This window comes from Pristiophorus japonicus, chromosome 23, assembly GCF_044704955.1.
Source record: "Pristiophorus japonicus isolate sPriJap1 chromosome 23, sPriJap1.hap1, whole genome shotgun sequence".
Taxonomy (NCBI): Eukaryota; Metazoa; Chordata; class Chondrichthyes; family Pristiophoridae; genus Pristiophorus; species Pristiophorus japonicus.
The window spans coordinates 47,898,550-48,012,205 of NC_091999.1; the positions used below are offsets into that span (position 1 = coordinate 47,898,550).

Below are 113,656 nucleotides of genomic sequence, written 5' to 3' on the forward strand. Positions count from 1 at the left end.
CCGTGTTTCTTGGCTATAAGTCTGAATGGTGGCAGGGCAGCAGGAGGCACAGGAGGTGCCGTGGAAGCGGTTGCCACCTGCGCATATGTCCTCGCTGGCCCTGCCACCGGCGTGGATGGGGTCGCCATCACAGGGTCCCTTTAAGGCCTACACCCACCCCAAAGTCACAGGCCTTAATGGTCTTAAATGGCCTCGTTTAAGTATTTGAACAGAGGGAGCTCTGAAAGAGGCACACCTCTGCCCTAGTTGGCAATTGGGGAGGGGCCTTGCTCCCTCTGCTCAGTTGTCTTAATTGTTCTTGTCTTTTTTTCCCAATTGGGAGGAAAGGCTCTCAGAGAGAGAGGGGAGAGACAGAGAAAGAGTGAAAGAGCCAGGCGACGTGGAAAAGAGGGAAGCTGCGAGGGCTGGTCTCCCCTCACAGCGATGGGTGGGTGCACTCCCCAGATGTCAAACAAAACAGTCTTTGGGGTGGTCTTCGGGTGGGTGGAGAAGATGTCTTCACCTGGGACAGCTGGAGCCACACAGGTACACACTCCCAACGATGTTATTCAGGGTGATTGAGTTTCTTCAGCCAGGTAGCTCCAGCTATCCCAGGCTAGGCAATGGTGGAGGGGTGCTTCAGTGGTGTGTGGGCCTAGCTGTAGGCAAGACCCCCACACACACTTCAACACACACACACACACACACACACACACCCCGCGATGTTCCGGCCCTCAATTGGTCTTCTTTCCTCCCCCCAACCGATAAAACAAAGTCTTTTTGGGGAATGCACCAAAACACACCCACCTCTGGTTGAAGAAGTCTTTCCCTCCTTCCACACTGGTAAGTTGTTGTTCTTTTTTTTTCCCCTCTCTCGAACTCTTCGTAGGAATAATAATGGTGTTGCAGTCTTCTGCTCTCCTCCTCTCACTCTGGATAAATGGTAATGAAGCTCCTTCCTTCCTCCTCCTATTCCTGGTCTGTTCTCAGGGCTCAGTCAAGGCATCCCAGACAGGAGCAAAGCAGGGAGTTCCTTCTCTCTCAGCAGCACAGCTCCAAGTGAAGAGGCCACGCCTCCAAAGCTCCACCATTGGTCTTTGTGCATCAAACTCTTTTAGGAGTAAACAAAATAATTAAACCGTGCCCCCCGATCTGTGGGAAACACCAACATTTACAAGTCCCTTTTTTAAATTTTTTTTTTTTTTGGGGCACAGAATCAAATTTTTTTTCCAAGTGCCCCCTATAAAAGGGAAGGGGGACACTAAAAGCACCGGCAATTAAAACAAATTAACTTAAAAATATAAAATCAAGTTAAAATTTGGTTGCCGGGCGTGACGATGCACTCCAGTCCCTCTGGTGCCCACCTCTCGCGGAAGACCGCAAGCGTACCGGTGGACACCGCGTGCTCCATCTCCAAGGACACCCTGGACCGGATGTATGCGCAGAAGAGAGGCAGGAAGTATGGCTGAACGAACCCCTCGACCGCCTGCTGCCTGGACCGGCTGATGGCCCCCTTGGCCGTGCCCAGGAGCAGTCCTACGAGAAGGCCCTCGGACCTACCCGCTCCCCTCCGCACAGGGTGCCAGAAGATCAGGCGTGTGGGACTAAAGTGCAGCCAGAATTTCAGGAGCAGCCCCTTTAAATTACAGAACAGGGGCTGCAACCACGTGCACTCAATAAAAACATGGAACACGGACTCTTCCAGACCGCAGAAATTACAGGCGGCCTGGGAGCGCGTGAACCGGCTTAAAAATTTATTGCACGGCACTGCTCCGTGCACCACCCTCCAGGCCAAGTCCCCGACAAATAGTGGGAGGACCCCTGCGTAGAGTGCCCTCCATCGAGGACCCCCGCCTCCTCCGCACGGCAAGATGGTACGCCATGGCGTGTAAGGACAGCAGGCGAGGATGACAAAGTTGAGAGTGTGCAGGAGCAGCCCGTACAGGAAACCCCTCTGCGTGGAACTGAAAGGCATGGAGGGGATTTCCCCGAGGCGGCTCAAGTTGTGAGGCGCCGGCCCCCGAGGGAGGTTCCGGGGTTTGGCGCCGATGAGGAATTCCGTCTGGACGGGGGTCAGTTCGGACGGGATCTCCCCACGTGCTTGAGCCTCCTCGATGCACCTAAAGGAGTCGGGGCCCAGAGCTGTTTTTAGCGACTCGATGGCATCGGCCGCGTGGCGGACATTGGCAGAATTTAGGCGCCGCGCCAGCGTGTCTGGCGCCATCCAGCCCGCTCCTCCGCCATCGAGCAGGTCACTGACCCTGGTCACCTCACCAGCCACAGCCCTCTCGTCCGACCGCCACCTAAAACCTCGGCCGTGGAGGTACGGATTCCCGAGCAGCGGCTCCTGCAGGACGGCCGCCACTCCAGCCGGCGGAGAGCTGCGCTTGGTGGAGACTTTGTTCCAGACCCTGATGAGTTCCTTGTAAAAGACAGGCAGCTCCCGGCGGGCTGTCCTGACGCCCCCCACACTCACAAACAGGAGCTGCGTGTCGTAGTTGAGGCTGTGCTACTCGCGGAAGAAATACCTCGCCAGAGCACACCACCTAGGAGGGGGCTCGACGTAAAGGTATCTCTTCAGGGTCTGAAGATGGAAATTCGCAAGCTGGGCGCTGACGCACACCAACGACTGACCGCCCTCCTCAAGCGGGAGACTCAAGACCGCGGCAGAGACCCAGTGCTTCCTGTTGTTCCAGAAGAAGTCCACCAGCTTCTTCTGTATCTTGGTGGCAAACGCAGGGGAAGGGGTCAAAGTGACCAGCAGGTACCACAGCATTGCGGCCACCAGCTGGTTTATGACTAGCGCTCGACCCCTGTAGGGCAGCACTCGGAGCAGTCCTGTCCAGCGCCCTAGGCGAGCGGCGACCTTGGCCTCCAGCTCCTGCCAGTTCGCCGGCCAGGCTCCCTCGTCGGGGCGAAGGTAGTCTCCCCGGTAGAGGAGATGGGTCGTGCTCCAGGCAAAAGGCCTGAGCTCCTCCGGCAGGGAGTCCACCCGCCACTGACCCACCAGGAACCAGGAATATTTCTCCCAGTTGATTCTGGCGGAGGATGCAGCCGAGTAAATCTCTTGGCACTCACGCATCCTCCGCAGGTCAGCGGGATCCTCTACCGCGAGGAGCACGTCATCGGCGTAAGCCGAGAGGACGACTTCCACGCCCGGCCCTTGCAGAGCCAGTCCCGTCAACCTCGTCCGCAAGAGGCGCAGGAAAGGCTCCACGCAGACGGCGTATAAATGGCCAGACATGGGGCATCCCTGGATCACCCCTCTCCTAAAGCGAAGGGGCGCCGTCAAGGACCCGTTAACCTTAATCACACACTCCACGGCGGCGTACAAAAGTCGGATCCGGGCGACGAAATGCGTCCCGAAGCCGAAAGCGCGCAGAGTTCCGAGCAGATAGTCGTGATCCACCCTGTCGAACGCCTTCTCTTGGTCGAGGGATAGGAAGGCGACCGTCAGACCAGCCTCCTGGAAATGATGGATGAGGTCCCGGACCAGATGGATGTTAGCGTGGATTGTCCGGCCCGGGACCGTGCAGGACTGGTCGGGGTGGATCATGTGGTCCAGCACGGCACCAAGGCGAGCAGACATCGCCCTGGCAAAGATTTTGTAGTCCGTGCTGAGGAGGGAGACCGGGCGCCAGTTTTTAAGGAGGCGGAGATCGCCCTTCTTAGGCAGCAGGACGATGACTGCCCTGCGCCAAGAGAGGGGCATCTCCCCGGTCGCCAGACTTTCCCCCAGGACCCGCGCGTAGTCGCTCCCCAGGACGTCCCAGAACGCCCTGTGGAACTCCACGGTCTGCCCGTCCAGCCCCGGGGATATTCCCCTCGAGAGCCGGTCGAGGGCACCGGTCAGCTCCGCCAGGCTTAGCGGAGCTTCCAGATTTTCGGCGCCCTCCGGGCTGACCTTCGGCAGGTCCTCCCACAAAACTCTATGCACTTCCTCGCTGGACGGATCCGGAGAGAACAGAGCCCCGTAATATTCACGGGCCATGTTGTTGACGCCCTCCGGATCCGAGATAGAGAGCCGTCGTCGGCCAGCAGCGTCAAGCGCTGCTTACCGACACCCTCTCTTTTTTCCAGCGAGTAGAAGAAAGGCGGAGTCACGGTCCAGATCCCGCAGGAACCGGATCCGCGACCTCACGAACGCGCCTCGGGACCCGACGAGCTGCAGATCCTTCAGCGCGGCCGTCTTCGCTTCGTACACCATCCGCAGGGCCGGGTCCTGGAAGACTTGACCGAGACGGGCTCCAGTTCGAGCACCTCTTTTTCCAGGCGCCCGACCCTGGCCGCCCGCCTCTTGGTCGAGCCGCTCGCGTATTCTTGACAGAAGACGCGGACGTGAGCCTTGCCCACGTCCCACCATAGCCTCAAGGAGGGGAAGCCACCCTGCTTCCTTCTCCTGTCGGCCCAGAAACGTCCTCCAGCAGCTGGTTGATAAAATACCACTATGCGGACCCCGTTCTCGTGCGGAGCGAAGCGAGCTCCGCCCAGACCAGGTGGTGGTCCGAACATGGCACCGGCCGCATGGAGGCCGCCAGGACGCAGGAAACGTCTGCCCGAGACACGTAAACGCGGTCGACTGTGGACCATCCTACTCCAGGCCTCACCCAAGTAAAGGCGCTGGAGTCGGGATGGAGATTTCGCCAGACGTCCACCAAGTCGAAGGACCCGACCAGGTCCCTCAACTTCTCCATCACCGTCATGCTCTGCGGGGCACTGGAGCGGTCCATCGCCTCGAGGGTGCAGTTAAAATCCCCCCCCCCCGAGGATAATGCAGTCGCCGACGTCGACGGAGCCAAGAAGAGCGAACACTTCTTCGAAGAAGCGCACTTGCTGCGGGCCGGGCTGACGGGCGTACACGTTCACGAGATGGAGTGGCACGTCCCCCAGGCGAACCTTTACGTGCAGCAAGCGGCCTGGAACGAGATCCTCGACCCCCAAGATCTCCGGCTGAAAATGCGGGGCCAACAAGATGGCCACCCCACTAGAAGTGGTAGTGATGTGCCTCATGCGGACCTCTCCTTGCCATTCCAGGAGCCACGTGGCTTCATCTCCCGGAACGGTGTAGGTTTCTTGCAGGAAGCACACCGCATATTTCCCCTCCCGCATGAGCGAAAAATTGTCAAATCTACGGCGTGCCTCTCTGCCGCCGTTGATGTTGAGGCTGGCTATGGTTATCTTCATGACTAGAGCATAGTGCAACCTCTACCTAACCTATTGTGGGAGGGGGAGTGGAGTCGTTTGTTGACCTCCACTCCTTCAGCAGCCCAGCGAGGAACTTTTGGAGCCGGCTCATCTCAAAGCCTTGAGCCTTTGATAAGGGCCCACCCGCGGCCATGGTTTTAGTGGCGGCGTGGACGGAAGCGATGAGCAACACCGGCTCAGACCATCTTTCCAGGGCCAGTCAGGTTTGGTCGCGGCGACCCCGGCACTGGACCAAAAAGTCCCAGAGTTCTTTTGCAGGAATGAGGAGGGTCTCAGCGGCGGCCGCGAGCAGAACCACCTCCTCACAGGCGATGCACTCGAGATCTTCACCCGCGGCCCCCACCGAGTCCCCGTCCCCCTCCGGGAGGTTGCCAATAGCAGCCGGCCCGTCGACCGCACTAGATACGGCAAACGGCCCGGCCGCTCCATCTGGCCCTGGCTCTGTTCCGATCCCACCCCCAGAATCGTCAGCAGAGGTGTCCCCACTGGGCTCTTCTAAAATTGGTGCTGGGTCGGGAAGCTTCAGCGGAAGGGGTTCCTCCTCCGCCCCAGGATCCGGGGAACATGGAGAGACCTGGTTTAGGAAATTCTCCAGGTCCATCAAGTCCCTCAGCTCCAAAGTAGGGGGCGAGCTTTGTTGTTCTTCCCCCTCCCCACCGCCAACCCCGGCCCAGCGTGTGGATGTATATTACAGTTGTCTGCAGTGTCAGTTTCTGCCGAGTCGAGCAAATCCCGGGGGAAGTTGGGTATTGGCTGAGCGGGCTCTGGTTTGGCCTTTTCGGCCCCGCCCGCCTCAGTCCCCGAGACGCTCGATCCAGCGGCTACACATTCTTCCGCTGGCCCCACGCCCCCCACGACAGGCAGATCTTTCACGCCATCCCCGGGAGGCAGCGGCTGGGCAGCCTCGAATGTCTCACCCTCCCCGGGGACAGACTCCTCTCGCCTACAGCGCAGCTTGGGGGCGCTGGTGGGGGACGCGGGACACGCGGCGGGCACCGACTTCTCCACGGAGGGATGTTGTTCCCCCTCCGCCTCATTGGAGCGGCGCCTCCTTTTGTTCCTGGGAGTGAGCGGAGGCAAGGAGACCCCCATGTCTGCCGAGGCCTCCTGCTCCACTCCCCCCTTTTCCTTATCATGCCCGCGCCCGAACACCTCTGCGGTATTGATCGAGGGCTCGGGCACGGGCTCAGGGCACCCCGCGCTCGCCGGTGACGGGGTTGGGCTGAGCGTGATAAACAGATTGTCTGGCGCACCGAAGGGACCCGCCTCGAGATGTTTCGTCTTCTTCCGCGCCTTCCTTCCGGCCGGACGCTCTCCCTCCCCCCCGCCGGAGGCCCTGAAAACAAAGGCCCCCGACGATGCCCGCGCACCGACGGCTTCCGGCACGCGAATGCAACTAGGGGGAGGGGTGGTGGCGGCGCCAGCCTTGGCCGCCTTCGGTGGTTTGGCGGCTTTGGAGGCGGGGCAGTTCTTGCGAACGTGTCCCACCTCCCTACAGGCATGGCAACGCACGCCGTCCGACGTCCAGAAGACGCGGTAGGCAGTCCCCTCATGCCCCACATTAAAATTGCCCTCTGTTGTCTCCTCCCGCGGCAGCCGGACAAAGAGCTGGCGGCGGAAGGAGATCACATGGCGCAGGCTGTTCTCCCTGAGGCCGAGCGGTATGGGGTTGATCCCCGACCTTACCTCCCCCAGTTGGTGTAGGTGAGGGAGGAGTAGCTCAGCGGGAACAAAGGGCGGGACGTTCGATAGAATGACCCTCTGCGCGGTGGCCTCGAGAGGGTCTACCGGCAGAAACGTCCTGCCCACCGTGAGCCCCTTTTCGACGGCCAGGGACACCGCCCGCTCCGACCCCAGGAAGAACACGGCCTTCCCAGACATCTTGGAGGCTGCGACAATGGTCGAGGTGCCGACTACCCCAGCCATCGCACGCACGCACTGCTCGATGCTCATTGTGGGGTGAGTGTAGCTCTTGACCCCGTGTTTTTTAGTTATCAGTCTGAATGGTGGCAGGCAGCAGGAGACGCAGGAGGTGCCGTGGAAGCGCTTGCCACCTGCGCATATGGCCTAGCTGGCCCTGCCACCGGCGTGGATGCGGTCGCCTTCACGGGGTCCCTTTAACGGCTACACCCACCCCAAAGTCACAGGCCTTAATGGTCTTAAATGGCCTCGTTTAAATATTTGAAGAGAGGGAGCTCTGAAAGAGGCACACCTCTCCCCTAGTTGGCAATTGGGGAGTGGCCTTGCTCCCTCTGCTCAGTTGTCTTAATTGTTTGTTTTTTTTTAATTAGGAGGAAAGGGCTCTCAGAGAGAGAGGGGAGAGACAGAGCGAGATAGATAGAGGAAGAGGGGGGATGGGAAAGAGGGAAGCTGCGAGCGCAGGTCTCCCCTCACAGCAGTGGGTGGGTGCACTCCCAGATGTCAAACAAAAGAGTCTTTGGGGTGGTCTTCGGGTGGGTGGAGAAGATGTCTTCACCTGGGGCAGCTGGAGCCACACAGTTACACACTCCCAACCATGTTAATTAGGGTGATTGACTTTCTTCAGCCTGGTAGCTCCAGCTATCCCAGGCTAGGAAATGGGGGAGGGGTGCTTCAGTGGAGTGTGGGCCTAGCTGTAGGCAAGACCCCCACACACACTTCCACACACACACACACACCCTCCGCGATGTTCCGGCCCTCGATAGGTCTTCTTTCCTCCCCCCACCGATACAACAAAGTCTATTGGGGAATGCACCAAAACACACCCACATCTGGTTGAAGAAGTCTTTCCCTCCTTCCACACAGTTGTTTTTTCCCCCTTTCTCCAAATCTTTGTAGAATTAATCAAGTTGTTGCAGTCTTCTGCTCTCCTCCTATCCCTCTGGAAGAATGGTAATATAGCCCCTTCCTTCCTCCTCCTATTCCTGGGCTGGTCTCAGGGCTCACTCAAGGCCTCCCAGACAGGAGCAAAGCAGGGAGTTCCTTCTCTCTCAGCAGCACAGCTCCAAGTGAATAGGCCACGCCTCCAAAGCGCCACCATTGTTCCTTGTGCATAAACTCCTTTAGGAGTAAACAAAAAACATTAAACCGTGCCCCCGATCTGGGGGAAACGCCAACATTTACAATGTCCTTTTTTTTTTGGGCACAGAATTGAATTTTTATCCAAGTGCCCCCTACAAAAGGGGAGGGGGACACGAAAAGCACCGGCAATTAAACACCTAAAGTCAAATTAAAACTTGGTTGCCGGGCGTGATGATGCACTCCAGTCCCTCCGGTGCCCACCTCTCGTGGAAGGCCGCGAGCGTACCGGTGGACACCGCGTGCTCCATCTCCAAGGACAGCTTGGACTGGATGTAAGAGCGGAAGAGAGGCAGGCAGTCTGGCTGAACGACCCCCACGACCGCCCGCTGCCTGGACCGGCTGATGGCTCCCTTGGCCGTGCCCAGGAGCCGTCCAACGAGGAGGCCCTCGGACCAACCCGCTCCCCTCCGCACAGGGTGCCCGAAGATCAGGAGTGTGGGACTGAAGTGCAGCCAGAATTTCAGGAGCAGCCCCTTTAAATAACAAAACAGGGACTGCAAACTCGTGCACTCAATAAAAACATGGAACACGGACTCTTTTAGACCGCAGAAATTGAAGGCGGCCTGGGAGTCCGTGAACCGGCTTAATAATTTATTGCACGGGACTGCTCCGTGCACCACCCTCCAGGCCAAGTCCCCGATAAATACTGGGAGGACGCCTGCGTAGAGTGCCCTCCATCGGTGACCCGCGCCTCTTCCGGACGGCAAGATGGTACGCCATGGCGTGTCCGGACGGCAGGCGAGGTTGGCAAAGTTGAGAGTGTGCAGGAGCAGCCCGTACAGGAAACCCCTCCGCGCGGAACTGAAAGGCACGGAGGGGATTTCCCCGAGGCGGCTCCAGTTGTGAGGCGCCGGCCCCCGAGGGAGGTTCCGGGGTTTGGCGCCAATGAGGAATTCTGTCCGGACGGGGGTCAGTTCGGACGGGATCTCCCCACGTGCTTGAGCCTCCTCGATGCACCAAACGGAGTCGGGGACCAGAGCTCTTTTTAGCGACTCGATGGCATCGGCCGCATTGCGGACGTTGGCAGAATTTAGGCGCCGTGCCAGCGTGTCTGGCGCCATCCAGCCCGCTCCTCCGCCATCGAGCAGGTCCCTGACTCTGGTCACCTCACCAGCCACAGCCCTCTCATCCGACCGCCACAAAAAACCTCGGCCGTGGAGTTACGGATTCCCGAGCAGCGGCTCCTGCAGGACGGCCGCCACTCCAGCCGGTGCAGAGCTGGGATTGCTGGAGACTTTGTTCCAGACCCTGATGAGTTCCTTGTAAAAGACAGGCAGCTCCCGGAGGGCGGTCCTGACGCCCCCACACTCACAAACAGGAGCTGCGTGTTGTTGTTGAGGCCGTGCTGCTGGCGAAATAAATACATTGCCAGAGCAGGCCACCTAGGAGGAGGCTCGACGTAAAGATATCTCTGCAGGGTCTGAAGATGGAAAGTCGCGAGCTGGGCGCTGACGCACAACAACGACTGACCACCCTACCCAAGCGGGAGACTCAAGACCGCGGCAGAGACCCAGTGCTTCCTGTTGTTCCAGAAGAAGTCCACCAGCTTCTTCTGTATCTTGGCGACAAACGCAGGGGGAGGGCTCAAAGTGACCAGCCGGTACCACAACATGGCTGCCACCAGCTGGTTTATGACTAGCGCTCGACCCCTGTAGGACAGCACTCGGAGCAGTCCTGTCCAGCGGCCTAGGCGAGCGGCGACCTTGGCCTCCAGCTCCTGCCAGTTCGCCACCCACACTTCCTCGTCGGGGCTAAGGTAGACTTCCAGATAGAGGAGATGGGTCGTGCTCCAGGCAAAAAGCCTGAGCTCCTCCGGCAGGGAGTCCACCCGCCACTGACCCACCAGGAGTCCGGAACATTTCTCCCAATTGATTCTGGCGGAGGACGCGGTCGAATAAATCTCCTGGCACTCACACATCCTCCGCAGGTCAGCGGGATCCTCTACCGCGAGGAGCACGTCATCGGCGTAAGCCGAGAGGACGACTTCCACGCCCGGCCCTTGCAGAGCCAGTCCCGTCAACCTCGTCCGCAAGAGGCGCAGGAAAGGCTCCACCGCATATTTCCCCTCCCGCAGGAGCGAAAAATTGTCAAATCTACGGCGTGCCCCTCTGCCGCCGTTGATGTTGAGGCTGGCTATGGTTATCTTCATGACTAGAGCATAGTGCAACCTCTACCTAACCTATTGTGGGGGGGGAGTGGAGTCGTTTGTTGACCTCCACTCCTTCAGCAGCCCAGCGAGGAACTTTTTGTAGCCGGCGCAGCTCAAGGCATTGCGCCTTTGATAAGGGCCCGCCCGCGGCCATGCTTTTAGCTGCGGTGCGGACGGAAGCGACGAGCAACACTGGCTCAGACCATCTTTCCCGGGCCAGACGTGCTTGGTCGCGGCGACCCCGGCACTGGACCAAAAAGTCCCGGAGTTCCTTTACAGGAATGAGGAGGGTCTCAGCGGCGGCCGCGAGCAGATCCACCGCCTCACTGGCGATGGTCTCTAGATCTTCTCCTGCGTCCCCCACCGAGTCTCCGTCCCCCTCCGGGAGGTCGCCGCCAGCAGCCGGCCCATCGACCGCACGAGATACGGCAAACGGCCCGGCCGCTCCATCTGGCCCTGGCTCTGCCCAGATCCCACCCCCACGATCGTCGGCAGAGGAGTCCCCACTGAGCATTTTTAAAAGTGGTGCTGGGTCGGGAAGCGACAGCGGAAGGGGTTCCTCCTCCGCCCCAGGAGCCGGGGAACACGGAGAGACCTGGTTGAGGAAATTCTCCAGGTCCACCAAGTATCCCAGCTCCAAAGTAGGGGGTGAGGGTTGTTGTTCTTCCCCCTCCCCGCCGCCTCCCACCGGCCCAGCGTGTGGATGTATATTACAGTTGTCTGCAGTGTCAGCTTCTGCCGAGTCGAGCAAATCCCGGGGGAAGTTGGGTATTGGCTGGGCGGCCTCAGGTTCGGCCTTTTCGGCCTCGCCCGCCTCAGTCCCCGGGACGCTCGACCCGGCGGCTACCGATTCTTCCGCTGGCCCCACGCCCCCCACGACAGGCAGATCTTCCACATCATCCCCGGGAGGCAGCGGCTGGGCAGCCTCGACTGCCTCACCCTCCCCGGGGACAGATTCCTCACGCCTACAGCGCAGTTCGGGGGCGATGGTGGGGGACGCGGGACACGCGACGGGCACCGACTCCTCCGCGGAGGGATGTTGTTCTCCCTCCACCTCATTGGAGCGGCGCCTCCTTTTTTTCCTGGGGGTGCGCGGAGGCAGGGAGACCCCCATGTCTGCCGAGGCCTCCCGCTCCACTCCCCCCTTTTTCTTGTCTTGCCCACGCCCGAACCCCTCGGTGATACTAGTCAAGGGCTCGGGCACGGGCTCAGGGCACCCCGCGCTCGCCGGTGACGGGGTTTGGCCGAGCGCGGTAAACAAGTTGTTTGGCGCACCGAGGGGATGTTTCGCCTTCTTCCGCGCCTTCTTTCCGGCCGTGAAAACAAAGGCCCCCGATGATGCCCGCGCACCTATGGCTCCCGGCAAGTGGACGCTACTAGGGGGAGGGGTGGCGGCGGCGCCAGCCTTGGACGCCCTCGGTGGTTTGGCAGCCTTGTTGGCGGGGCAGTTCTTGCGAACATGCCCCACCTCCCTACAGGCATGGCACCGCACGCCGTTCGACGTCCAGAAGACGCGGTAGGCAGTCCCCTCGTGCACCACATTAAAATAGCCCTCCGTCTTCTCCTCCCGCGCCAGCCGGACAAAGAGCTGGCGGCGGAAGGAGAACACATGGCAGAGGCTGGTCTCCCTGAGGCCGAGCGGTATGAGGTTGATCCCCGACCTTACCTCCCCCAGTTGGTGTAGGTGAGGGAGGAGGAGCTCAGCGGGAACAAAGGGCGGGACGTTTGAAATGATGACCCTCTGCGTGGTGACCTCGAGAGGGTCCACTGGCAGGAAAGTCCCGCCCACCGTGAGCCCCTTTTCAAGGGCCAGGGACACCGGTCGCTCCGACCCCAGGAAGAACACGGCCTTCCCAGACATCTTGGAGGCTGCGACAATGGCCCAGGGGCCGACTACCCCAGCCATCGCCCGCGCGCACTCCTCAATGCTCATTGTGGGGTGAGTGTAGCCCTTGACCCCGTGTTTTTTAGTTATCAGTCTTAATGGTGGCAGGGCAACAGGAGGCGCAGGAGGCGCCGTGGATGTGGACGCCGCCTGCGCATAATTCCTAGCTGGCCCTGCCACCAGCGTGGATGGGGTCGCCATCACGGGGTCCCTTTAAGGGCGACATCCACCCCAAAGTCACAGGCCTTAATGGTCTTAACTGGCCTCGTTTAAGTTTTTAACAGCGGGAGCTCTGAAAGAGGCACTCCTCTCCCCTAGTTTGCAATTGGGGAGGGGCCTTGCTCCCTCTGCTCAGTTGTCTTAATTGTTCTTGTCTTTTTTTCCCAATTGGGAGGAAAGGCTCTCAGAGAGAGAGGGGGGAGACAGAGAGAGAGACAGAGTGATGGGGTGTGGGAAAGAGGGAGGCTGCAAGGGCAGGTCTCCCTTCACAGTAATGGGTGGGTGCACTCCACAGATGGCAAACAAAACAGTCTTTGGGGTGATCTTCGGCTGGGGGGAGAAGATGTCTTCACCTGGGGCAGCTGGAGCCACACAGGTATACACTCCCAACGATGTTAATTAGGGTGATTCAGTTTCTTCAGCCTGGTAGCTCCAGCTATCCCAGGCTAGGCAATTGGGTGAGGGGTGTTCAGTGGTGTGTGGGCCTAGCTGTAGGCAAGACCCCCACACACACTTCCACACACACACCCCCCCCCCCCCCCGCGGTGTTCTGGCCCTCGATTGGTCTTCTTTCCTCCCCCCACCGATACAACAAAGTATTTTTGGTGAATGCACCAAAACACACCCACCTTTGGCTGAAGAAGTCTTTCCCTCCTTCCACACTGGTAAGTTGTTGTTCTTTTTTCCACCTCTTTCCAACTCTTTGTTGAAATAATGAAGGTGTTGCAGTCTTCTGCTCTCCTCCTCTCCCTCGAGATGAATGGTAATGAAGCCCCTTCCTACCTCCTGTTCCTGGGCTGGTCTCAGGGCTCACTCCAGGCCTTCCAGACAGAAGCTAAAGCAGGGAGTTCCTTCTCTCACAGCAGCCAGGCTCCAAGTGCATAGGCCACGCCTCCAAAGCTCCATCATTGGTCCTTGTGCATGAAACTCTTTTTGGGAGTAAACAAAAAACATTAAACCGTACCCCCCCCCCCCCGGGTCTGGGGGAAATACCAAACATTTACAGGCCCTTTTATTTTTGGTGGTATTTTTTGGGGGTTTTTTTTGGGCACAAAAACATATTTTTTCTCCAAGTGCCCCCTATAAAAGGGGAGGGGGACACTAAAAGCACCGGCAATTAATGTTAGTTTGCAGGTGCAGCAGGTAATCAGGAAGGCGAATGGAATGTTGACATTCATTGCCAGAGAGATGGAGTACAAAAGCAGGGAGGTCCTTCTGCAACTGTATAGGGTATTGGTGAGGCCGCACCTGGAGTACTGTGTGCTGTTTTGGTCACCTTACTTAAGGAAGGATATACTAGCTTTGGAGGGGGTACAGAGACGATTCACGAGGCTGATTCAGGAGATGATAGGGTTACCTTATGATGATAGATTGAGTAGACTGGGTCTTTACTCGTTGGAGTTCAGAAGGATGAGGGTTGATCGATAGAAACATTTAAAACAATGAAAGGCATAGACAAGATAGAGCAGAGAGGTTGTTTCCACTGCTCGGGGAGACTATAACTAGAGGGCACAGCCTCAAAATACAGGGGAGCCAATTTAAAACTCAGTTGAGAAGGAATTTCTTCTCCCACAGAGTTGTGAATCGGTGGAATTATCTGCAAAGGGGAGGAATTGAGGATAGCTCATTGAATGTATTCAATTCACAGAAAGATAGATTTTTAACCAATAAGGGAATTAAGAGTTATGGGGAGCGGGCGGGTAAGTGGAGCTGAATCCACGGCCAGATCAGCCATGATCTTGTTGAATGGCGGAGCAGGCTCCAGATGCAAGATGGCCTACTCCTGTTCCTAATTCTTATGTTCTTATGTTCTTATGAAGGTGTCCATCAGAACAAGGAAAATGCTTTACCACTGGATTTATTGACGGTTCTGTTGGTGATTATCAAGGAGATCGCTTCATGTCCCACCACACAGGTGTGAGAGGCGTCGCTGGCCCATACCTCGGCTGCAATGGATAGCAGGCTGTACATGAAGAAGGAGCTGCTACCGTTCTCCGCCATCACCTCGGTGTTCTTGCAGTTGCGGGAATCCACCGGCTTGTCATTGACGGTCCATTTGACGAAGATCTCTCGGGGGGAGAACCTCTCACTAAGCAGGTGAGGCTGACCAACCTCTGAGCAGAGACTTCTGCTGAGGGCAGGAGGACAGACACGGCTGGTTCCCGCGGATCTTTCGCTGTAGAACAGTAACAACAAAGGCCAATGAACTGGATAGTTCCAGAGACAATGGGGGAATTTCAACCCAATACAGCGGGCGGGTTTTGGGCGTGGAGGTTGTTAAATTGGTAAAAATTAGAATCCCTACCTCAACTCGCCTACTTCCAGTTGTAATATTATATTTGAGTAATATATTTAAATGAGACTTGAATCCTCTATTTTAACCACCATTTGGTGTTTAACAGTCGTTGGTCCGGTTTGAAACACTGTGTAAATCTCAGCAGTTACAGCAAGGTGGGGATTGCTGCTCCCAGGTGGTAATTGCCCTTACACCTACCTCCTGGATCCAGGATCCGCGACCTCCTCACTCGGCTTCCAATCCTCCCGTTTTCACTGGTGGCCTGTGAGACCAACGCCCACAACTCGCCTTCCTCATTTAAATTCAGCCAATTTCCGGTGGTTAGATGTGAGAGAAATGGACACCGCGTTGAATTTTGACGCTTTTCCTTTTCCCCTCTGTTGCCTCTCTGGTTTTCCATCCCTTATCCGAGGGAACGTAATCTTTCTCTCTGAAATATTGAAGCATTGGACTGGAAAATGACAAAGAATTTAATGCACAGAACGAGGAGATTTGGCCAACTGGTCGATGCCGGTGTTTATGATCCAAACAAGCCTCCTCCGAGACCACTTCATCTAAACCTAATAATATACCGTTCTATTTCTTTCTCGCTCATGGACTTATCCAGTTTCCCCTAAAATACATAATGTCATGTCCCAGAGTGCTGAGTTGGTGGAATTACCAACCTGAATTATCAGAGTAGCCATTAAACACTTTATATAATCAATTGGCCCTTGCACACGCATCGAAATTGTCGCAGTGTCGTACTTATTGCAACAATCTCCCCGCTCACCCTTTCCCTTGTGGATGGAATCTCTGAGAGCAGTCGGCATATCCTGATGGCTCACCACGCAGTAGAACTTATTCCCACTCAGCCAGTCTTGTGTCGAGATGTTTTAGTTGCTGATCACACTGTTGGGATCCTCTCCGGGTTGGACGGCAATCTCTGATTTCAAAGACTCGTTTTTTCGTGTCCAGGTCACGGTGAGCCCATAAGGAGCGTTAGACACGACGCACGTTAAGGTCACCGTCGCCTCCAGTAAAACCTGTTCCAGTGACGGTGGGCGAAGAGTGATTTTTAATCGCTGCATGGGACATCCACTGCGAAACAGGAATGAAAGTCAGGAAAAGCCGCATCTTCAGAATCAGGACACCAATAATTAGCCTTAACTCTTTCAAGGAGAATAACTCACTTTTGAGATATCAACCTCTCGCTATTGCTTGAACACCGTCGTTATGGAAGGACAATGAATTGGCAACGATTCCGGGGAATCTGTAATATTTCCTGTGTATTTGAGCCAGAGCTACCTGTAATGGCCTGTGAAGCAAATACCTGGCGTAAAATGGGAATACATTGGGACGCAGTTGTTAAAGGCACTGAATAGCGCTCTTCCTGAAATCCCTTGCTCCTTTACGCCCGTCTATAGATTCTTGCACCCAAGTGCATCTCCACTGGTTATAATAGCTGAAGCCCGAATATCCCCAAGTTCAAGAGGTCTACACCAGCATTACACTGGTTCAAAACCAGTGTCAAATTAATTTCAGGATTTATGGGACAACAGGAAACAAAGTTAAGTTTCTAGTCTTTTGCTGCTATTTTTGTTGCGATGAAAATGTGCAGGAACCAGTCACATCCGCCGTCAGAGGAGAAGTGCAAGGTCCGGAGAATGGAGTTGCAAGGAATCTTTTGTGGTGGGGCATCATTTGTAATGATGTGAGGTAGTTTGTTAATATCTGTAATTACTGAACATTTATCATGTCTGGTGAGAGAGATTCAGAAAGCACTATGACCTCAGGGCATTAATAGCAACATAGGAATAGGAGAAGGCCATTCAGCCCATCCATCCTGTCCCGCCATCCAGTTAGATCATGGCTGATCAACACTCAACACCATCTTCACGCCTTGGTTATGTAACCCATGATAAACTTGCCGAACAAAAATCTATCAATTTCAGTTTTCAACTTTTCAATTGAAAGCAAGTGTCAGCAGCTTTTGGGGAGGGAAATCCCGAATTGCAATATTCTTCCTGTTAGAAAATCCTTTCTGACATCACCTCTGCACGGCCTAACTCTAATGTTAAGGTTCTGCTACTTGTTCTGGACTCTCCCATCAAACTAAATACATGTTTCTATATCTACTCGATACAATTCCATTTATCAACTTAAACACGTCAATTGGACCATCTCTTAACGTTCTATTCTCACCACCTGATCATTTTACATTATTAGCCCCGGTATAATTCGGGTAAACCTGCAGTTCAACACCTCCACGTATATCCTTCCTCAGGTGCGGAGCCCAGAATTGGGCTCAGTACTCTGAATATGGTAGATGCCCATTCTTGCAGTGGGTTCCTGGACAGTCAGCAGTGAAGGATTCCAGACTCCTATTGCCATTCCGTATATGATCAGCTAACTCAGGATATACCTGAGACGAAGGACACTTCACTCACTGCCTGGCACCAGAGCAAGGGGAAAGCTTCTTTGGCGAGGTTAATAAATCCTGAGCAATGAGGAATCCTGAACCAAAAGATCGTGGGTTGAAGTCCCACTCCAGATATTTGATCACAATATGTAAGCTGAGTCTCTCAGTGCAGTACTGGGGGCGTGGTGCTTTGTCGGAGGTGCCGTATTTCGGATCATGTGTTAAACCAAGAATCCGTCTAGCCTCTCAGGTGGAGGTAAAAGTTCCCCTGGAATTATTTCAATGAAAAGCAGAGGAGTTCTCCCTGGTGGCCTGGGAATATTAATCCCTCAAGAAATAACACTAAACAAAAAAAATGGTCGTTATCACACTGCTGTTTGTGGGAGCTTGTTGAGCACTAAATGACTACAGCACTTAGTACATTACAACTGTGACCACATTTCACAACTTAATTCATTGCCTGGCAAGCGCTTTGGTTCAATCTGTGGTCGCTGAAGGCGCTGTTTCAAGGCAAGATTTTATCACAAGAATACACAAACTGCATGATTGGGAATTAGGAATATTCCTCTGCTTTCTACTAATTTCAATCAAAGTTCTGACTGAGATCAGCGCTCAGAATGGTCTGGAACCTCGCCGGATTGTGCCTCTTACCCTAAGATCTGCTGAAGTTACGGCTTTGTGTGCCCCCTTCATGAGTGACCTGGCAGGTGCAGACCGAGCCGGTGAACCATTCCCTGTCGGGGAGTGTCAGACGACTGGCCGTCAAAACGTTTCCGTTCATCTCAAAGGCGGGAGAGGTGATGAAGCCCGAATCCAGGAGTTGTCCACTCTTCAGCCAATTCACGGTCAGTGACTTTGGCCTTAATTCGATGATTGAACACATGGCGCTTACATATCTGCTGCAGATGATTTGTTCAGTGGAACTTAGCAAGAGGAGAACAATTGGAGGAACGATGATCCGTTCAGGACGTTCACGAGAAGGCATTTTATTGACATTGCTTGCAAAATAAATGATTAAGAAAGGCAAAGTCTCCTTATATTTTAACAAGTTCTTTGCTGTCAGATCCACACTAACCTGGCATTTGCAGAGAGCAAAATTGTGCGCAGTATACTCAGTGTAATATGCAGACCAGAACTGTGCATATTATTGTAAGTGCGATATGGGGACCAGAACCATGCACAGTATTCTAAGTGTGATATGGAGAGCAGAGCTGTGCATACTATTCTAAGTATGATATGGAGAACAGAACTTTACACAGTATTCTAAGTATGAGATGGAAACCAGAATTGTAAACTAAAACCTAAATGTGATAAGGAAACTAGAACTGTGCACAGTATTCTAAGTATTATATGGAGACCAGAACTATGCACAGTACTCTAAGTGTTGTCTAAACAAGTTTCTATACAAGTTGAACATAACTTCTCACCTTATCACAGTTTGCCCTGTATCCCACATCATTAACCTGATATTGTGATGTTCCACAGCGACCCACCACGTCGAACTTCGCAGCAGATTGTGCTGCTCCCCACCTCGGACTCGGTGATGGTTAATTGGCTGCTCAGGGTGTTGGTTCAATTCTTTTTGAGCAATGACGGGTAGGTCTTCAATCCAGTCGTGGTCGGCTCTTTATCTTCCTTCCAGAAAAGGCTGATGATGTCAGGGGAGTCGTCCATCACCAAACAGCCCTACGTGATGGAGCCATCGGTGCTGGGCTGTTCACAGGAGGAGAGCAGGGCGCAGACGATGGGGGAGACGGTGTTACTGGGAAGGATTGGCCCATTGAACAAGTTAGACTCTGTAATCCGTGCTTATAAAAGAAATAAACAAATCGAAATTTGACTGCAGAATAAACTAATTCCACCATTTCTCCATCAAAGGCTACACGGGCATTTGAGCTTCTGTCAGTTCTATCGTAAGCACCTGTCAATGCGCTGGTCAGGAACGCACCACTCTATCACAGAGCTCTGTCACATTACACAAGAAGAACCTTTACACAACTCGTCAATAAAGAAGCCTTCATTGGATCGTGCAATAGCAGAACAGAGACGTGTTCCTGTTATTTCGGCCTGCATTTATTTCTCAATGAGCACCATTTCTTGTCCTTTATTTAATTGCAGTTTGGGGAAATTTGCTCTGTGCACATTGCCTGTGGTGTATCCCTACAAAACAACAGTGACTGCACTTCAAAGGAGCAGCGGAATTCCTGCTTAGGACGTTAGCAAAATACCCTCCAAACTTGCCTACCACATAATTCAACAGGTAGCATTTCCATAGTCTAGTTTCTAAGATGCATGTTGTAAATGAACCGCGATTGAGACGAATGTCTTCCTTATTTTCTCAGCATTTGAGTGAGAGCGATGTCCTTCAGCGCACTGTGATCTGAGCACTATTCCATTCAATTATATGCATGTCTCTTGAGTAGCCTGCTTCCTGCCACTCCATTAATAATCCGAATAAAATACCATTCCAAAATCCGGTTAATTTGAAGTTTACTTCTTAAATGGCCCGTTTCAATTCCCATTGTTGTTCTTGTTATATAACAATAACATGGACTTGGTTACAGGGAATACAATTTCGAAGTTCGAAAATGATGCAAAACCTTGCAACGTAGCCAATAGTGAGCATGATAGCAGCAGACTCCATGAGAAGACAGATGGACCAGTGAAATAGGCTGGGACATGGCAATTGCAATTAAATGCGAATCATTGAGAAGCGATGCACATTGGGTGGAAGTTGGAGAGGCAGTATAATCTAAATAGTATTGTTTTGAGGGGATGCACGAATAGAGAGATCTGGATGTACATATTCACAAATCTTTGAAGAGGGCAGGGCAAACTGGTAAGGCTGTTAGGAAAGCGTATGGGATACTTGACTTTGTAAATGGGGCATTGACTACAAAAACAAGGCGGTTATGCTAAGCTTACAGATCACGTGTTAGGCCTCAGCTGGACTATTGCGTACAATTTTGTCACCACAATGTAGGAAGGATGTCAAGCCCTTGGGGAGCGTAGAGGGGAGACTTTTACCTGGATGATGCCAGGGATGGGGTCATCAGTTGTGTGGCGAGATTGGAGAAGCTAGAATATTCTCCTTAGAGCAGAGGTTAAGAGGAGACCTAAGAGAGATATTCAACATTATGTAAGGTTTTGATATACTAAGTCGGGAGAAATTATTCCGCTGGAAAGTAGGTGGGTAACCAAATGTCGCCGTTTTAAAATAATTGTGAAAAGATCAGAAGGTGAAATTAAGGTGATTTTTTTCACACAGAGGGTTGGTAATTTCAGGAATGCACAAGGCAGTATCTCCAGTACGTCAGGAGGATTCATTTGCACGTTAAATTCTGGGGAGTTGGACTAAATTGGACAGCTCTTTCAGAGCCGGCACAGGCACGATGCCTGAATGGCCTCTTCCAATGCTGTGAGATGCTATCAGTCTACACGAGTCAGTGGGAATAGTTCTTCTAGATTTCATGGAAGGAAACACTTCATATTTTGGACACCTATACCAGATCTATTTTTATTGTTCGTTATAATAAAAGAGGATATTTAAAATAAAGGGATCTTATAAATCTGACGCAAATTAGTCAATCACATGCTGTTAGAAAGGCTTAAATTCATTGCGAATGATGACTTATTGCAGGTTGACTCTCTCTCTTTAAATGTTTCACAGTATTGCAGCTCAGTGACTGTGTGCCTTGTGCTGTGACCCAGGCCAATAGCTGCATCTCGTCACAGTTTGTCCCTGCCTTTAACCTTCTCAGGAAGACTTGGACAACATAATTTTTCTAAACATGAGGTCCCCATGATGGTTATTTGAAGTGGGAGTCTCGATATTCTCTATTTTAATTGTGGAAATAACTTGTAACCTCCCATCAGATCAGAACAGGCGCTGCTTTCTGAAGCGTTATTCACTTCCTGAAACTGTTTGTTCTGAAAGTGAGCTGAGGATCAGGCCAATCATGTTCATTAGTAATCTGATGCTCAAAATGTTCAAACATTAATAACTCATTAAAAATTGAGCAGTTTATCTGCTATCTGTTAGACGCTGATAACGGTGCCGAGAACACTGCCTGACCAAGCACTCTCAGGTCAGATACAGCACGGATAAGAGAGCAAAGCTCCCGCTATGCTGCCGTGTGGGTCAGGACAGGTATAGCAAGTGTTGCACACAGAGTAATATATTATCTATACTATCCCGTCAAACATTCCCAGCTCAAGTACTGCAGAGATGTGCTACGAAATGTCTCCCCATAAAATGCGTTATCAAATTGACCGATTAATTAAGCACAATTATGACGAGTACAATGAAAAGCTTCCAAAACACTGTCCCATTAAAGCGCACCACCCCTCCAAAGCTCTGATTAAATAGAAGATCATTCTATATTGAAGGACCCAATTAAATTCCACGTCCTTTTAAAGAAAAGGTTAAAGACTGATTAAAGCTATCTCTGCAATTTCCCATCAAGCATTGGCAGATAAGATAACGCACGGGTTAGTTGCAGAGTAAAGCTGTCATATCAAACACTGTCAGGGCAGGTACAACCGGGTTAGAAACTGATTAAAACTCCTTCGACTGTCTCCCCGTGGTGTTTCGGAACTGCTCCTTCTGACTGTCACAATCTGGATTACTGATCTCATCTCTACAGCGACTCCTCAACCTTAAAGTCAATCTTTCCCGTTTCTCACATATACCAGTTTCTTAAATAACTGAATTAAGTGACACTGCCCGCAATACAGGATCACAATCCAGAAGGTTTACAACCCGTCAGGAGGACTCCTGATTCTCACCCAGTGAGCAGGCGCACAGAAACAGAACAGACACAAACGGTGCAACAAGGGTGCTCCAGGCAGAGAGAGACCAGTTCAATCTGTTAATTTCAATGAAGCTGTTTGATTTCTAGTTTATTTCTTTTCAATTTCCAACCACCTCAACGCTGCAGATTCTTTGAAATTAATCTGATATTAATTTGAGAGACTCTTCAACATCCAGCCATTTCCCCATTTCTGTCAACTATCTGGTAAACCGTGTAAAAATTAACTTCCCTGAAAGCAAGTATCTGGAAATAATTCACATTCCACGGGAATTTGCTGCCTGTCACACGGGACTCGGTGACAGAGTAAGAATGTCACAATCCAGGAGACATATCCAGTGATACCTAATCACCCACTGATTTTATATATTTTCATCAGTAAATATAACCTGTAAAATCATCGCGGAAAAACAGGAAATTAATTCACTAAAATCTGCAGCGACACCTTGTCGAACTCAGCACAGCCGAGTTATAAATGTATTGTTTTCTAAATTAATTTATGAATGAATTAAACATTATCTCCAACCCTTGAAATTTTGCAATAATTGTAATACTGACCAGTATGCAACACAATTGTAAGGGCTCGCTTATGTTTTAATGAATTAGCACTGATGTTACATTCTAATTTAATGTTCATGTTAGCTGAATATTGAAAATAATCTGAGTGCCAGTCTGGCCCTTCCTCCTCAGAAGCATACCTACCTGGAACTTTTGAAATTAAATTAACGTGCTTGAATTTCAGCCATACAAATACAAGTAATTATTAATAATTCTAAAACCTTTTCTGCCTGATAACTTGTGATATATTATGGTTTACTTAACTTACCATAACAATTAATCAATATTAAAATATTAAGCAGCATATTAATACATAACTACTCAGAAATATACCTTATTTTTACTTAAATGGAATCAAATTTGAATAATTGACAATAATCAGGCAGTTCTACTAATGTCCCGCTCTCGACCGACACCTTTTTAAACTCTGCATGTTTCTAATGTAGCATAAACTGCGTCTATTCGCAGAGAACATTTCACATGATGGATTTGGGGGTGGTCTAATTTAAATAGTTCTCTGTCCAGCCGGGGTCACAACTCCGATGGGCTGTAAACCGCTTGTTTACTAATGCTGGAATCTCGAGCTGAAATATTCTCCTCAATCTTAAACCCCAAAAATGGTTTTATTAATTAAAATCCATCCTTGCAGTTTGCAGTCAGTAGCAGAGCCTCCGCTACTGAATAACACAGACAATCTTTTAAAGTTCATAGAGACATAGAAAATAGCTGCAGGAGTAGGCCATTCGGCCCTTCGCGCCTGCACCGCCATTCAATGAGTTCATGGCTGAATACTCCAGTTAGTCACAAAATGCCCGTAAGTTAATGATTAAATATATTCTGCTACTTCTTGAAAATAGTTTCCAGAATGGTCAGTGTAAAACTAGAGGATAACAATTCATTCAGACCATCTGGGGCACTGAAACTGAATGAGCAAATGGAGGAGAGACATTGTTCATCAATTTAATATTAATAAGAATTAAACATAGCTCTCAGATATGATTTGTGCTTTGTCTACCGTTCTATTCCGCATACAGCAGCGTTTTGGGAGTTGAATTTTGTTTTAAATTCAAAATAAGATGAACCTTTTGTAAGTAAATTAATCTGCTTGAATTTCAATGGATTATTTGCTGTCTCCAGCCATACGCAGTCGGAACCTGCCTTGAATTTCAATATAATTACATGAACAATTCTTTGACTGCCAGCGACGCCTGTCTTTCAGCTTTGGTTCTTGCAAAGTGTTCAAGATTAACTTAGTGATAATTCTATCAAACAACACACAATATTGATTCAATAACAAATTTCTGCTACACAGTGAGAATGTCATACCCCGGCAGATATATTAAATTGATAAAATGGAATTTGCAACACGGCTTTAAGTTATAATTAATTGCACTCAGTCATTCATCTGTGTAAACAGGAGGTAGCAAGTAATTGAACTCCCGACTCAAACTGAACACAGCGGTGGAATCAGTATGTTGTTAATGAAATAATTGCAGGCATAATTAATAACTGTATCCAGCCTCTAAAAGTTTCTGCTTGCCTTAATGGTGCCCAGTGTCGAGCAGGATTTTTGAAGGCGAATAATATTAAGTAAATGAACATTGGACTTATAGCATATTTGAATAACATTCAGAGATATTATTGCATTATAATCGGTTGGTTAATAGTAATTTAATCCAACTACAACCTGAATAAGTTAATTATGTAGATGGCAACTAGTTACATTTCACATATTAATATACCAGCATCGTCAACATTGATTAATAGTTGAATATATAATTATCACTTCAATAATTGTGATGTTAAAATACCTTTCAATAATTTCTGATGTCTAAACCCGTCCTGTTCTTTGCCTACCGACTGTTTTCAAACAGTTTCAAAATACATATCGTGTTTGGATTCGATCAGAAACCTGCTGCTGTCACCGATATTAAACATTGTAGAAACGCCAAACAGTTTCACAAATTCTAGGTATTCTGAGTAACACAGGCACAAACTCTCCTCAGCAGATCAACACTAAATCACATCGCTGAGGGGCGGAATCCCTCGACAGAACCTTTCATGGAGCAGATCCGTAATTCTATAAACCCTTTCAGCAGAATCAAATGTATCATTGCAAAAAATCTCATTACACAATCATCAAACCCGCCTAACACTGAAATAACGAAAGATTGAATTCAACAGAAATATAAAATACTGACAGAGAATTGTGATTGGACGGATCATGTTAAATACATTAATTTTGATATTATAGCGTATTTCAATAATAATCGGTGATATTACTACGTTATAATAATGTTAATTTAAATGTGTTCCAGCTGGAAATATGTTAATTTGTCAGTTCTTAATTACAACTCACGTATTGAATCTGATCATTCGGGAACATTCGGTCAGTAGATGACAATGTAATTTTCATGAAAAAACTTAAATGACCTTAAGGTTATTTACTGACCTCTAAGCTTTCTGTTTTGTGCCTACAATGTTCTTTTAAACACATTCAAACACAATGTTTGCATTCGATCAGAAAAACTCCAGCAATCAGAGGTCACCAAGATTAAACATTGCAGAAACGTCAAACAGTGTAATGATCATAAGGTATTTAAAGTAACCTCGACACACAGTCTCGTCAGCAAATAAATACCAAATCACATCAGCAACATTTTCTGTGGAGAAACAGTTGAATTTTATAATCACTTTGCAGCAGAATCACATTGATAATTGCAAAAAAATCTCAAAACAAAATCCACCGGACCCAAGTTTCAGTGAACGAAATAATTATTAAAATAAACAGAAATATAAAATAAAGACACAAATACAAGTGTTACTGAATCAGTGAATGCTCCTTACCTGCAGTCACCGTCACCATGGTCCCTTGTCCCCAGTAGCCAATTGCGTAACAGAGTGAGACACGTTGTGTCAAATACTCCGGCGGACTGTTAACTGTAAAATACAGAGATTAAATTCCACCCAGCTCTAAAAACCCGATTCCGACTATCGTAAGAGTGAATCAGCGAGATATTTCATTTTGTACCGTTCATTATATTTACAAAAATGATTGGAATACTTCTGAAGCATCTGTGCATGTTCAACATGGCAATCAATAGTAATAAAGAAGAAAACTGTTATACATTTAAATATATATATATATATATATATATATATAACTTATTTCTAATTATTTTTATTTAAGCCTCAGTTCCTTCGACGCTCCTGGCGTGGTAATGGTCGCAGGTTTGAGCAAACTCCCTGTCTGGGGTTTTTGTATGGAGAGCTCGCTCTGTATTGCACCGTGACCCACTCCCATAGTCCTTCCTTGCACAGTAATAGATGGCGGTGTCTTCGCTCCTCATGTTCTTCATGTCCAACGTGAAGATGTTGTTTGAAGTGTCTTTGGATGCAGTAAATCGGCTCTCAATCCCTGGGACGTTATTGTTGCTCGCTGGAGTGTAGTAGCAAACCAGCCAATCCAGCCCCTGTCCGGGAACCTGGCGGACCCAGTTCATACCATAGCCGCTAAGATCGAACCCGCTGGTTTACAGGTCAGTCTCAGGGAGCCTCAGGAAATCCTGGTCTTTGCCTCGGGCTGAGTCAACACCACATCCGACTGGACACCTGTAAAAATAATCAAAATACCCCGAGGATCAATCCTCGAGAAATGATTCCTGACTCTGTAAAATTCCATAGAGAGACTATCACTGAGACAGTAACAATGAGAGAATTGGACAATAAAAACGACTCACGGGAAAGTAAAGCCAGCAACAAAACGAAAGCAATCGCCGACCTCATCCTCCTGGCAATGTGTGGTGACTGGTTCTGGCAAGAACTCACTGAGCAAACCCACTCCCAGACTGTTGTATTGCGCTCCCAGTGGCCGGCAGCTAAATACCCGGGAGATGGGGGCGAGGTTAAAGGCGCCACCCATTGATTCCCTGATAGAAGCGGTTTCTGTATCCACGTCACTCTTTCCACATCACCAACAGAATGGACTCACATCTGGACTGTAAATTAAATCCCTTTATTCCTCACTCTTTCACAGGGGATGTAAATCTTTGAGATTGAATTACATTATCAGGATCTAAACACACGGCCAGTTTGTGCTTTTACATCTCCCGCTATCTATCCATGCAACTGTACCAGTAAAGTATCCCCTATAATCTGAATTGATATCACTCTATGTACCCGAGTGCGGTAGATGGGTAATGTGATTCTATTTACAGTGTACTTGGCTGAAGCTACACTTTTGTTCTGGAGATGATATCATACTCCTCACATTATACAATTGTCTCTCACTGCATTTCACTAATGCCCCTGAGTCTGTGACTCTAAGACAGCCGTTTAGCTGTAAAATTTAGCTGTAAAATAAGTCCACTTGTCTGATGATTAAGGAGTGAGTTGACGAAGACACATAAGAAAGTGGGGCCCGCCCGCTTCAGACCAGCGTTTTATGAGAGAAGCTGGTGAATCAGAATCGATAATGTGATCAGCAAACCTCGACATCCAAATCCTTGCAGCTAACTTTAATAGCGACCGAATGTGTAACAGACACGGGTAACAGGAACACGGTCTATCAGGACATAGTGATATGTTACAGAATATCACAGGAATAAATGCTTCATCTCCAGCAGAAACAGATCACAATCTGGGCCTTTCACCACCCACTGGTAGCCGGGCTGTGAGAGGGCTTGTTCAGCGATCCAAATCAGTTCAAATTACACTGCACACTGCGCGGCTACTGATCACGAATAATGGAGACATTAGTTTAGACCAGGCGCAAAATTCTGTGAGAATATTAAAGAAGTGCAGCTGGCACTTCTCTGTGAGAATATTCAAGGCACTTCAACCTGTTTTAGTTGCTTTGCGAATCCCACTCATCTCATTACAGTGTGGGGTGAGGACATTAAACCTCTCTCCAGCACTTCATGCTGTACTGAATAAATCGACTGAAAGATTTAGAATGGTCTTTATTTGGAAATAGTTTTCATTAGGTACTGTGTGTATCAATTCATTATTTTCCGATCCTGTTTTGTAATATTGTGAGCATGCAATTTACGTAAAATCATTCTTGAGATGTTATACGATGTAAAATGTTTCTTATTTTAAAAGTTCGACTGAATAATGTAATATTTAAATAGTTAAATACCATCTTTCTCTCATTCTTGTTCACGCTAATCTGACCCGCACAATATTTGGCAGTAACCCAACCGACTGCCGTCAGCGAGCCTCGAACACCAGTGTCATTTTCAGGAAGCATCTGGGGTTCTGTGCACTCCATCAAAGGTCAGTTTTCTCTCTACTGACCGCATGCCTGGAAGCCAACTTCAAAACATTTACGTTGTGAAAAGACCTATTTATATACACATCTACCCAATAACAGAACTGGTGTTAAGTAAAATGTTTTCGTTGTGTAAATGTGTGTAACTATTCACATATTGCAGGAAAGGAAATATATCCAAAGTCTCAGACATCATGTCATTAGCAGCAGTCAGCTGGTGTATCAGTACTGCACATAACCCTGTAATTGATAGATAGATAGATAGATAAATAGATAGATAGATGGATAGATAGATAGATAGATAGATAGATAGATAGATAGATAGATAGATAGATAGATAGATAGATAGAAAGATAGATAGATAGAAAGATAGATAGATAGATAGATAGATAGATAGATAGATAGATAGATAGATAGATAGATAGATAGATAGATAGATAGATAGATAGATAGATAGATAGATAGATAGATAGATAGATAGATAGATAGATAGATAGATAGATAGATAGATAGATAGATAGATAGATAGATAGATAGATAGATAAACAGATAGATAGAAAGAGGGATCCCACAAAGGTCAGTGCTGGGTCCACTATTGTTCACAACTTATATTAACAATTTAGATTTTGGAGTCAAACACACAATATCTAAATTTTACCAATGCACTTGGGGCGGGCGGGTTGGCGTTTAAATACTGTGGAACACTGCAACTAATTAAAAGAATACACGGACTGACTAATTAATTTCAACACAGACAAGTATGAGTTATTACAGTTTGGTGAGAAAAATAAGGAGGTCACTTATCACGTTTAAAATAAGAATCTATGTGGGATGGAGGAACACAGGTCTCTGAGAATGCAAATACACACATCACTAAAGGTAGCGACGCAGGTTAATAATGCTATAAAAAGAAGAACACCTACACTCGGGTTTATTTCTAGAGGGATCGAATTGAAACGTGAAATAGTTATGCTAAACATGGTTAGACCACACTTGACGTACTTTGTATAATTGACCAATCCCCCGCCATTTCCCTGAAGCCCTGCATATGTTTCCATTAAGATATGTGGATAGTGCAGGGAAGGGGAGTTGAGGTAGAAGAGCAGCCATGATCCCGTTGAATGACGGAACAGGCTCGCTGAATCATATGGCCTACTCCTGCTCCCAATTCTTATGTTCTTATGTTGTGATTTCCGAGGAAATATGGACATTAGATACTCAATCTCTCCTGATAGAACAGCCTCACGCCCCCGCCGCCGTCCCAGGAATCAGATCAGTCTGATGAACCTGAGATGCACTCCCTCCAAGGCAAGTGCATCCTTCCTTAGATAAGGAGAACAAAACTGTACACGATACATCAGGTGTAGTCTCAGCAGAGCCCTATATAAGTGCATGAAGGCTTCTTTTTTCTAATATTCCAATCCCTTTGCAATAAAATGTTGCTTACCATTTGCTTTCCTAATTGCTCACTTTGGCTCCATGTTAGCTTTCTGTGATTCGTGTACAAGGCCATCCAGGTGTTTCTGAATAACAATATTACCCAGTTTCTCAGCATTTAAAAAATTTTCTGCGTCTCTATTTGTCCTACCAAAGTGCGTAACTTCACACTTCTCCACATTATACTCAATCTGCCATGTTCATGCCCACTCACTTAACCTGTCAATATCCCTTTGCAGCCTCCTTACTTCTTCCTCACTGTTTACTGTCCTATCTACCTTTGTATTGTAAAGTACGCTAATTTAAGTCATCTTTCTATACACGTGTAGAAGCTCTAACCATCTGTTTGTAGATTTTGATAGCTTATTTAATTTTATATTTTCTCCCATATTATCAGTTGCATGTGCATCTTTTGCAGAATTCCAAAATCTTCCTAATTTTCGGGCTTACTACTCTTTTTGTCAACATTCCATGGCTGTTAATTTAATCTAATACTATCATTAACTTCCCTTGTTAGCCACGGTTGCACCATTTTTCCTGTGAGGTTTTTATTCATTATGGAAGTTTATCTAATCTGACCGCTCTGTATGATGAGCTGAAGGTGAATTTGCAATAATAATTTTGCTAATTCCGCCCTTGATACTTCCTGATCATCTGCACCTCTTGTGGTTTGTTCTAAAAAAAATCCTCTGGGTAAACGTTCAAGCAAGTTATTGTTGTGGGTGTTATGAATCATGTTTGAAGTAAGCTCTGGAGCTTGCAGTAGATGTCGTTTATCAGCAGGTGGCGACAATGATCATATTGATACATGAGTCATGTGGAGACGGATGTTGCTGAGCATTTCAGTCACCGTCCATTTTGTCAAAACAAGTAAAACAATATAATTAATGCTTCTCAGTCAGTCAAATTTGAAGGGAGCATGTATCCTTAGAAATAATCTGAAGGGCAAATAAAGATTGAATTTTTTTCAATCCAAATTTTAAGAAGATTGTCGGGCTCTTGTCGAGGATGCAGAGGAGATTGGTGCAAGGCATGAGGGAGTTCAGTTTTCTGGAGACGAGAGAGGATGGGTTTATTCTTATTATAGCAGGGAATGCTTAGGGGAGATTAACAGATGTTTTCAAAATTGTGAAGGGGTTTCATTGAGTTGATAGTAAGGTGGGGATTCTATCGGCAGGTCTATCGGTAACCAGAACACAAAGATTAAGATGAATGAAAAAATAAATCCAGACGGGAGATAAGGAGATTTTTTATGCAGCGAGTTGTAATAACCTGGAATGTAGTGTCTGGAAGGGTGATGGTAGCAAATTTAATTATAACTTTCAAATAGGGAAATCAATATATATTTGAAAAGGAAAGATGATCTGGTGTAATAAAAAGAGAGACAGTGTCGAAGATAATATAAACAGTGACAATGCCTGGCGTATTATAAGAAGAGACAGGGTCTCGTGTGATATAAACTGAGACAGTGTCTATTGGAATATAAACAGAGACAGAGTCTAGTGTAATACAAACAAAGATAGGGTCTAGTGAAATATAAACAAGGATAGTGTCAGAAAGATTATAAACAAAGATAGTGTCTGGTGTAATATAAACAGAGACATGGTCTAGTGTAATATAAACAGAGAGAGGGTCTAGTGTAATATAAACAGAGACAGATTCTAATGTAGTATAAACAGAGACAGTGTCTAGTATATTATAAACAGAGACAGGGTCTAGTGTAATATAAACAGGGATAGTGTCTGGAAGAATATAAACAGAGACAGGGTCTTGTGTGATATTAACAGAGACAGGGTCCAGTGTAATATAAATAGAGACAGGGTCTAGAGTAAAATAAACAGAGACCGGGTCTAGTGTAGTATAAACAGAGACAGGGTCTAGTGTATTATAAACAGAGACAGGGTCGAGTGTAATATAAACAGGGATAGTGTCAGAAAGAATATAAACAGAGGCAGTGTCTGGTGTAATATAAACAGAGACAGGGTCTAATGTAGTATAAACAGAGACAGTGTCTAGTATATTATAAACAGAGACAGGGTCTAGTGTATTATAAACAGAGACAGCGTCTAGTGTAATATAAACAGGGATAGTGTCTGGAAGAATATAAACAGAGACAGGGTCTTGTGTGATATGAACAGAGACCGGGTCCAGTGTAATATAAATAGATACAGGGTCTGGAGTAAAATAAACAGAGACAGGGTCTAGTGTAGTATAAACAGAGACAGGGTCGAGTGTATTATAAACAGAGACAAGGTCAAGTGTAATATAAACAGGGATAGTGCCTGGAAGAATAAAAACAGAGACAGGGTCTAGTGTAATATAAACAGAGACAGGGTCTAGTGTAATACAAACAGAGACAGGGTCTAGTGTAATATAAACAGGGATAGTGTCAGAAAGAATATAACAGAGGCAGTGTCTGGTGCAATATAAACAGAGACATGGTCTAGTGTAATATAACAGAGACAGGGTCTAGTGTAATACAAACAGAGACAGGGTCTAGTATAACATAAACAGGGATAGTGTCAGAAAGAATATAAACAGAGGCAGTGTCTGGTGTAATATAAACAGAGACATGGTCTAGTGTAATATAAACAGAGACAGGGTCTAGTTTAATATAAACAGAGACAGGGTTGAGTCCAATATAAACAGGGATAGTGTTAAGAAGAATATAGACAGAGACAGTGTCCAGTGTAATATAAACAGAGGCAGGGTCTAGTGTATTATAAACAGAGACAGGGTCTAGTGTAATATAAACAGGGATAGTGTCTGGAAGAATATAAACAAAGACAGGGTCTAGTGTAATATAAACAGAGACAGAGTCTAGTGTAATACAAACAGAGACAGGGTCTAGTGTAATATAAACAGGGATAGTGTCAGAAAGAATATAAACAGTGGCAGTGTCTGGTGTAATATAAACAGAGACATGGTCTAGTGTAACAAAAACAGAGGCAGCGTCTAGTTTAATATAAACAGAGACAGGGTCGAGTCCAATATAAACAGGGATAGTGTTAAGAAGAATATAGACACAGACAGTGTCTAGTGTAATATAAACAGAGACAGGGTCTAGTTTAATATAAACGGAGACAGGGTCTAGTGTAATATGAAGAGAGATAGGGTCTAGTGTAAAATAAACAGAGACAGGAGCTAGTTTAATATAAACAGAGACAGGGTCCAGTATAATATGAACTGGAAGAGGGTCTAGTGTAATGTAAACAGAGGCAGGGTCTAGTGTAATATAAACAGAGACAGTGTCTAGTACAATATAAACAGAGACAGGGTCTAGTGTAATATAAACAGAGACAGAGTCTAGTGTAATATAAACAGGGATAGTGTCTGGAACAATATAAACAGAGACAGGGTCTAGTGTAATATAAGCAGAGACAGGGTCTAGTTTAATATAAACAGAAACATGGTCCAGTGTAATATAAACAGAGACAGGGTCTAGTCGAATATAAACAGAGACAGGGTCTAGACTAATATAAATAGAGACAGTCTCTAGTGTAATATGAATTGGGAGTGGGTCTAATGTAATGTAAACAGAGGCAGGGTCTAGTGTAATATAAACAGAGACAGGGTCTAGTACAATATAAACAGAGACAGTGTCTAGTGTAATATAAACTGGGACAGGGTCTAGTGTAATATAAACAGAGACAGGGTCTAGTGTAATAAAAACAGAGACAGAGTCTACTGTAATATAAACAGAGGCAGGGTCTAGTGCAATATAAACTGGGACAGGGTCCAGAATAATATAAACACCGACAGGGTCCATTATAATATAAACAGAGACAGGGTCGAGACTAATATAAACAGAGACAGTGTCTAGTGTAATATAAACTGGGACAGAGTCTAGTGCAATATAAACAGAGACAGGGTCTGGTACAATATAAACAGAGACAGGGACACGGGTAATATAAACAGAGACAGGGTCCCGTGTAATATTAACAGGGACAGGGTCTTAAGAGAGCCAGGTTCTAGTGTAATATTAGATAGAAGTACAGATAGATGGATAGAAGTACGAATCGACGGATGGACGGACAGACGAATGGACCGACCGACCGAACGACAGACAGATAGACAGTCAGACAGACATGAAGATTCGCATGGCTGGAATGTTACCATCAAATTATTCCAGGCATTCTATATGTTTAAATTACTCTGGACCCTGTTTAATTATAACTACACTCGATCATCTCTCTTTTCGGATTGCACAAGGCCCTGTCTCAGTTATTACTGCACAAGTCTCGGGATCAATTTTATTACTGTGGATACTGTCTCAGTTACACTGCACTAGACCGTGTCTCTGCTTATATTATGCTCGGCTCTGTATCAGTTATCACAGTACTGGACCCTCCGTTATAATACATTAGACCCATTCTCAGTTACTACTGAACTAGACGCTGTCTCTGTTTATATGACCGTACACCATGTTTCTGTCAATATTTCACTAGTTCATGTCTCTCTTTATATTGCACTCGATATGTCTCAGTTTATATTGCACTCGAAAATGTCAATGTTTCTACTACAATATCTCATGTATTAGTTAGTATTAGAGCACGTTATCCTTTGTTATATTATGTTGGACCCTGTCACTATTTATATTATACTATCCCCTGTCTCTTTATAATAGATTGGTCCTGTCTCTGGTTATATTACACTAGACGCTGTCTCTATTTATATTACACTCGACCCTGTCTCTATTTATATTACACTAGGCCCTGTCTCTGTTTATATTATACTAGACTCTGTATTTTTTACATTACACTAGACACTGTCTCTGTTTATATTACACTAGACCCTGCACTTTTTATATTACACTAGATATCGTCTCTGTTTATATTACACTAGCCCCTTTATTTTCTATATTACACTAGACACTGTCTCTCTTTATATTACACTAGGCCCTGTCTCTGTTTATATTACACTAGACGCTGTGTGTTTATATTTTACACTGGTCCCTGTCATTGTAGATATTACACTATATCCTCTCTCTGTCTATGTTATACTTGGACATGTCTCGGTTATTACTGCACTAGACCCTGGGGTATAGATGTGTCTATATAGGTCAAATCGAGCAATCCATTTGGCTGAGGGTCAGACGTCGCACCGATGAAGCTATGGCGACCAAATCACGTTCATGACGCTGCTTTGTTGTAAACAATGAGGTCACCCATTGTTTACGTGTTGCTGACGTGATGATGTCAAAGAGGTAAACACGAAATGCAATATACAGGAAGTTGCACTGACAAAAACAATTTTCTGCGATAGTGATGTCACACTGTGCCATCAAACATTCCCAGGGCAGGGACAGCGCGGGTCTATGCAAAGAAAAGCTCCCTCGATGCTGTCCCATCAAACACTCCCAGCTCAGGTACAGCACGATTCGAAAAACAATAAAGCTCCCTCTACACCGTCATATCAAACGCCCCCAGGGCAGGTACAGCACGGGTAAGCTATAGAGTAAAGCCCCCTCTACACCGTCCCATCAAACTCTTCCAGAGCAGGTACATCACTGGTCTATGCAGAGAAAAGCTCCCTCGAAACCGTCCCATTAAACACTCGCAGGGCAGGTACAGCACGTAGTTAGATGCAGAGTAAAGTTCCCGCTACAGAGTCACATCAAACACCCAAGATCATTGAGTTCACATGATATATTTTATTATAAAGCTGCCTCTCCGCACACCCACCAATTTGGTTTGAGGCCTGGAAATAGACCTTAGAGAATATTTTTGTTTGACATTGACTTCTTATTGTGAAGTAAAAATAATGACGCATTCTTTAGAGGCAAGGCAAAAGGTGGGGATAGTAGAGAGAGGCAGAGAGGGAGGGGATACAGAGAAATGCCACGAATACATTTGAGCTGTGACTATGTACGGTGACTAGAATCTTTCCCTATTCTGGCCGCGGATAACATCGTTGATTTGTTCACCAATAACTGAAAATAAATATCCCAAACATCAATTGTTGCTGGAATCCGTTGAGACATTAGCGTTTCTTTCTCTGTTTATTTCTATTCTGTCGTTCACTATTCTAATCTGGGACTTCTATTTCTGCGTTTATTTACATAAACACCTCACAGGTTTCCATGAAGTGTTCATGGCAGCAAAAGCAGATCCACAAAGTCATTTACTGATTAGTTTTAACTCACAGCACGGGTTTATTTTATGAATATTGGTAGTTGGTACAAAGAAATGGAAATATCTCCAGCTGTGACATCGGTTTTTGGTTTGTTCAATTAGAAGAGATGTGATTTATATCAAAGGGAACATATTAAAATTAATAATTCAATTCTGAAAATTCTGCTACCAATGTCAATGGAACCTCGCTGAACAGATCAGTAATTCACTGGATGTCCATTTAGCGTAAGATTCCAGCCACTTAAAATAAACAAGTTAAAACAGCGAACAGAGGAGTCACCCATTGCAACGTGTATTTTAAATGTTGACGTTTAGAAATAACTTTCACGTCTTTCACGTCCTCAGAATGTCCAAAAGTGCTTTATAATGAAGTACGTTTGAAGTGTAGTCACTTTTGTAATGCAGGAAACGTGGAGTCAAATTGCACACAGAAAGCTCCCACAAACATAATGTGATAATAACCACAGAATCTGTTCTTTAGCGATGCTGGTTAATGGATAAGTATGTGTAATGGACTTCGGGGTGAACTCCCCTGCTATTTAAAATTGTGCCACTCAATCTCTTACATCCAACTGTGAGTGAAGACTCAGCAGATGTAACGTCTCATCCGAAAGACTGCTCCACCGTCAATATAGCCCCCCCTCCCCTTCTCCTTCGGTACTGGTACCGGGAGTGCCAGCCGAGATTATGTGCTCAGTCTGTGAAGAGGGGTTGAGAACCCACAGCCTTCTCACTCAGAGGTGAGAGTGATCCCATTGTACCGGGGCTTTAGCACGTCACAGCTTAATTTTTTAGATGTTGTCATTTAGTTCAGAGTGTCCAAAGTTCATTGCCTGAGACGAGTCTTACACAATCGGTTTAATTCCTGGGGATAATGCTCTTATCTTGCCTGGGATGATATTCTAGCACTGTTGTAAAATGGGATCAAATCTTAGCGAATCCTCATCTGGATGTTCATGAGGTGCATCAGTAGAACAGCTGGAAACTGGGACGGTGCTCCTTATATCCGAGAATGTTAAGGCAGATTTAATAGTGGCGATCAAAATTATGAGGAGTTTTAATCAAGTAAATAGTTAGAAAACTTTACCACTGGTAGGACGGACAGTAACCACAAGCCAGAGATTTAAAATGTATTACTGCACTAGACCCTGTCTCTGCTGAGATTACACTAGACCCTGTCCCTACTTACATTGCACTAGACCCTGTCTCTGTTTACATTACACGAGACCCTGTCTCTATTTATATTACAGTCGCTTAAACAAAGGGGACTACAGTGGGATGATGGCAGAGTTGTCTAAAGTAGACTGGAAACGCAGACTAAACGGTGGCACAATTGAGGAACAGTGGAGGACGTTTAAGGAGCTATTTCATAGTGCTCAACAAAAATATATTCCAGTGAAAAAGAAGGGCGGTTAGAGAAGGGATAACCAGCCGTGGATAACCAAGGAAATAAAGGAGAGTATCAAATTAAAAACCAATGCGTATAAGGTGGCCAATGTTAGTGGGAAACTAGAAGATTGGGAAAATTTTAATCGACAGCAAAGAATGATTAAGAGAACAATAAAGAATGGAAAGATAGATTACAAAAGTAAATTTGCGCAACACATAAAAACAGATAGTAAAAGCTTTTACCGATATATAAAACGGAAAAGAGTGACTAAAGTAAATGTTGGTCCCTCAGAAGATGAGAAGGGGGATTTAATACTGGGAAATGTGGAAATGGCTGAGACCCTAAACAATTATTTTGCTTCGGTCTTCACAATGGAAGACACAAAAACCATTGCAGAAATTGCTGGTCACGGGAATGTGAGAAGGGAGGACCTTGAGATAATCACTATCACAACGGGGGTAGTGCTGGATAGGCTAATGGGACTCAAGGTAGACAGGTCCCCTGGTCCTGATGAAATGCATCCCAGGGTATTAAAAGAGATGGCAGAAGTTATAGCAGATGCATTCGTTATAATCTATCAAAATTCTCTGGACTCTGGGGAGGTCCAGCGGATTGGAAAGCAGCTAATGTAACGCCTCTGTTTAACAAAGGGGGCAGACAAAAGGCAAGTAACTATACGCCGGTTAGTTTAACATCTGTAGTGGGGAAAATGCTTGAAGCTCTCATTAAGGAAGGAATAGCGGGACATCTAGATAGGAATAGTGCAATAAAGCAGACGCAACATGGATTCATGAAGGGGAAATCAAGTTTAACTAATTTACTAGAATTCTTTGAGGATATAATGAGCATGGTGAATACCGAAGAATGTGGTGCATTTAGATTTCCAAAAGGCATTCGATAAGGTGCCACACAAAAGGTTACTGCAGAAGATAAAGGTAAGTGGAGTCAGAGGAAATGTATTAGCATGGATTGAGAATTGGCTGGCTAACATAAAGCAGAGAGTCGGGATAAATGGGTCCTTTTCGGGTTGGAAACCGGTGGTTAGTGGTGTGCCACAGGGATCGGTGCTGGGACCACAATTGTTTACAATATGCATAGATGACCTGGAAGAGGGGACAGATTCAATCAAGTTAGTCAGATATGACCTTCCCTGAACAAATCCGTGCGGACTGTTCCTGATTAATCCATGTCTTTCCAAATAAAGATTTATCCTGTCATTCAGGATTTTTCCAAAAAAAAATCCCACCACTGAGGTTAGGCTGACTGGCCTTTAATAAATCGATCTATCCTTGTCTCCCTTTTTAAACAAAGGTTAAACATCAGAGGTCCTTCAGTCCTCTGGCACCACACCTGTAGCCAGTGTGGATTGGAAAATGATGGTCAGAGCCTCTGCTATTTCCTCTTTTGCTTCGCTTAACAGCCTGAAATACATTTCATCTGGGCCTGGGGATTTATCCACTTTCAAAGCTGCTAAGTCCCTTAATACTTCTTCTCCAACTATGTTTACCTCGTCCAATATTTCACACTCATCCCTCATTGCAAAATCTGCATCGCCCCTCTCTTTTGTGAAAACAAATGCAGGGTATTTATTAAGAATTATATTCACATCTTCTGCTTCCACACACAGATTTCCTTTGTGGTCTCTAATAGGCCCCATTCTTTCTCTAGTTATCCTCTTAATGTATTTATAATGTCTACCTGTCCTGAAACCTTCATGGGTCTGTGGATATGCACTCCTAGGTCTCTTTATTCATTTACACTTCTCAGTATCCTACGATTCATTGTGTATTCCCTTGCCTTGTTAGCCCACCCAAATGCAAGACCTCACACTTCCGCGGATTGAAGTCCACTTGCTACTATTCTGCCCACCTGATCAGTCCATTGACATCTTCCTGCAGTCTATAACTTTCTTCTTCATTATCAAACACAACGGCAATTTGTGTGTCATCTGCATACTTCCTAATCATACCCTATAGATTGAAGTCCAAATTATTGATAAAAAAGGGACCTAGTAGTGAGCCCTATGGATTCCCCACTGGAGACAGCCTTCCAGTCTCAAAAACACCCATCAACCATTAACCTTTGCTTCCTGACTCTGAGCCAATTTTGGATCCAACTTGCCACTTTGCCTCGTATCCCAATTGCTTATACTTTTGTGACCAGTCTGCCTTGTGGGACTTTATCAAAATCGCTGCTAGAATTCATATACACATATTCAAATGCACTGCCCTCATTACATTTTTTGAGGGGCTATATAGGAGAGTCAATCGGTAGACAGACCCGGCTTTCCCTTAACAAATCCATGCTGACTGTCCTTGATTAATCCGTGTCTTCCCAAATGAAGATTTATCCTATCCCTCAGCATTTTATCCAAAAATTGTCCCACCAACGAGCTGAGGCTCTCCCAGCTTGTAGAGGATCTATGTCCCAGCTTTGTTCAGGTGCAACCCGACTGGCTTGTCCAGTTCCCACCGCCCCCAGAAACAGTCGCAATACCACAGAAATTTAAAGTCTTCCCTCCTGCATCGTCTCAAGCCACATATTCACCTGCTCGATCCTCCTATTTCTGTACTCACTAGCACGTGGTACTGGGAGTAATCTGGAGATTACTACATTTGATATCCTGTTTTTTAGTCTCCTTTCCAGCTCCCTTAAAACTGCCTGAAGGACGTCATTCTTCTCATTGCTGACAATATAGACCACGACTTCTGCTATTCACCCCCCTCCCCCCCGTTCCCTCACAATGTCCTGCACCCTATCAGTGACAAACCTTGACCCTGGAACCAGGCAGGCAATAACTATCCTGCAGTCACGTCTGCAGCCTCCAAACGTCCTTATTACTAGGGGGATCAAGGGGTATGGCGAGAAAGCAGGAATGGGGTACTGAAGTTGCATGTTCAGCCATGAACTCATTGAATGGCGGTACAGGCTAGAAGGGCCAAATGGCCTAGTCCTGCACCTATTTTCTATGTTTCTATGTCTGTCTATTCCCCATGTATCAAATGACCTACCACTATTGCTCTTCCACTCTTCTTCCTTCCCTTCTGTACAGCTGAGCCACCCATGGTTCCATGGACTTGGCACTGGCTTCACTCCCCAGAGCAACCATCATGCTCCTCATTAACCAGAACTGAAAAGCGGTTAATGAGTCAGGCGATTCCTGTCCTACATGCCAGTTCCTCCTTGTCTGTCTGACGATCTTCCATTCCCTCTATGCCTGCACAATTTTAAGCTGCTGGGTGACTACCTCCTGAAATACGTTATTCTCGAAGCTCTCAGCCCCGCGGATAGACTGCATTGACGCTAGCAACTGCTCAAGCTCCGAAACCCGGTGCTCAAAATGCACCCCTATGATAAGGAATCTATATGGGTAGAGCTGCAGAACACCAAAGGGCAATACACGTTAGTGGCAGTTGTGTACCGACATCCAGACAGTAGTAGTGATGTTGGGGAGGGCATCAAACAGGCAATTAGGGAGCTGGCGACACTTCCCGCAACGTGGTCATCCAGATGTTCCCACATGGCCCAGTATGTGTATTCCATGTGACTGTGCTGCCTGACCAGGATGTACATTCCATGGGACTGTGCTGCCTGCCCAGGATGTACATTCCATGGGACTGAGCTGCCTGCCCAGGATGTGCATTCCATGGGACTGAGCTGCCTGCCCAGGATGTGCATTCCGTGGGATTGAGCTTCCCTGCCCAGGATGTACATTCCATGGGACTGAGCTGCCTGCCCAGGATGTGCATTCCATGGGACTGAGCTGCCTGCCCAGGATGTGCATTCCAACCGACTGAGCTGCCTGCCCAAGATATAAATTCTCTACAGACAGTTCTAGTTTCTCTGGAACATTCTTTACTCTCTTGCTTATCCTAAGCTGTATAATTAGTCGACTCCACTGCTCTGCCTCATAACCCTGCAAATCTTTGCAACTCAAATATTTATCTCTTTTGCACGTAAAGAGTGAATCTGCCTCCACCACCCTTACAGGCAGTGCGTTCCAGGCCATAACATTTCGCTACTGAATGTTTTTCGCTCTTGTGGCATCTGGTTCATTTGCCAATCATGTTAAATCGGTGTCCTCCGGCTACCGAGCCGTCTGACACTGAAAATGTTTTCCTTCATTAAGAGGGTTGGTGGGCTGGAGGAGGTTACAGAGATAGGGAGTGGCGAGGTGTTGGCGGGATTTGAACAAGAGGAGGAGAATTTTACAGGCTGAAGCTACCCGCCGTCTCCCCCAGTGCAGAATGTGGTTCTCTATTAACAGGAAGGATTTTTGTTTCACAACTAAAGATGCATAATGAGGGGAAATCAATCTGTGTTCCTTTAACTAACAGCGATATGGAAAGAGAGAAATGAATGGCCTTTAAACACCTGGTTATCGACCCCCGAAACTGTTAATTATTTCTCATTATATAACCATAGAAATTTACAGCAAGGAAGGAGGCCATTTAGACCCATCGTGTTTGCGCAGACTGATAGAGAGCTATCCAGCCTAATCCCACTTTCCAGCTCTGAGTCCGTAGCCTTGTAGCTTACAGAGGCGTGAGTTCGGTGCCATTGGGCAGCGCGGGCCAGACCACACAGTGATATGTGTGCACACTAGGTCCGTGCAACAGAGCACATCTAGGATAACCCTTGCCACTGGAATAAGACCTAGCTCTGTCAAGCCCGTGTGGCGGCTGGTGTGTAACGGCCACCACACGTTAAAAAAATTCATGCACAAGCATCTTCCACCCGTCAGGATGTAGTTTGGAACCTGGAATATTAGGTTCTTCATTGAAACATCTGTGAACTCATCCTTCTTTTTGGCGTGGAAGCAAGTCATCCTCGTTTCGACGCACTGCCAATGATGATACTTTGTATCGGGTGAGAATGCAATGTGTTGTGTGAGTACAGATTAACATTTGTCCGTATATGTTGTTTTGTGTGGGTACACTTTGTATTGTGTGAAGTCACGATATATTGTGTGAGTAGAACTTGTGTTGCATGAGTACAGCTTGTGTTGCGTGACTACATCTTGTATTGTGGGAGTACACCATGTATTTATAAGTAAAGCTTTTATTGTGTGAGCACACCTTGTATTGTGTGCGTACTGACTTTGTTGTATGAATACAGCTTATATAGTGTGAGTATTGATATTATGGTGTGAGTTTACATTTTATATCGAGTGAGTATAACTTTTATGATATGAGCACACGTTTTATCGTGTAAGTACATCTTGTATTGTGAAAGTAAAGCTTTTGTTGTATGTGTACTCCTTGTATTGTATGAGCACCCCTTTTACTGTATGTGTACACCTTTTATTATGTGAGTACACCTTGGTGTTGTGTGCGTAAACCTTGTAATGTGTATGTACACCTTGTATTGTGTGAGAATAGATTGTATTGCGTAATTTCAGCTTGTATTGTATAAGTACAACATGTATTATGTGAGTAAACCTTGCTCTCTGATCGGGAGGAGCATCAGTTGGAGGAGCTAGAGGGAATGGGAGGATCGAGGCGGATAAAAGTTCTGCGGCAGATCGTCAGGAAGAGCAGTCGCAGGAACAGCTGGTGTAGCGTCAAAAATCAAAAAGCAAAATAGAAGTAAAAAGAAATCGAAGGGTAATGTCACAGCCAAGCGGGTAAGTTTTTGGCTGGTTGATTGGTAAGCATTTTTTCTTTATCTTTTTCTTTTCTCATCAGTAGGAAACCTTTGGCATTGTTGCCAAATTATGTTAATCTAAAGGTTAAGTCATGGCAGGAGAGCCCAGAGCCGTGTCCTGCTCCTCCTGTGGTATGTGGGAAGTCAGGGACACTGGCTACTATGTGTGCGTGAAGTGTGTCGAGCTACAGCTCCTGTCAGGTCACATTGAGGCACTGGAGCTGTGCATGGATTCACTCTGGAGCATCCGCGATGCTGAGGATGTCTTGGATAGCATGTTTAGTGAGTTGGTCACACAGCAGGTAAAGATGACACAGACAGATAGGGAATGGGTGACCATCAGGAAGAGCAGGGGACGGAAGGTAGGGCAGATATACAGTTTTGGATACTGTTGAGGATGGTGGCTCATCAGGGAAAGGGAGCAGCAGCCAAGTTCATGGCAGCAGGGGTAACTGTGCTGCGCAGGTGAACTGGAAAAAGAGTGGAAGGTATATAGTGAGAGGAGATTCCATTATAAGTGGGAGAGATAGGCGTTTCTGCGGCCGCAAACGAGACTCCAGAGTGGTATGTTGCCTCCCTGGTGCAAGGGTCAAGGGTGTCTTGGAGCGGGTGCAGGGCATTGTGGAGGGGAAGGATGAACAGCCAACTATCGTGGTGCATATAGGTACCAACAATTCAGGTAAAAAACTGGATGACATTCTACAAGCTGAATTTAGGGAGCTAGGAGTTAAGTTTAAAAGTCGGGGCTCAAAGGTAGAATCTCAGGATTGCAATCAGTGCCACGTGCTATTCAGAGTTGGAACAGCAGGATAGTTCAAATGAATACGTGGCTTGAGGACTGGGGCAAGGGGGAGGTATTCAAATTCCTGGGACATTGGAACTGGTTCTGTGGGAGATGGGACCAGTACAAACCGGATGGTCTGCACCTGGGCAGGACCGGGACCGAGGTCCTCGGTGGTGTGTTTGCTAGTGCTGTTGACGAGGGTTTAACCGAATATGGCAGGGGGATGGGGATCTATTTAGGGAGGCAGAGGGAAGTAAAAAGGCGGCAGAAGTAAAAGATAGGAAGGAGAAAAGTAAGAGTGGAGGGCAGAGAAATCAAAAAGCGACATATTAAAATATAATTCTAAAGGACAAAGAGTTTTAAAAAAACAAGCCTGAAGGCTTTGAGTCTCAATGCGAGGAGCATTCATAATAAGGTGGATGAATTAATAGCGCAGATTGCTTTTAACGGATATAATGTAATTGGGAATTTCGGAGACATGGCTCCAGGGTAACCAGGGCTGGGAACACAACATCCATTGGTATTCAATATTCAGGAAGGATAGACAGAAAGGAAAAGCAGGTGGGGTAGCGTTACTGATTAAAGAGGAGATTAACACAATAGTAAGGCAGGACATTACCTTGAGTGATGTGGAATCTATATGGATAGAGCTGCGAAACACCAAAGGTCAGAAAATGTTTTCGGTAATTATGTACAGACCACCAAACAGTAGTAGTGAGCGTTAGGATGGCAAGAAACAGGAAATTAGGGATGCGTGCAATACAGGTACAGCAGTTATCATTGATGACTTAAATCTACATATGGACTGGGTAACCAAACTGGTAGCAGTACTGTGGAGGAGGATTTCCTGGAGTGTATTTGGGATGGTTTTCTATACCAATATGTCGATGAATCAACTAAAGAGCAGTCCATCCTAGACTGGGTCTTGTGTAATGAGGAAGGATTAATTAGCAATCTTGTCATGCGAGGGGAAGAGTGACCATAATATGGTATAATTCTTCATTAAGAAGGATAATGTCACAGTTAATCCAGAGTCTAGGGTCCTGAACTTAAAGAAAGGTAAGTTCGATGGTATGAGACATGAATTGGCTAGGATAGAGTGGCGAATGATACTTAAAGGGTTGATGGTAGATAGGCAATGGCAGACATTTAAAGATCACATGGATGAACTACAACAATTGTACATCCCTGTCTGGCATTAAAATAAAACGGGGATGAAGGCTCAGCCGTGGTTAACACGGGGAATTGTGGATATTGTTAAATCCAAGGAAGAGGCACATAAATTGGCCAGAAAAAGTAGCAAACCTGAGGACTGGAAGAAGTTTAGAATTCAGTAGAGAAAGACAAAGGGTTTAATTTTGAGGGGTAGTGGGATACCGCAAGTTTCAGTGCTGGGACCCCAACTATTTACAATATATATTAATGATTTAGACGAAGGAATTGAAGGTAATATCTCCAACTTTGCAGATAACACTAAGCTGGGTGGCAGTGTGAGCTGTGAGGAGGATACTAAGAGGCTGCAGGTTGAATTCGCCGGATAAGTGAGTGGAAAAATGCATGGCAGATTGAGTAAAATATGGAGAAGTGTGAGCTTATCCACTTTGGTGGCAAACATAGGAAGGCAAATTATTATCTGAATCGTGAAATATTTGTAAAAGGGGAGGTGCAACGAAACCTGGGCATCATGGTACCTCAGTCATTAAAATAGGCAGGCATGTACAGCAGACAGTAAAGAAAACAAATGGCATGTTGGCCTTCATAGCATGAGGATTTGAGTATGGGAGCAGGACGGTCTTGCTGCAGTTGTACAGGGCCTTGGTGAGACCACACCCTGAGTATTGTGTGCAGTTTTGTCTCCTAATCTGAGGAAGGACTTTCTTGCTTTTGAGGGTGTGAAGCGAAGGTTAACCGGACTGATTCCCGGGATGGCAGCACTGACATATGAAGAAAGGTTGGATCAATTGGCTTATATTCACTGGAATTTAGGAGAATGAGAGGGAATGTCATCGAAGTATATAAAATTCTGACGAGATTGGTCAGGTCGGATGCACGAACTTTGTTCCCGATGTTGGGGAAGTCCAGAACCAGGTGTCACAGTCTAATGAAAAGGGGTAAGCCATATAGGACCGTGATGAGGAGAAGCTTTTTCACCCAGAATATCGTGAACCTATGGAATTCTCTACCACAGAAAGCTTTTGAGACCAGTTCGTTGGATATATTCAAAAGGGAGTTAGATTTGGCCATTACGGCTAAAGGGATCAGTGGGTATGGAGAGAAGGCAGTAATGGGGTACTGAAATTGCATTATCAGCCCTGATCATATTGAATGGTGGTGCAGTCTCGAAGTTCCGAATGGGCTGCTCCTGCACCTATTTTCTCTGGTTTCTATGTTTCTACACATTGTATTGTGTGTACACACCTTGTATTTTGCGAGGACAATCAGAGTTGCATGAGTACATCTTGAATTGTGTTCGTACACGTTGTACTGTGTGAGTAAACCTTGTATTTCGTGAGTACATTTTGTATTTTGTGAGCACTTTGCACTTTGTGAGTACACCTCGCATTTTGTGCGTATGCCTTGTATCATGTGAGTAAACCTTGTATCGTGTGAATACATCTTGTATTGTGTGATTACACCTTGTATTGTGTGATTACACCTTGTATTGTGAATACACCTTGAATTGTGTGATTACATCTTGTATTGTGAATAGACCTTGTATTGTGTGATTACACCTTGTATTGTGTGATTACAACTTGTAATGTGATTACCCTTGTATTGTTAGTGTACAGCTTGTATTGTGTGATTACACTTTGCATTATGTGAATACACCTTGTATTGTGTGAGTACATCCCGTAATCTGCCAGTTCACGTTTTATTGTGTGAGAATAAATTGGAATATTTGAGTACACATTGTATTGTGTGAGTACACATTTTATTGAACGAGTACATCTTGTATTGTGAGAGTACATCTTGTATTGTGTGAGTACACCTTGTATTGTGTGAGTACATCTTGTATTGTGTGAATATATATTGTATTGTGGCAGTACACTTTAAAGCAGGTGAGTACACATTGTATTGTATAAGTAGACATTGTATTGTGTTAGCACATCTTATATTGTGCGAGTACATCTTGTATTGTGTGAATATATTATCTATTGTGTGAGTACAGCTTCTATTGTGTGAGTACATCATGTATTGTGTGAGAATCCATTGTAATGTGTGACTGCAACTTGCATTGTCAGTTTATGCATCTTCTGTTGTGTCAGTACACCATGTATTTTGTGAGGATACATTGTATTGTGTGATTTCACCTTGTATTGTGTGAGTAGTGCTTATATTGTGTGAGTACACCTTGTATTGTCTACCGACACATTATTTTGTTTTAGTACACCTTGTATTGTGTGACTTCAATAGAAATACAAATTGGGATGCTGGAGTTTTCCCAGCGCTCAGAGGGCGGGATCGGTGGAGAGTCAGCTATCAAAATAAAAACATTGACAGTGGGTTGGGACCGAGCACCATGCTACTTTCCCAGATGTCCGGTCTGTAAACTCTCAGCAGACCCGCCACGCTGCAGCAGGCGAGGCAATTTAGGTCATTGTGACCTTGTTAAGAGTTTATTAAAAATAATGTTGAGCTGAACTTCCCATTTTGCCAGGTTTTCAATGAGATTCACACGGCTCGGGAAGCAGGACATCGGGCGATCTGTTACCATGAATTCATTTCTTTACCTGTTAGCTACAAATATGTTGTAATACTCCCATCTCACAGCTGTTTGTATTTCAAGATTAAAACGTCTTGCTTACTGGGTTTGGGAGGCACATTGAACTTTGTGGACGTTGCACGTCCTAGGAACAATCTCTCATTGGAGGTTTCACATTCGGAACAATCTCTCACCATTGATAGATCACTTCTGTCCTCTCAAGGTCACTTGCCATGTATTACATTAGCCTTTGGCAATTTAAGCTTTCTCACCTTGCTCCTCTGAATCCCATCACGATTAGCGCCAGCACCATAATCACAATTAACACTAGCAGCACCAACAACAACATCCTTCTCCGTAATCAACTGATGCTGCACAGGAGAGAGGGCATCAGAACTCGGCCATATTGCTGACCAGGACGGGAAGGATGGCCTGACCATGATTTACTTCAGCAGACGCTGTACATCCTGCCTGTCACATAATGCGCCATTTGACACCACTCCAAAAGAACATCATACAGCGTCGTTACAGTGCCCAAGCCACAGCTTTCACACTAGTTGCCATTGCGGGGGGTACCGTTATGTTTCAACATTCACACAGCTCATAGCATCACATCTGAAGATGCGCATAAATCTGTCCAAGAACACAAAGTGATGAAATTAAAGGTGTCAATGTTTGACAGCACATTAACAGAAAGCTTGTATGATCATTGGCTAAACTACACATGCCTACCCTTGTGTGTTGTTAGTTGGTATAATTGCAACAGGATGAGGGTGAGTATGGGGCGTGGCTAGCGAGATGGAGAAGTTATAATGTAGATAGAGAGGGATAGGTGGATGTGCAAGGAAAGTTGATGTGCGTAAGAATGTGCAGGAAGTGATGGGGCTGTGGTGAGTGGCACAGCAGGATAAGGTTGAGAATGGCTTTGCAATAAAGGTTGTGATCCACTTAGATCATGGAAAGATTTGCACCACTGCAGGCTGGTCCTGCTGACGATATCACTGCCTTTGATTCCACTGCAATGTGCAACCGTGTTGATTTGGATTCCTGGGGAGGTCGCCCCTGCCCATAGTAAGTAACGAAAACGTCTCTCTGTGCTGCATAAGAGAGCCTGGGTGAAGCCGTGCATCTTTCTGCAGTGCGTGTCACTGTTTGTAGCAATTCAATACTGTGGAACACTCAGAGCACAACTATTAAATTCAATTTCGAAAAGGACCCTTTCAGGAAACCGTCTGATGACGCGTCTCCAAATGACGTCATCAGGCCCCCTTCCTTCAAACCGCCCGAGCAATGCTCTGGGCGGGCTTAACAAGCTTAATCAATGGATAATCTTATCGACATAACTGGCTGGAGCCAGCAGCGAGATCGGAACCTGTACGGAGCCACTGAGGTAGGCGAAATTGCGGCCATAAAACGAGCTGCAGGTTCATTATCAGCCGCTTTACACTACCTCTTGAAGTGAAGATGTGCCTGCTTGAAATGATTATGGGTGAAATTGGTCTTTCATGGTAGAGGTAATCACTTAACAGTTTTACAATTCTCCCGGTTATCTGCCCATTGACATCGAAGGAGAAGAAATTACGATTGAGCATATAACAGGTGGCCTATTCGCTACAGCCCGTCACTAATTTCACCCCAGTGTTCCTTCTGATTTTTATATTCCCGTGTTGCTAAGGACGGAGGCAATTTACAATATCCAGGTGTATATATCGCCTGGTATACGCAGTGCCTGACATTCAGTGTCTAACACCTGAGATGATATCTTCGGCCCTGACTTTCAATATTGAGGTAGGATTGCAATTTGCAGCTATTACCTAAAACTGGCATCGCTGATCACTTGTCCTTATGGAAGCTGGTCGATTTTCATTTCCAGCACCAACACCAAGCTGCTCAGTTGGGATCGACCTTTTGTGTTCCACGTTCTACATATCTCAATCAATGCAAGCAGTCTGTTTCTCGCTCCCTTGTCTTATCTTTTCATAATTTGAAACATTTCTATCACATCATCCCATAATTAGGGTTCAAATCAATAAAAAAACAATTTTGGAAGATTTATTGATATTTGTATACCATCATGCCAATCAGCATCGCGTGATTTTCTCTCTCTATTGCCTCACTATCCTTCCTATACTGCAATACTTTATACCGTATTCTTAACTAAATCTCGTTAACCATGCTTTCCGTATACTAACTCCAACCATCAGTTTCATCCATCATGCCCTGTGCTTGCTGACCTACACGAGTTCCTGGTCGAACAACGCTTTGATTTGAACGTTCTCACCGTTGGCCAAATCCTTCCATTGCACCACACCTCCAGACTTTGTAACCTCCTTCAGCCCTACCATCTTTGATCATGAATGCATTCCTTCAATTTTGGCCTATCCCCCGTCCCCAATGTTCTTCATTCCACCATTGGTGGCCATGCCTTCAGCTCCCTAGTCGTTAAGCTTTGGAATTCTCTCTCGAACCGTGCTATCTCTCTCTCGTCATGAAAGACGCTCCTTAAACCTATCTCTCTGATCAAGCATTTGGTTATCGTTCCGTATATTTGGCTCAGTATGATACTCCTGTGAAGCGTCTTGGGACGCTTTACTACGTTAAATTCGCAATATAAATGCAATTTCTTGTATTATATAGTTTCATTATTATCTCTTGGCTTTTATTTTCTATTCCACTAGAGATAAAATCTCGGGGTTTATCCCCATTTAATTAGTTGCTTCTATTATTGGGGATTGCAATCTTCAATATTTTCGTTGTCGTACAGTGTGCATGAAAAGACAACATTGAAAAGTTGCACATGAGTAACAGATGGGTCCCCGGTTGTAAGGAACATTCGACATGTAAGGGTTGATGTGTAGGTCATTGGTGAGGAATTTATCATTTCTGGTGAAGGGCCTGTAACCGAAGCCAGGTTCTTTCTGTGTTCTTTATAGCTGCTGATTGAGTTGTTGTGCATTTCCATCTCAGTGGTTTATTTTCAGAGCTGCAACATTTGCAGTTTCATTTCAGAGGGTTTTGGTTCATTTTTGTTACCCACTTTTGATTGTTATTTCTCATAATGCGCTAATTTTGGCCTTTAAATCGGATCTTTCGTCGGCTTCTAGTGGGTTTCCTAGCAGAAATGATTGCGTTGCTGATAATGAAAGACTGAATATAAACTGAATACAGACTACATTTGTAAACCAATGTAGATATCAGACGAGAACGATCACATGTATCGGATAGAATTTTTAAAAAGTGAGGCTGTTAAATCAATTATTCAATCAATGATTACATTTATCGAGTAAGTTAACTTAAGTGATTATGTTTAATTTATACAATAATTATTAATTGAGAGAGTCAGTATCACTATCAAATAAGGTGAATAGTTTATTTACTGGATAGAACGTTGTTCAGGTATGGCTGCTTAGTGTTAATGGGTAATTTCGCGATGCTCGATTCTGAGACACTCCTGATGGCCAGAAGTGGATGAGCAAGGAAGACGGGATGGAAGACATGCTGCTTGCGCGTTCAGCATAAAACCGGGCTAGATAACCGAGGAGTGATGGCTTTGACAAGAAAATCGTTAAGGCTGAGTAGACAGAATTAGAATTTAACATGGATCATAGGACCAGTGTTTAAGACATAATGAACGTTGAGGGAGTCAGAGGGGTCGACATTCATCGGGGAATCTGGAACAGGTCTTGAAACGGTCATTAGGGTGAGCGTTGGGCACAGGGCCAAGTCGTAGGCCAGTAGAACAAAACAAGTTTTGGCTAAGATTTATTTAAAAAGTGTACATTAGTAGCCACGCGTAATTAAATAAACTATAAATAAGTTTGTTGTTTTTGTCTTGTAAATATTATATTTAGTTGCAAAGAGAAGCTATAATATTTTAGTGATAGATGAACATTTGATATAAAAGAATAAGCTGCATGAAATTTCCATTTAAATATGTTCGCATCTACTTGAGTGTGACACAAATCTTTGAGAAAAAATTGAGATAGAAAGAGTGATGAACAGGAAATTCACGTGACATGTAGCGTCCGGATATTGGGAGATCTCAACCCAGGAGCAGCATCGGGACACCCGTTTGGTGACCCGAATTGCCGGCCTGGCGTAAATGAGGCCATTGCTTCAAAATCACAGGGACAGCACTGATCTTCGACTTCAACTCGACCTTCCCGTACTATCACCATATCCCTTGATACCTCCAATATGCAAAAATCTATCGATTGCAATCTTGAATAATAATATGCTAAACATATTTTTGCTTGCTCTTGGTGACTAAAGGAAAGTGACTTTCCATTTTTACATGTTGGCAAATGTTTGTGCGAATTTATTTAATTACATTAATAGAAACTGCTAACTATTTACTTACACAATTCCAGCATAAAGGGCGTTATAGCACTTTAGTTTGATGTTACACAGCTGCTCACTTTACACTATAAAAAATCGCCAAATCTTCAACCAACTATTTTCCTCAAATTCAGTAACGGTTTCTATTTAACTAGGAATAATAATACTGAATCAGTATTGTAGGACTGGGGTGAATTCCTACTTTTGCTGCCAGGCAAAAAGTGTGTCGCAGGCAATCCCAGCCCCTTTTGCACACCAATCTATTTTCATCGACTTTGCCCATTATAATGATCGCTGTTTGTGTTAAACATTGAAGTAAATCGAAATGAAACGCAGCCAATGCTACACTCTTGATAAAGTATAATGATCCATCATCTCTTGAACAGAGCATTCGCGCACACATTCCCCCTCCCATTTCTCTATCTGCATATATATATCGAAAATCTATAACCACACATATTCTCGAACTTTTTTACTTTATTAATATTGACAGAACATGCAAGTATGTCATACTTCTACACTTACGAGTAGGATACCCACCGGTTTATAAGAACTATGGATCAACCCAGGATAATTCTCAGCACGGAGTGCAAAAGGATAACTGATGGGGCCAAATTGCCCATTTCTAGAGGCCCGTTAGTGCCTCCAGGGGTGCCAACGGGGCAAAAGACAATTTTCGCAAGGGGTGGGGGACACTCCTGGCTCCTGGTAAATTGCACGGGAATTTGGAGAACGCTTCCCGCAAGGCTGGCGCGCGCTGCAGCAAGAAGTTAAAGGTAATGTCGCCAGAGCCCGGCGACATCATCTTCCTCGTTTTGACAACTCTCGGGTTAGCACTACATGTCCCCCTCTGGCATGGTCAAAGGGTACTGCACAAAATAAAGTTCACTTGGTTGTGACATGTAAAGAGGATTGGCTAACCAGCAGAGAACAGAGTGTCGGGATGAATGGTTCATTCTCTGGTTGGCAACCAGTAACTAGTGGGGTGCCGCAGGGATCAGGCTGGGACCCCAACTATTTACAATCTATATTAATGACTTGAAAGAAAGGACTGAGTGTTACGTAGCCACGTTTGCTGACGATAAAAAGATGAGAGGAAAACAAATGTGTGAGTGGGATACAAAAAATCTGCAAAAGAACATTGAACTGCGAAGTGAGTGGGCAAAAAATTTGGCAGATGGAGTAAAATGTTCGAAAGTGTGAGACAGTTTGGCATAAAAAAATCAAAGAGCAAGTCATTATTTGAATGGCAAAAGATTGCAAAGTGCCGCAGTACTGCGGGACCTGGGCGTAATTGAACATTAAATACAAAAGGATAGTACGCAGGTACAGCAAGTGATCAGTAAGGCCAATGGTATCTTGGGCTTTATTGCAAAGGGGATGGAGTATAAAGACAGGGAAGGCTTGCTACAGCTATAAAAACGTTTTGGTGAGGCCTCCCCTGGAACACTGTGTGCAGATTTGGTTTCCATATATACGCAAGGGTATCATTGCTTTGCAGGCAGTTCAGAGAAGTTTCACTAGGTTGCTTCCGAGAATTCTGGAGTTGATTTATGAGGAAAGGCTGAGAAGGTTGGCCCTATATTCTATGGAGTTCAAAAGAAGGAGAGGTGATCTTATCGAAACGTATAAGATTATGATCGTGTTTGACAAAATGCATGGAGAGAGACTGTTTCCACTGATGGGGGAGACTAGAACTAGGGGGTATGAACTTAGAATAAGGGGCCGCCCATTTAAAACAAAGATGAGGAGGAATTTATTCTCTCAGAGGGTTGTAAATCTATGGACTTCGCTGCCTCAGGGAGCTGTGGAAGCTGGGATAGTGAATAATTGTAAGTCAGAAATAGACAGTTTCTTAAACGATAAGGGGCTAAGGGGTTATGGGGAGCGGGTGGGGATGTGGAGTTGAGTCCATCATCAGATGAGCCATGAACTTATTGAATGACAATGCAGGCTCGAGGGGCCGTATAACCTACTTCTGTTCCTATTTTTTATGTTCTTATGTTCTCATGGTCCTAGCCACCATCGTGGAGCCCGTTATTCTCTTTTGGGTGCCGGGCTGCAGGGCCGGTACCACGCAGTCCTGGTTGTTTAGTGGAGACCACCAGAGGCGTGAAAAGTGCACAGAGGCCCTCCCCTTTAGGCGAAGGGTAGGGGCATTAAACCGCAGCAGCGTTATGTGGAGCATCTGTGTAGCACTGCACTACTCACCCTGTTAGCGCAGCTGGTACCGCCACTAAAATAAGTGGAACGCGCGAGTTTGCACTCCACTTCATTTGAGCGGCAATAAGCCAAATTCTGCAACCGGGGCGGGACTTCCATACTGGGCGCAGGATGTCCCAACCCCAGCTGGTTACCACCCCAATCAGGGTGCAGGGCAATTTCGCTCCGTGAGCTTTCGCCGATTAATGCACCTAGATGTGAGATCAGTCGCTCTGAACCTATCAATTCTGAGATTATTCTCATGTCGTGTTTCTGTTGTCATGTGCCACATCACCTGTAAATGGAAATGTGGCACCATAGACACTCCAGTCTCGCAGGGGTTATAGTTGTGTTTATGTAGAATATATAGAGTTTGTTTGGTTATAAAGATCAGAAGTCAACAAAATCGAGAACAGTTTGGAGGCGTGTTAGCTCCAAACAAGCGAGAAATCTTACACATACCCTTTGATGCTCCTTAAATTGCATTAACATGAATCCTCCTGCTTACTGAGTATTCTCTTGTAGTATCCCAATGGTCTCATCTAAACCGTGGTCGGCTCTATCAAATAATAGATTCTCATAATACCAACTTATTAATACTGACGATTGTATTTTAAGTTACTTTCCTGTTACATTATACTGTATCCTACAGTTGACAACTAATTATCGGGAAAAATGTCGAGATACAGGTGACACTGGAAACGCACTAATAATTTTTGGGGTATCTTTTGTAAACGGTGTTCTGCTGTGGTTGGATGAAGTCTCAAAATGTCACAGAATAACTGTCACACTTATGTGTTTGCTGAGACTTTGACTGGTAGCTTCCCAATGTTAACTTTCTTCTTAGTCTCAGTTAATTTAGTGGCAATTGTGATCCTGTCCCAAGGAAGGTGCGGTATCTCCAGATGTACCACTCGGTACCTTGTGTCCATAGCGGTGACGGATCTTCTGGTCATTATCACAGCTGTGATATTCAATCGGATTTGTGGCATTTATTTTCCAGGTAGTTTTTTGTCCCTGACCCCGGCGTGTACTCTTAGTCCTGTGGTAATTTATGCAGCCACGGAGAGTTCGGTCTGGTTAACGGTCGCTTTCACCTTTGATCGATTTGTAGCCATTTGTTGCCAGAAGCTGAAAACAAATTATTGCACCGAGAAAACAGCGGCTGTGGTTATAGGAACGGTCTGTTTAATGAGCTGTTTAAAAAGCGTTCCTTGATACTTTATATACGAACCGCTCTATATAATCAACAAGTTCCCGTAGTTTTGAAATATTAAATCAACCTTCTACACTTCACTCGTGTGGATAGCGTATGATTGGTTTGCTCGTCTTTTCAATACAGGCCTCCCATTCTTCCTGATCTTGCTGCTGAATGCTCTGACCGTCAGACACATTGTAGCAGCCAACAGAGCCCGCAGGAGGCTCCGGACCCACATCAATGGAAAGAACGAGAGTGACCCAGAGATGGAAAGCCGGAGAAAGTCCATCATTTTACTCTTCACCGTCTCGGGCAGTTTAATCCTGTTATGGATGACGTATGTTGTAGATTTCTTGTATGTGAAAATTACAAACGGATCTTATTTCGCAGGTTCTAATTTCAATGAACCCAATTTCATTCGCCAGGAAAGTAGAAACATGCTCCAGCTCCGAAGTTGCTGCACCAACACGTGTATTTATACAGTGACACAGAAAAAATTTAGGGAGAAGTTAAAGCATGCGGCAAAATATTTTTGCAATCGAATTGTAAATTTAGTAAACTAGAAAAGCTTTAAGAGTCGGCTTCAATTACTACTCGGATTATATATTGGTGTCTTTCTTTTCTTCGGCCTGACATTCTGTCATGACATTGGTCTTTGTCGGCCTTGTAAAATGTGCAGCCGATTCGCTATTGCCAGCTTTGCACTACCGCTCCCTTCAAGACTGTCCCCTTCGTCCGTGACTATTTTCCCCTTAAGAACATAAGAACGTAAGAAATATGTGCAGGTGTAGGTCATGTGGCCCTTCCAGCCTCATTTGCTGGTCAATAAGGTCATGGCTGAACTAGTACATCATCTCCACTTCCCATTCCCATATTCGTTTTGAGCCCAAAAGTCTATTGAGCTCTGCCTCGAATATACAACGACTGAGCCTCCGCAGCCCCCGGGAAGATAAAAATTTCAAATATTCACCATCCTCTGAGTAAGTAATCCCTCCTCATCTCCGTCCTAAATGGCCGACCAGTTATGCTGGGTCTATCACCCCTAGTCCTAGAATTTCCAGCGCGGGTAATCATCCTCTTATCATCGACGCTGCCAAGCCCTGTTAAAATTGTCCCCGTTTCAATGGGATCACCTAATTCCTCTAAACTCCAGAGAATATAGGCCCACTCTACTCAAGATTTAATCTCTCGGTCTGACACGAGGCCACTTCCTTCTCCATTTTAACCCTGTGGAAATCAAAGGATAATGCAAAATGATCTGGCAAATCGTCAGGTCAGTAAAGTTCACAAAGGAACACGAACAAATGTGTAATAAATTCCTTTGTGTATTTTCTTAACATGGACTTTAAACCTATTAAAGTGTGCGCTCCTGGGCAAAAAATACCAAAGTTAAGTTCTCAAGAAGAAACTTCATCATTGGAAGGTCTGCCCTCCTATTACTGTTCCAAATTGGCACAATGTTTTCCTGACGCTGCACATTAGGTTTTGATACAGTCACAGCCACGGTCTCGACCATGTGATACATCGAAATGTCTGTCAGCAAACACAGTCGCAACTGCAATCTTTACATTCCCCAGGGCCTGATGGACTGCATCCCAGAGTACTTAAGGAGGTGGCCTTGGAAATAGTGGATGCGTTGACAGTCATTTACCAACATTCCATTTACTCTGGATCAGTTCCTATGGAGTGGAGGGTAGCCAATGTAACCCCACTTTTTAAAAAAGGAGGGAGAGAGAAAACAGGGAATTATAGACCGGTCAGCCTGATATCGGAAGTGGGTAAAATGATGGAATCAATTATTAAGGATATCATAGCAGTGCATTTGGAAAGAGGTGACATGATAGGTCCAAGTCAGCATGGATTTGTGAAAGGGAAATCATGCTTGACAAATCTTCTGAAATTTTTTGAGGATGTTTCCAGTAGAGTGGATAAGGGAAAACCAGTTGATGTGGTATATTTGGACTTTCAGAAGGCGTTCGACAAGGTCCCACACAAGAGATTGATGTGCAAAGTTAGAGCACATGGGATTGGGGGTAATGTACTGACATGGATTGAGAACTGGTTGTCAGACAGGAAGCAAAGAGTAGGAGTAAATGGGTACTTTTCAGAATGGCAGGCAGTGACTAGTGGGGTACCGCAAGGTTCTTTGCTGGGGCCCCAGCTGTTTACACTGTACATTAATGATTTAGATGAGGGGATTAAATGTAGTATCTCCAAATTTGCGGATATCACTAAGTTGGGTGGCAGTGTGAGCTGCGAGGAGGATGCTGTGAGGCTGCAGAGCGACTTGGATAGGTTAGGTGAGTGGGCAAATGCATGGCAGATGAAGTATAATGTGGATAAATGTGAGGTTATCCACTTTGGTGGTAAAAACAGAGAGACAGACTATTATCTGAATGGTGACAGATTAGGAAAAGGGCAGGTGCAAAGAGACCAGGGTGTCATGGTACATCAGTCATTGAAGGTTGGCATGCAGGTGCAGCAGGCGGTTAAGAAAGCAAATGGCATCTTGGCCTTCATAGCAAGGGGATTTGATTACAGGGGCAGGGAGGTGTTGCTACAGTTGTACAGGGCATTGGTGAGGCCACACCTGGAGTATTGTGTACAGTTTTGGTCTCCTAACCTGAGGAAGGACATTCTTGCTATTGAGGGAGTGCAGCGAAGGTTCACCAGACTGATTCCCGGGATGGCGGGACTGTCCTATCAAGAAAGACTGGATCAACTGGGCTTGTATTCACTGGAGTTCAGAAGAATGAGAGGGGACCTCATGGAAACATTTAAAATTCTGACGGGGTTAGACAGGTTAGATGCAGGAAGAATGTTCCCAATGTTGGGGAAGTCCAGAACCAAAGGTCACAGTCTAAGGATAAGGGGTAAGCCATTTAGGACCGAGATGCAGAGGAACTTCTTCACCCAGAGAGTGGTGAACCTTTGGAATTCTCTACCACAGAAAGTTGTTGAGGCCAATTCACTAAATATATTCAAAAAGGAGTAATATGAGGTCCTTACTACGAGGGGGATCAAGGGGTATGGCGAGAAAGCAGGAATGGGGTCCTGAAGTTGAATATTCAGCCATGAACTCATTGAATGGCGGTGCAGGTTGGAGGGCCGAATGGCCTACTCCTGCACCTATTTTCTATGTTTCTATGTTTCTATGTTTAACAATGGCCTAGAAATCCCAGTCGAGGTCTTCCCGAAGGCGATCGACTAAAAAATTTTAAAAGTTGCACAACTACCTGCAATTGCTGCGACTACCATCAATTCAGGCCTAAGGCCTCCACGCTGTGCAGCAGAGGCGTGCACGTCTCAACGTCCATAAGCTTGAGCTGGAATCACATGGCCCTGGGCAGCCAATCAAGGTACAATATTTTCTCATTTAAAATAACGGGAACTCTATAAGTTGGATTTCCGGTTATTTTGATTGAGAAACACACCCGCCAAACATCAAAACAAAAAGAAAAAAAAGAAAAAATACACCACATATTTTATATTTATTTAAATTAAAGCTATTTTTGTCCAATAAAAAAATCTTTCCAATTTAAAAAAAAGTTTTTTTTATTTCCGGTTTAAAATAAACTTACCTCAGTGGGCAGGGCTTTTAACAAAAAATGTATTTTAAATTTTATTTTTCTATGAGTTTCATGATTTAAAACTCTTATGCCTATAAAAGAAGGCTTTGCACCTGCTTTTATCAGCTTCAAGTTTTCAGGACATTTGCAATCTTGCCCATGCGAATGTGCTGGCTGCTGAGATGTGGAGGATCTGTCAAGTTGGAGCTTGACAGATGGGAAAAGCCGGCTTTCAACCATGCACATTGTGCACAGAGCAAGTGAACAGTAATAAATTACGCTGTCAGACACCTGGCAATATTGAATGTTTAAAGGAACCGTTCCTATGGCATTGTCTAATGTAACTACAGCAGACACTTCCCAAAGGCAGTTACATTATTTCCAGATCGAGCTTTGCAGTATTTATTGCGGATTTGCCTCTGGCTGCTGAATGCATGAGAAAAAATGAAGGGTGAGGAGGTGATGTCGCATAATTACACTTCAAAGTGAAACTTTGCCCGTCACCCAAGGTGTTACTCGGTGGGTCCTGAAACACGGACACTATTTCCTCACTGGACTTGATAAGGAACATAAGCAAGTAAAAGGCATCATGTTATCAGAATAAACAACACTCAAGCAATGGAGGCTGGACCCACACTTGCAATTTCATAAATGCCAGTAACACATACACACAGCTCAATGCATTGCGCAAAGCCTACCCTCAGTGTAAACAGGAGAGCAACTGGAAACAAATACCTGAATGGCACCTCGGGAACAGATCTCTGCAAACCATAAGTGGAAAACAAAGCTTCTAGCACATACTGACAGGTGCTGATGGGTTTTATAACATTGTCAACCTTTCATTGTCCATTCAAAAAAACAGGACGAATCAGCGTCAGAAGACAGGATTGAAATCATGATACTGAGTTTGGAGTGAAGATCTTTATCAAGAAGCACAATCATGAATCTCTCTCTCTCTCTCTCTCTCTCTGTCTCTCTTTACATTGCTCTCTGTCTCTCATTATCTCTGTATCAGTCTCTCTATCTATGTACCTTTCTCTTTCTCTCTCTATCTCTCTCTTTCCATCTCTCTATCTCTCTCTGTATCTCTGTATCAGTCTATCTATCTATGTATCTTTCTCGCTCTCTCTTTCTTTATCTCTTTTTCTCGCTCCCTGTACCGCTTGCTCAATCGCTGTATCTCTCAACCTCTTTGTATCATTGTCTCTGTTGCTGTAGAAGGAAAACTTCTCTTACTCAAGGTGGACTCCCTGATGTAAGGAATCGACACCTACCCGCCCGTATAGCGACCACAGAATCACTCAGACGAAACTTCGTTTCAACTGGTTTGTATTCAAGCATGCAGGGGAAGTTTTCATGGATGGACCTTCCCAGAACAGAGGTTTTGCAAACACACTTCTACAATTTTAGAGGTGTGCGCCCGTCTTAAAAAAAATATCGATTGGCATACTGCTATCAACGAACTTACATTGATGTGTCGACCCTTGTCAGACTGGCTCTGAGTAGTGCTTCCCCACCTCTCCATCTTGCATCACATGTCACTCTTCTGGAATGTGTTATTCTGTGGTGTCAAATTTGCCTCAATTCCTCATGAAGTGTGAATTGAAATTGCTTCCCAGGATTTGCTATCTTGTTCCCAAATACATACTTTCTTATCCTGTTCCCAAGAGAATTCTAGTGAAAATGTTCGAGTTCCCTTAAGAATCTCATGAGATTGAGAGGCTGTCCAATCTTGTTTCAAACTGTTAATTCTCCACTGACTTTGATGGATGTGTTATTCTGTACTGAATGTATGTTTCCCTCAGTCTTTATTGTGAAGCACAATTTGCTGTTTCCGCGACTGAAAACCCATAAAAAGCGAGAGTATAAGCGTGCTGTACATACATAAGTGAGTTTTTCATACAACCGGTCAATTTAATATATATTATAATCCCTACCGTAAGACAGAGGAACTCCTGATTCCTCAGAACCTCCTAATACTGATAAGGCCTACAATCTAGACCATGTGTTAGATCAATTCACTACCTTCAGTAGCCACTTTAGTGACCATCTGTCCGTCTGTCCACTCCCACTTTAGTGATGGTATTTTATCCCCTTACAGTCTCTCTTTATCTCTCTCGATTTCTTTACCTCTGTATAATTTGTATCTCTCTATATATATATATATGTCTATACATATCTGTATCTCTGACAGTCTGACTTTCTCTCTATCTCTCCCTTCAACTCTCGCTCTCCCTTTCTCTTTCTCTCTGTTTCTCTGAATCACTCTGTATCTCTTTATCCCTGTGTCTGTCTTATGCTTTATCTATCCCCGTTTCTCTCTCTCTCTCTCTCTCTCTCTCTCTCTCTCTCTCTCTCTCTCTCTCTCTCTCTCTCTCTCTCTCTCTCTTTCTCTCCCTCTCTCTAAATCTATACCTGTATCTCTCTATCTATATACCTCTTTCTATCTCTGTCTCTCTCCATAGCGGTCTCTCTATCTCTCTATCTCGCTCAGTATCTCATAAGCCCTGCTTTACCCTGTGCCTGATTTTCTCAATGTCTCTCTATCAGTTTAAACCCTGTTTTCTCCCTATTTCTGAATTATCGTTGTCTATCTATCTGATCACGCCCTGTTTTTTTCACTCCTGACTTTCTCACTGTCTCTCTGTCTGATTACCCCTTATCTCATTCGCTCTCTCTGACTGTCTCAGTGTCTGTCGATCTGATTACCTCCTGTTTCACTCCCTCTGTCTGATTATCTCAGTGTCTCTCTATCTGCTTACCCTACGTTGCTCTCTTTCTGACTGTCCCAGTATTTATTTATCTGATTAACCCCTCTCTCTTTCCCCGTCTATGTGTTTCAATGTCTATCCATCTGTTTACCCCATGCTTCTCTCTCTCTCACTCACTCTCTCTCTCTCTCTGTCTCTCTCTCTCTCTCTCTCTCTCTCTCTCTCTCTATCTCTCTCTCTCTCTGTCTGTCTGTCTCAATTTCTGATTAACATCTGTGATCTCTCTGTTTCAGACTACATCAGTGTATATCGATCAGATTACCCGTATTTCTCTTTCACTGTCTGTTGCCTCATTGTCTTCCTACCTGACGAATTCCTGTTATCTCTCTGTCTGACAGCCTCTGTCTTTCTTTCTGTCTGATTACCCCTATTTCTCTCTCTGTCTGTCTGTCAAAATGTATCTCTATCTGAATAATACCTGCTTCTCCCTTTCTGTCTGACTGTCTCACTGTCTCCATCTGATTACCCCTGTTTCTCTATCTTCCTGACTGTATCGAAATTTCTTCATCTGATTACCCCTGTTCTCTCTATCTCTCTGCCTGATTGTCTCAATGTATCTCTATTCGATTAACGTCTGCTTCTGTCTCGTAGTATCTGATTGTCTGAGTCTCACTCTATCTAATTTACCCCTGTTTCTCTCTCTGTAATTCGGTCTCAGTATCTCTCTATATGATTAACGTTGTTTGTCTTTCGGTCTTTCTGTCTCAGAGTCTCCATATCTGATCAGTGCCTGATTTTATCTCCCTGACTGTGCCGTTTCATTCCATTTGATTAATCTGTTTTTCTCTTTGTGTCTGACACTATCAGTGTCCCTATCTAAATACTCCATCCTTCTCTTTCTGTGTGTCTGTTACCTCAGTACCTCACTTTCTCATTATCCCCTGTTTCTCTTTCTGTCTGTCTGTCAAAATATCTTTCTATCTGAATATTACCTGCTTCACCCTCTCTGTCTGACTGTCTCACTGCCTCTATCTGATTACCTCCTGTTTCTCTATCCTCCTGACTGTAGCGAAATGTATTTGTCTGATTTCCCCTGTTCTCCCTCTCTCTGTCTGATTATCTCAATATCTCTATTCGATTAACCCCTGGTTCTGTCTCGTAGTATCTGATTCTCTCAGTGTCACTATCTAATTTACCGCTGCTCGTCTGTCTACCTGTCTGTCTCAGTATATCTATGTATGATTAACACTGTTTGTCTTCCGGTCTTTTTGTCTCAGAGTCTCACAATCTGATCACTCCCTGATTTTATCTCTGTCTGTCGCAGTTTCACTCCATTTGATTCATCTGTTTTTCTCTCTGTGTCTGACAGTCTCAGCGTTTCTTTCTGAATACTCCCTCCTTCTCTCTCTCTGTGTCTGTTACCACAGTACCTATCTTTCTGATTGACCATTTTTCTCTCTCTCTCTGTCAAAATATCTCTCTATCTGAATATTACCTGCTTCTCCCTCTCGGCCTGACTCACTGTCTCACTATCTGATTAACCCCTGTTTCTCTCTATCTGTGTCTGACTGTCTCGGTGTTTCTCTATTCAATTAACGCCTCCTTCTGTCATTAATGTCATACGAGAAGAGACAAGATCAACTGGGCCTTTATTCACTGGACTTTATGAGGATGGGAGGGGATCTCATAGAAACGTATAAGATTTTGACGGTACTGTACAGCTAAGATGCAGGAAGAATGTTCCCAATGTTGGGGAAGACCGGAACCAGGGGACGTAGTCTTAGGATAACGGGTAAGCCATTTAGGAAAAACTTCTTCACTCAGAGAGGTATTAAACGATGGAATTCCCTGCCGCAGAGAGTTGTTGATGCCAGTTCATTGGATATATTCAACAGGGAGTTCGATATGGCCCTTCCGGTTAAGGGGATCAAGGGGTATGGATAGAAAGCAGGAAAAGGGTACTGAGGGAATGATCAGTCATAATCGTATTGAATGGCGGTGCAGGCTCGAAGGGCCGAATGGTCTAATCTTGCAACTATTTTCTATATTTCTATGATTGGCTGTAAACCTATCTAATTTACTACTGTGTCTCTCTGTGTCTGTCTGTCTCAGTATTTCTCTATTTGATTATCCCTGTTTATCATTCGGGCTCACAGTGTCAGAGTCTCTCTAACTGATTACTCCGTGCTTCACGCTGTTTGACTGTCTCAGTTACAATCCATCTGATTAACCCGTTTTTCTCTCTCTGTCTGTATCTCAGAGTCTCTTTCTATGTCTGCCATTCCCAGTGTATATCTATCAGATTATCCCTTGCTTCTCTCTCTCTCTCTCTCTCTCTACCTCTCTCTCTTTCTCTCTCTCTCTCTCTATTTCTCTCTCTCTATCTCTCTCTCTCTATCTCTCTCACTCTATCTCTCTCTCTCTATTTCTCTGTCTTTCTCTCTCTCTCTATTTCTCTCTCTCTATTTCTCTCTCGTTCTCTCTCTCTCTCTCTCTCTTTCTGTATGTCTCAATGTCTCTCTACCTGAATACATCCTGCGTCTCTCTCGCTCTCTGTCCGACTGTGTCTCAGTGAGATTCTATATGATTGCCCCTTGTTTCTATCTCTGTATGACTGTCGCAGTATATCTCTATCTCATTACTCCCTGCTTCTCACTCTCTGTCTGGCTATTTCAGTGTCTCCCTATCTGATTAATATTTGCGACTGGCTCTCTGAATCTAACTGCCTCAGCGTGTCTCTATCTGATTACTCCTCTCTCTCTCTATCTCTGTCTGATTGTCACATTGTTGCCCTCTCTGATTAGTCCCTGTTCTCTGTGTGTCTGACTATGTCAATGTCTCTCGCTCTATGATTACACCCTGTTACTGTCTGTGCCTGACTGTTTCAGTTTCTCTCTGTATGATCACCCACTGTTTCTGTCTCATTGTCAGATTACCTCAATGTCTTACTATCTGACTACGCCTGATCTTCTCCCTGTCTGACTGTCTCCGTGTCTCTCTATCTGATCACTCCTGTTTTTCTCCCTGTCTGACTCTCAGTGTCTCTCTATCTAAATACCTATCGTTTTCCCTCTAATTCTGAATGTCGCAGTGTTTCTCTATCTGATTTCCCATTGCTTCTCTCTCTCTCCGTATGCCTCCTCTAATTCGTTAGGTAGTATCAAATTACAAATGTCAGTATCCAAGTACTCAATAATGTGCTCCTGAGTCTGCTTTGTAGCTCCAATGTGGCCTGATGGGGTTGCATTAATATTTCTCCTATATTGATGGAGGCTGCATCTATCATGACCAGTTCTGAGGCAGTTACATGGTCCCGCACTCTTTGTGATGAAGTTCAGATTCTACAGGATGTACTGTGGGGTTTACTATAAGGAATCCATTTCAGTTCTACCAGGCATTTGGCCATCGGTCGTTAAGGCTGAGGGGAGATCGTTGAGGGGCTTTGGTAGTGCCCCAAAATGGCCTTCCACATTTAAGACGGGTTGGTAGCAGATTGTTCAATTCTGCCTGGATCAGCATATTTTTGTATCAGCATGTATTTTCTGGAGAATAATTATTTGCGACGTGTGTGTGGTAGTGCAATGTTTGTAAGCACGGGGAGCCAAGGTGTTGGTGTCGATAAAAGCGTACCGGTGATTATTCTCATAGTAGAATTCAGCTGGACATCAACGGATTTAACAACCGAAATTGATATCCAAGCCGGAAAGCGGAACTCCACTGCAGAGTAAACCAGTGCGAGTGCTGTAGTACGGGGGGAGGGGGAGGGCTTGAGGGTCTGATCCTCATGTGGTTCCGGCGAGTTTCTCGATCATGTTCATTCTACTCTTCAGTTTCTTGCCAAGGCACTGGAGATGTTGTCTATATGACAGCGTGTGATCCAGCGTGAATCCTAAATAGGAGGGTTTTTATTTTGGCATCGTTTACCGCTATTCCACATAAGGAGCCTTTCAAAGCTTGGTATGCTTGATGGGTGTGAAGGTGGAATGCCGAGGTGACAATCTTTTCCGGGTTTGGCCGGAGATGCCATCGGCAGAAGTAGGTTTCCATCGTCTTGTAGGAGTTAGTTTTTCAATGTCCTGTATCTGCTCTTCTCGGTGCCAGGGTAAACAGGGGAGCTTCGGACTCGAAGCACGGATTTACACAAGAACATAAGAAATAGCAACAGGAGGAGGCCACCTGGCCCCACAAGCCTACTCCACAATATATAAGATCATGGTTGATTTGATCATGGACTCAGTTCCCTGCCTGCTCCCCCTGACCCTTTTATTTCCTCATCGATCAAAAATCTGTCAAATTCTGTGTTAAATGTGTTCATCATCATCATCATCATCATCATCATAGGCAGTCCCTTGGAATCGAGAAAGACTTGCTTACACCCTGGAAGTGAGTTCTTTGGTGGCTGAACAATCCATACGAGAGCCTGTGTAGCTGTCCAGTCCGCTAGCTTTTAGTGATTGCTGTACTCGGACAACTAAATTTTTAGGGCTCAAAATGTTCTTTGTTCCTGGGAGGTGAATGACTACAGCGAGGTTTTACTAGCCAATCCCCTGGCGCCTTGAGTGTATTAGCAGAGAAGCAGGTTAAGTGAGGAACAGATTCCCTACAATGAAAGATATTATTCAACCAATTGTGGTTTTTAACAACCATCCGTCAGCTTTCATCCTACTTTCCTTTTGGCAACTCACATATTTTCAGCTGTATTTTACATCAGTTTCACGGCTTGGGGAGCTTCGAACTTACGAACTGCGAGTTACTGGTCTAGTACTCTTACTGCTGGGCTGGTTGTTCCACTGTAAGATTGATATCTGTAGAGCAAGATGGCCTTTATAGAAATCATATTAAAGTTGGAAGCTTTAACTACTGATATGGACAAAGACGAACCTAGCAATTGTAACTGCATTTATGATTGGAGACTTGAGATTTCGATTGAAGCTAATAAGTTTATGCGATCTAATCGAGTTTTTGTTGTAAAGTAGCTTTACTGGAGAGAAGATGAAAAGACTGATTCCTCTGCTTGTGGGAATCGGTAAAGAAAGATCATAAAATGCAACATATTAACAAGAGAGTGACAGAAGCTCAGAAAAATATATGCATGGACGCGAGCGTGGGAGTTGTTGGAGCATGGGACATTTTGCCACAAATAGTGTTTGAGGCAGAGAACATTACGCCTTAAAAATGTTGCAGCGGTATTTTCGTTATGTTACTCCATTTGTAATCCAGAGGCCTGGGCGAAGCAGTTTATTGCACGAATTAAAATGGTACCTGCGTAGTTTGGGAATTTAAATTCCGATTTTTAAAAAATAAATGAGAGGCTGGTATCAGAAAAAGTGACCATAAAGTGATCGGCATTGGCAAAAACCCCAACGGGTACACTAATGTCCCGTCAGGGAAAGAAATCAGCCGTCCTTACCCCAAAAGTGATTCCAGTCCCATACTCAACGTGATTTAGCTCTTTGAAATGGCCCTGCATGCCCCCCAGTTGTATCAAACGCTTGAAAGGAGCAGAACTGCAGTGGTTCGAAAAGCAGATGGCTCACCAGCAATTTCTCAAGGGGAAACCAAGGGATGGGCAATAAATGCTGACATGCCAGTGAAATCAATATCCCTATAATTAATAACGAAAGGAAAGGTTTAAGATGCAGTTGCATTAATTTCAGACTGTTGAAACCGACAACCCTCCACGACCTGTCTGCTCCTTCAATTCTGGCCACTTGTGCAATCCCAATTTAATCGCTCCAAAATTAGCCGCCGTGTCTTCACCTGCCTCGGCCCTAAACTCTGGAATTCCACCCCTAAATATCTGCTCTAATATCTCCGTATGTAGCTAGGTGGCAAATGTTATAAGAACACAAGAAATAGAAGCAGGATTAGGCCACCTGGCTCCTTGAGCCTGTTGCGTCATTCAACAAGATCATGGCTGATCGGATCATGGACTCAGCTCCACTTCCCTGCGCTCTCCCCATGACCATTTATTCCCTTATCGCTCAAAAATCTGTCTATGTTACCTCTTTAACAGGGTCAATTTGTAAAGCGAGAGCAGTGAAGGAAACAATTAATGTTGTTCTGACAGCTGTGCGGGAGCTTCCCATTAAAGGAGCTGTTTGCTGACCATTACCACTAAGCATAGCCGATAAAAGGGGGATGTAGACGGGAAGCGAGCCATGAAGGATTTGAACACAATGATGTGGTAAATTAAAATAACTCCTTTAACCTCAATAAAATGGAGAGTCACTGGCAGGTTTGAGCAGAATGCGATGGCGCGAACACCAAGAGGTAAATCATAATACAAAAGCAAAATACTGCGGATGATAGAATCTGACATAAAAAATAAAATGCTGGAAATCTCAGAGGGCCAGGCAGCATCTGTGGAGAGAGAAACAGAGTTGACCTTTCAGGTAGATGAACCTTCATCAGAACTGGCGATTGTTCCGAATGAAAAGATTCTTATGGAGCACTGAAAGGGGGAGGGGAAGAAAGAATAAAACAGAAACTAGGTAAATCATATTGCGTCTGAAGAATTTTCAGCATCAGTCCTAAGCTGACCTTTCATAGTTTGAACTTGCGTCCTCAGGTTCTACTTCCGCGGTTTCATTTAAAATAATAATCAGAGTTAACTTTTTTATGCACTTCGCGATCTTGATAACCTGTTGGAGTAATTGCAGTCTGGAATTCGGGTGATGGTTGGAACAGCGCTAGTGTCCAATTATTTCATCATTCAGCTGCGAAACTAATCATTACAACGCCGTTACTGAGCAGTGAAACACGTTGCAGACGCCGCAGCATGAATTAACACTTTTGTCTGCATCTGATGATAATTTCAAAGAAAGGAGGAAGGGATCATTGGGTGAAGAGATAGAGAGAGAGAGAGACAGAGAGAGAGAGAGAGAGAGAGAGTGAGTGAGACTGTGTATTTAGCTATCTGCCGGTCTATCTAGTTAGTTATCTACCCAGCTATATATTATCGAGCGTTTCGTTTTATTGTTTGATTTCTATTGTAACATCCCAATGCCGGGTCTCAGAGCTGATTCAGTGAGAGGTAATTAAATTCCATTGCTTGTTTTGTACGGACTGACTGCGCCCGTGTAGCAGTGTGGGGGTCAGCGCAGAGTGATGCACGGCAGATTCAGAGACAAGAGCCCCGGATATATTTAAAGGAACTGTTTACTAGTCTTGGTCCAAAGCAGCAGAAAACCGTCCTGGGAAATCAGGAGAATGATCCCTATTCCCCTTGCCGTATCTGTTCAGTAAATATCTCGGAACTTCCCCGGGATACTGGACATACCAGAAGAGAATTGGGGCAGTGTACGCTGCTGAGTAATTACCGTTCAGTTTTAAGGTCTGACCCTCCTGAATCATTACTTCAGACGGATGCTGGGACACTGAATCTTCGCCACTCCTTCCTGGAACAAAATACAGAATGTGTTAAAAGTCTGATAGTAAATATAACCCATGGAGCACAAACTGACCCTTTAAACATAGACTCACCGGGCAGCATGGCAATTATTATCAGTAGTGAACATGGGGAACACATGGTGTCTAGTTTAGATTTCGATGTACAATAATTGAATGTTTTAAATATGTTGCCGTTTTTGGTCTGATAATAAAGAGCAAACCCAAATCAGCGGCAGTCATCATTTATTTCAAAACTGAGGTGCGTTTCTCAGGGCTTGGATTGGATGATCTCTCAAATCCAACGCCAGCTGTGGACGAATCACTGTCAGTTGAGGACCAATTACTGATGGCTCCCTCCAAACTCTTTCCTTCCCAGTCAGTGCCTGTGTGTCTTTCTATCTGTCTCACACTCCTGCACCGTGTCTCTGTCAATCGGACTGCGTTTCTGGCTTTGTATACCTTTCGGTCGACCTCAATGTCTCTATCAATAGATATATAGATCTCACCATAATTAAGGTGAAAAAGTAAATAATTCCAAATTAATTTCAAGCCCTAGTATTAATGAATATCGTCCAATTCATCAGCATCATTAATAGTTACAGTCTTAAAGCCACTTGGACACGATAATAGTAAAACCGGGATACGATACCAGTAAAGAGCTGATTTCAATCAGTCACTACTTGTGGTATTAGCATCCCAGAAGCTCTGAATTTTCCCGCCCCCGAGGCCGACTTAGAGATTAGATAACTTTTGAAAGACTCAAATGTCAGATCTGCATCACCCAGGACTTTTACTTTCACAGATTGAGCCTGTTAGAAATCAGAGAGATCTGCAGGGTTGTGTATTACTGGAGTGGAAATGTCTGAATTTGATGGTACAATAAAATGCTAGAGATATTTCACGTTTCCCAACACTGACAGCAATGACTTTAACTGAAGAATACCTCTCGGATCAGGTTGTACTTTCACATTTATTTCCTCAACAAACTCTGTAGGATTCAATCGCAGGCATTTTTCCAGAGCCCACATTTGCTGACCTGTGACCTGTTTATGCATGAGGCCCGAGGGATTCTTATTCACTGTGGGTCATCGCACATAGTAATACACGGCACTGTTTCTGATCTTAATGCCTTTCATGGATAAGTGAAAAGTTCTTTGTGTCCGGTTGAGATTCCTGCTGAAGTGTTCAAATGCCTTAACTATCGGCTCCGATCAGATACTGGGGGGCTTGGTGGAGATACTGCAGAGCGGCAGTTGGTGAGAGGGGAGCGACCTATCAAAAGCCCAGCGGGAGATCGAGAGCCAGCGGCAGTTGCTGAGAGGGGAGCGACTTATAAAAGGCCCAGCGGGAGGTCGAGAGCCAACAGCAGTTGGTGAGAGGGGAGCGACCAATAAAAGGCCCAGCGGGAGATCGAGAGCCAGCGGCAGTTGTTGAGAGGGGAGCGACCTATAAAGGCCCAGCGGGAGATCGAGAGCCAGCGGCAGTTGTTGAGAGGGGAGCGACCTATAAAGGCCCAGCGGGAGAGCGAGAGCCAGCGTACCGCTGCAGCTACAGCGGGAGAGAAAGCAAAATAGAAGTAGAAAGGAATCAAAAAGTGAAGTCACAGCCAATGGGGTAAGTGATTGGCTAGTGATTGGTGAGTAAATTTTCTTTTCTTTTTTATATCAGTAAGTGAACTTTAGCATTGTTATTACCAATTTAAGGGTATCTAAGGTTAAGACATGGCAGGAGAGCTCGGTCACGTGATATGCTCCTCCTGTACCATGTGGGAACTCGGGGACACTTCCGGTGTCTCTGGGCGCTACGTGTGTGGGAAGTGTATCCGCCTCGAGCTCTTGACGATCCGCGTTGTGGAATTGGAGCTGAGGGTGGATTCACTCTGGAGCATCCACGATGCTGAGAATGACGTGAGTATCACGTGTAGTGAGTTGGTCTTACCGCAGGAGAAGTGTCCACAGCCAGATAGGGAATGGAAGACCAGCAGGAAGAGCAGTGCAAGAAAGATAGTGCAGGGGTCCCCTGTGGTCATCCCCCTGCAAAACAGATACACTGCTTTGAGTACTGTTCGGGGGGATGACTCACCAGGGAAGGGCAGCAGCAGACAAGTTCATGACACCGTAGCTGGCTCTGCTGCACAGGAAGGCAGGAAAATGATTGGGAGCGCGATAGTGATAGGGGATTCGATGGTGAGGGGAATAGATAGGCGTTTCTGCGGCCGCAACCGAGACTCCAGGATGGTATGTTGCCTCCCTGGTGCAAGGGTCAAGGATGTCTCGGAGCGGGTGCAGGACATTCTGAAGTGGGAGGGAGAACAGCCAGTTGTCGCTGTGCACATTGGTACCAACGACATAGGTAAAAAAAGGGATGAGGTCCTACGAGAAGATTTTAAGGAGCTAGGAGCTAAATTAAAAAGTAGGACCTCAAAATTAGTAATCTCGGGATTTCTACCAGTGCCACGTGCTAGTCAGAGTAGGAATCGCAGGATAGAGCAGATGAATACATGGCTTGAGCAGTGGTGCAGCAGGGAGGGATTCAAATTCCTGGGGCATTGGAACCGGTTCTGGGGGAGGTGGGACCAGTACAAACCGGACGGTCTGCATCTGGGCAGGACCGGAACCAATGTCCAAGGGGGAGTGTTTGCTAGTGCTGTTGGGGAGGAGTTAAACTAATATTGCAGGGGGATGGGAACCTATGCAGGTACACAGAGGGAGACAAAAATGAGGCAAAAGCAAAAGACAGAAAGGAGATGAGGAAAAGTGGAGGGCAGAGAAACCCAAGGCAAAGAACAAAAAGGGCAACTTTACAGCAAAATTCTAAAAGGACAAAGGGTGTTAAAAAAGCAAGCCTGAAGGCTTTGTGTCTTAATGCAAGGAGTATCCGCAATAAGCTGGATGAATTAACTGTGCAAATAGATGTTAACAAATATGATCTGATTGGGATTACGGAGACGTGGCTCCAGGATGATCAGGGCTGGGAACTCAACATCCAGGGGTATTCAACATTCAGGAAGGATAGAATAAAAGGAAAAGGAGGTGGGGTAGCATTGCTGTTTAAAGAGGAGATTAATGCAATAGTTAGGAAAGACATTAGCTTAGATGATGTGGAATCTATATGGGTAGAGCTGCAGAACACTAAAGGGCAATAAAAGTTAGTGGGAGTTGTGTACAGACCTCCAAACAGTAGTAGTGATGTTGGGGAGGGCATCAAACAGGAAATTACGAGTGCATGCTATGAAGGTGCTGCAGTTATAATAGGTGACTTTAATATGCACATAGATTTGGCTAACCAAACTGGAAGCAATACGGTGGAGGAGGATTTCCTGGAGCGCATAAGGGATGGTTTTCTAGACCAATATGTCGAGGAACCAACTAGCGGGGAGGCCATCTTAGACTGGGTGTTGTGTAATGAGAGAGGATTAATTAGCAATCTCATTGTGCGAGGCCCCTTGGGGAAGAGTGACCATAACATGGTGGAACTCTGCATTAGGATGGAGAATGAAACAGTTAATTCAGAGACCATGGTCCAGAACGTAAAAAGGGTAACTTTGAAGGTATGAGGCGTGCATTGGGTAAGATAGATTGGCTAATGATACTTCAGGGGTTGACTGTGGATGTGCAATGGCAGACATTTAGAGACCGCATGGATGAATTACAACAATTATACATTCCTGTCTGGCGTAAAAATAAAAAAGGGAAGGTGGCTCAACCGTGGCTATTGGCCAGAAATAGCAACGAACCTGGGGACTGGGATAAATTTAGACCTCAGCAGAGGAGGACAAAGGGTTTGATTAGGGCAGGGAAAATGGAGTACGAGAAGAAGTTTGCAGGGAACATTAAGGCGGATTGCAAAAGTTTATATAGGTATGTAAAGAGAAAAAGTTTAGGAAAGACAAACGTAGGTCCCCTGCAGTCAGAATCAGGGGAAGTCATAACGGGGAACAAAGAAATGGCAGACCAATTGAACAAGTACTTTGATTCAGTATTCACAAAGGAGGACACAAACAACCTTCAGGATAAAAAAGGGTCAGAGAGTCTAGTAAGGAGGAGGAACTGAGGGAAATCTTTATTAGTCGGGAAATTGTGTTGGGGAAATTGATGGGATTGAAGGCCAATAAATCCCCAGGGCCTGATGGACTGCATCCCAGAGTACTTAAGGAGGTGGCCTTGGAAATAGCGGATGCATTGACAGTCATTTTCCAACATTCCATTGAATCTGGATCAGTTCCTATCGAGTGGAGGGTAGCCAATGTAACCCCACTTTTTATAAAAGGAGGGAGAGAGAAAGCAGGGAATTATAGACCGGTCAGCCTGACCTCAGTAGTGGGTAAAATGATGGAATCAATTATTAAGGATGTCATAGCAGCGCATTTGGAAAATGTTGACATGATAGGTCCAAGTCAGCATGGATTTGTCAAAGAGAGATCATGCTTGACAAATCTTCTGGAATTTTTTGAGGATGTTTCCAGTAAAGTGGACAAAGGAGTACCAGTTGATGTGGTATATTTGGACTTTCAGAAGGCTTTCGACAAGGTCCCACACAGGAGATTAATGTGCAAATTAAAGCACATGGGATTGGGGGTTGTGTGCTGACGTGGATTGAGAACTGGTTGTCAGACAGGAAGCAAAGAGTAGGAGTAAATGGGTACTTTTCGGAATGGCAGGCAGTGACTGGTGGGGTACCGCAGGGTTCTGTGCTGGGGCCCCAGCTGTTTACATTGTACATTAATGATTTAGACGAGGGGATTAAATGTAGTATCTCCAAATTTGCGGATGACACTAAATTGGGTGGCAGTGTGAGCTGCGAGGAGGATGCTATTAGGCTGCCGAGTGACTTGGATAGGTTAGGTGAGTGCGCAAATGCGTGGCAGATGAAGTATAATGTGGATAAATGCGAGGTTATCTACTTTGGTGGTAAAAACAGAGAGACAGACTATTATCTGAATGGTGACAGATTAAGAAAAGGGAAGGTGCAACGAGACCTGGATGTGATTGAACATCAGTCATTGAAGGTTGGCATGCAGGTACAGCAGGCGGTTAAGAAAGCAAATGGCATGTTGGCCTTCATAGCGAGGGGCTTTGAGTACAGTGGTAGGGAGGTGTTGCTACAGTTTACAGGGCCTTGGTGAGGCCACACCTGGAGTATTGTGTACAGTTTTGGTCTCCTAACTTGAGGAAGGACATTCTTGCTATTGAGGGAGTGCAGCGAAGACTCACCAGACTGATTCCCGGGAAGGTGAGACTGACCTATCAAGAAAGACTTGATCAACTGGGCTTGTATTCACTGGAGTTCAGAAGAGTGAGAGGGGACCTCATAGAAACGTTTAAAATTCTGACGGGTTTGGATAGGTTGGATGCAGGAAGAATGTTCCCAATGTTTGGGAATTCCAGAACCAGGGGTCACAGTCTAAGGATAAGGGTAAGCCATTTAGGACCGAGATGAGGAGAAACTTCTTCACCCAGAGTGTGGTGAACCTGTGGAATTCTCTACAATAGAAAGTAGTTGAGGCCTATTCGCTAAATATATTCAAAAGGGAGTTAGATGAAGTCCTTACTACTCGGGGGATCAAGGAGTATGGCGTGAAAGCAGAAAGGGGGTACTGAAGTTTCATGTTCAGCCATGAACCCATTGAATGGCGGTGCAGGCTAGAAGTGCTGAATGGCCTGCTCCTGCACCTATTTTCTATGTTTCTATGTTTCTATACCAGAACAGGCCATAGCTTGTAGCCAATACAGAGTAACTGCAATTTATTGCTGAATCTGCACCCAACTCTGACCCGACTCCTTGGGACACAGAGTCTCCGCTAGTCATCCCTGAAAATAAACAGCAGACACACAGCAGGTTAGACAGAGAAACAGATAGAGAAGAAGCACCCGTAGATGGAAACGAGAAGTTGTATGAGAATTGGAGAATCTTATAGAATGGTTCAAAATATCACAAACTCTGTTCAGGACAATAATCAGAGACAGGAAGAGTTTCACTTCAATTGTTCCAGTCTAAACTCCAGGAAAAAGAGACTGTCATCACTGCCTTTACCAGGCCTGAAGTGGAAAACTCAAATAGGACGGGGATCTTATCAGCTTGGCTGGGATTTCTTCTTCCCGCCCATTTTTACCTCTCTAAACAGCCACCACTGTACATAGAGATCATGATCTTTGTAAAGTGATCAGAGAGCTCACTCCTGCCGATCATACAACTATGGCATAGTGCATTGGCAACACGGACAAATAGACATACATATACACATACACACATGCACAGACAGCCGTACTCACACACACACATAGACATCCATAGACATATAGACATGCACTCAGCCACACATACACAGACACACACACACACACACACGCACACACACACACACACGCACATACACACACACAGACACATTAATGTGCATATGCGCAGAAGGGCGACGTAGTACAAATAGTTAGTCTGTTCATGGGCGCCCTTAAACTGCTTGCATGCCCTGTTTTATTGGAGAGATTGCTGCTGCAGATCCCTGTTTAGCATTGTTTGGATCAGCAGGGCAGTGGGGCATGGTACTCTATTTCTGTTCCGACAGAGGGTTTCCAGGACCGCATAGCTTCAGACTCAGGGAATGTAATGTGGAACCATCTCGCACTGCTCCTCATCATTATGTAAAATCCCTGTTTAAAAAAGGAGTCAGCCAAAAAGCAGAAAACTATAGACCAATTAGCCTAACATCTGTGGTTGGGAAAATGTTGGAGTCCATTATGAAAGAAGCAGTAACAGGACATTTGGAAAAGCAAAATTCGGTCAAGCAGAGTCACCATGGATTTATGAAGCAAAATCATTTTTGACAAATTTGCTGGAATTCTTTGAGGATCTAACGAACAGGGTGGATAAATGGGGAACAGAAGATGTGATGTATTTGGATTTCCGGAAGCCATTTGACATAAAAGATTACAGAACAAGATAACAGTTCAAGGGGTTGGGGTAATATATTAGCATGGATAGAGGATTGGCTTACTAACAGAAAACAGAGAGTCGGGAAAAATTGTTCATTCTCTGGTTGGCAACCAGTGCGGCGCCGCATGCATCAGTGCTGGGACCTCAGATATGTACAATCTATATTAACAACTAGGAGGAAGGGGCTGAGAGTAAAGTATTCAATTTTGCTGATGATAAATAGATGAGAGGAAAAGCAATGTGTGAGGAGGGCACAAAAAACTGCGAAAGGACATAGACAGGCTAAGTGAATGGGTAAGAATTTGGCAGATGGAGTATAATGCTGGGAAGTGGGAGGTCAAGCGCTTTTGCAGAACAAATCAACGAGCAAGTTCTTATGTAAATGGAGAAAGATTGCAAAGTGCCACAGTTCAGCGGGAAGAGAAGGTGATGGTGCATGAAAAACAAAACGATCGTATGCAGGTACACCAAGTGATCAGGAGGGCCCATGGAATCTTGGCCTTTATTGCAAAGGGGATGGAGTATAAAAGCCGGGATGTCTTGCTACAGCTGTACAGAATATTGGTGAGGCCACATATTGTGTGCAGTTTTGGTTTCCATATTTACGAAAAGATATACTTGCTTGTAGGCAGTTCAGAGAAGCTTCACTAAGTTGATTCCGGGGATGAGTGGGTGACTTCTGAGGAAACGTTGAGTAGATTGGGCCTCTACTCATTGGAATGCAGAAGTATGAGCGGTGATCATATCGAAACGTATAAGAGTATGAGGGGGCTTGGCAACGTGGATGCAGAGAAGATGTTTCCACTGATGGGGTGGAGTAGAACTAGAGGGCATGATCTTAGAATAAGGGGCCGCGCATTTAAAACAGAGATGAGGAGTCATTTCTTCTCTCAGAGTGTTGAAAATCTGTGAAATTCGCTGCCGCAGGGAACTGTGGATACTGGGACATAAAATAAATTTAAGACATAAATAGTTACTTAAAGTTTTAAAGGGGATGATGGGTTATGGGGAGCAGGCAGGGAAGTGGAGTTGAGTTCATGATCAGATCAGCATTGATCTATTGCATGGCGGAGCAGGCTCGAGGGACTGCATGGCCTAATCCTGTACCCATTTCTTATGTTCTTATGTTCTTATTATATCACTTCTTAATAAGTATTTCTTTCTCAGTGAAAATCCATTCTCCCCTTCACTGCTGTAACCCAGATGTTATTATTGGTTAAATGTGTAATGGTGGCGATGATGGTTATTTTGTTTGAGATGATGGTGACGATGAATATGATGACTATTACTATTATTTAATGTTACCATGGAGACACCACGGCACAGTGGAACAGGCAGTTCGTGAAATGATGGTTGAAGAGGAAAGTATTAACACAAACGCCTGCCACTTGAAAATAATTCCTTCGTGATTTATCTCTATGCAGCGAGAGTAAAACGGCGGATTAATATTAGTTTGTGATTTCAACTCGTAGTTATAATAAAATTAACTTCAGAAATCATGTCTGTGGTGCCACAATTCACCCTTTGTCTTTCGATGCTACTTCCGTGCCTGTATGTACCTTCTCTTCCCCTGTCTCCACTCTTTATCCATAATGCTACGAACTTCCTTCTCTCTGTCTTTAGTAAAACCTTTGCTGCTGCTCGGCATATTATTTCAGGACTGCTCTAACCCAGCTTCCCATAAGGAGGAACTGCATCAGGTCAGTGAATATCCCACACTTTCCCCCGAGATCTGAACAATTCACTGAAAAGCTGTAGATGGTGTCAGGTCACAATATACATTTTGTGGATCAGATCCCGGGCATTGTGTTAAATTCTGCTTTATTCCAAAAGTTGTGCAAATTGTGGAATGAATTGAAGATTAATGTGTGAAATCCGCAAATGGGTTGGGTCGGTACATCGGGCACAATCATCAAAAAAAGACATCAGTCATATCGAACGATGGCTTTGGTTAGTAAACTGTGGACAGAACACGTGACGAGAAGAGTGTGGCAGATCGAAAACACAACATTAAAATGTGAATCAATGACACACACTGAGATCTGATTTCTGATGCCATTAATTATACCAATGGTAGAGATCGATATTAACGGGGCGAACAATAAATCGCATCCGCCTGTAATTTATTTGATTTCTGCGCCATATCCATTTCTAATATGAGTGAAAGTTGTAAGGACATTTTTTCCGGCCATGCTGATGTTGATCTTTTATTAAAAAGAACCCGGCCTACACCTCGCCTTAGGGGTCTGAACCCGCCCTACACCTCATACTGGTGCTCTGCACCAGCTCCACACCTCACCCTTAGGGCACTGAAATCGCCCTACATCTCACCCTGGGGGTCTAAACACGCCATACATCTCACCCTGGGGCTATTGGTTCACGTTACACCTACCCTAGCGCTCTGAACACGCCCAACACCTCAGTCTGGTGGTTTGATGCCGTCCAACGCCTCACTTCGGGGGCCGTGAATCTGCCCTGCACCACACCCTGGCGATTTATAGCCGCCCAACATTCATCCTCTGCGTTTGAACCCAGCCTCCAATCACCCTGCCCTTTTGTACAATTTCTCCGCATTCTGCTCCCGTGAACATTAATTAGACGAACGGGAAATGGCTAAAAAGCGCCCCTCCCCCTATAAAACAAAGCCATCAACAATCCTGCAAATTTCAGTCACAATAACCAGGTAAAGGTTTCATTCCCAGCACTGGTGTTTAAAACCAAACCATTCCCGTATAAGTACACTGAGTGTAGCCCAGCTCGGAGTGTTGCCGTACACAGGCTGCCAGCTCACCACCTACGGTCTCACAGCACAACCGAGAGCATCCTGAGACACGACACACGAATATTGAGAGTGGGTATTAGAATGTGTGTCTTTAAATATACAAACCCCTTTTACAAAGCAGCAGCGACAATGCGATGACTCAGCAGCGGGGTTGCGTGGGACATTTCTGAAAGATAATTGTGGAGAAAACCTATTTAATCTTTTCTATCATTTCTAATATGGGTTGAAACTGAATTGTAATCACAGCCCGGTCTGACCTTTTCCTGTTTGAACAAGTTGCCCAGATCTGAGTAAAGGAGACTCTGTCACTCACCAGCTGTCCTCAGGAGTTAAGGCACAGGGTGAAATGGTGATTTAAGCTGTATTATGAAACTGCATGGAGCTTGTATTATTTATTCTGCTACTGGTAACACCCAGACACACAGCCCACGTTTACACTGAGGCAATATTCGAACGGTGGTGAGAATAATGCAGATTTTGCTCAAACCCGTTTCTCTGCAGAGCTCCAGACCACGAATAAATTCATCAGCTTAAACATCTCCGGGCTGCACCCTACTGACGCTGGCGTGTATTACAGCGCCCTGAGACATGCAGAGATGGAAAGCAACATCACCACCGTACAAAAACTGCCATTGGCCTGTTCGGCGGAGCTCCTGCCTGTTGGAATCGCGGGCAGATGCAGCCACAGTGTGCAGCGCGCTGTCAGGCGCTCAGACACACAGAGAATATACCAAATTAACCTCGGATCCAATTGTCAGCCAAATGATTCCAGGAGCGGCCGCGAAAACAAGTTGCATTATTCAATCGGTCCGAAAATCGACCTGTGAATCGACCACCATCGAATGAACTGACTTCTAAACTGTCCTTTCTGCTTCTGATCAGCTGTTTTCCCTTGACTTGATGGATGGATGTTCAGATCAGCTCCAGGAGCTCCAAGGTCAGCTTGTCGCTTACTTAATAGGAAAGGTTCTAGTTCCTATATTCTGCCTCTGTGGGTGATTTCATCCCGTGTATTCCTTTAAAGCTGGATATTTATCGTGTTGTTCTGCTCGTGGAAGGCTCCGGCCCATTACTTTCTTTAAATTTCACCTAAAGACAGCTGTAACTTTCCAAACTTGAAAACAGTTGTCTTGCAATCACTCAACCGAATGAGGGAGGATATGAAATAGAAAATAGTTGTATGTTTCGGGGACTCTGGGGAAAATAAAGATTTTTGTACAATTTGCTCTTCTTACTTTCCGGTCTCTGACTCAATAATATAACTTCCATGCTTTGATTAACCTGAAATACATCTGACCAAGTGCTATTAGCTCATACGGAGAGCTCTGATTGCCTTATGGGGGCTTGAATAAATTGGCATTCACTGGTTCCTTTAGCTCACATCCTTTCAATGATTTAAGGAGTCGTGAATAACAGAGCTTTCACAATGCAAAGCGGCCAAAAAAGGCTCAATGTGGTCCCCGGGCCGCGGTGCTCTATGGGAGGACTGTTCGCACATGTGCTACTCGCCAAACGACAAAGCATCTGGGTAGTGTGAAGGGCATTGTGGCTCAAACCTGTCAAACACTTTAATCGTGGCTGCCTGTATCTTTATTTCTGTCGCCTATTTGCTAGTTTTTATTGAAAAAGTAAAATTGTTTCCTTTGTGGGAATTTAAGTCATGTTTTATTTAAATGGTTGTAAAGAAACATAAGTTCATGTAATGAGACGTCACAGAAACATAGCTACGTCATACTAACACGGCCGACAGCACATCAAACATATATGGCCAACTGTTTGTCAGAAACAAATGGTGGAATGTCCGTCAAACAGATGCTTTTGAAAAGTAGGCGGTGTTTCAGTGCTTATTGCAGCACGTTTCATCCGGGCGTAGGAGCGGCTCACATGCCCAGCCGCCCACAGGAAACTCAGATGCAGCTCTTCCTGCTACTCCAGCTTTAAAGGTGGTTGGGGATTTTTGCAGCTGCAATTCCCTTGCTCATTACCAGCTTCTTCAACAGTAACTGCATATCTTGCCAAGAAACCCTCCCCAGAATGTATAATCATAACTATGTTCCTTCCACCTTTCATTTCTCCTGATCTCTTGGCTATTGTATGGTTTGCTCTGTTAGTTAGTCAATCTTCAATCAATGGTAATATATTACACAACCAGGTGAGCTTTTAATTTGTGCAGTAACCACTTATGTGGTACATTATCGAATGCCTTCTGGAAATCCAAATACAACACATCTAATGATTATCCTTTATCCACCCTGCTCGTTACCCACTCCAGCAAATTTTCCAAACGTGATTTCCCTTTCATAAAAACATGCAGACTCTTCTTGATTGGATCCTGCTTTCCAAATGTCCCGCTACTGCTTCCTTAATAATGGACTCCAGCATTTTCACAATGACAGATATTTGGCTAACTGGTCTAGTTTCCTAATTTGTAGCTGCCTGATTTTTGAAATAGTCGCATTACATTTGTGGTTTTCCAATCTGATGGGACCACCCCAGAATCCAGGGAATTTTGGTAGATTACAACAAATGCATCTACTATCTCTGCAGCCACTTCTCTAAAGATCCTAAGATATAATGCATCAGGTCCAGGAGACTTGTCCAACTTTAGTCCCATTATTTTACCTAATACTACTTCATTAGTGATAGTGATTGGATTAAGTTCCTCGCTACCTATAGCCCCTTGATTATCCACTATTGGGATGTTTTTGGGGTTTTCTACCGTGAATACCGGTACAAAATATTTGTTCAACGTCTCTGCCATTTCCCTGCGCTCCATTATTAATTCCCCTTCAAAGAGAATCTATTCTCCTGTTCCTATTCCCAAGCCAAGATAATCTAAACCCTCCGCAACAGCACGATCAACCCCTCTCAACCCCCGCAACCCCACCCGACCAACCCGCGTGGATATTGGTCCGGCTCTGTTGAGGTGAAACCCGTTCTGGCTTGTACAGGTCACACCTCCACCAGAAGCGGTTCCAATGCTTCAGGATTCGAAAGCCCTCCCTCTTGTACTATTTCAATCAGTCACACATTAACCTGCTCTATTCTCCTATTTCCGTACTCACTAGCTCTTGACAACTGGATTAATCTGGAGATTACTAGTTTTGAGGTCTTGCTTTTTAATCTGTCTCCTAGCTCCCTAAATTCTGCCTGCAGAACCTCATCCCTCTTACTACCCATGACGTTTGTCCCGATACGGATCAGGACCTCTGGCTGTTCATCCTCCTCCACCCAGAAAGCCCTGCAACCGTTCGGTGACATCCTTGACCCGAGCTGCAGTGAGGCAACATACCATCCTGGAGTCACAGCTGCGGCCGCAGAACTGATTGTCTGCTTCCCTGACTATTGAAGCCCCAACCACTACAGCTCTTCCATTCTTCTTCCTCTCCCCTTGCTCTTTAATAGAACCTGACATATGACTGTGACAGACCATAATGTTAGAGGTACTGCGTTGTCGCTGTGCTGTCAATTGCACTCTGGGACTTGACTTACAAATGCAGAGATAAAGGTGTCTTTATTCTGATGGGAAACTGGGTGGCACAGTGGCTCCTTAACCGAAGGGACTTGGATTGAAACAAAACCAAAACAGGATCTGTAAAAAATATCAGTCAGGGAAATAAAACAAAGTGTAATGGGATATGCAACGGTGCGGATGAGCCTCCTAGAAAGGAATTCAACAACATTTCCAACTTAGTCCAATCGCCATTCCAGATTTATTAACAATTTCGCAAAGAACAATTTGTAGAGAAGTTTTTCAAAAATGTAGCATAAAGTGAATATAACAGCACATTGAGACCACAACACCGGTGGTCTGAGCTGGCCGGCTATCTGTACAAATGAAACAGGCATCTGGGAGAGAAAATAAGGGATCAACATAAAAGGAAGGGAATAATTGAGAATTAGGAACTAGAAAAGTGACTTATTTCCCCAAGAAATATTCAAAAAACGGTGAAACTCTGAGATATATTTACATTATGGCCACGATTATCTCACACATTTCAAACAGAAAGATGGAAATCCCGGTTATGATATTCTCAGCTAGAGATTCGGAACTATTAATTGAAACATTTTACTCTGAGAATCACGATGGACATATTTATTTTCAGGACACAGAGTTGTTAATAAACAGAGAGGAAAATCCACGGCATCCGAAATTCAACCGTTCAGTTGACCTGTAAAAGAGGTATTAAAGAGTGAAGTGAAGATCTAGTGGTATGGGGCATTTATCGCAAGGTTTTTATCAATGAAACATCCAGAGATTTGTCAAACCGCTTCAAACAGATCGATGTAAATGGATTGAATCTTCTCGCTTTCATCAGAGTGACGGCAGCGCTGTAGGAAATTCTCAGGAAGAACAGGATGATGAATGTGGAAGCGGTTGTCCAGATGTTGTCGCACTCATCCTCATAGTCTTCACTCGAGATGTGGTCTGAGGAATCTACGGGGATGAAGAGATAGAAATATATCGAGATCGCTTATGTAACCAAGATATCATGTGATCATATATTCTCTTTTCTTTTCCATGAATTATTATTTTGTTCTCTAATTTAATTGTCAATATATACCTTGTGTTATGTTAATCACTCTCGGCCATCTATCTCTGTTCCTACCTCCACAGTCATTCTTCCTTTATGATCCTCTTATAGTCCTTGTTGGAAAATATGAATGTTGCCTTCAATTGATCTTGCATCAATTTTCTACATTCTACCATTCGGGAATAGTATAATGTAAGATCGAGGGAGGTTTACTGATTGATATCGATAATTTAACGATAGGTTTAGATAGCTACTTATTTGGAGACTGTCAAGGAGACAAGGTAAGTGATCAGTTGTGAGTTATAATATTGTTTATTTACTTGTTATGGCTGTGTTCTGAACATAATTAACTTGTATCAGTTTCCAACAAGAACATGGATTCAGTGTTGGAATTGAGAAAGTGAGAATTATGTTTTCAGGAATTTTTTATTCAGTGCAATCGTTCCATGCTGTGCCTATATAAAAAGTGCATTGAATTCCACATATGTTTATATCCTGATGTGTTTTGTGCGCTTTACTGTTTGCATATGTGTGGATCATGATCTCTTGTTTTCGTTTTCCCTGTGTTTGTGTTTTAATGTTTATGTTAATATGTAACTGTGTGTGTTATATATAATTGTGCGAGTGTTTATGTAAGTGTGTGTATGTTTATATGTAAGTCTTTGTGTGTTTTTGTATATGTGTATTTACATATATAAGTGTGCGTGTTATGTGTAGCAATGTGCATGTACCTTATGTGGATATGTAAGCGTTTTTGTATGTTGAGGTCTATGTTTGTGTTTTTATGTGTAACTGTGTGAGTTTGAGTGTAACTGCGTGTGTATCTGTGTGTGTGATTTGTGTATGTGTGTTTGTGTTGATATGTGTGGTTATGCGTGTGTAAATCTGTGTGTTAATGCGTGTGTTTGTGTACTTTGTGTAAGACTGTGTATGTTTACTCAAAGTTTCAGAGAGTACCACTAACCGAGTGTGACAATAACAGTGTGCATTATATTCTGGATACCTATATTATTCTGTGTTAGTATGAAGATTGTTTGTTTATTTGTAAGTCTGAGTGTGTTTGTATGGAAGTGTGCACTTACACAAAACCACGCAAATTTACACACAACAACGAACACACGTTCACATAAAGACACACACGCACGTTTACAGGCATTCTCGCCAGCTCTATGTAAAAGTGTTTCCGTGTGAGACGCAATGCGATGTCAGTTGATGGATTTCAACAATTCAACGATGGGCCTCGGACCTATCTTGGAGATAACCATGAAAAACCTGCAGAGGATTGAATAACTAGTTTACATTTTGACTATTAAAATTCAATCAGTTAGTTTACGAATAACTGATATAGATTTAGCCAAATACTAGTTAAAGCTAAAATGTTGAACAAAATTTATTATACAATATGATGCATATTCGGCAAGTTTAACGTTTTCTGACAGCGAGTTGAAATCTATCATTTTACTGGTTGCTACTGAGTTCACAGAATAGAGATCGGTTGACTTCCCCTCTCTGCGGTAGGGACGGGGGGCGGATGGTGGGCGTGTGAGGTACTTTGGGTTAACAATTGTCCTTTCCCATCTCTCTGGTGGTTGAGTTTGAGGTACATTGGGTTAACAATTGTCCATTCCCCTCCCTCTGGTGGTTGATTGTGAGGTACATTGGATTAACACTTGTCCTTTCCCCTCTCTCTGGTGGTTGAGTGTGAGGTACATTGGGTTAACGATTGTCCTTCCCCTATCTCTGGTGGTTGAGTGTGAGGTACAGGGTGTTAACCATTATCCTTTCCCCTCTCTCTGCTGGCGAGTTGAAGGTACAGTGGGTTAAACATTCCCTGTCCTCTCTTTCTGGTGTGATAATGGGAGGTGCAGTTCATGTACGTGTCTGGCCCTCTTTTCAGTTTCCAGAAGATGCGAAGCTTCAAAATAAAACTGGCCTCAATTCTGAAGGGATGGACAACATGAGAAACAGGGACGCCAATATCTAAATGGCTGCATTTGTTTGTCGGAAATGGGAACGTTAAAGATTCCTCCAGTGGGAGGAAATTTGCTGAAGTTACATTGAGGAAACCTGTCATGAAAGAGCTTCACCCTGTCTCCAACCAGTGGTTTATCTGAGCTGGGAACTTTGGCTGTACAAGCCTTGGACCCGACTCCTGTAAATAGCCTGCTTCAGTTTAGCAGCCTCCCGCATTCGGAAAAATGGGTAGAAAAACAATATTAATTGAGTGGCTATGTATTTAACTCGCAATTGGAAGAAAAGGCCTTTACAGTATTTTATTTAAGAATTTAAATGCAATCGAGAGATTCTCATTGACAAGAATTCACCGTATCTACCAGCTTTAATGAAATGTTCACAAAAGTCAGTTTACCACTGGACTTATTAACGGTTTTGTTGTTGATCTTGAAGGGGATCGCTTCATGTCTCATCACACAGGAGTAAGAAACGCCGTTGGCCCACTCCTCGGCTGCAATGGATAGCAGGCTGTAGATGAAGAAGGAGCTGCTGCCGTTCTCCGCCATCACCTCGGTGTTCTTGTTGTTGCCGGAATCTATCGGCTTGTCATTGATGGTCCATTTGACGAAGATCTCTTGGGGGGAGAAACCTCTCATTAAGCAGTTGAAGGTAAAGAAAGTTTGAACGGAGACTTCTTCTGCCGAGGGCAGGAGGACAGACACGGCCGGTTCCCGCGGATCTTTAGCTGCAGAACAATTATTTAAAAGTCAATAAACTGGATAATTCCAGAGACAAAGGAACCGGTGGTTAGATGTGAGAGAAATGTGCTTTGCGCTGATTTTTAAAGGATTCCCTTTTTCCCCCCTGTGGCCTGTCTGGCTTTGCAGCACGGAGCAGAGGGGGATGCAATCCTTCTCTCTGGGTCCTTTAGGAGTCGGACTGGAAAATAACATAGCATTTTCTTCCCAACTGGTCATTATCGTTGTTTATGCTCCAAACGAGCCTCGTCCAGCTAATTTTATCCAACACAAATAAAATATATTTCCCTTTTTCCCTCATGGACTTATCCAGATTCCACTTAAGTGCATAATTTCGGGTCCCAGTCGGATTATTTAGTGGAATTACCAATTCAATTATCAGAGCAATCCATTAACACACTTAATAGAGCCAATTAGCACATGCACGGAAATAGTCAGAGCGTCTCACTTGTTGCTACAATTTCTCCGCTCATCCTTTTCCTTGTGGATGGAATCTCTTATAGTCGCTATAATAATGGTGCCTCATCACGGAGCAGAACTCAACACCGCTTAGCCAGGTTTGTTTCGAGATGTTTATGTTGCTGATCACACTGTTGGGAGCTTCGCCGACTTCGACGGCAATCTTTGATTTCCAAGTTTCCTTTTCTCGAGTCCTGGATATTTTGATTCCATAAGGACCATTAGACACGACACAGGATAATGTCTCAAGTAAGACCTGTTCTACTTACGGTTGCAGAAGAGTGATTTCTGCATTGGATATATTCTGTGAAGCAGAAATATAAATCAAGCCAAGCTTCATCTTCACAATCAGGGTAACAGCATGCACCCTTCATTCCCCCAAGAAGAATAAATCACCTTTGAGATATCAAGCACTCGCTGTCGCTTAAACAAATCGTTATTGGAAGGACAACAGATTGGCAACGTGCCCGGGAGAATCTTTCAAATTTTCTGTGTGTTTACATCCAGAGCCACCTGTAATGTGCTGTGAAGCAAATACCCGGCGTAAAACATTAAATACATTCATGCACAATAGTGTTACGAATTGAATAGCGCTCCTCCCGAAAACCCTTGTTCCATTACGCCCGACTAAAGATCCTTGTGCCCAAACGTTATCACCGTTTTAAAAATGACTCTGCCCCAGGTTCAAGAGCTCAACACGAAACTTACACTGGCTCAAAACGAATAACAAATCCAACTCAGGATTTTAGAATCGAAACGAAATACAGTTAATATCCTGGTGTCTTGTGATTTTTGGGGCGATGAAAATGTACAAGCAGCACTTGCAGCCCCCATCCAAGGAGAAAAGTCGGGAGAATGGCATTCCAAGGGGTCTTTTGTGTTTGGGAATCATTTGTAATGTTGGTGTGAAGTAGTTTTTTCATTTCTATCATTAGTGAGCCTTTATCATGCCTTGTTAAAGAGTGTCAGAAGGAAATATGAATTTCAGTCCATCAAGCCTGTTCCTCCATTCAATTAGTTCTTGGATGACCTGCATGTTGTGTATCTGTATAGCATGCATTCCCATGTTCCGACACCTCGCAGCGCATTCCCTGAAGTCCCAAGGGATCCCAGCATCCCGTGAGAGCACTGTATATAAGCCGGCCTTTAAGGCCTGTTAATCATTCTGGAGTGTCTTAATAAAGACTGAGGTCACTGTTAATTTAACCTCCCTGTGTGCAGTCTCATCTGTGTTTGGAACACAATAACTGGCGACGAGTATACGAATCCAACGCAAAGATGCACCAAACTGTGGGCATCCTGGAGAATTTCTCGGATGGTGAGGACTGGGAAGTGGATGTCGCACGGCTAGACCAGTACTTTGTAGCCAACGAGCTGGATGGAGAAGGAAGCAATGGAAAAAAGAGAGCGGTGCTCCTCATGGTGTGCGGGGCACCGACCTACAGCCTCATGAAGTTTCTTCTGGCTCTGGTGAAACCCACAGATATGTCATATGAGGAGCACTGTACACTGGTTTGCGAGCATCTTAACCTGAGGGAGAGCGTGTTGATGGCGAGGTATCGGTTCTACATGTGCCAGCGATCTGAAGGTCAGGAATTGGCGAGCTGCGTCGCTGAGCTAAGGTAACTTGCAGGACAATGTAAGTTTAATGGCTACCTGGAGCAAATGCTCAGATTTTTTGTACTGGGTATTGGACACGAGACCATCCTATGAAAATTTTGACTGTAGAGACACCTACACTCATTAAGGCCACTGCGATAGCACAGGCGTTTATGTCCACCAGTGAAAACAGCAAACAAATCTCTCAGTACACAAGTGCTAGCAATGTTCATAAATTAACTGGAACTGTGTTTTCGAGCAGAAATGTACAGGGCAGAACCCACGAGTCTGCAACTGCCAGAAGGCCTCAGGTGACCCAGATGACTCAGAGCTAAAGGATTAATGCAAGGCAATTCCACCTTGACGGCTTTGTGGAGGCTTCCATTCAGCCTATTCATGCCGCTCCAAAGGGTATGGTTGCAAGAGCTGTGGAACAATGGAGCTCCTCCAACGAGCTTGCAGATGAGCTGCAAGCTCGGCAAAACGTGCTAACCATCACGTGGCAGAGGAAGATCGGCCCATGGTGGATCAAAGCTATTTCGAGCCTCAGGGAGAGGAGGCAGATGGTGAAATACACTGGGTTCACACATTTTTGATGAAATGTCCACCTATAATGCTAAATATAAAATAGAATTGCTTACCCGTAGCCATTGAACTGGACACTGGCGCTAGCCAATCTACCTTGAGTAAAAAGATGTTTCAGAGACTGTGGTGCAACAAGGCACTCAGACCATCCCTAATCCCCATCCACACGAAACAGATAACTTGCACCAAATAGCTTATCACTGTCCTGGGCAGCGCCATGGTCAACGTCACCTACGAGGGCACGGTGCATGAACTGCCACTCTGGTTTGTCCCGGGGGATGACCCACACTGCTTGGAAGGAGCTGACTGGGCAAAATCCGCCGGAACTGGGATGACTTCCGAGCGCTATCACAGGTTCTTCAAAACTGTCCTTCCTTTTTGAGCCAGGCATTGGAAACATTTCCGGGCGAAGGTGCCACTTGGTCCCAGAGGCACGACCCTTTCACCACAAGGCGCGAGAGGTACTGCACATGATGAGGGACAGAGTGGAAATCGAGCTGGACAGCTGCAACGCGAGGGCATGATCTCCCCAGTAGAATTCAGCGAGTGGGCCAGCCCGATTGTTCCAGTACTCAAAAGTGATGGCACGGTCTGGATTTGTGGCGATTATAAAGTAACTATTAATCGTTTCTCTCTACAGGACAAATACCCACTACCTAAGGCAGATGACGTATTTGCGACGCTGGCAGGAGGCAAGATGTTGGCCAAGCTCGACCTAACTTCGGCCTACATGATGCAAGAGCTGGAGGTGTCTTCGAATGGCCTCACCTGCATCAACATGCAAAAGGATTGTTCATCTACTACAGATACCCATTTGGAACTCGGTCGGCTGCAGCGATCTTCCAGAGAAACACGGAGAGCCTACTCAAGTCAGTACCCCGCACTGTGGTTTTTCAGGACGACATATTGGTCACAGGTCGGGACACCATCGAGCACCTACAAAACTTGGAGGAGGTCCTTCAGCTGCGGTCGTACCTGGGACTCCTTAACTATTTTGATTACTTCCTACCGGGGTTAAGCATCCTCTTAGAGCACCTACATGTGTTATTGCCTAAAGGTGAGAACTGGTTATGGGGAAAAAAACAAGTATTGCTTTTGAGAAAGCCAGAAATATTTTATGCTCCATCAAGCTGCTTGTATTGCATAACCCATGTAAAAGACTTGTGCTAGCATGTGATGCGTCGTCGTACAGAGTCGAGTGTGTATTACAACAAGTTAACAATGCGGAGAAGTTGCAACCTGTCGCCTATGCCTCCAGGAGCTTGTCTAAGGCCGAGAGGGCCTACAGAATGATTGATAAAAACGCATTAACGTGTGTGTTCGGGGTAAAGAAAATGCGTCAGTACCTGTTTGGCCTCATATTTGAGCTAGAAACCGATCACAAGCCCCTCATATCCCTGTTCACTGAAAACAAGGGGATAAATACTAATGTCTCATCCCGCATACAAAGGTGGGCACTCGCACTATCAGCGTATAACTATACCATCCGCCACAGGCCAGGCACCGATAACTGTGCAGTTGTTCTCAGTTGGCTACCATTGCCCACCATGGGGGTGTAAATGGCGCAGCCTGCAAACTTATTGACGGTGGCGCAGCCCGCAGACTTGTTGATGGGCATGGAAGCTTTTGAAAATGATAAATCACCGATCACGGACCACCAGATTCGGACTTGGATCAGCCAAGAACCCCTTTTGTCCCGAGTAAAAAACTGTGTACTGCATACGAGCTGGGCCAGCAAACCCGTTGAAATGCAAAAGCTAATCAAGCCGTTCCAGCGGTGAAAGGACAAGCTGTCCATTCAGGCAGACTGCCTGTTGTGCAGTAACCGCCTAGTGCTACCCAAAACGGGCAGGGAGACGTTCATCTCGGATCTCCAAAGCACACCACCGGGTAAAGTAATGATGAAAGCGATAGCCAGATCCCACGTGTGGTGGCCCGGTATCGACTCTGACTTGAAGTCTTGTGTATGCCAATGCAGCATGCGTGCTCAGTTGAGCAACACGCCCAGAGAGGCACCACTAAATTTGTAGTCCTGGCCCTCCAGACCATGATCGAGGATCCATGTCGACTATGCGGGCCCGTTTCTCGGTATAATGTTCCTGGTGGTGGTGGATGATTTTTCAAAATGGATTGAATGTGAAATAATGTCGGGAAGCACCGCCACCGCCATCATTGAAAGCCTGAGGGCCATGTTTGCCGCCCACGGCCAGCCTGACATACTGGTCAGTGACAACGGGCCATGTTTCACCAGTGCCGAATTTAAAGAATTCATGACCCGCAATGGGATCAAACATGTCACCTCTGCCCCGTTTGAACCATCCTCCAATGAGCAGGCAGAGCGGGCAGTACAAACAATCAAACAGAGCCTCAAACAAGTTACAGAAGGCTTACTCGAAACCCGCCTGTCCCGAGTGCTGCTCAGCTACTGCACGTGACCCCACTCACTCACAGGGGTTCCCCCGGCTGAGCTATTCATGAAAAGGACACTTAAAACCAGACTCTCACTGGTTCTCCACAACCTGCATGACCAGGTAGAGAGCAGGCGGCAGCAACAAAATGTAAACGATGGTCGCGCCACTGTGTCAGGGGAAATTGATCTGAATGACCCTGTGTATGTACTAAACTATGGACATGGTCCGAAGTGGATCGCGGGCAGGGTGATAGCTAAAGAAGGGAGTAGGATGTTTGTACTCAAACTAGCCAATGGACAAATTTGCAGAAGCACTTGGACCACACGAGGCTGTGGTTCATAGACTGCCCTGAACAACCCACAACAGACACCACATTTTTCGAGCGCATAACACACACCAAAAGGATCAACAACACCACGCCGGACCAGGAAATCGAACCCATCACGCCCAACAGCCCAGCAAGGCCAGGCTCACCCAGCAGCTCTGCAGGGCTAACAACACACCAGCCCAGCGAGGGTGCAGCCAACACACCAGAACCGACATTTGTATCAAGGCCGTGCACCAGGGAAAGAAAGGCTCCCGACCGCCTCACCTTGTAAATAGTTTTCACTTTGACTTTGAGGGGGAGTGATGCTGTGCATCTGTAAAGCATGCACTCCCATGTTCCGCCACCAGGGAGCGCAGCCCCAGAAGACCCAAGGGATCCCAGCATCCCTTGAGAGCACTGTATATAAGCTGGCCCCGAAGGTCTGTTACTCACTCTGGATTGTCTTAATAAAGACTGAGGTCACTGTTACTTTAACCTTCCTCTGAAGTCTCATCTGTGTTAGGAACACAATACTATACCTCAATATCATCTATCCGCCTCATTTGTGTAACCCCTTGCCTAACAAAGATGTATCAATCTCAGTTTTGACATTTTCAATTGATCCTCCGCCTCAACAGCTGTTGGGGGAGAGATTTCCAGATTACTATTATCATTTGTGTGAAAGAATCCTTCCTGACCTCACTCCTCAATGGGCTCGCTCGAATTTTGGGTTTCTGCCCCTTGTTCTCAATCCCGCACCAAGGAAATATTTTCTCTCTACCCTAACAATTCCGTTTATCAAGTTAAACAACTTATATCACCTCTTTACCTTCAAAATGCAAAGTAATACAAGCCTATTCTGTGCTACCTGTCCGCATTATTTAACCATTTTAGCCCCGGTATGATTCGGGTGAATTTGCATTGCACCCGTTCCAAAGCCGGTATATCCATCCTGCAGCGCGGTGCACGGAACTGAACACAATGTTCTAAATAGGGCAGGCGCCCTTTCTAGCAGTGGGTCCTGAGACAGTTACCAGCAAAGGGTTCCAACACCGCCTGTCGCTCCATCTCAGTATAAACCTGAGACCAAGGGCAGCAGACATATTATCTGAAATTAGAGCAGAGGGAAAGCAAGAGCAAAATACTGCAGATGCTGCAATCTGAAAAAAAAACATAAAATACTGGAAATCTCAGCGGGTCAGGCAGCATCTGTGGAGATACAAAATAGTTAACGTTTGAGGTCGATGACCCTTCGTCAGGGCGAACATCTTGCGAGGTTATTAAATCCTGAACCATGAGGAATCCCGAATCAGAAGATTGTGGGTTCAAGTCGCACTCCACATTCTTGAACAAAAAATGTAAGCTGCTACTCCCAGTGCAATACTGAGGTAGCGCTGCATTGTGGGAGTACCATATTTCGGATGAGATAGGAAACCAAGGCCCCATCTGCCCTTTGAATTGGATGGAAAATATCCCTTGGGGTTATTTCGAAGATGAGCAGGGCATTTCTCCCAGTTGTCCTGGACAATACTTACGACTCAACAAACAGCACTAAACAAAAAGATTATCTGGTCATTATCACATTGCTGTTCGTGGGACCTTACTGTCTGAACATTGGCCGACGCGATTTCTACAGTAAAACAGTGACCACAATTCAAGAAGAACTTCCTTGGTGGTGAAGCACTTTAGGACAACTGGAGTTCGGCCATGGCATTTCTTTCTTTTATATTATAATGGAAGAAACCATAAACAGCACGATTGTATATTAGAAATAGAGCTTTCTCAGCATAAACCTCAGACTAAGGACACCTCACTCACTATCCGACATCACCGCTCAGGGAAACCTTTGACGAGGTTATGGAATTCTGAACCATGAGGGAACTTAAATTAGGACGTACAACGAAAGGAAGTCCAAGCTGTACGTTTGTCAATGAAAAAAGTTCTGTGCTGTTTACTAATTCGAATAAAAGCTCTGATTGACATCCGCGCTCATAATGATTTGGGACTCCACGGGCTGGTCTCCATTATCGTGAGATCTGGCAAAGTTTCGGCTTTGTCTGAACCCTTGATGAGAGACCTGGTAGGTAGAAACCTTGGCAATGTCAGCCGACTGGGCACCGAGAAGTTTCAGTTCACTTCACAGATGGGAGAGGTGACGAAGCCCTGATGCATGAGTGATCAGCCAATTCAAGGTCTCACTCTTTGGACGGAATTCGAGGATTGAACACACAGCTGATGCATATTTGTTGCTGGTGATTTCTTCACGGACGTCAGCATGAGGATAACGGTTGAATGATGTACCACACGATGTGCAAGAAATTTATTTTATTGATATTATTTATTGCAATCCAAACAATTAAGAATTGTGAAGAGTTTTTTCATAGAAACAGGCGATTCAGTCCAATAGGCTGATTTTTATGTTGCACATGAGTCTCCTCTCTCCCTACTTCTTCACCACCTATCAACACCTTCGATCCCTTTATCCGTCGTGTACTTATCTGCATTCCCCTGAAACGCATCTATGATATTTGCCTCAATTACTACTACCTATGGTAGCGAGATCCACAATCTACCCACTCTCTGGGTAAAGAAGACCCTCCTGAATTACCTATTGAATATCTTATATTTATGGGCCCTAGTATCAGGCTCCTAGTCAAGCAGAAATATCTTCTACCCGACTAACCTTTCAAACCCCTTCATAATTTCAAAAAACTTTATTCGGTCACCCCTCAGCCTTCCCTTTTCTTGAAAAAAAAGATCCCCAGCCGGTTTAATTTATTCTTGGCAGTTAAAATCGTTCAGTTCTGGTATTCTCCTTGGAAATCTTTATTTGCACTTCTCCAGTGCTTCTGTATCATTCTTCTCATATGGAAGCCAGAACTATGCTCAGTAAATTAAGTGTGATTATGTAGGTCAGAACTGAACACAGCGTCCTAAGTGTGATATCGAGACCACACTTGTACACCTTTGAAGAATAGTTCCATTCAGCCCATAAGCATGAACCCGCTTCTCGCTTTAATTTTCTGCTCCACTCCCACACTGACGTCTCCATCCTCAGTCTCTTACACGGTTCCAACGAATCTCAATGCAAGCACGAGGAATAGCACCTTATCTTCGATTTTATAGCATTACTTGCTCAATATCGAATTCAATAGAATTTCAGACCAGAACTTCCGCCTCTATGTTTTTCTGCCAAATGGCAGCAGTTGATGGTTCTGCCGTTCCCATTTATACTTCATGCGGAACAAACATGTGTTTCTTAACTTGTCCCATACCATCTCCCTTTGCCTAGCACCATCATCGCTTTTGTCTTTATATCACTCTTGCCTTCCATTCTATCACAGAGCTTATCATTTGTTCTTTACTCCACACCACCTAACCCTGACTTGAAACTTGCTTAATAATATGTAACATATCCAACTGTTTCCACTTTTGATGAAGGGTCTTCGACCTGAAATCTTAAACCTACCTATCTCTCCACAGACACAGTCAGACCTGCTGATTATGTCCAGCATGTTCAGTAGACAGATAGATAGACAGATAGATATATATGTGCATAGATGGATAGATCGATGGATAGATAAATAGGTAGATTGATAGATTGATAGATAGATAGATGCTAGATAGATAGATAGATAGATAGATAGATAGATAGATAGATAGATAATTAGATAGATAGATAGATAGATAGATAGATAGATAGATAGATAGATAGATAGATAGATAGATAGATAGATAGATAGATAGATAGATAGATAGATAGATAGATAGATAGATAGATAGATAGATAGATAGATAGATAGATAGATAGATAGATAGATAGAAGATGGATGGATGGATGGAAAGATATGTCGATATATGTACAAGCATATAGAGGGAGTTGTTGATATAAATTAAGATAGATAGGGCAATATGTAGATTATTGGGCAGACTGATAGATAGAAAGGTATTGATGCAATAAACAATTTGGTTGATTGACAAAATTCCTTTTGAATGCCAAGGAGTAGATCAAGGATGTGAACAGAAGGATAGCGAATTATTTTGAATAAAAGGTCATCTCAGTTTTCCGTTCGGATTAAGAATGTGGAAAATGCTTAGTGTCATCATCAGGGTATAGAAATCATATTGTGTGCTGAAACATGATCTACCGCACAATGGCAGTGAGAACTAGTCATACACAAATATTGTGGGAGGAAGTCAGGAGATATAAATCTCAGTATGTACTGACACATGATTTACTGCACGGTGGTTATGGGAGCAGGCATGTATAAATGTAGTGTGAGGAAGTCACAGATGAAAATATCAGTATCCACTGACACCAGATCGAAGATGAACACTGTCACTCTGTAATAACATAGCTCAGGAACATTGGCCTACCCAGTCCACCAATATGGGAGGACAGCTGTATCCCGTCTATCTGTGTCTGAATTTGAATCCAGATCCAAATAAAGGTACTGAACTACTGACACGTCCTGTCCACCATTAGAAAGAGCAGTCCTTCAACCCCTGTCAGCGTTTACATTTCACCTCAAGTTCTGGGGTTGAGTAAAACATTCATCTCACCAATGCTTGTATACTATTGAGATTCACATCAGAAATCGGATCCAATTCGGGTGGGTGGAGGAAAATGGACAGCTAGATTGATAGTTAAACATACTCTCTGCATCTACCTTGTCGAACACCCTCAGTAACTTATATGTTTCAATGTGATCACTTCTCATTCTTCTAATCCCCAATGTGTATAGATCAAACCTGATCAACCTATTTTCATAAGTCCCCCCTTTTATCACAGGATTCAAACTAGTGAAACTTTTCTGAACTGCCTCAAAAACCAGGATATCCATCCTTAAATAAGGAGACCAAAACTGTATGCAGTACTGTTGGTGTGGTCAAACCAATAACCTCTACAGTGTAGCAGGATTTCCCTGTGTTTAACTTCCATCCTCTTTGCAATAAAGACCAACATTCAATTTGCCTTCCTGATTACTTGCTGTACATAAATACTAACTTTTGTATTTCATGCTCAAGACGTCAGGCCCCTCTGTCCTACTCCATTTTCTAATCCATCTCCATTAAAATATTACATTGCTTTTTTATTGTTCGTGCCAAAGTGGATAAGCTCACACTTTCGCAATTTATACACCATCTGCCAAATGTTTTCCCACTCACTTAGCCTGTCTATATCCCTTTGCAGCTTATTTGTGTCCTCCTCACAACATGCTTTCCCACGCATTTTTGTGTCATCAGCAAACTTGGCTAAATTATATTCGGTCCCTTCAACCAACTCATTAATATAGATTGTTAATAGTTGAGGCCATAGCACCGATAACTGTGGCATCCCAATAGTAACCGTTTGCTCACCGTAAAATGACCCGTTTATTCCAACACTTTCTTTTCTTTAGTTAGCCAAATCTCTATCTATGCCATTATATTACCACCGACCCGCTGAGCTTGTATCATTTGCAGTAACCTTTTATGTGGCAACTTATCGAATGCCTTCTGGACATCCAAATACAGCACATACACTTGTACCCCCTTATCACCCTGATAATTACATCCTCAAAGAACTCAAGAAAATTTGCCAAACATGATTTACTTTTCAAAAAAGCATGCTGACTCCGCTTGAATGTGTCATGCGTTTCCAAATGTAATGCTTCTTATACCTCACTAAAGGAACCTGTGCACAATTTCCTGCTTTCTGTCGTCTTACTTTTTTAAATATGACCGTTATATTTGCGATTTTCCAATCTGTTGGGATCTCTCCAAAATCCAGGGAATTTTGGTAAATTGCAACCAATCCATTCAATATCTCTGCAGCCACTTCTTTTAAGACCCGAGGAAGCAGACCATCAATTCCAGGCGCCTTATCCAACTTTAGTCCTATTATTTTACCCAATAATCTTTCTTTAGTGAAACTGATTGTTTGAAGTTTCCTCCTCTCTATAGCTACTTTATTGTCCTACCTGGGCAGGACCGGAACCAATGCCCGAGTGGGAGTGTTTGCTAGTGCTGTTGGGGAGGAGTTAAACTAATATGGCAGGGGGATGGGAACGAATGCAGGGAGACAGAGGGAAACAAAAAGGAGACAAAAGCAAAAGACAGAAAGGAGATGAGGAAAAGTGGAGGGCAGAGAAACCCAAGGCAAAGAACAAAAAGGGCCACTGTACAGCAAAATTCTAAAAGGACAAAGGATGTTAAAAAAACAAGCCTGAAGGCTTTGTGTCTTAATGCAAGGAGTATCCGTAATAAGTTGGATGAATTAACTGTGCAAATAGTTCTTAACAAATATGATGTGATTTGGATTACAGAGTCGTGGCTCCAGGATGATCAGAGCTGGGAACTCAACATCCAGGGGTATTCAACTTTCAGGAAGGATAGAATAAAAGGAAATGGAGGTGGGGTAGCATTGCTGGTTAAGGAGGAGATTAATGCAATAGTAAGGAAGGACATTAGCTTGGATGATGTGGAATCTATATGGGTAGAGCTGCAGAACATCAAAGGGCAAAAAACGTTAGTGGGAGTTGTGTACAGACCTCACAACAGTATTATTGGTGTCGGGGAGGGCATCAAACAGGAAATTAGCGGTGCAAGCAATAAAGGTGCAGCAGTTATAATGGGTGACTTTAATATGCACATAGATTGGGCGAACCAAACTTGAAGTAATACGGTGAAGGAGGATTTCCTGGGGTGCATAAGAGATGGTTTTCGAGACCAATATGTCGAGGAACCAACTAGGGGGGAGTCCATCTTAGACTGGGTGTTGTGTAATGAGAGAGGATTAATTAGCTATCTCGTTTTGCGAGACCCCTTGGGGAAGATTGACCATAATATGGTGGAATTCTGCATTAGGATGCAGAATGAAACAGATAATTCAGAGACCATGGTCCAGAACTTAAAGAAGGCGAACTTTGACGATATGAGGCGTGAATTGGCAAAGATAGATTGGCGAATTAGACTTAAGGGGTTGACTGTGGATGGGCAATGGCAGACATTTAGAGACCGCATGGATGAACTACAACAATTGTACATTGCTGTCTGGCGTAAAAATGAAAAAGGGAAGGTGGCTCAACCGTGGCTATCAAGGGAAATCAGGGATAGTATTGAAGCCAGGGAAGTGGCATACAAATTGGCCAGAAATAGATCGAACCCGGGGACTGGGAGAAATTTAGAACTTAGCAGAGGAGGACAAAGGGTTTGATGAGGGCAAGGAAAATGGATTACGAGAAGAAGCTTGCAGAGAACATTAAGATGGATTGCAAAAGTTTCTATAGATATGTAAGGGAAAAAGGTTAGTAAAGACAAAGGTTGGTCCCCTGCAGTCAGAATCAGGGGAATCATAACGGGGAACAAAGAAATGGCGGACCAGTTGAACAAGTACTTTGGTTCGGTATTCACTAAGGAGGACACAAACAACCTTCCGGATATAAAAGGGGTCAGAGGGTCTAGTAAGGAGGAGGAACTGAGTTAATTCTTATTAGTCGGGAAATTGTGTTGGGGAAATTGATGGAATTGAAGGCCGATAAATCACCAGGGCCTGATGCACTGCATCCCAGCGTACTTAAGGAGGTTGCCTTGGAAATAGCGGATGCATTGACAGTCGTTTTCCAACATTCCATTGACTCTGGATCAGTTCCTATCGAGTGGAGAGAAGCCAATGTAATCCCACTTTTTAAAAAAGCAGGGAGAGAGACAACGGGGAATTATAGACCGGTCAGCCTGACACCGGTAGTGGGTAAAATGATGGAATCAATTATTAAGGATGTCATAGCAGTGCATTTGGAAAGATGTGACATGATCGGTCCAAGTCAGCATGGATTTGTGAAAGGGAAATCATGCTTGACAAATCTTCTGGAATTTTTTGAGGATGTTTCCAGTGGAGTGGACAAGGGAGAACCAGTTGATGTGGTATATTTGGACTTTCAGAAGGCTTTCGACAAGGTCCCACACAAGAGGTTAATGTGCAAAGTTAAAGCACATGGGATTGGGGGTAGTGCGCTGACATGGATTGAGAACTGGTTGTGAGACAGGAGGCACAGTGTAGGAGTAAATGGGTACTTTTCAGAATGGCAGGCATTGACTAGTGGGGTACCGCAATGTTCTGTGCTGGGGCCCCAGCTGTTTACATTGTACCTTAATGATTTAGACGATGGGATTAAATGTAGTATCTCCAAATTTACGGATGACACTAAGTTGGGTGGCAGTGTGAGCTGCGAGGAGGATGCTATGAGGCTGCAGAGCGACTTTGATATGTTATGTGAGTGGGCAAATGCATGCAGATGAGGTATAATGTGGATAAATGTGAGGTTATCCACTTTGGTGGTAAAAACAGAGAGACAGACTATTATCTGAATGGTGACAGATTAGGAAAATGGGAGGTGCAACGAGACCTGGGTGTCATGGTACATCAGTCATTGAAGGTTGTCATGCAGGTACAGCAGGCGGTTAAGAAATCAAAAGGCATGTTGGTCTTCATAGCGAGCGGATTTGAGTACAGGGATAGGGAGGTGTTGCTACAATTGTACAGGGCCTTGGTGAGGCCACACCTGGATTATTGTGTACAGTTTTGATCTCCTAACCTGAGGAAGGACATTCTTGCTATTGAGGGAGTGCGGCGATTCCCGGGATGGCGGGACTGACCTATCAAGAAAGACTGGATCAACTGGGCTTGTATTCACTGGAGTTCAGAAAAATGAGAGGGGACTTCATAGAAACGTTTAAAATTTTGATGGGTTTAGAAAGGTTAGATCCACAGAGAATGTTCCCAATGTTGGGAAGTCCAGAATCAGGGGACACAGTCTGAGGATAAGGGGTAAGCAATTTAGGACCGAAATGAGGAGAAACTTCCTCACCCAGTGAGTGGTGAACCTGTGGAATTCTCTACCACAGAAAGTTGTTGAGGCCAATTCACTAAATATATTCAAAAAGGAGTTTGATGAAGTCCTTACTACTAGGGGGATCAAGGGGTATGGCGAGAAGGCAGGAATGGAGTACTGAAGTTGCATGTTCAGTCATGAACTCATTGAATGGTGGTGCAGGCTAGAAGGGCCGAATGGCCTACTCCTGCACCTATTTTCTATGTTTCTATGTTTCTATATTGGGATATTTTTAGTATCGTGTACCGTGAAGACCGATAACAAATATTCGTTCATATATAGATAGAGAGATAGATAGATGGATAGGTAGATATGTACATATAAAGGTAGATAGATGGATAGATGGAGAAAAAGAGCGAGAGATTGTGTGTGAGAGATAGAGAGACCGAGAGAGAGATAGAGAGATAGATAGATAGATCGATAGATAGATAGATAGATCGATATATAGATAGATAGATAGATACATGTTAGGATAGTTAGATATATAGATAGATAGATAGATAGATAGATAGATAGATAGATAGATAGATAGATAGATAGATAGATAGATAGATAGATAGATAGATAGATAGATAGATAGAGAGAGAGAGAGAGAGAGAGAGAGAGAGAGAGAGAGAGAGAGAGAGAGCGAGAGAGAAAGAGATAGAGATAGAAAGATAGATAGATAGATGGAAAGATATATCGATATATGTACAACATTATAGAGAGGGTTGTTGATATAAATTAGGACAGAGAGTGCAATATGTAGATTATTGGACAGACTGATAGATCGAAAGGTATTGATGCAATAAATAATTTGGTAGATTGACAAATGTTATGTTGAATCCCAAGGAGTAGAATAAGAATGTGAACAGATGAATTGTGAATTATTTTGAATAAAACCCTATCTCTGTTTGAAGTTCTGATTAAGAATGTGTAAAATGCTTAGTGTCATCATCAGGGTATGGAAATCTTATTGTTTGCTGATACCTGATCTACTGCACAATGTCAATGAGATCTAATCATACACTAATACTGTGGGAGGAAGTCAGTAGATATAAATCTCAGTATGTACTGACACATGATTTACTGCACTGTGGTTATGGGGATTCGTCATGTACAAATGTAGTGTGAGGAAGTCACAGATGAAAATATCTGTGTCAACTGACACTGGATCTAATATGAACACGTGTTTATCTGTAATAACAAAATCCAGGAACATTGCCCTAACCAGTCCCCCAATAGAGGGAGGACAACTATATCCCGTCTATCTGTGTATGAATTTGATCCCGTCTCCAAACGAAAGTCACTGAGCTACTGACACATCCTATCCACCATTAGATAGAACAGACCTTCATCCCCTTGTCCGCGTTTGCATTTCACCTCAAGTTCCAGGGGTGAATCAAACACTCATCCTACCAATGCTTGTATACTATTGAGGTTCACATCAGAATTCGCATCCAATTGGGGTGGCAGAGGAAAACGGAGAGGTAGATAGATAGTTAAACATGCTCTCTGCATCTAACTTGTCTAACACCCTCAGTAACTTATATGTTTCAACGTGTTCACATCTCATTCTTCTAATCCTCAATGTGTATAGATCCAACCTGCTCCACCTTTTTTCATAAGTCACCACATTTATCTCAGGATTCAAACTAGTGAATCTTTTCTGAACTCCATCCAATGCCAGTATATCCCTCGTTAAATAAGGAGACCAAAACTGTACGGAGTTTTGTTGGTGTGGTCACACCAATATCCTGTACAGTTGTAGCAGGACTTTCCTACGTTTATATTCCATCACCATTGCAATAAAGGCCAACATTCAATTTGCCTTCCTGATTACTTGCCTTACATTCATACTAACGTTTGTGTTTCATGCACAAGACTTCAGGTCCCGCTGTACTGCGGCATTTTGTAATCCATCTCTAGTAAAATATTATTTTTTTTTTTGTTGTTCCTGCCACACTTTACCATATAATGCACAATCTGCCCAATACTTTCCCACTCACTTACACTGTCTATATCCCTTTGCAGATTCTCTGTGTCCTTCTCACCACATGCTTTCCCACTCACCTTTGCATAATCAACAAACTTGGCCACATTACACTCCATTCATTCATTCATGTCATTAATATAGATTGCAAATAGTTGAGGCCATAGCACCGATAACTGTGGCACCCCATTAGTTACCGTTGCCCACCGTAAAATGACCTGTTTATCCCGACTCTCTGTTTTCTGTTAGTTAGCCAATCCTCTATCCATGCAAATATAGTACCACCGACCCCCTGAGCTTGTCTCCTGTGCAGTAACCTTTTATGTGGCAACTGATCGAATGCCTTCTGGAAATCCAAATACAGCACAGCCACTCGTCTCCCCTGATAGTTACATCCTCAAAGAACTCAAGTATATTTGCCAAACATGATTTACTTCTCAAAAAAATCATGCTGACTCTGCTTGAATGAATTACGCTTTTCCAAATGCAATGCTCCTACTTCCTTACTAAAGGACTCTGGCATTTTCCCAACGATAGATGTTAGGCTAACTAGTGTCTAATTTCCTGCTTTCTGTCATCTTACTTTTTGAAAATAGGACCGTTATATTTGCGATTTTTCTATCCGTTGGGATCTCTCCAGAATCCAGGGAATTTTGGTAAATTGCAAACAATGCATCCAATATCTCTGCAGCCACTTCTTTTAAGACCTGAGGATGCGGATCATGAGTTCCAGGCGACTTGTCCAACTTTAGTTCCATTATTTTACCCAATACTTTTTCTTTCGTGAAAGTGATTGTTTTACGTTTCCTCCTCCCTATAGTCACTTTATTGTCTATTATTGGGATGTGTTTAGTGTCTTGTACCGTGAAGATCGAAATCAAATGTTTGTTCACAGAGGGATAGAGAAATAGGTCCCTCTGTACTGCTGAATTTTGTAGTCCTTCTCTATTAAAATATTAAATTGCTTTTTTATGGTTCATGCCAAAGTGGACAACCTCACTTTCCCACATTATGCACCATCTGCAAAATCTTTTCCCACTCACTTAGCCTGTCTATATCCCATTTTATATTCGTTGTGTCCTCCTCACAACATGCTTTCCCGCCCATGTTTGTATAAACAGCAAACGTGGCGACATTACACATGGTTCCTTCATCCAAATCGTTAATCTTCATTGTAAATAGTTGAGGCCATAGCACTGATCACTGTAGCATCTCATGAATTACGGTTTTCCCAAAGTAAAATGTCCCGTTTATCCCGACTCTCTATTTTCTGTTAGTTAGCCAATCCTCTGTCCATGCCAATATATTATCACCGACCCCCTGAGTTTGTATCGTGTGCAGTAACCTTTATGTGGCACCTGATCGAATGCCTTCTGGAGTTCAAAATACACAGCATCCACTCATTCCCTCGTATCCACCGTGATAGTTACATTCTAAAATAATTCCAGAATATTTGTCAAACATGATTTACTTTTAAAAAAATCATGCTGACTCTGCTTGAATGTATTATGCTTTTGCAAATGCAATGCTACTACTTCCTTACGAAAGGATTCGAGCATTTTCCCCACGACAAATGCTAGGCTAACCAGTGTGTAACGTCCTTTTTTTTGTCGTCTTCATTTTTTAAATAGCACCATTATATTTGCGATTTTCCAATCCATTGCGATATCTCCAGAATCCAGGCAATTTTGGTAGAATGCAAACAATGCATCCAATATCTCTGCAGCCACTTCTTTTAAGACCCGAGGATGCGGACCATCAGTTCCAGGCGACTTGTGAAAATGTAGTCCCATTATGCTAACCAATACTTTTTCTTAAGTGAAATGTTTTAAGTTTCCTCCTCCCCATTTCCACTTTGTTGTCTATTATTGGGATGTTTTTAGTGTCGTGTACCATGAAGGCCGAGACAAAATATTTGTTCATAGATAGATAGATAGATAGATAAATAGACAGATAGATCGATAGATAGATAGATAGATAGATAGATAGATAGATAGATAGATAGATAGATAGATAGATAGATAGATAGATAGATAGATAGATAGATAGATAAATAGATAGATATATTGATTGACAAATAGATAGATAGATAGATAGATAGATAGATAGATAGATAGATAGATAGATAGATAGATAGATAGATAGATAGATAGATAGATAGATAGTTAGATAGATAGATTGATAGATAGATAGATAGATAGATAGATAGATAGATAGATAGATAGATAGATAGATAGATAGATAGATAGAGAGATAGATAGATAGATAGATAGATAGATAGATAGATAGATAGATAGATAGATAGATAGATAGATAGATAGATAGATAGATAGATAGATAGATAGATAGATAGATAGATCGACCGACATATATACAAACATATAGAGAGAGTTGTTGATATAAGTTAAGAAATTAAGACAAATAGAGCTCTATGTAGATTATAGGGCAGACTGATAGATAGAAAGATATTGATGCATTGAACAATTTGGTTGATTGATAAAAGTTCAATCTGAAAGATTAGAACAAGAATGTGAATGGACGGATATCTGAATTATTTTGAATAAAACCCTATCTCTTTTTGTAGTTCGGATTAAGAAGGTAGAAAATGCTGAGCTTTATCATCAGGGTATGGAAATCTTATTGTGTACTGACAGCTGATCTACTGCACCGTGGCAGTGGGGACCAGTCATATACAAATGTAATGAGAGGAAGTCACTGCTGAAAATCTCTGTGTTGACTGACACCGGATCTAATATGAATATTTGTCGCACTGTAATAACATAGCTCAGGACCATTGGCCTACCCAGTTCCCCAATAGGTGGAGGTCAACTGTACCCCGTCTATCTCTATCGGATTTTACCCCAGAAATCACATCCAATTGGGGTGGCGGGAGGAAATAGGAGATAGAAACATAGAAACACAGAAAATAGGTGCAGAAGTAGGCCATTCGGCCCTTACATCCTGCACCACAATTCAATAAAATCATGGATAATCATTCACATCAGAACCCGTTTCCTGCTTTCTCTCCATACCCCTTGATCCCTTTAGCCACAAGGGCTATATCTAACTCTCTCTTGAATATATCCAATGAACTGGCATTAAGAACTCTCTGCGGTAGGGATCTATCTATCGATCTATCTCTCAATCTATCTGTCTGTCTAACTGTCTGTCTATCTGTCTATCTATCTGTCTGTATGTCTATCTATCTATCTATCTATCTATCTATCTATCTATCTATCTATCTATCTATCTATCTATCTATCTATCTATCTATCTATCTATCTGTCTATCGATCTTTCGATCTGTCTATCGATCTATCTCTCTCTCTATCTATCTATCTGTCTATCTATCTATCTATCTATCTATCTATCTATCTATCTATCTATCTATCTATCTATCTATCTATCTATCTATTTATCTATCGATCGATCTATCGATCTGTCTATCTATCTATCTCTCGATCATGCTTTTCTCTCACCATCTCCCATTACAAATTGCTACATCAACATTTTTCATTCAATTGTGCATTATTAAATGTAGTTGTAGTTGCTGAGACTCACTACGAGGCCACTTCGTTTCTACTGTCTCGATCCCAAATGTGTTGCCATTTTGAGTATATGAAAACACATTGCATGCATCAATTTGTCCTGGGCAACGCCACGAGCAATCTGCTGCTGAATATCTGAAGTCACGAGCGAACCTCGGACTACTGGACCTCATTGCTGGTGACGTACTGTAACGTTTCCGGCGACTCCAAGCCAGCAGTGGTGCTTCACATGCAGTTTGCATACGGTAGATCTAGTTATGGGACCAAATAATTCACTGATGGAAGACGATAAAATTTAAGACATGCTGTGTGTAGACAGGGCGGGGAGGCAATAGGAAGGCATAAGTCTTTCGGGATGGTATATGGTTAGAATTGATGTGGGGACTTGATTTTACCGAGTCTCCACCCATGTTCCTCAATTGGAAAATAGCGACTGCATGGAGCAGGTCCATGTGCTTTTGTCCTTCCTTCATGATGGATCAGTGGGAATTGTTTGGCGTTGATAGAAGGCTACGTGAAGAGAGCCAGGAGAGAGCATGGCAGTGGCATTAGTTTGGGATTCATATACGACTATAGGGAGAGAGTGGCACACTGAGGTTAGTTTCGGATGGATAAAGGCTATGGTGCTTGGGTGGGCAGTGTGTTTTTTGTGGCATTGATAAAGGGCTACGTTGCGTGGGTGTGGCAGTGTGATTAGTGTGGGATTGATGCAGGGCTGTGGGGAGAGAGCGGGGCCATGCGATTAGTTTGGGATTGATACAGGGTTATGGGGAGACAGTGGGGCAGCAGGAGCAGTTTGGGTGAGATTGATGGCTGTGGGGAGAGAGAGGGCTGTCGGATTAGTATGGGATTTGTACAGGGCAATGAGGAGTGAGCTGGACAGTGGGATTCGTTTTGAATTGATGCAGAAATATGGGGAAAGAGGGGAAAGAGCAATTTGTTTTTCAGTAATACAGAGCTTTGTGGAGAGTATGCAGTGGAATAGTTCGATGAATATAGGGAAATAGAAGAAAGCATACTTAGTTTGGGATTGTAACTGTGGTATAGGCAATGAGCGAGGCTGTGGGATTAGATTAGAATTCCTACATGAATCTGGGGAAAGAGGCGCATTGGTGTTAGTTTGCAATTGGTATCGCGCTTCCGAGAGAGAGTGGCTGTATGATTAGTTTCGGTTTATACAGCACTTTGAGGAATGAGCGCGGCTGTGGGATTAGATTGATATTTATATACGGCTCTGGAGAGAGAGGGGACAGGATCACACAAGGGGCAAAATTGCAATCAGTAATTCCGATCTGAATGAATGGCTTCAGTTTGTGCCGCTATAAAATTTTGGTTCATATCCCAGATTCGATATGTGGACACTTGCATTTGGTCAAAGTAAACAATTTATTAATTAGTTGCTTCATCAAGGAGAAATGCGATCAGGTTCTCAACATAGATACTAATTCTCATTGTCTGTTTCTTTACCTGCTGTTTGCTGCGAAATGTTGTTTGAATCTGTGAATGTTGTAATTCTAAAATTGGCAGTCAATAAACTCTGAATGTATATGTTAAAGAGCCGAACCATTTAATTTTTTAAAAACACCACAATCTACTAATTCAAGGTTATAGCAATGCGTTCCTCGTCTGTCAACACCAACAAGAACTTATGTCAATGTAGCGCCATTAACCAAGAAAAACGTCCCAAGGTGCTACACAGGAGAGTTATTAAACAGAATCTGACACCGAGCCTCATAAGAAGAAATTAGGATGGATGAGAAAAAGCTTGGTCAAAGATGTAGGTCTTAAGCAGCGTCTTAAAGACTGAGAGCGAGGTCGAGAGGTGGAGAAGTTTAAGGAGGAATTATTTTGCTGAGGAACTACGCAGCTATATGTGCGGCCACCAATGTTGAGTGATTAACAAAGAGAATGCGCAAAAGGCCGGGATTTAGAGATGTGCACAGATGTCGGTGGGTTGTTGTGTTGGAGAAGGTTACAGAGCTTAGCGAGAAAGGGATGAATTAAAAAAACAATGAGAGTTTTAAATGGAGATTTTTCTGGAACGAGAGCAAATGAAGGTCAGTGATGGAGGAACGGGTCGGTGTGAGTTAGGGCACGGGCAGCCGAGCTTTTGATATGGTAAAGTTTATAGAGGGTGTAAGATGGGAGCACATCCATCTGAGCGTTGAAATAGTGAAGTCTAGAGATAAGAAAGGCATGGATGAGGGTTTCCGCAGCAGATGAGCTGAGGTAGGAGTGGTGTATAGCGAGGTTACTGAGGTTAAAATAGGCAATCTTGCTGATGGAGCGCAAAGGTGGTTGGAAGCTCATCTCGGAGTCAAATACGATACCAAGATTGCAGATAGACTGGTTCAGCTTCAGTCAGATGCTAGCGAAAGGAATGGAGTGGGTGGCTATGGAACGGAGTTTGTGGCGAGAGCAAAGACGCTGGCTTCAGTACTCACAATATTGTGTTGGAGAACATTTCTGCTCATCCAATACCGTATGTCACAAAAGCAGCCTGAAAAATTAGAGAAACTGGTGGGGTGGAGAGAGGTAGTGGTGAGGTCGAGCTGGGTGTCGTTAGCATATATGTGGAACGTGATATTGTGTTTTTGGATGACGGCCCCGACGGGCGCCGTTTAGATGAGAAATATCTGGGGGCCAGGGATAGATACTTATGGGACACCAGTTAACAGCGTGAGACCGCGAAGAGCAGCCCTGGCTTTTGGCAGTGTGTGGAAAGAGGTTTCTACTCAAACCAATGGGTAGGCCCTGATGGAGTGGGGGAAGGGTGAAGGGAAGGAGATTTTTTCTTGTTTGCGTGTGGAAAGGAAATAAATAACGAATTAATTTAGCGCGCTTGATGAGCTCAGGACGTCTCAAAACGCTTTAGAATCAATGAAGTACTTTTGAAGTGAAGCCACTGTTCATTGTAGGGCACGCAGCAGCCAATCGATGCAGTGCAAGACCCGACAAACAGCAATGAGATTAATGAGCATATAATGTACTTTAATGATGGTGGGTGAGGGATAAATATTAGCCGGAGCACCAGGAAAATTCCCCTGCCATGGGTTCTTTTGTATTCACATCAGAGAGCAGGGAAAACCTCAGACCAACATCTCATTAGAAAGACGGCACGTTCGACAGTGCAGCACTCCCTCAGCAATGCACTGGCGTGCCAGACTACATTATGTGCTTAAATCGTTGCAGCGGTACTTGAATCCACAACCTTCTGATGTCAGAGGTGCGGGTGCGACTGCTGAGCAAACGCTGACGCCTTGATCAGAGAAGATTACGTGGAGATTTGATAGTGGTCTTCAATATTAGACAAGATATCGATAGAGTAAATTAAACTGAACAGTTTCCACTGGAGGAAGGATCGTAACCAGACAATATCGATTTAAGTTAATCGGTATTAAAAGAGATGGCAAATTAGGAGGCATTTTTGTGCAGCGCGATATTGTGACAGGGTATGCACTGTCTGAGAGGGAGGTGGAAGCAGATTTTATTAGTAACCTTCATAATTACCTTGATATATTCTTCAAAAATAAAGATGTAAATGGCTATGGGGCAAGATTCGTACTAATTGAACTGCCCCGTAGTAGTTCAGTATTCATTAAGATTTCCATCTCCTGACATTATATTATTACAAACACTGACACCCCGTCCCAACCTTCAGTAGTTCAAGTGTCTGTACTCACTGATATTCAATTCTCTGCCCCACCCCCTCCCACCACCATGATTTGTCTACATATTTTAGTCAAATCGCTCACTACTTTTTATCAGGTTTCACTACACAAGGCAACCCCCCCCACCCCCACCCCTCCACCCCTTCCGCATTATATTATTACGGTCCCGGGACCAGTCCTAAACTGCTGTAGATCAGACGTCAGTACAGAGGGAGATCTCCAGCTCATGTCATGTCCCCCTTTCTCAATTATAGTATTACAGACTCTGGTACCCAATGCCACATTGCTGTAGATCAGATGCCACTGCACGTTGAGATTTCCATACCCTCATGTTGACAAAGAGCCTTTTCCATTTTCTTAACACGAACAGCAAACAAACATTCATTCACCATGGCAATCTATCCATCTGTACTCAAGGCTACTCATTAGTCTCTTAAAATATTAAAATGATTTGTGAAAAGTATTATCGATCTCTCTGCATCACTGTACCGTTCTCTGTATCTGACTGTCTGTCTGTCTGCATGTCTACCTATATATTGCACTATCTGTCATAATTTATATCAACAACATTCACTATATGTTTGTATATATGTCGATATATCTTTCCACCTATCTATCTATCTATCTATCTATCTATCTATCTATCTATCTATCTATCTATCTATCTATCTATCTATCTATCTATCTATCTATCTATCTATCTATCTATCTATCTATCTATCTATCTATCTATCTATCCATCTATCTATCTGTCGATCTGTCTATCTAACTGTCTATCTATCGATATGTCTGTCTGTCCATTTACGATTGGAATAAAATGATGAATATTCATAATTGCCCGGATTTAGCCGGGCTGATGATGGTGTCTGCACAGCGTGCGCCGTCGTAAGTCCTCAGAATGGGTCCGCAACTTCTGACTTTCCATATGCGCTGCACATGCACGTAAAACCCGGAAGTTCCGATCTGTCAAGATTCATCTTTATTGATCATCTGCGATCACCCCGAAAACACTCTTCCTTGTGCAGGGCCCAACTGCGCCCCACCGAATGCCCCTGAAACATTTTAAATGCTTAATAAAAGGGACTTTTCATTCATTTGGAACAGGGGATTCGTTATTTTTATTAGAATTGTGTTTTATTGAGAGATTTCTCACAAGCTTATGGGAATTTATTTTGTAATTGGAAGCCCCATAAGGTAATGGTGAATCCCTCTATTTAATTGGTTGGGCTGGCCCAGCCAGGTGATCCCAGGAATGCTTCCGAACCGCCTGCTTCCCTGGGATCCATTGGCCTTTATGCAGATATATACATTGAGTCCCAAGACCTGAAGACTCCAAAGCTCCAGAGACACCAATTTATTTTCGTGTCGGTGGCGTACTCCGGGTGTATGCCTCAGACCTCAAATTCAGGACCCATATATCTATCTATAATATAATAGAAATCTTATATCTTTGCGATCTTTGTGCGAACTTCTCGCATTTTATGTTCCTATCTCTACATTTATAATGGAAACTGCTTATGCAAACGTGCCACGCTTTGATTACACTCTCCCGATAGCGGTGGCGCTGTAGTGCCTCAGTTTTGCATCTCCAGCCTTCCCCGCCTCGACAGCAAGCAATGCCCGATTTTCGATACAAATCTACTTCTCTCCTTCCCAAAATACACTAACTCTTGTTATTTACCTAAAGGTAATAACATGAAACCAAAACATAATATAATGAAACGAATGCAGCATGTATAACTTTAAAATGGAGAAGACTTATTTCTGCAATTATTTCTAGTCTAATTCTCCCGCAGCTTTCCAACCCCATTTATACTGAGCACTACACTTGTTTTTTGCGCCCTATATAAAATGCCAGGTGAGTTCCACTTGTAATCATCTAAAGCAACAATAATGCTTTAATCAGGCAGTAAAATATATTCAAATTTACAATTCTGGTGCATTCATGTCCCACACATCAAGAGTCCAATTAAAAGGACCTCAAAAACCCCATTTCTGGCATTACACAGGCGGACGCACTGGCAGTCGGTGAAGATGTATGTGGCGCAAACACCCGGCGTCTCCAGTCCGTCCAAGTCGGGCAGCGATTGGCAAGAAAACCGGTAAAATCCCGGTAAAGAAAATGCGGCACCAGTTGCCGGGTGACAGCGGGACTACAGAATTGGAAGACTGGTGGGAAACGATTGCCGGCGAGGATCGGAGGACTGGCAGTAATCGGCGGGTCGCGAGGACCCAGGAAAGAGTCAGCACGGACAACCAGTGAGGTCTGGACCCAGGAACGGTTTAGAACGGGTCAGCAGCAAGGACAGAATCCAGGGAAGGTAGAACACAGACCAGCAGCAGGATCCGGAGTCCGAATGCTGCAGCGAGGTCGGGAAGCCAAGGCCAGCAGTAAGCTCGGGACCCAGGGAAGGTACAGCATGGACCCGCAGCAGGGCCGGGAGGCAGAGCGCAGCAGCGAGGTCGGTAAACCAAGGCCGGCAGTAAGCTCGGGACCCAGGGAAGGTACAGCACGAACCAACAGTGAGGTGGGAGGCTGAGACCCACAGCGAGGTCAGGACACGAGGAAGTACAGAGCAGCACAGAACAACAGGGTCGTCGGGATCCAAGGAAGGTACAGCACGGTCCAACAAGGAGGTCAGGACGCAAGGAAGATACAGAAAAGACCATCAGGGAGTTTGGCACAGGAGGCTAGCAGCATGGCCCGGATCCGAGGCCAGTACCGAGGTCGAAACACGAGGCCAGAATAAACGTTGTCACTAGAAAACAACCAACGACAAAAGTGTGTGCGGTTGGAGAGAGAATAGGAAAGCGCAGGAGAGCCGCGTGCTGGTGCTGGTGCGGGGCTGGCGCGGGGGGTGGGGGAGACACATTGTTAATATTCTATGCACAATTCTGCAAACCGCTCCAAGATTAAGGTGCTCACCGACACTGTGATCTCTGAAAACATTTTAGAGAGGACCTGAGGGAGCAGGTCAGTAGGAACATAGAAATATAGAAACATAGAAAATAGGTGCAGGAATAGGCCATTCGGCCCTTCGAGCCTGCACCACCATTCAATAAGATCATGCCTGATCATTCACCTCAGTACCCCTTTCCTGCCTTCTCTCCATACCCCTTGATCCCTTTAGTCGTTAGGTCCATAATCAACTCCCGCTTGAATATATCTAACGAACTGGCCTCAACAACTCTCTGCAGAAAAGAATTCCACAGGTTAACAACTCTCTGAGTGAAGAAGTTCCTCCTCATCTTGGTCCTAAATGGCTTACACTTTATCATTAGACTGTGACCCCTGGTTCTGGACTCCCCCAACATCGTGAACATTCTGCTTGCATCTAAGCTGTCCAGTCCTGTCAGAATTTTATATGTTTCTATGAGATCCCCTATCATTCTTCTAGACTCCAGCGAATAGACGCCCATTCGATCCAGTCTCTCCTCATATGTCAGTCCTGCCATCCCGGGCATCAGTCTGGTGAACCTTCGCTGCACTCCCTCAATAGCAAGAATGTCCTTCCTCAGATTAGGAGACCAAAAGTGAACACAATATTCCAGGTGAGGCCTCACCAAGGCCCTGTCGAGCTGTCGCAAGACCTCCCTGCTCCCATACTCAAATCCCCTAGCCAGGAACGCCAACATGCCATTTGCCTTCTTCACCACTTGCTGCACCTGCATTTCAACCTTCAATGACTGATGTACCATGACACCCAGGTCTCGTTGCACATCCCCTTTAACTAATCTGCCAACATTCAGATAATAATCTGCCTTCATGCTTTAGCCACCAAATTGGATAACCGCACATTTATCCACATTATACTGCATCTTTAATGCAGTTGCCCACTCAACTAACCTGTCTAATTAACCCTGCAGCCTCTTAGCATCCTCCTCACAGCTCAAACTGCCACCCAGCTTAGTGTCATCTGCAAACTTGGAGATATTACTCTCAATTCCTGTATCTATATCATTGATGAATTATTTCTGCATATCTCTGATCTTAATTCTCCCTCAGCTTTCCAACTCCATTTAAACTGATAACTACACTTGTTTCTTGGTCACTATATAAAATGCTAGGTGATTTCGACTAGTAATCATCGAAAGCAAAATAATGCTTGTATCAGACAGTAAAATATAGCCTAATTTACAATTCTGGTGTATTGATGTCCCACAAATCCAGAGTCCAATTAAAAGGACTTCAAAAACCCAATTTCCGGTATTATACGGCAGACGCACTGGCAGCATGCTTCAAGAGTGAAAAACAATCTCTGGGTCCTGGTTGATAGTGGCTTCTGATTTTTGTTTTACATCATTCCAATTGCTCCACCTCATCCTACCTCACAGTACTCCTCAGTTGTTGATGTGGAAAGAAACTACCCTGGGTCGTGGGCAGGCTATGATGTGAGAAACGTTATTACAAGCATGCAGGGGAGAGAATATTAGCAAAGGCTCTCTCCGATAAACAATTGCATCAGGTTTTATAAATGATTGTGCGGAAGCGTAAGCTTGACAATTTACAATGATAAAAAACATCCATATATGTCTGTGACTAGCAGCTGTTCAACCGTTGGCTCTGCCCATGTGACTGGTTAATGTATACACCCATGTCTCTTCCAAAGCGATCAGAGTCTCGCACGTAGGCTTTGGAAGATGCTTTCCGTTATCTCAAATGTTTCAGTATCAAGACATTTACATCTCACGTTCGGTGGTTCTAAACCACCATATCTGAAATCTCAAGTTGAAATTTCTGTCCTTTGTTCTAAACTGCTAAGCCTGCAGTTTTAACATGTTCAGCTTACAAATGGCCAAACGAAACGTCATGCATACGATGACAATAGCTTGTTATTAACATAGCTACAGCATCCATTGAAATGTCATTCTGACTTGCACGTGATGGAATAATCACAGGTTCTCAACATATCAGCACATTAAGAAATGCTA

At 44.5% G+C, this 113,656-nt stretch overlaps 1 pseudogene; it reads right to left on the reverse strand.

The window, feature by feature from the left end:
* Positions 1 to 14,324: 14,324 nt before the first annotated feature.
* Positions 14,325 to 69,394, reverse strand: LOC139235521 (Ig heavy chain C region-like; annotated as a pseudogene).
* Positions 69,395 to 113,656: the final 44,262 nt, after the last annotated feature.